The sequence below is a fragment of the Thermobia domestica genome, chromosome 17 (genome assembly GCF_964235325.1).
Source record: "Thermobia domestica chromosome 17, izTheDome1.hap1.1, whole genome shotgun sequence".
Taxonomy (NCBI): domain Eukaryota; kingdom Metazoa; phylum Arthropoda; class Insecta; order Zygentoma; family Lepismatidae; genus Thermobia; species Thermobia domestica.
In genome coordinates, this window is record NC_137470.1 from 12,537,603 (window position 1) to 12,681,781 (window position 144,179).

Genomic DNA, 144,179 nt, shown 5'->3' on the forward strand with positions numbered 1-144,179 from the left:
TGATTTTCCGACCAACAATGTGCTACATTACAACCCGGAGCAGTAGGTTTGAAGCCCGTACACGTGTGTTTGTGCTGGTGCGTTTGACCCTCCTACACTGTAGATATAATGTGGTATTTTGAACAGAGAACTGAAATGTTACTCTTTGGTGCTACGAGTCGTTCGCACAGTGCAACCTCACGGCTGTTCAATGAACAGAACGTGGGCAACCCGATTAGTGTTTCTTCTGTACGCCATTTATTACTCTATTTTTTTACGATAGACATTGTGACCAATGTGGTATGTCTAGAACGATACCATGTTTCTCTCTGGTTACAGATTTGCAATGTTTCTTTTACCGTACTTTACGAATGGCCGCCAAAATCGGCCATGAGTCCCGATTAGTGTTGGCTACGGACATGCTAGTGACATGCAGTTTCCAGAACTGATCTCTACATGCGAATACCTGTCAAACGAGATACCACATGATAGAGGTTACTATTTAGTATTTCGCAGTTTTCCTCCGTAATCCCCTTGCCACACTCATGGAGGATTCTTCTTATCAGCATAATGTTGCCCTTTATGTTCCTTGAAGATTATGAAAGGTTTCATGTTTGTATCTGCCTTGGTTTCTTCAGTAGACGGGCCTTAGCGTTCTGCTTGGAACGCATTTCGACCGTACTTCACGGATGGTCGCCATGTTGGCTACGAACATGCTAGCGATATGCAGCTTGCAGAACTGCTCTCTACATGTAATTACCTTCCAAACGAGGTACGACATGATGGTAATTGCTATTTAAAATTTTGAAGTTTTCCCCCGTAACCACCTTGGGCGCCCCTCATGAGGGAATTTCCTTATGAGCATAATATTGTCTTTTATGTCCCTTGAAGTTTACAAGAGGTTTCATGTTTCTGTCTTGGTTTCTTCAGGAGACAGACCTTAGTGTTATTCGTGGAACGCACTGTATATGTCATCGACATGACCATCAGACATAGTACACGTGTTATGGCATTTATGCTTTTAGTACTTTTCAAGTGTTTTTGAGATCTGTACATTAACACAGGACCGGTCTGGAGGGATCTAAACTTCAGAAAAATGGATTTTTCAGAAAAATCTTCATTTTCCTCGAATTTCCTTTTCAGGTATACGTTACGGAATGCTAATTGTACTATTTGGAAGGTTTTTTTATTGTTATTATTGTGAAGAGAATTAGATACGAATTATGATTCTAGGATAAATAGTGATGATGCAGTTGCTGCTCGACTGAAAAGCCTAAAATTTGCCTTAAAAATTCCAAAAGGGTTAATTATCATCGTCCCTTAGCCTGAAGAACATAATTGTCATTCGTTAAATTAAAAGGTTTCATTTCATTTCAACATGTTGTGAGAATTCTATCTTAAGCTATAGGACAACATCTTATGTAGCCTCGATGCTAAAGGAAACGCTAAACTTCAATCCAAGGAACCAATGCTAATATAATGCAAATCATGTTATATTTTTTAATGCATATATAGTAGAATAGATTTTCGCATAGAAACGATTCACCTACAGCCAAGAAATTTTGTACACAGACAAATCTTTACCAGATGTAATTGAGTAGGAAGCCATTCTTTATTATTAATTTCGGTTCAAGGGGAGATTGGGGAGTGAAAATTTAGAATCTCTTACCTGTCCAATATATCCTATTGTCTGTGAGGTAGGCAACCCAAGCTTTTAAGCAATGATCCAGGTTGCATACCGTTCAGAAATTCCATTAATCTTATTTTTCGCATTCAAGAACAGCAGCTAGCCCGAGAATCGATAGGGGCAACACCGAAGGTGTTGCTCAAAGGTATATATTTCACGCATTCTTTTACTTCTAATCAAACATTTACCATAAACATTACTTCGGTGCGAAACTCCGCACACCTGTTACTATGCAAGAAATATTTGCTGCTAATTATTTTGACTATCACCGGAAACAGGAGGAAAGCATGTTTAAAGCGGTGTGTCCTCAACAAACAATGAACATACAGCTGGCCATCAAAGAGTTATTCACAAAAACATCTCTGTTATATTCAAATTCATATATGGTAAAAAGGGGCATGGTGGCTCAGTGGTAAAGCGCTTACCTCTGATCCGGGGGGGTCCCTGGTTCGATCCGCGGCCAATAAGTGTGAGGTGGACATCGTGTCCGTGGGTTTTCTTGGGGTACTTCCGCTTCCTCCCACTTTCACATTGCACCAATTGTTCCATCATCATCATCATCATCTCTCACAAACTTGAGGGCATAACGTGAGACGTTAAACTGAAAGATTTCATTTTATTTTTCATATATGGTAAAGATGCTGAATAACTGAGCAAGTAATGCTCGAAACGGCACGAAAGATTTTCAAAAAATCCCTGAAGTAGAGGTGTGTAGAAATAGTCATGAAGAGATCGCCACATCACTAGGAAAGAGGTATTCGTTTTGAAAAAGTCGATTTTGCAATCGGATTAAACATACCTGAAGAGTTTATGTTACGGGTGGTTGCATAACCACAGATGAGAAGTGACTGAACGAATCTCGCCGAAGAAATCATTTATGAGACAAGCTAAAATTAATAGATTGTTAGATTAACCATTTGTAGCTCTTGTCCGTCATTAGGTAGGTGAATGACATACTTATGCAAGCAATTTCCTGCAGATGGTCCGTCAGCCTCCTGGAAAACTATATAGTTTACGACATATTTTTATATAAATATATTGTTCGTATTTTGGCGCGCAGAATCAGCTTCCAAATATGTAACACGCTATCCATTAACACCCTGTATATATCGTCTGATTGATAGAACGCTTACCTCTGATGTGAGGAAGATCTAGTTTCATCTTCGTAATATGACTTATTGCAGCCAACATTGATTCCGTGGCCTATTTTTCTTGTTTATTCTTTTTCTACTTTTACGAATATTCCTTCTTCCTTCATTTGCATTTATTTTCACTCATTTTCAAAACCGCATCTAGTGTGTGACGTTAAACCAAGCATTTCATTTCGCTTCATTTCATGAGCCTATACGAGTTATGTTAAATTTCTGTTTTATTCTGGAAATACATTAATTCTTGTGGATTAAAATGTTATTACTGAAAATAGATGAAGAGATTTCTCGTAGCGTAAAGTTTAGGTTAATCAGTGCGTCATCTTCTCAATTAGGTCTCAGTGCTCAAAGAGACGTTGAACTCCAAATCAACAAGAGTAACAACATAACAGAAACATAAACTACGCGAAAGGAGTAAAGTGGCTTACACGACATTTTGTATAGGAAATTCGGAGGAACATTTTACAGCAAGAAAAGCGACATATCCTTTTACCATAGGCAACCAACATTTCTTTGTTACTGTGCAGGTTGCATGGAAGCTAAGTAATATCTATATTTTAAATGGGATGTGAATAGCCACTCTTTAAATTCACCGTTACCCGTGAAGATATTAACGGATTGACTTCATTAACGAACTCGTCCGATATAATTGCAGAAACAAAACTATATATCCTTTTGTTATAGGCAACCATCATTTCTTTGTTACTGGGCAGGCTGCATAGAAGCTAGTGAATATTTATATTTAAATGGGATATGAATAGCCACTCTTTAAATTCACCGTTAGCCGTGAAGATATTAACGGATTGACTTCATTAACAAACTCGGCTGCGATAATTGCAGAAACAAAAGTCATATCCCTTTGTTATAGGCAACCATCATTTATTTGTTACTGTGCAGGCTGCATAGAAGCTAGGGAATATTTATATTTTAAATGGGATATGGATAGCCACCTTAAAGTCGTCGTTACCTGTGAAGACAGTAATGGATTGACCCCGTTTACAAACTCGGCCGAGAGAGTCGTTCTAAGGATGGTACCGAGATCGAAACTAGTCTCGATTCCTCTAGAAATTTAGAGACGAGACATCTAAGAGATAAGTCAAGGAAGATGTAGATTTAAGACATCGATACTTACTCGAGACGAGATTGAGAATGTGAGAAGCATTTATGAATCGAGACGAGATCAAGTTAAGTCTCGGAACTCTCGGTCTCGTCTCTAATATTGACAACAATGTACTGAAATTTCAACTACTCAAAATTCGTGCAATTGTTAAGTTATATGTAAAATCGTGGAACTATTTTCTTTTGATAGCTGCAATTATTGGCGTATACAGAGGGTAAAGGAGGGAAAGCACAGAAACCAACCCACGCGGGGAGACTACTGGGTCCCGACCCCCCAAAAGAAATTCGTCACTCGAGATACACTTTAAACTTTATTACTAAAACTATACTTGTCTAGCAAAGAAATGATTGATGAAAGACTTTATCTGAATCTCTTTCTTTTCTTACAAAATAAACATAGGGGGCATGGTGGCTCAGTGATAGAATGATCACATCTTGTGCGTGGGGTCCCTGGTTCTATTCCTGACCAAGTAAGTTTGTGGTGGACGATATCGTGTCCGTAGGTTTTCTCGGGGTTTTCCCATTATCAATCACTTGCTTTAATCGTTGTCTCCCTTACCCTAAATGGCATAATAGTGGGACGTTAAACTAAAAGATTTCATTTCATTTTCATAACTTTTTCATTTGAAACTGAGATAAAATCTGCAGATTGGAAAGATTTGGAGCAGATATTCCAAGATTGTAAAAAAAGGAAAAGCATCGGATTAAACCAGGGAATTGGTTAGAACTATCAGATCCTTACATTGTAAAAAATAACACATTATATGTTACATTAAAAACAATAACCAATAAAATACTAAAACGATCAAAAACTGAAATGTTTTAGCATTACTTCATTGTTAAACAGACTTAAATTTATGAAGTAAGAAAAAAGTATTCATAACGTTGCTGTGAAATATATTTAATGTACACACAGGGGTTGGACAAAAAATCTAAAACGTTTGCAAATGTGTGAAGATCATACCTAGTATGGTGTGGGGAATTCTTTTGCGTCCAAAACAGTTTGCATCCGAGGTGGAATGGACATATACAGCTCCTGAATCGTGATTGTTGAATTTTGTACCATTGTTCCTCAAAAATATGCTCCAGTTCCTTAACTGATGCTGGTGGAGGGTAATGAGACCGTACACGCTTTTCTAATTCAGACCACAATGGCTCAATGATATTCAGATCAGGTGATTGTGGGACCCAGGGGAGGTGTGATAGCTCCTGGTCATGCTCCTCAAACCATGATTTCACCGTTTTTGCAGAGTTACAGGGTGCCAAATCATCTTGGTAGATGCCATCGCCATCAAGGAACAATATTTGGCCCATGGGTAGAACCTGGTCCCCCAAAATGGCCTCATACGCCTTAGCATTCATCATTCCATGTAGGGCTATGATGGCACTTGCAGAAAACTACAATATCACTGCCCATACTGTAACAGAACCACCCCCCATACTTTACAGTTGGAAGCAGACAGTCTGTGTCATAGACCTGTGACGGTGTTCTCCATACGTAAACACGACCGGTTGTTGGAAACAAGGTGAAGGTCGATTCATCGGACCACATTACGTATTTCCACTGCTCATGAGTCCACGCCTTCTGGTCCTTGCACCACTGGATACGCCTCTTCGCATTTACTGCTGTGAGCAGGGGTTTGGCGATAGCGGCCCTGCCATGAATTTTCATTTTATGAAGTTCTCGTCGCACTGTTTTCGATGAAACCAGATTTTGTAGGCCGGAATTGAGTTCAGATGTAATTTTCGTTGCAGCGGTCTTTTTTTTTTATTTAGCTGCTACAATCCGTTTTAATGCCCTCCGGTCCCTATCTGAGAGGATTGTCTTTCGACGACTGTTGTGCTTTGCAGACGTCGTTTGCACATGAATTGTGTATGCCCTCGTGACATTGGACACAGTGCCTTTTGATACCCGCACAATGTTCGCCACTGTTGCCACTGAAGCTATTACCAGACTGGCAACAACGATCATGCCTCTTTGGAAGTCTGTCAGGTCGCCCATTTTATCGCACCACTTTCACACCACGACACTCAGAGGTGAACTGGTTACTGCTTACGGAAGAGGAAGGCCCACGTGGCACATTGAAAACAAACAAACAAACAAAAAAAAAACGATCGGCAATCGCAAGACGTGTTGTAGAGTGTGGGGTCAAACTTACGTGTCCTGTATGAAGTGTTTTTAGATTTTTTGCCTATCTCTGTATTTCATTCAGTAGTTACAGTTCAAAACAGATTTGCAATGAAGAACTTATTTTATGAATTTAGTAGTTGCAGTTGAGAACAGATTCAGGAACTTACTTTTATTAAGTACGCTCTCCATTTGGAGCAGTGTTTCTTCCAGACATGTTTTTGGGGGGGCACTGCCCCCCCGGAGCTCCGAGAGTGCCCCCCCCCCCCCGGAGAGACCAAAGTAATACATCTATAATATAATAAATAGAATAGTACCAGCAGTGGGAAATAAATATTTTCAGAAGACAATAAACAGATAAACAAACGGTTTTAATCTTGCTACTTTACCAAGGTGTTCTAAAGCTCGTGCCGATAGTTGTTTTCTTTTTCATATTTAGCAATTAGGTGGTATCTTGTGTCTGTAACTGCCAACCTTGAACGGAAGAGTAACAATTGAACGTCGTGTTGCACGTATATCTGAAACGAATACCACATGTAAGTTATTCTGATTAGGTTAATATTGGCGATTATAGTTTTGTGCTTTCAATTAGTGTGTCTTGTTTACAGGTGAGTGATTTGTTCAGTATGTCTTCTAACAAGAAAAGGAAAAACGAAAGTCAAACATCTATCTTGAATTTTGTTATAAAGGAAAAAAAGTTGGACATTAAGCTTGAAACATCTGTGGACCCTGGCCCATCGAATTCCTTGTCGACTGACTGTACAAGTCTAAGTGATAATACGCCAGATAAAAGTAAGTGTAAGGGAAATGCAAACGGACTAGAACAAGAGAAGGATGTAAGTATTGATGTTGAGCAGTCGAAATGTATTTCAAAGTGTGCAGATGATAGGGCAAATATAAATGAGCAAAACCTTTGTTCTGTTGAGAAGAAGCGTTTGTATAATAAACAGTGGGAACAACAGTATGAGTGGCTGTACGAGGACAAAGTACGTGGAGGTGCCTTTTGTAAATATTGTGAGCGATATATGAAGAATGACCCTAATGTGCAGCAGAAAACGGGAGGTGTTTTCGTGACTCATCCATTCACAGCATATAAAAATGCATTAGGAAAAGACGGAAAACTGGAAAAGCATAATCATTCAAAAGCGCACATTGCAAGCCTTGAGATGGACAGGCTGCGAATGCAAGTAAAAAATAACCCTGTATACTCTCAAGTTCTTCGTCAAAGTGAAGCCGAAAAAGATCGAAACCGCCAATCGCTGGGAATGCTTGTTCGTGGATTGTACTTCTTCGTTAAAGAAGAAGTGCCACATACAACAAAATATGAGGCACTAGTGAATAATTTGCTTGTACAGTGTAGTCCAGAACTAGAAACGTGGAAAAATGAACAAAGTGAACGCTCTAACTACTGCAGTAAGAACACTGCTTCCGAATTGTTGAGTTGTGTTGGTGAAGTCTTACGTTCTAAAGTGACTCAAAAAATCAGAGATAAAAAGTTTTCGATAATGGCTGATGAAAGTACATCAATAAATAATAAAATGGCCCTTAGCATGTGTTTGCGATATGTAGAGGACAGTGCTCCGGTTGAAACATTTTTGGCGCTGGTGACCATACCTGATTGCAAAGCCGATACCATTGCTAATGCTATAGACACTGAAATGAAAAATCACAATTTGAAATACGAAAATCTCATAGCGTTTAGTTTCGATGGTGCGTCTAACTTTTCTGGCAACAGTTCTGGTGTTCGCAGGATTCTGTCAACAAAAGCTGGCAGAGATATACCGTATATTCACTGCAGAGCTCATGTGCTGTCACTTGCTGCTGCTACGTGCAGAAACAAGAATCCCAAAGTTAAAAGATTTTTCCATACATTGAAAGACATATACAATCTATTTAGTAGATCACCTAAGCGGGAAAACATTCTGCATGAAATTCAGGCAATCATAAACGATCCTATACTAAAAGTACCTGAATGCATTGAAGTACGGTGGCTAAGTCACTATAGAATTGTGAATGCAGTGAAAAGGTGCTTCTCGGGAATTTTGTTGGCTCTTGAGCATATTCACAAAGAAGGGGTTGATTTTGCGTCACTTGCGGGAGGAATTTTAAGCGAAATAACCAACAAAAGCTTTATTATCACACTTTGTGTTATGGATGCATTACTAAGTGCGTTGTCTCACTTGAGTAAGCAGCTTCAAAATGCAACCTTGTCATTTTCATCTCTGATGTCTATGATCGATGCCACTAAAGAACATCTTACGAAGATAGCGGATGAATGTTGTAGCACCAATAGCGAATTGAGGACCATGATTTTGGAGGCCATGCAAAAGCCTGAAGAATTTTCGAAGACTTTTGTGGAAGACGAAGATCCTGAGAAAACGCTTAAGGACCTGAAGAGTTATGTGTTGCAGGTTGTCGAAGAGATATCAAATAGATTCAACGACCGCGCCCTTGGCCTAATGGAAAGTGCATCCTACTTCGAAAACATAGGCATGTTTTTAAGTATCAAGTGTGTAGATGATGTAAAGAAACTGTGCAACTATTTCGTCGATGTTGATATGGAACCGTTATGGGCAGATATTATATAAAGTCATTTCAATTTTTCCTTCGGTCACTGATGAAGAGCACTGAAAATGCTTGTTTGGATATAGACCCCGTTCTTCCAAAAGTACTTGAAGTGAAAATTGGTTATGAAAATCTACATAAAATATGTGAATCGGTCATGTGTGTACCTATATCAACAGCCAGTGTTGAAAGGTCTTTCAGCACAATGAACAGGATATTAACAAAATTGCGATCTCGTATGGCAGAAGAAAACTTGAAGCACTGTATGTTGATCAGCATTGAGGGTGAAGAAGTGCCAAATTCGAATTTTATCAATGAGGTAATCAATTCATACGCCAAAGCAAAGATGAGAAGAATACGTCTTCTTTAATGATTAAAAACAAACTACGAAGTGAATTTTTGTCATACGGACGAAGTTATAATGTAAAACTTTTATAAATGTCTATTGTATTTAATATTATTAGTACATTTCTATTGTATTTGCCAATTATATTTTTCGAACCGAAAAAAGAAAACTTTTACAGGCCATGAATAAATATTTTAACTTTATGGTGATGATTGGGATCATACACTTCAGTATTTTCGTGGACAAGAAATAACAATATTGACATTTTTATATAACTTTAGAAAAGAAGCTGCTAAGTTATACCGAGACCGTATGAAAATAATATGTGCCCCTCCGTATACTACGTGTTCCCCCCCCCGGAACATTTTTTCTGAAAGAAACACTGATTTGGAGTAGGGTGCGGCGTGGCTCAGTGGTAAAGTAAGTTTGTGGTGGACAGCATCGTGCTCGTGGGTTTTCTCGGTGTACTGTCGTTTCTTCCCACTTTCTCATTCCACCAATTTTTCCATCATCATTCAATAGTTTTCATCATCGTCTCTCTTCAACTAAAGGGCATATGCGTGAGATGTTAAACTCAAATACTTCATTTCATTTTATCCATTCGGAGTAGACCAAATGTCCACGAGCAATGTGAAGGTACGATTTTACTCTTCCATAACCATGGTATTGAGATAAGGTGTGGTGGTCACCGGTCAGCACCACCCTGATCGCCTTTGTCCCCAGGTATCCACTACAAAGAGATTGGGTGAACCCCAGTAGCCACATTTGAATTAGGGTAAATTGTTTCAAACCATCCCATCAAGGATTCAACCCGGGTTATCTGTTGATAGAGTGGTGTCTTACTGACTAAACCATCGCGACCGTAATTTTGTGAAACTGTTACATGTTTCAGTTTCTCAAAAATAGAACATTTTAATTTACAGTATAGTTGACTTACATATTGTATCGTCTTTGATTATTTCCTTTCAACAAACAATTACAGCTACATACTAATTTATGTTTTGTCCAGTATTTAAAATAACTTTTCAGTACAAGAAGTAAGAAAAATTATTTCAAACTTTTTAAGTAGATAAATCCATCTTCAAACGATGCATCACAGAGTCGAGTAAAATTAATTAAAATTTTTCAGTTTTACGTTCCATTGAAATGCTGTGTAGTAGAGATGCAAAAAAGCCGGCTTTTTTGAATCGATGTTTTTTTTTTTTTACATAAAAAGCCGGCTTTTTTGGGGAAAAAAACGAGAATTTTGGAAATTTTGGCTTTTTTTTCATTTTCATGATTTTTCTATCTAAATAGCTTTCTTATAGTATATTCTATAGTTAGATAAGAATTCTATAACCTAAATGCCATATTTCGCTCTAAAATTCACCACCAAGATGGATGGAGCACATGTTTTACGAATTAAAGCTAACATGAAGAATGTAGTATTTGAGGGCAATTTTAGAGGCTATTTAACCTTATTTTAACTTTTGAGTTATCGACATCTTTTTTCTTCTCTAGATCATTTTAGTTTGTCATTCGTGTTTCATTTCTAAGAGTTTTAGTACTTTAACTTCTAGCGCAAATGTTAAACTTGCCCGTTTTTCTATTTATCCGTCAAAGCGTACGTTTTTCAATATATCCGTCAAACCGTATTTCCACACTTCTGTTATACTGTAGCTGTCAAGTGATTTAGCAATAATTTTCCGGACAAACCTTGAATACCGGTTTATACAAATAATCAGTAGCGGATTTAGAAAAGTACTTTAGGAGGGGTTTTTCTGATTGTTTCGTTTCCTAAAAAGTTCTAATTTTATTTGGGAGGTGCTTGAAGTTTATAGGTACAGACACAACTAATATTTCGTTTCGTTTATATGTTTAGCAATAATCTTCCGGATACAACCTTAAAAATCATTTTATATTGAGAATCAGTGGTGGATTTAGAAAAGTATTTTGGGAAGGGTTTTTCTTACTAATGTTTAGTTTTTCTAAACATTCGTAATTTTTATTTGACGGGAGCTTAAAGTTTATGAGTAAAGGCATAACTAATAGATATTTCGTTTGTTGCAGACATTCCGTAACTTTGGGGAACGGGCTTCAGTCCGAAAGACCGCCCCCTAACCTTTGCAAAACCGTCACTGCTGGTAATTAGTAATAATAACGATTTAAAAACAATAAGAAAGGAAGTCGGCCAACTCACAATACACGCACTATTTCTACATTCACAGATGGAATGAAGAAAAGCTTTGTCAGAATGGTCGAATGCTGGTTGAATCCCTGACTTACCGGTAGAAGCGCAAAAGCTAATCACTCACTCATGTTTGTTGTGCAGTCGTATTTAGCTTAACTTACATATATTCCGTAGTCATTTTGGGGGGGGGGGGGAGTTCCGTAATGATATGTTGAATCCCTCTTGTTAAAAAATCAGAAAACTTGAGGATTGGATAAGCCGTGATGGTGGTTATATAAAACTTAACTGTAGAATTTCAAGAATATACAGAACCAAAAGCTCTAGATGTGCAGCCTTTAAGTGTATCATATAAATCTAAGTATTTCTCTTATGTTTTATTTTAATTTTATTTTGTTTCAAGAAGAGGGTATGGAATATTTTGAAGTAAAAATACTACATACTATTTTGCTAGTTATTTGCGTATTATTTTAAAAGAAGTGTTTACTTTTAGGGTTGGCTGGTTTACACCAACTTTTTTTTTTTTTAAATAACTGGTTTAAACCAAAAAAATAAAAAGAATGAAAAATGCGAATCGTGTGAACTTCATGGTAACGTTTCCAGATATCAAACCACCTGCAATAGTTTTATTTCCCTTTCACCTTTTAATCAAGGTGTCCCATGTTCAATTCTCGGTCGAACCATAACCCTTCTTTCATGCGTAAACCAAGTAGCGGTTCGGATGTAAGTTTAAGCGAAAGTCTTCTCCTTGATAACCTCGGTATTTCGTAAGGATGTTAAGCCCAAACATGCGAAACGAAACCAAATTGTATATATCTGTATGCCTAAATGCCTGTTGTTTTATAAAGAAGCCAAGATTGCTTAAATATATTGATAGAAATTGGCAAAATTTATCGATTGTCTACGTAGCTTCCAACATTAGCTTGGATTGGACTTTCAATGATATCTACGTACTAAATTTGTAATTTAATACCTCAGTTTTAGCGTACTGATTATGATACGTTGGCCTTTAAATTTTACATGCAAAGCAGATTTTCCCGTTATTGTCCTACATTTCAAGTAATGACGGGATTTTCCCAGTGGCTAGGGCGGGAAATTCTCAATTTAAGAAATTTACTGACCGGACTTCTTTAAGCTTATGGGAGTTCTTCCGGCATAACCCCGTTGTTGCATAATAACACCAAGGCGAAACAAACTTATTTCTGTGAATATGTAATATAAACACATAAAGCAAAAAATCTAAATCAAAAAAGCCTGGATTAAACCAAAAAAGCCTGGTTTAAACATCCCCCAAAAAACGGGTTTTTGGCATTTTCAAAAGCAACCATGGTTCTTGCCAACTCTGCTTACTTTTGTATATAGGAGGTTAAAAAATTCTTATTATATACATTGGTTAATCCTGTGGAATTCATAATGTAAATATGTTGAAGAAAAATTGTTTGAAATATCTTTTCGAAATTCATAGTTTATTTTCGAGGTTTTATATTATTATCAGCATCAACCACTAACTAAATGACTTTTGTGTTATAGAGAAGCGAAACAAAATCTCGTTTATCAATTTAAAGCAGAATTTTGAAAAAAGCCCAAAATTTCCCAAGCAAAAAAGCGAAGCAGAAAAAACCTAGTTTTTTTTCAAAAAAGTCGGGTTTTTTCCGAGCCCTTGCATCTCTACTGTGTAGGCAAAAGGCGACAGTGATGATGAGAAACCCTTGAAATGGTGGAATGAAGAGTGTGGAAGGAAATTGGAGAACCCCGGGAAAACCTATACATACAGTGGTTGTTCACCCTGAGGCTCACTTGGCGCGAACTGGGATCAAATCAGAGACCTCACCCATCAGAGGTGAACGCTCAACCACTGAGCCAGAATATGCCCGCTTCAAAGTTATACCGAAGGATCTACATTACCACAACAACAACAACTGCTACTACTACTACTATTAATAATAATAATGTCATGTTTACGTTTCAATTAAATCAGAAATTGTTCTCTATCTCAAGTAGATTATTACTATGAGCTTCCTCGTGGACCTTTCTTCTCGGACATCGGATTAGCGTACATGCCTTCTGGGCGAGAGATCCGGCTTCGTATCCCGTGGGAGCTCATATGGTTCGGATACCACATCTCTGTATTCTCACTGTGCATGTCTCACATAGGTTGAATGTTCAAAAAGAACGTTAAGCTTCAGAAAAAAACAAAACATTAGAATGTCTAGTTAATTATGATACGGGTAATCTTAGCACTAAGTAAATCCTTTAAGCTCACACTTTATAAAAACTAATAGAAACTTGAGGTGTCCCATTTCCTATGTTGAGTAAATTCAGAATTTCAAGAGTTTTCTTCCAACATATTTTAAAATTAATTCAAATATATTCTATATGTTAACTTTTGATATATATTTTCCACAGTTTAAGGAAAAAGATTTATTTCACGTAAATGGAAGTGCTAAACGATTGGTGCAAAACGAAGAGCATCCTCACGTACTATAAACCACGTGTTTTTACTACAAACACGTGTTTTTATGGTTATAAACAGACAGACGACAGAAAGAACTGCAATTTTCAGGGAAAAAAAGATAATACGGAAATCTACGAAGGAATCCGACAACTCGTCCATTGGTCCTCCCTCAAAAAAAAAAAAAAAATATATATATATATCTGCAAAAGCGAACGACCCGACCAAGAAGCGATTAGTGTCAGTCCTAATCGCTCATCTACAATACCTGCTTCCGAGGCCGTCACGGGTTACGGAGATCAATCCTAATACCTTCTTCCGAGGCTGATGTGGGCTATGGAAATTTATCATAATATCTAGTCCAGAGGCAGCCATGAGATACAAAGTATAAACTTCTGATACTCGCTTCCGAGACCGCCATGGTTACAGAGTGTAAAAAATATCCTGTCTGATTAACGTGTAAATGCTTAATCGTATCTGACATTCTGTTCTAAGCATCAAATTTGATTTCATTCTTTGAATTCTTTGTAATGAATGTTTTTTGCATGAGTATATCTAAAAGTAGAAAAATTTTGCTCTACTGCAAACACGAAATCATACAACAATTTGGAACTACTCATATCTTTAAGCGGAAGTAGATCAGGTGTATCGATTCTTTCCAGATGCCAGTTAAAGTCGATATGCGTTGACACTGGCACCATTTATTAACGTAAGAATCTATGTAACTACTTGGTGGACACATGGTTCTAAGTTAATATGTGACGTCGCCACAGTGAAATTTTATATTCCATGTAGCGGCTGAAGGAGGCCCAGAGATTATACCAGTTTATAATATTTTCGCTTTATTTTGACCTGCAGACTTGCACTCTGTTGTCCGTGGGTTCCATTTTTTGAACACCTGAATTGAACCTTATAAACTAGCATAAGAAACGGAATATCGTGTACTTAAAATGGGATTCAAATTACTCTAGATATCGGTGTTTGAATTTAACACATTTAGACATCAAAACCCAATAGCAACGTTCAGTGCTGCAGATATAAGATTATCAAGAGCTAAGCTGACTATAGAGTTATAGAAAGCCGATACTAGAAACTGTCAATTAAACTGTCGGAAAACTAAACCAGTAATAAAGTATTTTATAGTTTTGAAATGAAATATATTCTAGTAATGATGTACAGGGTTATTCAAAAAGAAAGAACAGATTTCAAACATTTATTTCTTCCAAACTACAAAAGATAGAAACATGATTCGAACGTTCCTTGATTAAGAAAAGTTTACAATTTAAACAGCCCGGATAGAAGTTCCAATCACGCTACATTGGCGCTGTTGTTTGTTATTGTTTGTCTGTAGTAAAATGGCGGCGTCACCACAGGAGAAGTCTTTTTGTGTGCTACAATTGGCAAAACTTGAGTCCATTGTTGCAGTTCAGCGAGCATTTCGCCGTCAATTGAATAAACAACCGCCGCATCATAAGCAAATTTACGAGTGGCATCGAAAATTCGTAGAAGATGGTTTCATGTGCAAAGAGAAAAGCACGAGACGTCCACGCACATCGAACGAGAATGTCCAGCGTATCCGTACACTTTACGAAAGGAGCCCAAAGAAATCCACATCACGAGCAAGCAAAGAACTTAACATTCCTCAACCAACGGTATGGCGAGTTCTAAAACATCGTCTGCACATGAAGCCATACAAACTGCAGTTATATCTAGAGACCAGCTGATTCGTGTGTGGCAAGAAATGAGCCACCGTTTTGACATTTGTCCTGTAACACACGGTGCTCATATTGAATGCACAGCATAATTACTAACAACAATTTGTAAACTTTTCTTAAACAAGTAACGTTCGAATCATGTTTGTATCTTTTTTTTTTTTTTTTTTTTTTTTTGAATAAACCTGTATTATTCTAGTAGCAATATTAGTTAATTATGCCTGAGGTGTTGCATGATTGCGAAACATGCTCGCTAACTCTGAGGGAAGAACATGACTGAAAGTATTTGAGAACAAGATCTTGAGACGAATATTCGGAATCAAGAGGAATGGGAATGAAGAATGGCGGAAACTTCATAACGAAGAACTACATAATTTATACCGTTTACCAAACGTGTTAGGGTCATCAAGTCTTGGAAGCTCAGATGGGCAGCTCATGTAATCAGAATGGAATAAAGTAGGAACGCTTTCAAAGTTTTAACTGGAAGTCCAATCGGAAAACAACTATTAGGAAGACCTAAACACAAGTGAGTGGACAATATTAACATAGATGACTTAGAAATAGGAATACAAAATAGAAACTGGATCTAGTTCGCTAGGGACAAAAGTCAATGGAGAACTTATGTGAACGAGGCATTGAACCTCCGGGTTCCATAGAACATGGAGTTATTTAATATTAGTTATTTAATATTAGTTATTTAATATTTAATTAAGGTAATGATTATGATTTTCTGGTAGTAAACAAAGTTCTGGTGCTATCTACTGTATTATCTGAAGGTGGTATTGAATAACGTTGATTCAACAGGCAAGAATTAAGTCCTGGGTTCCGGATTCCCGGTGGGAGAGCCTTTCTGATTTTAACTGTTCTCGATGTTTCTGTGTTTGTGACCCTGTCGTTCAAGATTATTGGAAAAGCGAGTTAAGCGAGGATAATTAACAAGGGACATCACCCAATTGTCCGGCTCCGATTTCAATGATTTTTTTCTAGCTGATAGAGGACATATATGTATTATTTGTGATGACAGAAATTTTTGCCATGGTGCATGTTTTCTATATATATATAATTTTTAAGAGTTATGATGTGGTTATTGGAGATTACTGCAGAAGTCCCTTACTAACCTTTGTAAACGGAATGTTAATGAAAGAACAACAATGTAGATACATATAAAACCTAGGGGGAAGTTGTATGGTAGGTATGACCTTGACGGCAGCCATCTTGAAATCCGCCATTTTGAATTAAGGTCAAGTTTTTTTTTAAATTGGAATAGGATAATATGATACATAATTTCTGGCTAGAATTTAATCAGAAAGACAATGGTGAAGCTAGTTTTGAGATACACTCATTTGGGGAAAAGTTACAGGCGTTTAATTGTTCACTTACTACGTGCGAAAGTCCCTTACCTCCACTTCTAATCCGCGTATTAATGATAATAAGTGGATAAAAGCTTCGGTAATACATGTTATGCTCAGAGGGGAGTGGTACGGTACCGTAACTGCGGGCTACTTGGACCCTTAAGGGGCTACTTGGACCCATACCAAAAACTCGTTTACAGTCCCATATGCAATGCAATACTGAGTGAGTTCAGAGTTAGATCCGTTAGATGGGATCATAATGCAGACGTACACACATTGAAACTAGTTCTGTGGTAGGCTGCTATTGAGCAGCATTGGTGAGAAAGATCGTTGACGAAAGGAGTGTATTTATTGACCGCCAAACTTTTATGTGTGGACACTATTTGCAAGGAAGTGGAACCAATGCTAAGTAAACACATAAGTAGTTACATATAGATTAATAAAACTGACATGGTAAACTTTCTCATATGCAATAAGATGTGTGCGTAATTGCATTATTTATGAAGTGTTTACATATGACCTGGAAAACATGGATATTTTGTCCCACCACATCTTTTGTTATCTTTATCCCACCCCATCCTTTGTTATCTTTATCATTGGAAAATAAAGGTCTGTTGTCACGTGTCACACAAGTAAGGACTTTCCATTGTTTCCTTAAGGATACCGGTACAAAATGGTACATCAATATAAAAAATTGCCTGTAGGTCGAAAATATGCTGATTTTTCATAACAGCTTGAAGAATGTTTACCAGCAATTCAGTCGGGGAGAATGTCGCAAAAAGAAACAGAAGCTCACTTCAAGATAAGTCGTTCGATCATAGAAAGAAGATTAAAGAACAGGTCAAGGCAGAATCCTGGCCATCTGAAAGTGTTCACTGAAGAAGAAGAATTAGCCTTCGCTAGTCATCTTGATAAAGTTTGTGAGTTCGGATTCCTCGTTAATTAACTTGATTTCAGATTTATTGTGAAGTCCTGTTTAGCCATGCATGGGAGAACTGTCATTGCTTTGTAAGACAATCTTCCCAGTCGAGATTGAGTGAAGTTATTTTAGAAAATGCACCTCCAGTCAACGACTAGATTCGCTGCTACTATAGGTAGGGCTCGTGCAGCTGTAGAAGAAAACGTAATCAGCTATTGCAGTCATTATATTTGATAGTATTTCTTAACATGTTCTCTTTGTGGTTTGTAGTAAATAAAAATTGTTGTTCTTGGAACACCTACGTTGTACTTAGTCTCAGAGCAGATTTCAATGGTTTTATGTAGGAAAATATGGGGGTGGGTTCAAGTAGCCCGAACGCGAGTATTACTTGGATCCATTTTTCATAATAATCGCCTGTGCTTTGTTTTCAATATATGTAACTAAAACTATCCTAGATATGTACAATAAAGCCTGTAGTTCAACTTAATGTGGGTTATGACAATAGCTTTCGAGTTTTCGTGAATGAAAACAGACTGAAAGAACGAATTTATTGCAAAATTGGGTCAAGTAGCCCGCATCTACGGTAAGGGTATCCTTGACGGCAGCCATAATGAAATCCGCCATTTTCAATTAAAGTGAAGTTTGGAATATGAAAACTATAGCATGTGACACCTCATTTTAATAGCAAATTTTCCCAAAAAGCCAATGGTATGCTTATTTTTGTTTCCTTTTAACTAATATGAATTTAGGACTGCTTTTAATGTGCACCAAACTCCCATTATTCGATCTTTCAAATTGGCAACACTCCTAATTTCCACCGCATGTTTTAAGATTCCAACTGGCACTTTGCAATTGTTGCCATGGCTCATGTTTTCAAAATTTATTACATTTTTTGAGAGTTGCGATTTGTCAGTTCGTGAATAGTGTTGGGATAAGGATCTAGCAATCTTTCTGAATTTTGAAGACTTGTAATGTAATTATTTATTTTAAGAGAGAATACATGAAGAACCTATGGACCTATGTGACGTAGAGAAATACAAATGAAATTATAACAAACTGGTGTTATTCGAGCACAAAATTATCAGGAAATATAGCCTGCATGTTGCGCAAACGACAAACAATAAAATATTTTTAACAAATACAAATTTAAAAGAACAGCAGCAATGATAGAAAATATCAAAGAGGCATAATACGACTCTTCCCAAAACATTGTACCATGAACATAATATGAAAACAGGTAACTTGTTTATAAAGAGGTGTAGCTTAATTGAGTTCCCGATCAACACTGATTATAAATCTTTCAAACATGAATCATCGATAACAATCGTTAGAAAACGAATGACTTTTTTGTCTGACTAGCTGAAAAATTGCCATAGAAAATAAATAAATAAATATACAATAAAGAAATAAATATAAAACAAAACAAAAGACCCTTGATTTACACAACAATCATATTTCGTTTTCCTTTTTGAAGTGAATTTTCATTTGATTTTTCGTCTCATCTACTATACAAGCTACGTCTTCGGTATTACTTGAATACAAAGTTGGAGTTGTTTCGTTGTGCGGATTCATGTCAATAAACGTGTTTTTGAAGGGCAGGTATAGGAAATAAATAATTACATGGCAAGTCTTCAAAATTCAGAAAGATTGCTGCATGCTTATCCCAACACTATTCATGAACTGACAAATCGCAACTCTTAAAAAAAATGTAATAAATTTAGAAAACATGAGCCATGGCAACAACTGCAAAGTTCCAGTTGGGATCTTAAAACATGCGGTGGAAATTAGGAGTGTTGGTAATTTGAAATATCGTATAATGGACGTTTTGTGCATATTAGAAGCAGTCCTAATTCATATCAGTTAACTATAGAACAAAACTAAGCATACCATTGGCTTTTTGGGAAAATTGGCTATTAAAATGAGGTTTCACATGCTATAGTTTTCATATTCCAAACTTCACTTTAATTGAAAATGGCGGATTTCATTATGGCTGCCGTCAAGGATACCCTTACCGTACCACTTCCTTCTAGGCACAACATGTGTTACCGAAGCTTTTATCCACCTATTATCATTAATACGCGGGTTAGAAGTGGAGGTAAGGGACTTACGCACGTAGTAAGTGAACAATTAAATGCCTGTAACTTTTCCCCAAATGGGTGTATCTCAAAACTAGCTTCACCATTGTCTTTCTGATTAAATTCTAGCCAGAAATTATGTATCATATTATCCTATTCCCATTTTAAAAAACTTGACCTTAATTCAAAATGGCGGATTTCAAGACGGCTGCCGTCATGGTTATACCTACCATACAACTTCCCCCACGGCATGGCGCGTCCTGAGGTTGCGGATCGAGGAGAAGGCTTCTAGATATAGAGGTTAGCTGCGAATATACTGAATAAGCAGTCGTGGACAGCCGACTAGGAGTGGTCCTCCAGCTTGGGGGTTTGGGTAGGGCTAACAACCTCATCCTGTAAAAAACAAAAGCACTGGTTCAGAAATATTCACAAAAGCCTCGTACAAGGACTGATAACTTGGCACGACCTCAGCAAAAGAAAATGGACGTGAGATTTGGAACATGGAATATTAGGAGTCTTTATAGGGCAGGCGCGTTAAAATCCGTAACGAGTGAGTTAGAGAAATACAGGATGGACGTAGTAGGAGTTCAGGAAGTTAGGTGGGAAGGAAATGGATCTGTGAATTCCGGAAAATTTACGTTCTTTTACGGAGAAGGAAATAAAAATCACCAGTTAGGAACAGGGTTTTTCGTTCATAAACGTATATTACCAGCAATTAAACGAGTTGAATTTGTTACTGACAGACTTTCTTTTATTACTCTTAAGAGACGCTGGTGTGATATTATTGTTTTAAATGTACATACCCCAACGGAAGATAAGGATGACGATTACGAAGAAGTGGAACGGATATTTGACCAACTCCCGCGATACCATATGAAAATTCTATTAGGGGAATTCAATGCGAAGGTAGGACGAGAGAATATTTTCAAACCGATTATAGGGAACGAAAGTCTGCATAAGGAAAGTAATGACAACGGTGTTAGACTCGTGAATTTTGCAACATCCAAAAACCTAATCATGAAGAGTACAAAATTTCCGCATCGCGACATTCATAAATACTCTTGGACATCACCAGACGGGAAAACACATAATCAAATTGATCACGTTTTAGTAGATAGAAGAAGGCAATCTAGCATAATTGATGTCCGGTCGTTTCGAGGGGCTGATTGTGACACTGACCACTACCTGGTAGCAGCGATAATACGAGAGAGGTTATCGTTGAATAAAGGTAATATTCAATGTCCGAAAACGGAGAGATTGAATTTAAATAAATTAGAAGAGAGCCAGATAAGAGAGAAATACCAGATTGAAGTGTCGAATAGATTCTCGGATTTAGAAGATTCGGAGTGCACTAGTGTTGAGGATACCTTGATTGAAATTAGAGATAACATTAAAAGTTCAGCAAAAGAAAAATTGGGACACGCGGAAATACGTAGGAACAAACCATACTTCGACCAGGAATGTATAAAACTAGAAGAGAAGAAAAAACAGGCAAAATTACGCTGGCTTCAAAATCCGAATGAAATAACTACACGAAATTTCGCAGGTATCAGGTGGGAAACTTCCAAAACTTTTAGAACAAAGAAACGCGATTTTCTGAAAGCAAAAAATTAAGGAACTTGAAGATAATAGTAAAAATAAAAACATCCGGGACATGTATAAGGGAATCAACGAATTTAAGAAAGGCTATCAACCTCGTGCTTATATATTAAAGAAATCTGACGGTACAGTTCTCACTGACACGGATAGCATCTTAAATAGATGGAAAGATTTCTTTGACGATTTGCTTAACACGCAACCGAAAACTAGTTTGCGTGGAGAGAAGGAGATACACACCGCAGAACCGTATATTCCAGAACCTAACCGAATAGAAGTAGAAACCGCTATAAAGAATTTAAAGAAACACAAATCTCCGGGTGTAGATGCAATTCCGGCAGAGTTAATTTTAGCTGGAGGCGAAAAATTGTGGAACAAGATACACAAACTCGCTCTCCTTATCTGGAACAAGGAAAAATTACCACAAGAGTGGAAAGAATCAATCATTGTTCCGATTCACAAGAAAGGCGACAAAACTGACTGTAATAATTATCGAGGCATTTCTCTTCTGTCAACATCCTATAAAATCCTTTCAAATATTCTATTAGAAAGACTGACCCCATACGCAGATGAAATTATTGGAGATTACCAGTGCGGATTTAGACGGAATCGATCAACTATCGACCAAATATTTACAATTCGCCAAATACTCGGAAAAAAGTGGGAATACAATACCCCGGTACATCAACTATTTATTGATTTTAGAAAGGCGTACGACTGGGTTAGGAGAGAAACATTATACATCGATCTTACAGAACTTGGAATACCGAGAAAGCAAATTAGTTTAATTAAGATATGTTTAAATGAATCCCAAAGTAAAGTCCGGGTAGTAAAATTTTTGTCCACGAGCTTTCACGTCGAAAATGGCCTGAAACAAGGAGTGCGTTGTCGCCATTATTATTTAACTTCGTTCTGGAATACGCTATAAAGAAAATCAAAGATAGCAACCAGGGCCTAGAGTTGAACGGTATTCACCAGGTGATGGCATATGCTGATGATGTAAATTTAATAGGGTATGATAGGAGAACAATAGAAAGAAATGCAGAGATTTTATTAAACGTTTGCAGGGACATGGGTTTAGAAGTAAATGCAGATAAAACTAAATACATGGAAGTGCGTCGGGACCCGAATACACCAAATTATGGATGCGTTAAAATATTAAATAACAATATTAATTTGATAAATTGGATACTTTCAAATATCTAGGATCAATATTAACAGAGGAAAATCATATTCATGAAGAAATTAAATGTCGACTAACAGCAGGGAATTCGTGTTACTATTCGGTTCAAAATCTCTTGTCGTCGCGAATTGTGTCGAGGAATTTGAAGCTTAAAATATACAAAACGATAATGATGTCTGTTGTTTTGTATGCCTGCGAAACATGGTCACTTACTCTGAGGGAAGAACATAGACTGAAAGTGTTTGAGAACAAGATCCTGAGACGAATATTCGGACGTAAGAGGAACGGGAATGGCGGAAACTTCATAACGAGGAACTACATAATTTATATGGGTTACCCAACATTGTTAGGGTTGTCAAGTCTAGGAGGCTTAGGTGGGCAGGTCATGTAGCTAGAATGGAAGAAAGTAAAAACGCTTTCAAAGTCTTGACTGGAAGACCAATCGGAAAACGACCATTAGGAAGACCTAGGCGCAGATGGGAGGACAATATTAAGATGGATCTCGCAGAGATTGGAATACAAAGTAGAAACTGGATGCATTTAGCTAAGGATAGAAGTCAGTGGAGAGCTTTTGTGAACGCGGCATTGAACCTCCGGGTTCCATATGCCATATAGTGAGTAAGTGTGATACAGCTTCCCCCTAGGTTTTATATGTATCTATATGATTGTTCTTTCATTAACGCTCCGTTTACAAAAGTTAGTAAGGGACTTCTGCAGTAATCTCTAATAACCACAACACAACTCTCAAAAATTATATAAAAAAAATAGAAAACATGCACCATTGCAAAAATTTCTGTCATCACAAATAATATATATATGCCCTCTATCAGCTAGAAAAACTTCATTGAAATCAGAGCCGGACAAAAATTCTTAGCTGTAAAGTAAGTAAAAAGGTTAAACAAGTGAGTGAGGTTTTAGACTTCCAAACTATGGGAATCCAATACTCAAATTTGAAGTAGTACATCTATAACTATTGGTGAAAATAGAGAATAAAGGTCAAAGATAGAACCTGCTCCTTGGACTCTGAACCCATATATATATAGCGTTAGGTCTACTTTCTATCCCTTGCTGTTTTTGTTCTCTGACTATAAATGTTGAAACCCGAAATCGTTACTTTGAACCACTTCCGCTTTCAGTACAGGATTAAAGGAGGAGATAGAACCTATTCTTCGGACGCTGAATCGATTTTTTTTTTAAAAAAAAACGCTTCTTGATATCTCTTAGAGTTTCTGCTCTATGCAAATCAGATTTAAGATTCGGTGCGGGTTGTGGTGGTATATAGTTTAGAGAAACTGTATCGGTTGTAGAAAACCGTTTGTCGCTCTTTAATACAATTTCTGTTCTATGGCGATAAATGTTGAAACCCGAAATGAGTTATTTGGACACTTCTAGTTTGTATAGAAGGGTAAAGGAAGGAACCAATCAATCTTGAGAAGTTAAATTGATTGCAAGAAATTGCATCTCGATGTCTATTACTGCTTTTGTTCTATTGAAACCGGAAGTAGTAGTAAATTTCAACCACCTATCAATGAAATGAAATTAAATCTTTTAGTTTAAATTCCCACGATTATGCTAAGGGAGAGAATAATTAAAGCTAGTGATATAGATAATACAAGAATTGGTGGAATGAAAAAGTGGAGGAAACAAGAGTAGCACAAGAAAACCCACGTACACGATCTTATCCACCGCAAACTTACTTGCTCGGGGATTCAACCAAGGACCCTCCACGCACTAGAGGTAAGCGCTCTACCACTGAGCTATCTTGCCCCGTGAACCACTTATAATTTCGGTAAAGTATTGTTAGCCTGGCCTACTCTAGTTCTAAAAGAGTATGGAAATTGTAGCTAAAAGGAGAGGACTAGACAAAACTTAGAGAAATATCTTAATTTCTCTTGTAAACATGCCCCTAAAAGTTAGGCAAAATCGTGTACAACGGAAAACTAAAACTAATTTGAATAATAACTATGAGGTTGTTGTTTAATTTAGAAAGAATCCTTATGTTCATGTCAATTTAATTTATTGGATGTAATTATTGTGTGTTCTTAGATTGGACGTGTTTAAATATCTGAAAGATTGTGTAGGATAAAAGAAAAGGAAAATAGGCCCAAAAGAATGTCATACCTTGAGCACTGCTGCATCCATGTTGTCAAAAGTCCTTTTCTGCAGTTTAGTTTCGTTATAGTAAAAATATCCTTGGAAGTATCAAACTTGGCAACCAAAATACGTGACGGTAGGAAACGTCCATGAAACTTCTAAACACTTTCCGAACTTAAGCGATGGTTATTCGGACTCTTCACTTCGAAGATAATACTATATCAAAAACATGATATGTTTGACTAGGTGATTAAACTTAGGCGCGATCTTTAGAGTTTTACTTAGGTAGTTTAAATCGACTGCCCGATCCTCGACCTTCTTCATTACTGTCCCGTCGCGTTTCTTCTCTACGCTCTGATAACTCTCTTACACTACTGCTACTTCCTATTTCCAAGGAAACAATTTTATATAAACGAAAACATGAGATTGCAGATTTCAGAGACTTCGAAACAACAATGGTCTTAGCTGGCACGTGGAAACTCTTGAGAAAACTCAGTTGAGATTGTGTTGACCAAAAATCCTTAAAATCTCAAGACACAACTTTCCGGATAATTTATATTTTGTCAATCTAAGAAATTTCTGGAAAAGATGAATACAAAGATTCTTAGAACATTACAAACATTTACTGATACAATTCTGGAATTAAAATGCTGATTTAATAGTAGTTATCTAACAGTTATATAATGATCTAATTATGTAAATTCTCTTAACGTAATATTATTAGCTTGCAGTGTCTGGTTTCATAACAAAGACTGTCATTCGTGAACAATATAAATAATTCTCATGGCACAGTTTCTTTCTAAATTTAGTCGAGTAATAGAATTTAATAAACACAAGTGATTATGTAAATAAAATTAAGATAAATTACTTTTAAAATATAATGTATCGTAGCGTTACTAAGATCTAAATCCAAGTACCACAACAGTATTGCAGATTATGATTATATATTCTCTTGAGACCCTAAATCGATTGCAGAAATCCGCTTGTCGCTATCTATAACACTGAGAGAATCCGATCTCCGGAGAGCGGTAAATTGTACAAATATACGGAACCCTCTTGCTTACTACAGAAATCAGTATGGAGCAAACCTTACATATGCTACATAGGCACTGCCCTTAGATGTTAGATCATGCCGTTGCAGGATGTCTTATATCTAATAGTCTTCCTTATATTGCAATATTTATGTATGTTACCTTCGTCAGCCATATGCTATATACGTCCATTTGTATGTGAGATCCTGACCGCCTATATTATTGCATACGGAAAGTGCGCACAGATGGAACACTTATACAAAAAGTATTATAAAACATGCGTTTTTAGTTGCACGTTTGCTGTACGTTAAGTCCAAAAACTACAGGATTTACAAATGTAACATATGGTTTTACGTATGCCACATGCATTTTTTCTTAGTGTATTTTTTGTTCTATGACGATAAGTGTTGAAACCGTGAGTGGCTAATTTGAACAACTTTTGTTTTGTATACGGGGTTAGCTTAGGAGATGGAACATATTTTTTGACAAACACGTATGCGTGGGTTCCTCGGAGTTGTTCTGTTTCCTCCCACTTTCTTCATTCCACCATTTCATTCATTACTCATCCTCACCGTCTCCTTTTAGCTTAATCGGCATAATCGTGGGACGTAAATCTCAAAGATTTCATTTCATTTTTTTTTCAATGCACATAACATAATTTAAGACAATAATAAGAACCCAGGGAACAGATGTGTTGAGAAAGTTGGTGGGTGACGTAAACAAAAACCTGATACTGTCAGCTTCCTACTTCTCAGATCCTGAATACCCATATTCGATTTTCAGTGAAGAACTTATTCGCATTAGAGATTGGAGGCTTAGACGGTAAAGCAGCCTACGTACATCCGAACTGACCGGGTTTGATCCTCACTGGTGTAGAGTTTCCTCTGTCACTGTTTTCTTCACAAATGCAGTTTCACCTAGCCTTTGCGGAATGGATACGTGAGTAGTAAAGGAAGCTAATGCATGGAACTTCACCTCTTCTATTAATCGAAATTCACCCTTAGTTCCCAGTGGCGTAGAAAGAGAGACATCAGGGGGAGGCTGGCAATTGTATGTCGAAGAAGCACACACTCTCACACACATGCATATATTCGAGACGTATTGTGTAACAAGCACATCATGCTTATAATATGACGGTACGACACTGTAGCTCAGTGGTAGAGCGTTTACCTCTGCTGCTTAGAGGCTCCCTCGTTTGATCTCTGGCTAAGGAAATTTGTGGTGCACAACATCGTGTCCACGGGTTTTCTCGGGATACTCCAGTTTCCTTCCACTTTCTCATTACACCCATTCTTACATCATCATTCACTTGCCGTAATCATTATATCCCTTAGCCTAAAGAGCATAATCGTGGGACGTTAAACTGAAATATTTTGTATTATGACACATAATTATTAACAATAACATTTAACTTAATCAATTGTGCCTTTCATGTAATAGAGGAATTGTGGTTTTAATAGCTCTTTTCAAAACACTTAATCAGCTCAATAATTGGGCGATTTTTTTATTTATTTATTTATTTATTTATTTATTTATTTATTTATTTATTTATTTATTTTTTTTTGATACGTAAGTTTATTGACGTAAAATAAGTTACTGCTCAGTTTAACTGTTCCTTGCAGTCTATGACAAACATGATAAATGATGTCGATTAATATGCGGTAAGGCTAGAGTGAAATGGACAAATTATGTCGAAAAATGTGATTAGTTTCTTGCATACTGATTTTTTTTTAGTTTTCTGATTAAAACAAACACTACATGGAATCTAAGTTTAAGAGCCTACAGTTACGGGCTCTTGTATGCTAAAAGAGGTAGCAACGAATGAAAGAAAGTGAATGATAACAGAAGGTAGAGTGAAAAAAATGGGAGGGATTGATCTGGGTCAATCCTTTCCTTTCCTGGCTACACTATCTTCAGACTATCCGTGTGGAGGCACGGTAACTCAGTTACAGAGCGCTTGCTTCTAGTGTGGGGGTTCCTGGATCGATACCGCTCAAACATCCTGTCCGGGTGTTTTCTTAGGGGTACTACAGTTACCTCTTACATTCTCATTCCACGAATTCTTCCATCGTCATTCATTTTCATTAATCATCCATCTCCCTTAGCCTAAAGAGCTTCCTCGTGGCTAAGCGGCTAGCGTACGCGCCTTTGGCGTGGGAGACCCGGGTTCGATTCCCGACGGGAGCTTACGTGGTTCGGATTCTACGTTAATCAGTTGGTTCACGTCTCATATAGCCTCACTGCTGAACGGGAAACTAAACTAAAATCAACTCAACTCCCTTAGCCTAAAGCGTTTAATCAGGAGACTCTAAGCTGAAATATTTCATTTCTTTTCAGACCGGCCGTGGGTCATATTTGCCTCACCCAAATGAAGGAAACCCTTCTATAATTCCCTCAACTAATCCTATGGAGTGTCATATTTAATAGATTGTCCCGATTACTTTTATTTTGGGGGAGGGGGAAGCGCGGTGGCTCAGTGTTAGATCGTTCATCTCTGGTGCTTGGGGTCCCTGGTTCAATCCCATCTCGTGCCGTGTGAACTTTGTGGTAGACAAACACCTGTGCTCGTGGATTTTCTCGGGGTTTTGCCGTTTCCTCCCACTTTCTTCATTCCACCATTTGATTCATTTCTCATCATCACCGTCTCTTTTAGCCTAACCGACATAACCGTCGTACGTAAAACTGAAACATTTCATTTCATTTTTATTTTTTTCTTTTCTTTTCTTTTTTTCTTTTTTTTTCCTTTTTTTGAAAGCTCTGTACTAACACCGATCACAAATATTTGAAACAAAATGTTATTGTAATTATGTCTTTAAAATTTCTTGCCAACCAAATTGGAATCCTGATTCCCCTCTGACGACTAGGTTTCCATCAGAAAGGTGGATGTCTAAGAATGTTTGAATATGGCTGTTCCGTAACCAGGGTTTCTTCAAGGCATTAGATAATATTTGGTCTTAATTATTAAATTGGAAAAACAATTACCGGTCATATCAATGGTAAAAGCACCCTCCCTTCTACAAATTCGTACTCAAGCCCTTTATAATAACCTGACTACTATGAATTCAATATAACTAATTTTAAACATATCTCTCGGAACGGTCACATGAGAAAAATGACCTCAAATTTGAGATATTAAGTTATTTATTTACTTATATCCTAACTTCGAGGTCATTTATCTCGTGACTCCATTGATGGATATTTCAAAAATATTTCCATTGGATTTCGTGTCCTCAAATAAATTAAAACATCAATTAGAAATGCACCCAATCGTGCGAATTTTTGCTATTGCCATTGGTGATCTTTCAATTATTTCAGAGAAAAATCCATGCAGATAAGGACTATATACACTACCTGCTACTTTTGGTTTTCTTCTTGTTGCTGGGAGCATGGCAGCTCAGTAGTAAAGCACTTTCCTCTGGTGTGTGGGGTTTCTGGTTCGATTCCAACTTTAAAACCTTTAATCAGCTCAAGATCTGGGAGATTTTCTGTGTTAGATATGCAATTTTACTGGCATAAAATAAGTTACTATCCACTTTAACTGTTCCTTGCCGACGATGATAAACATGGCAATATATGTTGATTAATCTATTATGAATAAAATAAAGGGTTTGTTTGTGTGTTTGTCTGTCTGTGTGCGGCCTGGGGACCAGACGAGTAGACCGAGAGTTACCAAAATTTGGTCACGAGTACCTTGGTCCAGAACCCAGATCAAGACGAAGCATTTTTTGTGATTATTATTATTATTTCGAACCAGGGGGACTCAGGGCGGGAGAGCGTTTACCGGGACCGGCCTGGGGACCAGACAAGTTGACCGATAGCTACGAAGTTTTGGTCACGGATACCTTGGTCCAGGCCCCGGTCGCTGAAATGAATGGTGATACTCCCATAGGCGTTGATTTCTAAATACAGCCCCTATGCGAAGAATGCGTATATTCAGCTAGTATGCAATAAAGTTAGAATGAAATAGACAATTGTGGCAAAAAAAGTGATTAGATTCTTTCATGCAGTTTTTTTCTTTCTTTAGTTTCCTGATGAAAACAAACACTACATGAAATCTAAGTTTAAGATCCCACACTTCTGGGCTGTTGTATGCTAGAAGAGATAACACTGTATAAAGGAAAGTGAACGATAAGAGAAGGTAGAATGAAGAAAGACGTAGCAAATGGTACTAAGGGGGGTGGATTGATTGTGATCAGTCCCCTCCTTCCCTCGCTACGCTATCTTCAGACTGCAGGCACGGTGGCTCAGTGGTTGAGCGCTTAAATTAGTGTTTGGGGTCTTTGGGTCATTTCCGCTCAAGCAAGTTTGTGCTAGACAACATCGTGTTCGCGGGATTTCTCAAGCATACTCTCGTTGCTTTTTACATTCTCATTCCACTAATTCTTCCATTATCCGCTTGCCTTAATCATCTGTCTCCCTTAGTCTAAAGGGCATAATCGTGCGACGTTGAATTGAAATAATTCGAAGATTTTATTATAATTGTTTGCTGTTTTTTTTTTTTTTTTTTTTTTTTTTGTAAACGCTCTCCCGCCCTGAGTCCCTTTTCAAAACTGAGGGTATATAATACGTGGGACCACAATTTAAGATCGGCAGGGGCCGCAGTAGCTCAGTGGTAGGATGTTTACCTCAAGTAGATGGGGTCCTAATGCATTAAACTAGCAGAGAAGAGAAAACCGGCAAAATTACGTTGGCTACAAAATCCGAATGAAATAACTACACAAAATCTCTTCGACATCAGGCGGGAAACTTCCAAAACTTTTAGAATAAAGAAACCCGACCTTATGAAAGCTAAAATTAAGGAACTTCAAGATAATAGTAAAAATAAAAACATTCGGGACATGTATAAGGGGATCAACGAATTTAAGAAAGGCTATCAACATCGTGCTCATATATTAAAGAAAGCTGACGGAACAGTTCTCACTGATAAGGATAGCATCTTAAATAGAAGGAAAGATTTCTTTGACGATTTGCTGAACACGCAGCCAAAAACTAATGTGCGTGGAGAAAAGGAGATACACACCGCAGAACCATATATCCCAGAACCTAACCGAATAGAAATAGAAGTGCTATAAAGAAATTAAAGAAACACAAATCTCCGGGTGTAGATGAAATTCCGGCTGAGTTAATTTTAGCTGGAGGCGAAAAATTGTGCAAGAAGATACACAAACTCATTCTCCTTATCTGGAACAAGGAAGAATTGCCAGAGGAGTGGAAAGAATCAATCATTGTTCTACTTCACAAGAAAGGCGACAAAACTGACTGTAATAATTATCGAGACATTAATAATAATCTCTTCTGTCAACATCCTATAAAATCCTTTAAAATATTCTATTAGCAAGATTGACCCCATACGCAAATAAAATTATTGGAGATTATCAGTGCGGATTTAGATAAAATCGATCTACTATCGACCGAATTTTTACCGTTCGCCAAATACTCGAATAAAAGTGGAAATACAGTACCCCGGTACATCAACTATTTATTGAGTTTAGAAAGGCCTACGACTCGGTTAGGAGACAAACATCATACAACGTTCTTACAGAACTTGGAATACCAAGAAAACTAATTAGATTAATTAAGGAATGTTTAAATGAATCCCAAAGTAAAGTCCGGATAATGGGGAACTACATAATTTATACGGTTTACCAAACATTGTTAAGGTCATCAAGTCTAGGAGGCTTAGGTGGGCTGGTCATGTAGCTAGGATGGAAGAAAGGAAAAACGCTTTCAAAGTCTTGACTGGAAGACCAATCGGAAAACGACCATTAGGAAGACCTAGTCGTCGCAGATTGGAGGACAATATTAAGACGGATCTCGCAGAAATAGGAATAAAAGTAGAAACTGGATCCAGTTGGCTAAGAATAGAAGTCAGTGGAGAGCTTTTGTTAACGCGGCATTGAAACTTCGGGTTCCATAAGCCATAGAATTAGTTAGTTAGTTAGATGGGGTTCTTAGTTCGATCCCAGATCGTGCCGTGTAAACGTTGTGGTGGACAAAGTTTAGAAATTTTCTCGGGGGCTGTCCGTTTCCTTCTGCTTTCTTCATTCCATCATTTCATTAATTTTACATCATCCGTCTCCTTTAGCTTAGCCGGCATAATTGTTTTCAAATGTACTCCCACCGGATATCGAAGTCGGGAGTCCTTTGTCGGAGAGATGAAGGCGTCCGATAGCATGCTTCAAGGGCTTGTTTTCTTGTATTAAATTAAAAAGAATGGACAAACAAATTTTGTTCACATCTAAGTAGAGAACCGGCGGATGTGCTCTTTTGCCCTTGTACGTGCGGCGGTTTCCTAAGATCCGGAAAATATCAAAACGAAAACCTTATACCGAAAGGAACTTTGTCCAAGGGTTACCGCTGCCGACGGAGGGCGTTTCCAGGACAAAAAAATCAGCGTCGTCATAGACGTTCCCACGCAAATCTAGTCTAAGAATCATCTCTCTCGTTATATTCTGGACATCAGTAGTAGTCTGAAGTGCTGCGTAGTGAACACTAGAAAGTGAGAGTCTCTCTGTAGAAATGCCGATACCCGACATTCAAGTCCGATACACATTTCTAAATGTGCTCCTGAACGTTTCTCATTGGGTAAGTGTTACAATAATCTACTTAAATCTACAGCAAAATTTTGTGAATAATTTATTGAAAACATTCAGAAGATTGAAGAAGAAATGCTCTTAGTAAGTTAATTAGTCTCCAAGAAAGTTTGTAACGATGCACAATGAGCTGAATGCCCAAAATGCTGGTCAAAATTCAAAAAAACAAATTTTCTATTTGAGAATCTTTAAGCCTTGGATCGTATAGTAGAATACCTTCATTTGGTTATACTTTCGGAGCAGGCAATCACTTGAAAAGTGCGTTTGACCGGTTCGGATGTAGTGAACGTGGACGTGAAAAAAAAAAAAAAGACTTTGATTTAAAGTATTATAACTTCGTTAATTTTCAACATTTTTTTCTTTTTTAATTTTCAAAATGGATAAAATACATGAATGCATGTAAAATTGACATTTAAATAATTTAAGCAGAGAAAACAATTGAAGTTATCATAAATTATCATTACAGTTAACGGAAAATAAACATTAACAGCAAAAAGTAGACAAATGCAATAAAAACAGTTATGAATTTCGGATAATTCTATCGACATAATTATTTTATGATACACGCAAAACTATAAGCTAACGGAGTTCACAAAAAAGAAAGAAAACAGGTTCCCACAGGTACCCTTGCAAAATTTATACAGGTGTGTCCCAATAGTTGTTAAGAATATATTTTTTTAATAATTATTAGTAATTTGAAACTATAGCAAAAATAAATGTATGTTATTTTGTTATATTGCAATTTACTTCATAACCATTTTGAATGTTGAAACTCTGATTCTTTAATCGTTATCAGCGACTTCGAACATATGATAAAACTAGTTTTCCGCCTACTTGGAGACGCTTTAAAAGATTTTGCCCGCCATATTGGATCCCCATTTTGAATTTATGATTTGTGACCTCATAATCGTTACCAGCGACCTCGAGTACCTACATATTCATAATGACATGCAAATTGAACGTCTTCATATTTTGATAAGCTATTTGAGATTGCAGCCCACTGTGCGGTGTGAAAAATACGAAGATACATTTCATTCCTATTGTAATGATTTTTTTTTTTTGGTTGCCTATTTTCTCCACGATTCTTCTCAGTTCTTCGTGATTAAAGTGCAATTTTCAATGAATTCGTTCTGTCTATATAAGCAGAAAATTATTTCAGTATGAGACGTTTATTTGTTGATTTCCTTATGTTTATTAATGGGGTATCTAATTATATGTTAAGTATGTCATTCCGTAGTCTTTGATATCAGTGAAGTGGGCCGTGGTGGTTCAGTGGTAAAACGTTTACCTCTGGTGCGTAGGGACCTGGGTTCTATTCCAGCTCCCGCCAAGTGCACTTTGTGGTGGGCAAACACCGTGTGCGTGGATTTTATCGGGGTTCTCCCGATCCCTCCAAATATCTTCATTCCACCATTTCATTCATTTATCATCATCGCCGTCTACTTTAGCCCAGCCGATTGGATCTCCCGTGAAATGCAAGAGTTTTCTTTGGTAATCCAGCGTCATTACGCAATTAGACATCTACGTGAAATTAAGAAATAAATTCCGATTCATCAAGAGATAATGCCAATGGAACAGGGTTGTCTGCAATCATACCTGGGAGTTTAATTCTTGATTTTTTTTTCTTATTTATTACCGACGTTCCAAATAAAGCTGTTTCGCAATGCAAACATTAACAAAGCAGGCAGGATTTTAATATTTAAACATTGGAGTCAAGCTGGCCGGCAGAGTTAACTGAACACGGAACTTTTACTTACAGAGGGGGCACGGTGGCTCTCTGTTAGAGCGTTGACCTTTGCTACGTGAAGTCCCTCGTTCCATCTCCGGCCAAGTAAGTTTGTGGGGGACAACATCGTGTCCGTGGTCTTTCTGTGGGTACTCCTGTTTTCTCCTACTTTCTCATTCCACCAATTCTTTCAACATCATTCACTAGCCTGAATCATTGTCTCCCTTAACTTAAAGGGCATAAACGTAGGACGTTAAACTGAATGATTTCATTTCACTTTCTTTCCTAATTACAAAGAAAACGTTGGTCTCTGCAATCGCGCCAGCACCATAAGATCTCATGTTTATATACTGTATGTTCTGCAGAGCTAAGATATTAATGTCAGGAATGGTCACATTTTTAGGAAAAACGGACAAGGGAGAATATTTTTCCAAGAAACCGGAAAACTGGTAATGGAAGACCGAAATCTTATTCTTCATTCTAAGATAGAAAAGAATTTCTTTTAGTTACATTTTCCTCAAAAGCGGAAAATATTTGCAAAGTGATATTAACAAAAAAAAAAAATGTTCGCAAAACGGAAAGTTACAGGAAAACGATAAACTGAAATTTTCCGGTAAAGCGGAAAATAAAAAATACAGAAACGCCGAAAACGGTAATTTTCAGAGAAAGCGGAAAACGGAAAATGTAACTTCAAGAAATCGAACAAGTATTCTTCAGAAAAGGGCCATCTCAAATTAATATATGGATAGAAATAGGATGAAATAACTGTTAGCACGCTGAAAATCCAACCTCCAAGAAAAACACACACGGCATAAGTTTGAGTTTAGATCCTTTTGCAACAGGAAAAGTTCTAAAGTATTCCTCACCACACCGTTTCTCCTACAGGGGGGGTAAAATTATAAAACACCCCACATACTCTGAATCTAGTGGAGTTGAATAAGTACATATTATCATCTAAGATCAACTTTCACACTATAGGTTATTCCTCACCACAACCTTTCTCCTACAAAAGAGGTGAATTTATAGAGCACTCTACAGACACTGACTCTAGTGGAGTTGAATGAGTACAGATCATTATCCAAGATCATCTTATAGAGTATAGGTTATTCCTCACCACACCCTTTTTCCTACAAAAGAGGTGGATTTATAAAATACCCCAAAGACTCTGACCCTAGTCGAGTTGAATGAGCACAAATCATCTCCAAGGTCATCTCTCAGAGTATGGGTTGTTCCTCACCACACCCTTTCTCCTAATGGAGAGCTGGATTTATAAAGCACCTACAGACTCTGAATCTACTGGAGTGGAATGTATACAGATCATCATCCGAGATCATCTCTCACAGTATAGGCTATTCCTCACCACACCCTTTCTCCTACAAAAGAGGTGGATTTATGGAGCACCCCACAGACTCTGACTCTAGTAGAGCTAAATTAGTACAGACCATCGTCCAAGATGATCTCTCGCAGTATAGGTTATTACTCACCACAACCTTTCTCCTACAGGAGAGGTGAATTTATAGAGTACCCCACAGGCTCTGATTCCACAGGAGTGGAATGAGTAGAGATCATCATCCGAGATCATCTCTCAGCGCATAGGTTATTCCTCACCACACCCTTTCCCCTACAAGACAGGTGAATTTATAAAGCACCCCACAGAACTGACTCTAGTCGAGTTGAATGAGAACAGATCATCATACAAGATCATCTCTCAGAATATGGGTTATTCCTCACCAAACCCTTCCTCCTACTGGAGATCTGGATTTATAGAGCACCTACAGACTCTGAATCTACCGGAGTGGAATGTATACAAATCATCATCCGAGAAATCTCTCACAGGATAGGTCATTCCTCACACACACCCTTTCTCTCACAGGAGAGATGGTTTTATAGAGAAATCCACAGACTCTTACTCTAGTAGAGATGAATTAGTACAGACCATCGTCCAAGATGATCTCTCGCAGTATAAGTTATTCCTCACCACACCATTTCTCCTACAGGAGAGGTGAATTTATAGAGTACCCCACAGGCTCTGATTCTACAAGAGTGGAATGAGTAGAGATAATCATCCGAGATCATCTCTCACAGCATAGGTTATTCCTCACCACACCATTTCTCCTATGTGAGAGTTGGAATTATAAAGTACGCGACAGACTCTGACTCTACTGGGTAGAATGAGTAAAGACCATCATCCGAGATCATCTATAACAATAGAGGTTATTCCTCACCACACACCTTCTGCTACATGAGACGTGCATTTATAGAACACCTCACGGACTCTGACTCTAGTGCAGTTCAATGAGTACAGATCATCATCCAAGATCATCTCTCACAGCGTAGGTTATATCTCACTACACATTTTCTCCTACAAGAGAGGTAGATGTATAGAGTACTCCACAGCCACTGACTCTAGTCGAGTTCAATAAGCACAGATCACCATCCAAGATCATCTTTTATGGTATAGGTTATTCCTCACCACACCGTTTCTCCTACATGAGAATTAGAATTATAAAGCACCCGACAGAATCTGACTCTAGTGGAGTTGAATGAGTTTAGAAGATCATCCAAGATCATCTCTCACAGCATAGGTTATTCCTCACCACACCCTTTCTCCTACAAGAGAGGTGAAATAATAAAGCACCCCACAGAACTGACTCTAATTGAGTTGAATGAGCACAGATCATCATCCAAGATCATCTCTCAGAGTATTTTTATTCCTCACCACACTCTTTCTCCTACTGGAGAGCTGGATTTATAGAGCACCTACAGACTCTCAATCTACTGGGGTTGAATGAGTTCAGATCATCATCCAAGATCATCCCTCAAACTATAGGTTATTCTCTACCACACCCATTCTCCTTCAAGAGAGGTGAAATAATAAAGCACCCCACAGAACTGACCCTATTTGGGTTGAATGTACACAGATCATCATCCGAGATAATCTCTCACAGTATAGGCTAGTCCTCACCACACCCTTTCTCCTACAGGGGAGGTGGATTTTTTGGAACACCCCAAAGACTCTGATCATAGTAGAGCTAAATTATTATAGACATTGGTCCAAGATCATCTCTCACAGTATAGGATATTCCTCACCACACCCTTTCTCCTACAGGAGAGGTGGATTTATGGAACACCCAAAGACTCTGACCCTAGTAGAGCTAAATTATTATAGACATTAGTCCAAGATCATCTCTCACAGTATAGGCTATTCCTCACCACACCCTTTCTCCTACAGGAGAGGTGGATTTATGGAACACCCAAAGACTCTGACCCTAGTAGAGCTAAATTATTATAGACATTAGTCCAAGATCATCTCTCACAGTATAGGCTATTCCTCACCACACCCTTTCTCCTACAGGAGAGGTGAATTTATAGAGTACCCCACAGGCTCTGATTCTACAGGAGTGGAATGAGTAGAGATCATCATCCGAGATCATCTCTCAGCGCATAGGTTATTCCTCACCACACCCTTTCCCCTACAAGACAGGTGAATTTATAAAGCACCCCACAGAACTGACTCTAGTCGAGTTGAATGAGCACAGATCATCATACAAGATCATCTCTCAGAGTATGGGTTATTCCTCACCAAACCCTTCCTCCTACTGGAGATCTGGATTTATAGAGCACCTACAGACTCTCAATCTACCGGAGTGGAATGTATACAAATCATCATCCGAGAAATCTCTCACAGGATAGGTCATTCCTCACACACACCCTTTCTCTCACAGGAGAGATGGTTTTATAGAGAAATCCACAGACTCTTACTCTAGTAGAGATGAATTAGTACAGACCATCGTCCAAGATGATCTCTCGCAGTATAAGTTATTCCTCACCACACCATTTCTCCTACAGGAGAGGTGAATTTATAGAGTACCCCACAGGCTCTGATTCTACAGGAGTGGAATGAGTAGAGATCATCATCCGAGATCATCTCTCAGCGCATAGGTTATTCCTCACCACACCCTTTCCCCTACAAGACAGGTGAATTTATAAAGCACCCCACAGAACTGACTCTAGTCGAGTTGAATGAGCACAGATCATCATCCGAGATCATCTCTCAGCGCATAGGTTATTCCTCACCACACCCTTTCCCCTACAAGACAGGTGAATTTATAAAGCACCCCACAGAACTGACTCTAGTCGAGTTGAATGAGCACAGATCATCATACAAGATCATCTCTCAGAGTATGGGTTATTCCTCACCAAACCCTTCCTCCTACTGGAGATCTGGATTTATAGAGCACCTACAGACTCTGAATCTACCGGAGTGGAATGTATACAAATCATCATCCGAGAAATCTCTCACAGGGTAGGTCATTCCTCACACACACCCTTTCTCTCACAGGAGAGATGGTTTTATAGAGAAATCCACAGACTCTTACTCTAGTAGAGATGAATTAGTACAGACCATCGTCCAAGATGATCTCTCGCAGTATAAGTTATTCCTCACCACACCATTTCTCCTACAGGAGAGGTGGATTTATAGAGTACCCCACAGGCTCTGATTCTACAAGACTGGAATGAGTAGAGATCATCATCCGAGATCATCTCTCACAGCATAGGTTATTCCTCACAACACCCTTTCTCCTATGTGAGAGTTGGAATTATAAAGTACGCGACAGACTCTGACTCTACTGGGTAGAATGAGTAAAGACCATCATCCGAGATCATCTATAACAATAGAGGTTATTCCTCACCACACACCTTCTGCTACAGGAGACGTGCATTTATAGAACACCTCACGGACTCTGACTCTAGTGCAGTTCAAAGAGTACAGATCATCATCCAAGATCATCTCTCACAGCGTAGGTTATATCTCACTACACATTTTCTCCTACAAGAGAGGTAGATGTATAGAGTACTCCACAGCCACTGACTCTAGTCGAGTTCAATAAGCACAGCTCACCATCCAAGATCATCTTTTATGGTATAGGTTATTCCTCACCACACCGTTTCTCCTACATGAGAATTAGAATTATAAAGCACCCGACAGAATCTGACTCTAGTGGAGTTGAATGAGTTTAGAAGATCATCCAAGATCATCTCTCACAGCATAGGTTATTCCTCACCACAACCTTTCTCCTACAAGAGAGGTGCATTTCTAAAGCACCCCAAAGACTCTGATTTTAGTAGAGCTAAATTAGAACACACCATTGTCCAAGATCATCTCTCACAGCATAGGTTATTCCTCACCACACCCTTTCTCCTACAAGAGAGGTGCATTTTTAAAGCACCCCAAAGACTCTGATTTTAGTAGAGCTAAATTAGGACACACCATTGTCCAAGATGATCTCTCGCAGTATAGGTTATTCCTCACCACACCCTTTCTCCTACATGAGAATTAGAATTATAAAGCACCCGACAGAATCTGACTCTAGTGGAGTTGAATGAGTTTAGAAGATCATCCAAGATCATCTCTCACAGCATAGGTTATTCCTCACCACAACCTTTCTCCTACAAGAGAGGTTCATTTTTAGGGCATCCCAAGAACTCCGACTCTAGTAGAGCTAAATTAGTACAGACCATCGTCCAAGATGATCTCTCGCAGTATAGGTTATTACTCACCACAACCTTTCTCCTACAGGAGAGGTGAATTTGCAGAATACTCCACAGGCTCTGATTTTACAGGAGTGGAATGAGTACAGATCATCATCCGAGTTCGTCTCTCACAGCGTAGGTTATTCCTCAACACACCCTTTCTCCTACGTGACAGTTGGAATTATGAAGCACCCGACAGACTCTGACTCTCTGGGTAGAATGAGTACAGACCATCATAAGAGATCATCTGTAACAATAGAGGTCATTCCTCACCACACACCTTCTGCTACAGGAGACGTGCATTTATAGAGCACCTTACAGACTCTGACTCTAGTGCAGTTCAATGAGCACAGATCACCATCCAAGATCATATTTCATGGTATAGTTTATTCCTCACCACACCGTTTCACCAACATGAGAATTAGAATTATAAACCACCCGGCAGACTCTGACTCTAGTGGGGTTGAATGAGTTCAGATCATAATCCAAGATCATCCCTCACACTATAGGTTATTCCTTAAGACACCCATTCTCTTTCAAGAGAGGTGAAATTATAAAGCACCCCACAGAACTGAACTTAGTTGGGTTGAATGTACACAGATCATCATCCGAGATAATCTCTTACAGTATAGGCTATTCCTCACCACACCCTTTCTCCTACAGGAGAGTTGGATCTATAGAACACTCCAAAGACTCTGACTCTATTAGGGCTAAATAAGTACAGACCATCGTCCAAGATGATCTCTCGTAGTATAGGTTATTCCTCACCACACCCTTTCTCCTACAGGAGAAGTGAATTTATAAATCACCTCACAGAACTGACTCTAGTCGAGTTAAATGAGAAAGGTCATCATCCAAGATAATCTTTCATAGTATAGGTTATTCCTCACCACACCGTTACTCCTACATGAGAATTGGAATTATAAAGAACCCGAAAGACTCTGATTCTAGTGGAGTTGAATCAGTTCAGATCATCATCCAAGATCCTCTCTCACAGGATAGGTCATTCCTCACCACACCCTTTCTCTCACAGGAGAGATGGATTTATAGAGCAATCCACAGACTCTTACTCTAGTAGAGATAAATTAGTACAGACCATCGTCAGAGATGATCTCTCGCAGTATAGATTATTCCTCACCACACCGTTTCTCCTACATGAGAGTTGGAATTTTAAAACACCCGACAGACCCTGACTATAGCGAAGTTGAATGAGTTCACATCATCACCCAAGATCATCGCTCATACTATAGGTTATTCCTCACCACACCCTTTCTCCTACAACACAGGGGCCGCGGTGGCTCGGTGGTAGAGCGTTCATCTCTGGTGCTTGGGGTCCCGGGTTCGATCCCAGCCCCCACTAAGTGAACTTTGTGGTGGACAAACACCATGTGCGTGAGTTTTCTCGGGGTTCTCCCGTTTCCTCCCACTTTCTTCATTCCAACATTTCATTCATCACTCATCATCACCGTCTCCTTTAGCCTAACCGGCCTAACCGTGGGACATAAAACTGAAAGATTTCATTTCATTTTTTTCTCCTACAACACAGTTGAATTTATAGAGCACTCTACAAACAATGACTCTAGTGCAGTTGAATGAGTACAGATCATCATCCAAGATCATCTTACAGGGTATAGGTTATATCTCACCCACCCGTTCTTCTACAAGATAGGTATATTTATAGAGCACCCGACTGACACTGACTCTACTGGGTAGAATGAGTACAGACCATTATCCGAGATCATCTCTCTGAATAGAGGTTATTCCTCAACACACCCCTTCTCCTACAGGAGAGTAGGATTTATAGAGCACCCCACATAATCTGAATTAACTGCAGTGGAATGTATACAAATCATCATCCGAAATCATATCTCACAGTATAGGTTATTCCTCACCACACCGTTTCTCCTACAGGAGAGGTGCATTTCTAGAGCACCCGACAGACTCTGACTGTAGTGGAGTTGAATGAGTTTAGATCATCATCCAAGATGATCTCTCTTAGTATAGGTTATTCCTTACCACACCGTTTCTCCTACATGGGAGTTGAATTATAAAGTACCCGACAGACTCTGACTTTAGTGGGGTTGAATGAGTTCACATCATCATCCAAGATCTTCCCTCACAGCATATTTTATTCCTCAGCACACCCTTTCTAATACAAAAGAGGTGGATTTTAAAGCACCCCACGGACTCTGATTCTCGTCGAGTTGAATGTGCACAGATCGTCATCCAAGATCATCTTTCAGGGTATAGATTATTCCTCACCACACCTCCATTATTCCTTTCTCCTACATGAGATGTGCATTTATAGAGCACCCCACAGACTCTGACTCTACTAGAGTTAAATTAGTACACACCATCGTCCAAGATGATCTCTCTCAGTATAGGTTATTCCTCACCACACCCTTTCCCCTACAGGAGAGGTGGATTTACAGAGTACCCCACAGGCTCTGATTCTACAGGAGTGGAATGAGTACAGATCATCCGAGATCATCTCTCACAACATAGGTTATTCCTCACCACACCCTTTCCCATACAGGAGAGGTGAATTTATAAAGCACCACACAGAACTGACTCTAGTCGAGTTGAATGAGCACAGATCATCATGCAAGATCATCTCTCAGAGTATTGGTTATTCCTTACCACACCCTTTCTCCTACTGGAGAGCTGGATTTATAGATCACCTACTGACTCTTAATCTACTGGAGTGGAATGTATAAAGTTTATCATCTGAAATCATCTCTCACAGTATAGGCTATTCCTCACCACACCCTTTCTCCTAAATGAGAGTTGTAATTATAAAGCACCCGACAGACTCTGACTGTAGTGGAGTTGAATGAGTTTAGATCATCATCCAAGATGATCTCTCTTAGTATAGGTTATTCCTTACCACACCGTTTCTCCTAAATGAGAGTTGTAATTATAAAGCACCCGACATACTCTGAATCTAGTGGAGTTTAATGAGTACAGATCATCATCCAAGATCATATCTCACAGTATAGGTTATTCCTCACCACAATGTTTCTCCTACATGTGAGTTGGAATTATAAAGCACCCCAAAAGACTCTGGCTCTGCTGGGTAGAACGAGTACAGACCATCATCCGAGATCATCTCTAGCAATAGAGGTTATTCCTCACCACACATCTTCTCCTACAGGAGACGTGCATTTATAGAGCTCCTCACAGACTCTGACTATAGTCGAGTTGAATGATTTCAGATCATCATCCAAGATCATCCCTCACACTATAGGTTATTCCTCACCACACCCTTTGTCATTCAAGAGAGGTGAATTTATAAAGCATTCCACGGAACTGGCCCTTTTTGAGTTGAATGAGCACAGATCATCATCCAAGATCATCTCTCAGAGTATTTTTTTTTCACCACACCCTTGCTCCTACTGGAGAGCTGTATTTATAGAGCACCTACAGACTCTGAATCTTCTGGAGTGGAATGTATACAGATCATGATCCGAGATAATTTCTCACAGTATAGGCTATTCCTCACCACACCCTTTGTCCTACAGGAGAGGTTGATTTATAGATTACCTTTAAAACTCTGCCTATAGTAGAGCTAAATTAGTGCAGACCATCGTCCAACATGATCTCTCGCACTATAGGTTGTTCACCACCACACATCTTCTCCTACAGGAGACGTGCATTTATAGAGCTCCTTACAGACTCTGACTCTAGTGGAGTTGAATGAGTACAGATCATCATTCAAGACCATCTTTCACTGTATTTTCACTTTTTAATTCGCTTTGGAACTAAGAAATATGACAAGGAAGTATACGGTAAGGAGAAATTTATATTGCATAAACTTGAGTTCCTGAAGGGTCCAACCTCCTATGCCCTCGTGTACGTTTGTCCATTTTTTTGACAAGAATTGTATGTACTTAGTGTGATAACACTAAAAGTAACACATTTGTTTCTAAAATCAAGAACCTAAAGAAACGCAGGACAATAGTGCGTGAGCATCATGAAACTGAATTGGCAACATAAGACCCCAATGTAACATATATGTAACAGCACAATTTACAAGGACACAAAATCAAAACAAGCAAACAAAAAAGCGATCTGAAAAAATATGCTACTCTGTTGACCTTTTTGCGAAATGAAACATAGATATTTGTTATTATATAAGCATCCAAGAGATAAAGAATAAGTAATTACCTAAGACGCTTGTGCTCAACACTCATATCGACAAGCTGTACAAAATTACGACGATCTTATGTTCCTGCTGATAACGAAATAGTGCAATATTTGATCCTCAGGTGCATGACAGACTTCTCAGGTGACATTTAACGCCACTTTTGTTTTCGTCTAGGGAAGCAGCTTATGATAGAACGTTACATATATGTCACATTGGGTGGATTTAAGCTTCAAATTTCTCGGTAGAATTCACGAAGACAAAAGATTAAAATGAAATGAAATGAAATCTTTGAGTTTTACGTCCCACGGTTATGCCGGTTAGGCTAAAGGAGACGGTGATTATGAGTAATGAATGAAATGGTGGAACGAAGAAAGTGGGAGGAAACTTGAGAACCCCTTGAAAACCCACGCACACGGTGTTTGTCCACCACAAAGTTCACTTGGCGGGGGCCGGGATCGAACCCGGGACCCCAATCACCAGAAGTGAACGCTCTACCACTGAGCCACCGCAGCCCCAAGACAAAAAAATGAGATAAAACAAAAAAAAGCTAACATCAGTGCATATTTCCATTTATGAAATATGGCTGCGGTGGCTCAGTGGTAGAGCGTTCACATCTGGTGCTTGGGGTCCCGGGTTCGATCCCAGCCCCCGCCAAGTGAACTTTGTGGTGGACAAACACCGTGTGGGTGGATTTTCTCGGGGTTCTCAAGTTTCCTCCCACTTCCTTCATTCCACCATTTCATTCATTACTCATAATCACCGTCTCCTTTAGCCTAACCAGCATAACCGCGGGGACGTAAAACTCAAAGATTTCATTTCATTTTCATGTACGAAATATGGATAACCACAGTAAAAGGCACCGTAACCTTGAACAATTTGCATAATGACTCCATTAACGAACTCGATCGATATAGTCGGTCTAGCTGTTTATTGCACGAAGAAATTTCAACAATTAGCTTTCGTACAAAAGCTATAGACTTGAAGAGTTTGCGAGAGACGAACTAACATTATAATCTAATAACGCTCACTTGTGTGGTCTTCATAAAGTTAAGACGGTGGTTTAAGAGTCAAATGAAATTCTCAAACAATGGCACAGTTGTGGAGCGATTACCACTGGTGCGAAGGGTCCTTGGTTTGAACTAAGGCTATCTAGGTTTTCTCCCACTTACTCATTCTACTATTTTTCATAACATTCACTTTCTTTAATTATCCGTCTTCTTTAACTAGCAAGAAATAATCGTGGGACGTGGCTCAGTGGTAGAGCGCTTACCTCTAGTGCGTGGGGTCCCTGGTTCGATCCACGGACAAGTAAGTTTGTGGTTGACAACGTCGTATCCACAGTTTTTTTCGGGGCACTCACGTCTCCTCCCACAATATCATTCCACCAATTCTTGCACCCCATCATTCACTTAGCATATCCATAGTCCTAGACTAACGGGAATAATCGTGGGATGTTAAACTGAAAGATTTCTTTGCATTCACTTTCATTGTGCTTACAAAACTGTCGACTTTGTAAAGGAAGAATAAACAAGAAATCAAAATCAGATACTGTAGTGAATTTTTCTTGAGAATCTGCTATGCAGCTCACCAAACACGTGACGGGCCACTACGTCTGCGCGACTCTACACACACACAGTAACGGATCCAGGAAGGATTTCTGGGGGGGCGGTGGGTTGTAATACCGCTACTTAGAGCTACTTTTAAGAGCTCCAAATTCTGGGATGGATTTTATTCATATATATAAAATAAGAAAGTTTTCTCTTTTGGGGGGGGGCGATCGCCCCGATAGCCCCCTGGATCAGCAACTGCACACAAATGTCCTTGTCAGCAGTAGTTCGAATTCAGAGATTACATCATCATCTTTTAGAGGGAGGGGTGAAAACAGTACTTCGAAAATATTGACAACACACGTTGAGCATGGTCGGAAATACGCGTCGAGGAAAATTTCGTAGATTTTGGAGAGGGACAGAATTTATTCCCCGACTTACCCCCTTGGAATCATCATTAATTCACACAATGCATACAAATTAAATTCCAACGTAATGTGGCTTAAGGTGTTGAAAACTTCTTCCCAAATCTATGTCATGCATCAGGAATTTAACCAGGGATCACGTGTATTGGGAGTATATATTAACATTTTTGCATAAAAAGAGAACTTGCTTGTTTAAACAAAGTTTTTACAGGTTTCAAAGTGTGTTGTATGAAACTAATCGGTTTTGTATGTGTGCGTTGTACACTGTCTTGAAGAGTATATAATCATAATTCATTTCCATTATCATTAGGTCCTTTTTATTTTCACATAATACTGCCCTCAGACGGATATGTCACGCCCCTTCCCCTCCCCTAGATATCCTAGGGGTTTTACCGCATCAATATTTTTTCCGAACTGCAAGCAGTAAGGTAACTAAGGGGGAAAACGGGGCTTGTGCCCCGGGCGCCGGATTGGGGGAGCGAAAAATGGGCAAGTATTTATTCTCACCATAAGTCAAGGAAAGACTTAGCAAACTTCTCCCCTTGCCTTAAAGATCATGAAAAATTACTTCAGAAACTTAACAGGACAACAACGACTCACCAACCTTAGGATCATACCCATAGAACATAAGTTAGCTTCAATGCTATCCTTTGAAGATATTATAAAAGCCTTGCAGCTAAAAGAGCATGCAAAGTTAAATTGTAGTTCCAGCTTTTTGTGTCTTCATTTAACTTATATACATTTAATAGATGTGTAAAATGTCCGAGTATAATACACGACACAACAGCTTGAGTGTTTGTCATAATTGAATATTCTATTCTAAAGAAACAGACTGTTGATTCATTCTATACATATGCATATCCAGATACTTTTCCAAAAACATTTTGATATGCAGTTATTATGATAAGACTATAAAAATATGTCAAGCATGTTACTCTCAGATTATGTAGCAATCAAATACTAAGTTTGGTGTTTTATCTTGTACTAAAGATTAAATTATGTACTGAAATTTTGAAATCAAGCTTTACCATTTGAAGAAAAAATGAAATAGGAAAATTAGTGTGTGATGCCAATATCAGGTTTGGTTATCAGGGAAGGTGGCGCGTCGCTCACTGCAAGTTTGATTAAAATAGCACAAGGCATTCCAGAGTTATGGTGGAAAATACACACACATATACATCCATTTACATATTTCGTACACAATCTTCTACTATCAACACACAAATTTGATTATAATATCTCAAAATGTCTTGGAAAAACAAATGCTTATGTGTAAGGAAGTTTCTCGTCCATAATTCTATAAAGATAGCACTCATCATAACTATCTCACCTGAAAAAAAATGCACACAATGGCTGTTACCCCCGAGCAATGTAAACTTTTGAAAAAGTTGCTTCGAAGAAAAGCGAGAATGGATGTGTGGTTACCTAGATCAACTAAACAAGAATAAACTATTTAGGTCCACTGATGACCCTAAATGACGTAAAAAAAAGAAAGAAAACCCGAACAGTTTGTCTCACGGAACGTGTTAACATAAGACTTTTCCATACAATTTTATTTTATTTGTTAGTTCATATTCATAAGAGATCGAAAATATTTACTGCATTAATTGAAATTTGCGAGTTTGTATTGCCATATTTTTTTTAGTATAAATTGCGTTTTTATTTCAAAAAAGTGAAATATGTACTTTTGTTTGTTTTCATTTTTCAATGAGAGTTTTTGTTTACAAAATAAAAAAAGTTGAAACGAGAGAAAATGTATTATTTGCATTTAAATATGTCTGTATTTGAATAAAAATATGTCTATCAAAATAATTTAGAGTACTCAAAACAAACACATAATTTTTCATTGAAAATGATACAGTGAAACATTTGAATAATGAACATCAATGGAAAATAATAAACTTAAGAATATTGTGCCACAGAAACAAATGCTTGTCATAGACATACAATTAATTACAAGTGCACTTGAGTTTCTGTAGTCTTAGCTCATTCATTACTAAACGCCTTCTTACCTTTCGGTGTGAAGGATTTGGATTCGATTCCGGGTGGGCTCCATTAATTCAGATCCGTCGTTAAACTGTAAATCAACGTCTCATAACTGCCTTTCCCCCTGGTCTACTATCCGTGCAACAAGAGTTGGCCTCTGACAGATCAATATTCCAAGTACTATTATTGTTGATATTTTGGAAACTATGCACTCTTATATTTTTTACGATTATGAAACTATGACTTGTTAAGCGTCCTAATTCGTCGCCAGAGCTACTGTGTCTGTTAAAGAGCAACATGGCAACAGTGCCACCAATACTCCGCGTGCTCTATCCAACTGTCAGAAGCCATCTCTTGTTGAACGGATAATAGTGACAAACGAGCTAGGCTGGATGCCGGTTTTGATTTCCTGTGGGCTAGCATTAAAGATTTACAGTAGCTCGGATTCTACCTTAAAAAAGATACGTTCACGTCTCTTATAGTATCAGCGCTCAAAAGGACACTAAACTTTAACAAATAAATAAAAGGAAACACGTCTCATATAAGCTACGTGCTGAAATTTAACCAAAACAAAGCAATGCTTATGGGCAACCAACCACACTTAATTGTTAAGTGGGTTGCATAAGTTACATTAATTTCAAAACTGAGGAGTAGGAGAAGGAAGGCAACCACCCATACTTGATTGTTGTGTGGATTGCATAAGTCTCGTTAATTTCAAAACTGGGGAGTAGGACAATCAAGACAACCACTCATACCTAATTGTTGAGTGGGTTGCATAAGTTCCGTTAACTTCAAAACTGAGAAGTAGTTCACGGAAGGCAACAACCAAAACTTAATGATTGTGTGGGTTGCATAAGTCACGTTAATTTTAAAACTGAGAAGTAGGGCACGGAATATAACCACCCATACTTCTTTGTTGAATGGGTTGCATAAGTTCCGTTAACTTCAAAACCGATAAGTAGTTCACGGAAGGCAACAACCCATTTTATTGTGTATGGGTTGCATAAGTTACATTAATTTCAAAAGTGAAAAGTAAGGCACGGATTGGAATACAAATATTAATTGTTGTGTGGGTTGCATAAGTCACGGTAATTTTAAAACTGAGGAATAGGGTACGGAAGGCAATCACCCATACTTAATTGTTGTGTGGGTTGCATATGTTAAATTCGTTTCAAAACTGATAAGTGTGGCACGGAACCACCCATATTTGTTTCCTGGGTTACATAAGTTACATTAATTTTAAAACTGAGAAGTGGGGCACGGATTTTTAACTATATATATATATGCATATAAAAATGGATAAATTGGAGGTTATTGCGTATTTTAACTATATTTATATATTTCTGAATATATTTGAAATTATGAATCCTTTAATACCTTTAACGCCCTCGATCAGTAGTTTTTTGTGTTTACAGAATGTCCATCAATAAAATATTTTACTTACTCTCCGAATAATGGAAATACCTTCTTCTAAAAACGAGATATTCATGTACGTTTTTCGACAATTGTGATATAGGTATATATGTACATGTATATATAGGGTGAACAAAAGTCAGTTTCACCAATATGTGAAGAAATAAATTAAAATGAACTACGTGATTTGACAATATTTATTGTATTTACAAGTACAGTTCAAACTGTCTCCCACCATGCTAAATGCAACAGTTCAAACTGTCTCCCACCATGTTCAATGCAACAGTTCAAACTGTATCCCACCACGTTCAATACAACAGTTCAAACTGTCTCCCACCATGTTTAATGCAACAGTTCAAACTGTCTCCCACCATGTTGAATGCAACAGTTCAAACTGTCTCCCACCATGTTCAATACAACAGTTCAAATTGTCTCCCACCATGTTCAATGCAACAGTTCAAACTGTCTCCCACCATGTTCAATGCAACAGTTCAAACTGTCTCCCACCATGTTCAATACAACAGTTCAAATTGTCTCCCGCCATGTTCAATGCAACAGTTCAAACTGTCTCCCACCATGTTCAATACAACAGTTCAAACTGTCTCCCACCATGTTCAATGGTACATCTTTTCAGCAACGATTTGCAAGTATTGATCGAGAACTATCATTCAGTCTTCAGAATGGTTGTCCGATTACTTGTTTCAAGGCATCCTAATCCTGCGGTTACCCACAAATCATCTCATCTTCGACAATAACCCACATGAAGAAGTCGCATAATGTTAGGTCATATGAATGAGGTAACCAGTCTGCTTACCACGGCGATCAATCCATTCCTCGAAATGTTTGATCCAAGGAACCCTCAGAATAACAGCATAGTGAGGCGGTGCTCCATCGTGTTGTCACTTGAACTGAATGTTTTCGCAACGAAGGTTATTTTCAGGTTCTGGATTGAGAACTTCCTGTAACAATTTCCTGCATTAGTATCGGACTGCACAGATGATTTAACTTCGGTTGAGAAAGACATAGTTGATCACTTCCAGCATAGTCTAACATACCATTTTAAGATCTACGTCCTACAGTTATGCCGGATAGGCTAAACGAGAAATGAAGAAAATGGTGAAATGAATTAAGTAGGAGGAAAGGGGAGAACCCTGAGAAAACCCACACACGGTATTTTTCCAACACAAAACACACTTGATTGGGATCGAACCAAGGACCCCATGCACCTGAGATGAACGCTCTACCACTGAGCTACCCTCTGACTTCGATACAAGTAACACCTTCTGTGAGTAGAAAAGTTGTTTAAGAAACCGCCCTGGGTGTTGGAAAGAATCTTGACCTTTTACGGTTCTCATAACAGATTCATTTTTAATCAAAAGTGACAGCCGATGCAGGAAACTTTCAAGCTTATTCCTTACACTGAGAGAACTTCACAGATGGCGCTACTTGGCCAGTATCAACTCATGTGGAACCAAAAGTTCAGCTTTTTCGTCTTACAGATTGCGCTGGGTCGCCCAACAAGAGAGATATGATGCATGCCTAGCTCCTTTTCAATTCTACGAATATCTTTCCGAGGGTCTGCTACCATAATGTTGGTGAGGACCTCATCCGAACATTTTGGTCTCTGTCTACGGGGATTATTTTGCAATATTGTGTTACGGAAACAAACTTTAGCAAATCAACGGCAAATGATGTATTTATTCGTCATTTCTGGGTTAGATGCATTGTTAAACCCTTTTTAGTTTACTGTGCAGAATGTCTCAGTTGAAATTTGTAAGGAAAGTCACACGCAACTGAGTATTTTCTACTGTGTACTTTCATACATACCTGTTCAACAATATACAATTTCCTGACTCTTAACATTCCAGCCTGTTTGCTGCTCGTGTACAGAGTTTGTGATCATAGGCGCTAGATCCTAGTCCACTCATGTGTTGTGTTCCTGAGGTGAGTGTTTCTTCAAACGTCAAAGTGGACATTTCATTCTCACTAATCTAATTCCACTTCCGTTGAGTTGTGTTTCTGTGTTTTATGTCCTTATGGAACACTAAGGTTAAAAAGTACATTACTTGCTATTAACGTGGGCTCCGAGTGACGGACGGAGTCTGTTTCCAGTGCAATTGATACTGTGAGGACAATTTTCTAAGATAAATCCTCACAGTATTAGATGTAGCCCACCACAGAATCTCGCCGCCAAGCAAATTAATTTACAGGCCGACACCAGTATTTGGATTTATTCAATGTCTCGTTTTAGCAGAGGACTAGCCTTTGTCTACCTAGGGCTCCGCCCAAAGATCCCCGCGTTTGCTCGGCCTACAGCCTCGCACCTCTTATCAAACAACTCTATGGAATTTGAAATTTGTTTTCCTATTTCAACTATCTAAAAGATAAGAATTTTTATCCCAAGAAAACCCACTTAAATTACATGGAAATTTCTTCATTCCCCCTTTAGACCCCTTTAAATCTAATAATATTCACTTTTGGCAATTTTTCTGTGGGTTTGTTCTGGAAGGTTATAATCCTGCCAAATTTCATTGTTCTGATCCTGCCGGATGTGCCTATACATTTTGGGGTGTAAAAGATGTCCCACGTGAATAAGATTTTTCAGTTCCTCATAAAACCACTCTACAGTAAGAAATTGTAGTTTTAGATGATTTAATACTTAGGTAGCGGGAAGAAAAAAGTATAAGCATACCGAATTTCAAGTTTTTATTCTAATTCCAAGTACCTATAAGATGAGATTATAAGTCAAAAAAGAGATCCATTTAAATAACATGGAAAAATTTTTAATCCCCCTTTATGATCCCTAAAAAATAAAAATATTCTCTTTTTGCAATTTTCTTGTAGGTTAGTCCCGAAGAGCCACGATTATGCTAAATTTAATCATTGTAGCCGTACAGGAAGTGCCCAATAATTTTAGGGTGCAAACGGTGTTCCGTATAAATAGCATGGGCAAGATTTTTCTATTGCCCATAAATCAACTCTAAAGTTGAAAATTTTTATTTTTGGTTATTTACTTAGTTAACACTAATGAAAGTGTACAAGCATACCGAATTTCAAGTTTTTATTCCAATTCCAAGTGTCTAAAACATGAGATTATAGGTCGCAAAAAAGGCCAGTTTAAGTAACATTTTGGAATTTCCTCATCCGCCCTTTGACCCCTTAAAAATTAAAAATATTCACTTTTGGCAATTCTTCTGTAGGTTAGCTCGGAAATGCTACAATCACGCCAAATTTTAACTTTCCACGTCAACCAGAAGCACTTGTTCGTTTTATGTCAGTTCATGTAGTTTTATATAGTTATGATAAGGGAGCTTCCAGTTGCAATAGGGATAAAATGGTGGAGGTGGGAGTATCTTCGTTGGACCCTAAAGGAACAAACAAACCACTTGGTGACATCTCTTTTTGGGCCTCCGACGCCATCTGTTAGCGACTTGCTGAACTACGTTTAGCCTAGCGACGAACATTGTTAGAGCGTTGCGCCGCCCTTCGTTGGGCTCTGAAGTAAAAAGAGCATTACTTGCTCTCTGCAGGGCGGATCCAGGGGAGGGCGATCGGGGCGATTGCCCTCCCCCCAGAATAGGAGATTTTCTTATTATATATATATATATATATATATATATATATATATATATATATATATATATATATATATATATATATATATATATATATATATATATAACCCATTCCAAAGTTTGGAGCCCTTAAAAGTAGCAGTATGACAACCCACCGCGCCCCCAGAAGTCGGTCCTGTATCCGCCGCTGGCTCTGTTACCGTTATTGGTCTAATATCTGTCATTGAACAGACAGACAGAAACACTAATAAGATTTAAGATTTACTGTACTTGTACACGAAATATATTGGAAATCTAAAAGCTCATTCTTATCACTACCTACTAAGAACTAAGGTTTATCTTCTAACTTTGCATTGCGCGATGTGTTTTCAGCAGAAAGTTTTTCATTGTAATTATTGGATCAAAAGATCCAATATATTTCAGGCAAAAATTTTCTTGTAGGCCTTATATCTGGAGAACTACATATAGTGTAGCCAAACTAAAATTATCACTCAACGCAGTATGATATTCTTGTTCAGAAAAAAAAAAGGGTTTACAGGCCGTTCAAAAATGTCGTGGCTTCCTGATCCAAAAAAATCCAATATATTTCATTCAATCAAAATTTTTCTTGTACTCCTTATAACTGGAGAACTACATACAGTGTACCCTAACCCTATCTATTACTTAGTATGATGTGCTTATTCCGAAAAAAAAAACAACCTAAAACTCGATTTAGGAGAAGTTGAAAAATTTTGTGGGCCCCTGATCCAAAGACTAATTAGTGGCCAAGATCGTAATCTTTTGATGGATTTTTGATCATTCCTAGAATTTTTGGCCAAGATCGTAATCTTTTGATGGATTTTTGATCATTCCTAGAATTTTTGGCCAAGATCGTAATCTTTTGATGGATTTTTGATCATTCCTAGAATTTTTGGCCAAGATCGTAATCTTTTGATGGATTTTTGATCATTCCTAGAATTTTTGGCCAAGATCGTAATCGTTTGATGGATTTTTGATCATTCCTAGAATTTTTGGCCAAGATCGTAATCTTTTGATGGATTTTTGATCATTCCTAGAATTTTTGGCCAAGATCGTAATCTTTTGATGGATTTTTGATCATTCCTAGAATTTTTGGCCAAGATCGTAATCTTTGATGGATTTTTGATCATTCCTAGAATTTTTGGCCAAGATCGCAATCTTTTGATCTATTTTTTGCATCATTCCTAAAATTCTTGCTTCTGCTTTTTCTAGTCCGAAATTCGGTTTTTCCTTAAAACAAACAATGTTCCCAGACGCTGAGAACTCAAAGTTTCTTATCATTTTCAATTTTCATTAGCAGTTTGGTTGTTGTAAAGATAGGGGCACGGCGAAAAAAAAACTATTGGATTTTGAAAATTAGACTTTTCACAAATGCTCTCGTTAAAACCTAAATCAGTGGTTCTCAAACTCGTTGTTACTGCGACCCACATTAAATATTAAAAAAAAGTACTTTGCGGCCCACCTACTTTTATTCAAATACACATTGTCATTCTACGTAATGGTGGTATTTCAAACCAATTAAATTTTGTAAATCTTTTTTCTAATTTTTCCATATAAAGGTAACATAGAGCTCACACTATGTCCTTCCCTGTGACAGATTTTCACTCACCCATTCTCTTTCCATCCTAACCCAACATCTCTACTGATTGTACAACAGGGCAGGGCTCTGAGTAATGACTTACTTTTTTCACCTCATTAACAAACGCTTTCAATTTTCATTTTCTGAATAGTACATGCTTTATAACATATGTTTCTACATCAAAATATTATTTTTACAATTAAAAGGAAAAACTTCTCGCAACAGACAAAAGAAACGGCCTGCGACCCACCAATGGGTCGCGACCCACACTTTGAGAAACGCTGACCTAAATTATTGCCAAGACTGGATTTTTATAAGTTTGAATATATTCAGAGACGATAAATTTAGAAAAGAAAAAAGTTCCTATTATTGTATTTTAACTTCGATTTATAGGGTCATGTTCATACCATTGATTTTGGCTGGTCTTCGTAGTTGCGTAGTTATATCTCAAAATGTTATGTTTGAAGAGCAAGTAGAACTCCACGACATGCTAGTCGCAATCTCATCCGGTTTCGTTAATCGTCCCAATGTAGTTAAAGCCTGTGACAATCATCTTGGTATTTCAGCTAAACTAATAAAACGCAAGCTCTGACGCGACGTTGCCGAGTGCTAAGGGGTGTGGCTATGACTAAGCAGACAATCTGCAGCGCGATCAGGTGGCAGAAGATAGACGTGGATGTGTACTAATTAAACGTGGCAATACCGCTGGCCTCTCATTTGCTAGCAGCATTTAAAGGGAACTTGGAGCGCCGCCTTCAAATGCCGAGATGTTTGTCACGCCGCTTAGTTTTTGGTGTTCCGTTTTTTCTGAAGTACATAGCGGGTAAGTTATTAAATGTCTTTGCTATTTCCCGCCAATTTGGTTCGCGCTTTCTCACAAGCAACAACCCGGGAGAACTGTTGATGTTCCGTTAGCGTCAGCTGTGAGACGCTCACATCACGTCTCTCCACCCACGTAGCCTATACTGATTTAACGGTATGAGCTACTACTAACCTTGTATATTATTATTATTATTATTATTATTATTATTATTATTATTATTATTATTATTATTATTATTATTATTATTATTATTATTATTATTATTATTATTATTATTTACTAAGTATGCGTAACAATGAAAAAAATAGTGGTTGGTATGTTTTAATTGAGCTTTAGTTTTCAGAATCGTAAATGAAGCGCCGTCAAACCTCTGCGAACTTGTTATGGATTGTATCGATAAAATGTTAATAATTACCGACGTCATTTCCCTCAAGAGCCGACTTTGTTGCTGATGTTGGGGAGTCATTTCGTACCGCTCTTTGCAAAATTCTGCGTACAGCAACGCAACACATAAAATGCAAGAAAGCCTTATAATTGCTATGGCGGTTATCGCAAATTTTGTGTTGCATTGATGCAAACGATTACAGAATGTGCTTAAAATTAAGTTCGAAAAATTTCATTGATGCATTTAATTCAATTGGTTCTTCAACATGCACGCCACTATTCTTTTTGAGTCCCATGTAATCAATTAAACCATTAAGTTTGAATAACTGCTTAGTGTATTTTTGAAAGAAACAATGTTTCTTCAAATTTTATGTGTATTATATATTAGAGAGTTGAATTGATCATGACTATCTTGAGAACGAAACTAAGTGAATGAAACGTAGCTCAGTAGTAGAAATAGATGTAAAATATTTCATGAATAAGTGTGGTGCTTTTGAGATAAATTGAATATAAAAATGCGTATACTCTGCACATCTTACTGTGGGAGAAGAGCGAGACTCTGATTGGTGGAGAGGTAATGGCGTAACTGATAACCGACACCAAAAGCTCTGCCAGCCATATTGCTTTGGGAATTTCTTTAAAAAAATTGTTAAATTCACAATATGTGTTTCTTTGAAGTAACTTACATTTTGTCAACAGTCTGCTATTGTGTAAGTATACTTAAACTTCTGTTACACATCAAAAAAATTTAGTACTACTACAAATCAGAAATAAAATTATTTTTCATACCGATTTTTTGTGCTTGAGTATAGCACTTTTGCTCTTAGATCCAAGTTGACTTCTATCTTCTGTTTCATGCAAAGGATACAATATTTTTATAAATGAAACATTAAACTGTAAAATATATGCATTTTAAAGTTGTTTCGGAGCAGCCAGTCAATTTTTAAAATCTTAATAAATAGAAATTGAAAGAATGTTTCAATTTGTCATAATTTGAAGCACGTTATAAACAATATATTTTTTTCTCAGAAATATGTATTTAAAAAGAAAAAAACCTTTTAAATGGCATGTGATTGGCATTAAAATTTATTTAACACTTTCGATGTTTCTAGTGATTTTTTGGCTCAAGACTGACCAATGAGGTAACGAATTACATCCTGTGCACGTGGTGGTATCGATGTACAAAACGTACATTGACAGTTGATGGCTGCAGGTGCTGTGTCTATTTGCGTTAATTATTAAGAATAAAAAAAACGTAATATTATTTAAATGTTTGAATCTCTACCGAGTAGCGCAGATAAAGAATTCCTGCGTATTTGCTTTACAGTATACACCACGTAATTTTAACTTGATATTTACGTTTCATAGCCTAAAACATCAACATGAGCACCGCATCCTCGAACTTTGACCCCATTTTTTCACATAGGTCACGAGGGTTGAGCAACAAACGTTCCTTATTATTTGAATCTATCCCTTAATCTGTCGGTTTCTTCCTTTAAGAATGTTAATGTCAAATGTTGTACATTCCCTTGTACAGCGGGGGACACTTCTAAATGGTACACCTTAGCCGTAAATCTCCATATGGCTGTACCATTTAGAAGTGTTCCCCGCTGTACAATTGCCCTAAAAGTCCCTCCTTAACTCTCTTGGGGTAACCTGCCTTATTCTCCGTAGACTAAATTGCGTCTTTTGAACGGAAATCTTTGATTAATTGAAATATTTATTTTAAACCGAAACATTAAGACTTCCTACTTGTTGCTGCGAGAGTTTAACCCTTAAAAGGGGATTATTTTTTTGTAAGATTATATAGTAGGCAACATAAGTTCTTTCTGTTTTATGAAATTAGTTTCGTAAATAACTTCAGAATGGAAGGACAATTTGAGTACAGTTATCAGTTAATTAAAAATAATGTAAGTTTCTGTATGTTGCAGCTATACCACCGTTATTCCCAAAATAAATTTTACCAAACGGAAACAACTTTTGTCGCTGACTGTACACAAAACAAATACGATATAAAAGCAATGTAATATCTCTAATATCTTTTGATTAAAGAATAGTTAACCTGTATTAGCTATAATGTTTAATAAAATATCTCATGAGTTCTTTGGACAGATGGTAATTCTGTCATATCGGTTTGCTAAACAAGACGCCATAATTATGTGGTAAACACGTTTGGGTACACCAGTCAAGAATTATTCCGTGAAAGTAAATCCATAACGTTGAATTACAAGTGCAATATCCAATAGGTACAAAGGCATACCATAATCATATCTTCCATATAAATATTTTCTTTTTTTTTTTTTGCCAATAATCTCCAGACAGCGTAACCGATCCAAGTACGGTTTCCGGTATCTTGCAAATAGTTGAATTAATTCATGCAAAAAGGACTTCGGTCGCCAAAATGGTGAAATTGAGTTAACATAAAATTTTTGTTCCGATTGGGTAGACTTATGTTTGTGTGCATAAAGAGCTTCCGTTTCATTGGTCTAACGTTTTATAAAGAGATGTCAACTTCGGTTATTCTAGGCAGCATGAGGATGAGTCAGTGACTGAAGCCCCTTCTGCAGGAGAATTATATTTGTTTTTTTTTTATGTTAGTGGCAATAGCTATTGATTTCGTCCCATTCGGTTGGTAGACCTGCAACGTCTGGAACCTGCCAAAAGACGTCTTAACACAGTTTTGTGTTTAAAAAAGTAATAAAAATAATAGCTAATTAAAATTACATGCATACAGGATTTCCTCTATAAGTTACATGCAAGAAGGGCTTCAGTCCACAGCGAAAACCATTGTTTTCTACCACATCAATAAGCATAAAAATGGTTTTCCTATACAGCATTTGATTAATGCTGTCATTCACACGGAACAAAAAATGGTTTATTTTGATCTTATAGTTTCAAAATTACAAAGTTCTTTTTTTTTTTCTCAAATCTAAGTTTGTTTGATTGAAGCCCTTTTTACATTAACTGATTCAATTATGCTCTCTACGTGTAAAAAAACTGTACTTAAAATTGTTAATTTATTTTCCAGTTATTCTGAAAATAAATATTTCGCTTTTTTCTAGGAACCGTACATCGAGTTAGTTTCCATTTTCTCAATAGATGAATTATAATAAATTAGTTACAAAAATATATCATTTTTAAAAAAACATCTCATTATTTGTTTTGTTGATTTATATTTGAGAAAATGCACAACTTATAAACAGCACTTAATATATTAACCACTGAAAGTTATGTGAAAATATTTATAAAACCTAATTCACGATGAGTAATATAAGATACATGGCAATATATACACACATATTTGTTTCTTTTCAAAATCAGAGTTGTAAAATTATTATCATTACTCGGATAATTGCAAACGCCTTGCATTTCTTTTCTTTTATTTTTCTTCCATGCAAAGCAAATCCAAAAATGTTTTCTTATTACATAGAATTATAGATATTCTAATACATGCTATTTGGGAAATTTGTTCTTGCCCTCAGAACATGAAACAAGAATTTTAGGAATCATCCAAGAAATGGATCAAAAGATTGCAATCTTGGCCAAGAAGTTTAGGAATGATAAAAAATACATCAAAAGATTGTGATCTTGGCCAGAAATCAGTCTTTGGATCAGGGGCCACAAAATTTTTGAACCGCCCCTAAAGCGAGTTGTCGTTTTTTTTTTTTTTTTTTTTTTTTTTTTTTTTTTTTTTTTTTTTTTTTTTAAGAAATAAGCACATCATACTGAGTTAAGGGATAGTTTAGGTTTGGCTACACTTCATGTACTTCTCCAGATATAAGGCCTACAAAAATTCTTTTTGCCTGAAATATTTGGGATATTTTGATCCAAAAAGTGTGTTGTGTGAACGAATTTTCTCGTAAGGACTTGAAAGGTTATTTAAGATAAGAGAATACCTTGAATAATTTTGCAACTTTCTGAAACTTCCATTCATTTGTAAACCATGTAGAGGTTATTAAACAGATACCACAAGCATTTATTGCCTATACAAAGGTGATCCAACGTCATATTAAGCTGGTAAGTTGGACTCTTATCAGGTGTTTTCATGATATGGATGTGTATGTTTGGATCATGCTGAATTATGCAATGTACGTTCGATGCAGAACTTCATACTCTCTTTCTTTTGTTCTTTGAGACGGTGTCTACTCACGTCACACCAAGGAACGCATTTTTTGGAAGGGCCGCGGTGGCTCAGTGGTACAATTTGGTCTTACTATCAAAAAATTATTGCCCGTATATTCCGAACAACTCCTTCTACTATCACTTGTCCGTCACTAATGTTATTTCCTGATTATAAATTTTATCCCTGTACTAAACATAATGCAATTCTGTGGATCACGTCCCATACTATAGATATTCTTTTATGTAATGATTTTAATGGTAATGTGACTTTGTACATCCACCAAATTTTGTTACGCATGCACACTATTGCATTTCCAATTCGTAAACAAAAGTTTGCTAATTTTCTTGCAGCAATTTATTGATGTGTCCATTGTATGTTTGTATGTTTATGCTTTCTGATGTAATTGGCTGCTAAGAGTACAACTTTTGTTTGTTTATTGATTCTGATGTAATCGACCGATAACAGTACAATAAAGTATTAAAAAAAAGTGGTAGAGCGTTCACCTCTGGTGCTTGGGGTCCCGGGTTCGATCCCAGTCCCCGCCAAGTGAACTTTGTGGTGGACAAACACCGTGAGCGTGGGTTTTCTCCCACATTCTTCATTCCACCATTTCATTCATTACCGTCTCCTTTAGACTAACCGACATAATCGTGGGACGTAAAACTCAAAGATTTCAGTTCATTTCACTTTTTGGCATGTTTTGGCCACATTGTGGGGGTACTCCACGGTTTCCGATGTCTCTGATGCCCAATATTCGATAGGCAAGCAACTGTAAAGGATAATTCACACATAGTGTGCCGTTCCCATGCCGTGGTTACACAAAATTTCGTTCGAGACTTTGGCATTCAAAATTCATTTGGTTGTCGTGATATACCGTGCCCGTGCAATACCCATGCCATGTCCCGACAGGCCGACTTGAAGAGAAATCAGCCTGTTCGTAGCTCATCGGCTGCGATCTTTGGGCTTTCTTCGGAGCACCGAAGCAACACGAATTTGAGAAGCAGTACACCACAGAACGTCATGGTATGTATGAATGGCATGGATGGAATATGGCAAAAGAAATGGTATGGGCACGACACAGTATGTGTGAATCTGCCTTAAGAGAACCCATTTTGTTACCATTCAACACAATGTTGATCCCTTTCTTTGACATATGAGAACGGTTTGTCATTCACTGTTCACTTATCTGACTACTACCAATGTCAAAAAGGGTAGAAATTTATCCTTCCAAAACGTCACAATTTTTGGAGTCATATGATTATTCACACACCCAATAGCTGCACTTTCTTCTACTTAACACATAAAACTTTCGAATTATTCGCAATAACTTCTCCAGCGTGATCACATGTGCTGCTACCTTGTGATCAAATTTTCTACCAAAACAAAAACTGAAGCGACCTTATTTATAACCTGTAAACTATATCTACTTGAACATTGAAATAGAGTTTGTTTTTCATTTCGATGAGTGCAGATTTGACACCGGTACCTACAAGAATGTATATGGTGCAATTTCACAATCTGACGTTCGATTTGCTGAAATATTTACAGTGCAGGAAGTTTTACTTCGAGACCAAATTAACGTATGTCTTGGATTTTTCTTTCTGCAGCCAAAATACAATTCTTTTTACTTCGTTTCAGATATTTGGCTTGATCTACTTTGTGAAGGGCATCGAACTGAAGTATAATTATGGTCTTGAGATGCTGACATTGGCCGATCAGATTACTCCATACCAGTCCGTTATGCTGTACGCAACTCTACTCATATTTCTTCCATGGATAACCGCTGCTGTTTTTGGTCCGATCACTGAGGAGAGAAGAGTACTTGGAAATAGAAATAGATGCACCTCAGCAATCATCGTAAGTATTGTGGAATTTAGAATAAGTCAAAATAATTTTAAGAAAGCAGAAGAGAGAAAAGTCGAAATGTTACTCCTTTTGAGCAAGAAATATTTGCAGATGTCTCATGTTTTCCAATTCTGAGGAAGTATACTTTTATTACAATGTGCATTTGTTAGTCTGCTTCTGTAACTTAGAACGCAGTAGTGTGGTCAATCAGGCGATGTAATCCTATCTCACCGTCCCAGGTTTGTACCACAGTGAGGGCGAGATTTATTTCTCTATTCACAATGAAACTCGATGGCTCAGTGGTAGAGCGCTCACCTTAGATGTAAGATCAAGTGGGTTTGTGGTGGACATCACGTCCGTGGGTTTTCTATGGGTTCTTCCGTTTCTTTCCACAATCTTACGCTACCAAATATTTCCTAAGCATTGACTTTCAATTCATCTAGAGGGGGCATGGTGGCTCAGTGGTAGAGCGCTAACCTCTGATGCGTGGGGTTCCTGGTTGGATCCCCGGCCAAGTAAGTTTGTGGTGGACAACATCGTGTTTTGGGTTTTCTCTTAGTACTCCTGTTCTCTGTCACATTCTCCTTCCACCAATTCTTCCATTATCACCTACTTGCTTTAATCATCCTCTCCCTTAGCATAAAGAGCATAATGGTGGAACGTTTCAATTGATCTAGAAAAGGCTTTTGACCAAGTGAATTGAAAATTGTTGGTGAGTATCATAAAGAAGGTTGGTTTGGAATGGAAAGATCGAATACCCGTAAGAAGTTCATATTTGAGTCAACAAGTAAGTGTTAGAATAGCAGAGGAAATGACAGAGGAGAGTACAATTGAGAGAGAAGTTTGAGAGGAATATTGCCTCTCCTCGTCATTATTTAATATCTATCTAAACGAGATAGTCAAGAACAGCCTACGAGAGGATATTACAAAGGAGAATACAATAGAAAGAGGAGTTCGAGAGGAATATTGTCTCTCCCCGTCATTATTTAATAGTTATCTAGAAAAGATAGTCAAGAAGAGCCTAGGAGATGATATGACAGAGGAGAGTACAATTGAAAGAGGGGTTGGAGAGGAATATTGCCTCTCCCTGTCATTATTTAATATCTATCTAGAAGAGATAGTCAAGAACAGCCTAGGAGATGATATGACAGAGGAGAGTACAATTGAAAGAGGAGTTCGAGAGGAAAATTGTTTCTCCCCGTCATTATTTAATATCTATCTAGAAGAGATAGTCAAGAAGAGCCTAGGAGAGGAAATGACAGAGGAGAGTACAATTGAAAGAGGAGTTCGAGAGGAAAATTGTTTCTCCCCGTCATTATTTAATATCTATCTGGAAGCAATAGTCAAGAAGAGCCTAGGAGAGGACATGACAGAGGAGAGTACAATTGAAAGAGGAGTTCGAGACGAATATTGTTTATCCCCGTCATTATTTAATATCTATCTAGAAGAGATAGTCAAGAACAGCCTAGCAGAGGACATGACAGAGGAGAGTACAATTGAAAAAGGAGTTCGAGAGGAATATTGTCTCTCCCCGTCATTATTTGATATCTATCTAGAAGAGATAGTCAAGAACAGCCTAGCAGAGGACATGACAGAGGAGAGTACAATTGAAAAAGGAGTTCGAGAGGAATATTGTCTCTCCCCGTCATTATTTAATATATATCTAGAAGTGATAGTCAAGAAGAGCCTAGGAGAGGACATGACAGAGGATAGTACAATTGAAAGAGGAGTTCAAGACGAATATTGTCTCTCCCCGTCATTATTTAATATCTATCTAGAAGTGATAGTCAAGAACAGCCTAGGAGAGGACATGACAGAGGAGAGTACAATTGAAAGAGGAGTTCAAGACGAATATTGTCTCTCCCCGTCATTATTTAATATCTATCTAGAAGTGATAGTCAAGAACAGCCTAGGAGAGGACATGACAGAGGAGAGTACAATTGAAAGAGGAGTTCAAGACGAATATTGTCTCTCCCCGTCATTATTTAATATCTATCTAGAAGTGATAGTCAAGAAGAGCCTAGGAGAGGACATGACAGAGGATAGTACAATTGAAAGAGGAGTTCGAGAGGAATATTGTCTCTCCCCGTCATTATTTAATATCTATCTAGAAGTGATAGTCAAGAAGAGCCTAGGAGAGGACATGACAGAGGAGAATACAATTGAAAGAAGAGTTCGAGAGGAATACTGTCCCTCCCCGTCATTATTTAATATCTATCTAGAAGTGATAGTCAAGAAGAGTCTAGGAGAGGACATGACAGAGGATAGTACAATTGAAAGAGGAGTTCAATACGAATATTGTCTCTCCCCGTCATTATTTAATATCTATCTAGAAGTGATAGTCAAGAAGAGCCTAGGAGAGGAAATGACAGAGGAGAGTACAATTGAAAGAGGAGTTCAAGACAAATATTGTCTCTCCCCGTCATTATTTAATATCTATCTAGAAGTGATAGTCAAGAAGAGCCTAGGAGAGGACATGACAGAGGAGAGTACAATTGAAAGAAGAGTTCGAGACGAATATTGTCTCTCCCCGTCATTATTTAATATCTATCTAGAAGAGATAGTCAAGAAGAGCCTACATAATGAAAGCGTATTTTGGTAGGGCATAGAACAATTCGCTGATGATATGGCTCTTGTAACTGAATCTGTAAAGAAAATCAATAAGTTGTTAATAAACTTCAAGAAGAATTGTGAAGAGTATGGGATGAAAGTAAATGTTAGAAAGACAAAAAAAATCATTATGATTGGAAGAAATCGGTTAGTGTAGGGGAGAAAATAGAATAGGTGACAATTTTTCTTTATCTGGGTAATATTGTTAGTGATGATATGAAGTGCGAACGTAAAATAAAAGCAAGGAAAGGAATGTGGAGAGAAAGTTTTAGGAGAAAGAAAACTATATTTTGTAAGCCCTTCATTACAGAAGCATGTACAAAATTGTATTATATGGGACAGAAACATGGACATCACTTAAAATCAACAAAAACAGAGTAGAAATCTTTGACATGTAGGTGCACAGAAAAATGGAAAGAATTAGTTGGGTTGAACGAGAAACAAATAAGAGGATGTTACAAACCTTGAGAGAGAAAATAAGAATTTTAGGAATTCAAAAGAGAAACAGAAACTGATTGGGACATTGGCTGAGCAGGGACTATATCATGAGGGACGTTTTCAAAAATTTTACATAGTTTGTTGACTCATCGTGTGAGGGACCACGGTGCAACAGTGGCAGAGTGCTTACTTCTGGTGCGTGGGATCCCTAGTTCGATCCCCATCCAAGTCAGTTTGTGGATGACATCTTGTCTGTGGGTTTTTAGGGGTACTCTCGTTTACATCCACATTCTCATTCCACCAATTCATCTATCATCATTCCATTGCCTTACATCTTATGTTGATAGTAACATTTCCCAATCAAGCAATGCGCAATCGATAGAGGATTGAAGAAAAGTGAGAAATCCAAAGTTTTAGTGGCCAACACCCGGAAACACAGGAGATACAGAGGAAAGAAGGATCTAGAATCATGTGAAGGTAGCAATGCAAAAGATACACTGTCACACAAAGAACTTCAAAATGATTAAAGAAATCAAAATTACATTCACACAATACAGTAAGCAAACATTGTACCCACAGACATGCTCAATAACATCATATGTAATGCAGTGTTGCCAAATGAGCGCAAAATGAAGTTATGTTAAATGGCATGGAACACAAATTAAAACATCTAGCAAATCTAATTAGGAATAGAAGCATATCTATGAAGTCGTGATGTACAGTGTTGCCAACAGTTGAAGATAAGCCTATGTTAATTCCTATGTGAATCTCGGATGTAGAAGAGTACATACAGTAGACGATTCGAACTACTTAAAATCAAAATATGAGACCACAATCAAGAATATAATCACTGAAGTGCAACATTAACGGACGAAGCACAGTGTCGAATCATTTTCGCCAAAGGAAAATGTCAGAATAGCACCAAAACACAGCACATAAGCTGAAATGATCCATGCCCTTGGATGACCAAGTAGTCCGCAGGATAGCTGCTGGTGCACATGTTCGATTTCCGATTGTAGCGTTCTGCAACATAGTAGTAGTTGGAATCCTACATTAAGCTAGATGCAGGGCCGGATCTGAGGGGCGGTCGATTCGGGGCATTTGCCCAGGGAATGCAATTCATATAGGCTTATCCTCAAACGTTGGCAACACTGTGCAACAAGACTTCACAGGTTCTACTCACAATTAGATTTTCAAGATGTTATAATTTGTGTTCCGTGCCATTTAACAAAACTTTATTTTGTGCTCAGTTAGCAACACTGCGTTACATATGATGTTATTGAGCATGTCTGTGCTTACAATGTTTGCTTACTATCTGTAGTATAAATGTCACTTTGATTACTTTAATCATTTTGAAGTTCTTTCTGAGCCAATGTATCTTTTGCATTGCTACTTTCACATGATTCTAGATTCTTCTTTCCTCTGTATCTCTTGTGTTTCTGGGTGACGGCCCGTAAAACTTTGGATTTCTCACTTTTCTTTACTTCTCTATCGATTGCGCATTGTTTGGTTGGACAATGCTACTATCAATATAAGATGTTCCCTTGTTAGTCATCTGTCTCCAGTAGCATAAAGAGCATAATCGTGGAACGTTAAATTGTAAGAAAGATTTGACTCATCGTGACGTTATGGCTTAAAATCTATACTCATCAACGTATTTTAACAAATTATAAATTTTAATCAATACACACAAATAAATTTTCGTGAGTTAATATTCTTAAATTAGTCTGAAATTCAACATAGTTCATATTCTTGTATTTTGGCATGATAAAATGCTCTCAGACACATAAGTAAAATATACATTTTTTTTAAAAAAAAAAAAAAAGTATTTTGTTACATTGTCTTTTCCTTGAGCCATACTCTTCTGCAGCAATTGGTCAGCGCATTATTTATTCTTACAAAAAAATGTTGCTCTCCAGAAATGCACTATCGACTTTTTCCAAATCTTTGATCCTAGGTATGACGGGTAAAATCATTAATGTTTTTGTTCACTCTTTTGTGTGCGTTAAAATTCAAACTCTATAAAAAGACTCAAAAAATGCTTTGTGTAGAGTATTGCACTGTATGGGTTAGAAACATGGATATTACACAGCAAGGTGAAAAACGACTGGAAACTTTCAAAATGTGAGTGTGAAGAAAAATAGAGAGAATTAGCTGAGACGAGCGGAAAACGAATGCGACACTCTTAGAAATGGTGGGGGAGAATAGAAGAATTTTAGATATTATTAACAAGAGGAAAAGAAACTGGTTGAGACATTAACTAAGAAGGAATTTTATTATTAGGGACATGATAGAGAATATAGTGACAGGAAAAAGAGGGAGAGGGTGAAGGAGATTACGATTAATGGACGATATCAAAGCATAGGAATTGTATGTGAAGACGAAGAGGTTAGCGGAAGAACATAGGACATGAAAGCTTCTCAGTTGTGGCAAGTGACTTGGCAATACTGGAAGAATACCTATGATGATGATGACGATGATATTCAAACTGACACTAAATGCTCAGTGAAAGTAATTTTTTTTCATTTCTTAGTTTGTTCTTAATTTCCTTCGGAAAAACTATCTTCGCATAAAAACTTTCCACCAACAGTTAAAATCAATATTATCTGGTGTTACTATTTTTGTTTTTACAAAAAAAAAATCTACCATTTTTGATTATAGAAGTTGTATAATTACGTAAATACTGAAATACCTGTCATGTCTTCTTAAATTTCTACTGATAACCCTGAAGTCTTGAATACATGACATAAAGCTGCGTCCTGTGACAGTCGGAGCAAGGAACAGCTTGATTTTGTAGAATTTATGCGTAGCAGTACGAAACAAAAGCCATCCACTTGTTTTCTCCGGAACAATAATATGAAAATAGGTGAAGTTAGTGAAATATTTTAAGGAATTATACAGAAATGAACACATTTTATTCGCAATCTTGCGACCATTTCCTTTGTAGTAGATATATGAAGTGCATGCATTTGTCTTTATATGTGTTAAGCAAAAGATATTACTACTGTGGGTTATTTACGAAACTATTTGCGATGTTTTGCGAGATGTCTTTAGTGACTTAAACATAATTATTTATTTAATATACTTTTATTATTAGTCTCATCTCATGCAGCAAAAATTTTGCTTCGAATTCTGAAGGTTGTATGGAAGAACAAATGAGAAAGTTGAGGAGTAACAGTTCCGATTCAGGAGAGGTAAGGGCACAAAAGATGCAATTGGATTATTAAGGATGATCGGTGAAAGGTTTATAAAAAAGGGTAAGAGGTGTATGTGGTTTTTATTGATCTAGAAAAGGCTTTTGACCGCGTGAATTGGGAGATGTTCTTGGAACTTCTAAAGAAGGTTGGGTTGGAATGGAAAGATCGAAGACTCATAAGAAACTTATGAACGAACAAATAAGTGTTAGAATAGGGAAGACAATGACAGAAAAGAGTGCAATCGGAATGGGAATTTGACAGGGATGCTGTCTCTCGCCAACAATATTTAATATCTATCTAGAAAAGATAGTGAAAAAAGAACCTACATAATAAAGATGGCATTTCAGTAGAAGGTAGAATGATTAGGTATATATAGTTTTCAGATGATATGGCGCTTGTTGCAGAATCTGAAGAGAAAATCAATAAGCTGTTAGAAAACTTGAGGAAGAGCTGTGAAGCACATGGGATGAAAATAAATGTGAGAAAGACAAAAGCCATGCTGCTGGGAGAAAATAGAACAGGTGACAAGTTTTCGATACCTGGATGATATTGTTAGTGATGGTATGAAGTGCAAACGTGAAACAAAAGCAAAGATACGAATGGCGAAAGAAGCTTTTGGGAGGAAGAAAAGTCTGTTTTGTGGGACCTTGAATAAAGAGTTGAAGAAAAGACTCATAAAATGCTTCGTGTGGAGTATTATAGTGTATGGGTCAGAAACATGAACATTACGCAAAAATTAAGAAAACCGACTAGAACATTTCGAAATGTAGTTGTGGAGAAGAATTGAGAGAAAAAGCTGGGTCGAGCAGGAAACGAATGAAAAGGTCTTAGAAATGATTCGGGGCGGAAGAATAATTTTTGATATTATTTAAAAGAAGAAGAGAAACTGGTTGGGACATTGGCTAAGAAGGAACTGTATCATGAGGGATGTGCTAAAGGGTTTGGCGGCAGAAAGAAGAAGGAGGAGGCGAAAGAAATTACAATTAATGGATGATATCAAAATGGAAAAATCTTACGTGAAAATAAAGATGTTAGCGAAGACCGTGGGGGATGGAAGCTACTCAGTTACGACAGATGAGCTGCCAACAATGTCAATACCTATGATTATGTTAATACTTTCGATAGTAAGTTTTATGACATGAATTAAAATATGATAATTTCAAACGTATTAAAAGGTATAAGCCTTAATGTATAATTAGTTTAATGATTTTGTTTATTTGTTATTGTGTGTTATCTGTGAAGTGTTTATGTGTTGTGGCATGCATGGCAGTTGACAGATTCTAATTAAGCACATACCTGCTGATTTTTAATTGATATAAATGTTTTGTAATTTGGTCACTTAGAGCACAATCCTAGCAAAAATACTTTATTTTAGAAGTCCACGGAGATGGCTGCTGCTTGATATTAATTGTTACTCTTCCGATCTTGATATTGACAAAGAAGTTTGGATTTTGAATTTAAGACATAATTCCAGTCTTTAGAGAGACATGGAGACAACGTATGATTCAAAATCTTGCTATACATTATACTATTCAGGAAGCATTTTAAGGCTTTATACTATTACTTTTGCTGAGGTCACCCAAAGTGCCCGTGTCTATGACGTAGAGCCACGCGCTTGAAAGACTGACCCAGAAATTTGGGTTTATGTACAAATTGGAATTTGCTCAGACGATAAAAATCTGTCAATGCAAGATTTACATAATGAGGAAGTTCATTATGTAAGTTGAGCTGTCCTCAGCCCATAAAGCGAATTTACAGAAGAATTTATACGAGGGTGGATTGGAAAGCTCGTAGCCTGAGTAGGAAGGCTAGCCTGATCTGATCTCCCTCAGAATTTCGCTTGTTTACTAACCTGAGAAAGTTTTCTGGGAGTCAGAGGTGAAAACTGCTGTACTTTGATATTTTGTAGGGCTCCACGAATCATTTTTTTAAAAAGTTGTATAAAATCGTTACCGGAGAGATGGTGTAAATGCATCTCGGTCGAGAGCAATTACGTGAAAAAAATGAAACATAACTTATCGAGATATTTTCTAATTTTGTAGGTCAGGCCACAAACTTTCCAATCCTCCCTCGTATAACAATTTTTAACATTTTACAAAAGATTTCTTAACACGAAATTACGTGTAATATTTTTTTTAATTGCTTATTTTTTTGGACAAATGATATTAAATTTTAAATCGAAGTACAATAGGAAAAAAGTTTCTAATTAACCTGTTACACTACAAGTAGTCTTAAAGAGTATAAAATTTGAACAGGAAATACTGACACTGTTACGTTTTGAATCAAATAAAATGACCATGACAAACTATGATCTTCAACTAGCCTTGCTCCAAGTTTTAACGTTCCAAAAGGGAATACAAACTTCTTAGATTTACGCTTATGTACAGTCAACGACAAAAGTTCTTTGCGTTTGGTAAAATTTATTCTGGGAATAATGATGATAGCGCTTGAAGTTACAACGGTGGTACGGCTGGAACTAACAGAGAATTACACCCTATTTAATTTACTAACAAGGATTTTAGGAATAATCAGAAAACGGGATTAAAAATTTGCTTACTTGGCCAATAATTAGTTTTTGGATCAAGGGTCACAAAATTTGTGAACGACCCCTAAATCAAGTTTTCGTATTTTTTTTTTTTTTTTTACGGAATAAGCACATTATACTGAGTTAAGTGATGGTTTGGGTTTGGCTACACTATATGAAGTTCTCCAGATATAAGGGATACAAAAAATTTTTTGACTGAAATATATTGGATCTTTGGATTCAAAAACTGTACCCAAATTGTCCTTACAATCTGAAGTTATTTACGAAACTAATTTCATCAAACGGAAAGAACTTTTGTCGCTGATTGTACAAGTAGCTTACCAACAGCTACACGACTAGCACCATCGTTTAGATGAAGAGATTTTGTATTCAGTTTGATTATGCGTTATTCGTTACTCTGTGACTAGGAGCCACAAAGACAACAGATAAAAATCATGTAACGTTCAGTGTTGCCAACTTATTAGAGATGAAAATCATGTAACGTTCAGTGTTGCCAACTTATTAGAGATGAAATCATGTAACGTTCAGTGTTGCCAACTTATTAGAGATGAAAATCATGTAACGTTCAGTGTTGCCAACTTATTAGAGATGAAAATCATGTAATGTTCAGTGTTGCCAACTTATTAGGGATGAAAATCATGTAAGATTCAGTGTTGCCAACTTATTAGAGATAAACATCATGTAACGTTAAGTGTTGCCAACTTACTTGAACAGAAATGGCAGGCATTTCAGAAGCTACGTTCTTTAATGGACACCTTTTACAACAAGGATTGGAATTAAACCACCTTCCTCCTTCCGCTGACTGAACGAGCATGAAATCGTATGTAATATTATTTCTAATGAAAATGATTTGACATCGGTATAGGAAACTAAAGCTTCACTAACAATCTATGTATTGTGAAACTATATTTATTTTGCTATAACAACGTCAGTCAATGACTCCAGTGACTGACGCAATTTTAATAAAATATCAATGTTAATATGCCCATAATTCTTATTTGAACATAAGAAAAAGCACATTATTTAATACTCCATCAAAACCCTAGCCACGCAGATTCTGACAAACTAAACACTACAACACACTAACGCGTAACAGTTTCAACATAGTAGCTGTGTTTTCATCAGATTTCTACTCCTTCCCTATGTCTGATGAAGACACAGTTAGTGTGTTGAAACTGTTACGTGCTTGTGGTTTTATATATTTTTATCATATAGCCTTGCTCAGTGTGTTGTTGTGTTTAGTTGGAAAATATGGAAACAAGGCTTGACGTAATAGTTACAGATTCTGAAAAGCAGAAAAAAATAAAAGTAGTAACTGATGATATTGTTTTAAAAACACTGATTGGATTGAACTTTATATGGAAAATATGTATGTTCAGAAAATTTATATACATATTATTTCTAATTTTCTAGCGCAACCTTCCCTTGATCATGGAGTTGTTCTTGCATGTTATGGCTACTGCTGCTTGCTTTCATTACAACTTTAACTTGGAGAAGAATCTGGTGATGCAACGAAACAAGATCTTGAGCGGATTAAACGACCCAAAGAAGATTGCATTGCTTGATAAAGTGCAGCGTGAGGTAAACTTTGTTAAATTTAGTATTAAGAAAATGTCAAAGTTTTTATTTCAATTTTGTGAGAAATTCCTGACAGACTATGCATGAGGTTGGTATTTGAAAGTTGAAGCCATGAACGTTTGGCAGCCATCAAACACAAAGGTTGATTCACTTATATTGAGCCGGATTTGAATGTGTAACCTAACTAGGAAATGCCGTGTTTCCACCATCAGTTGTGTTTGATCTGCAGGTCATCTTGATTGACTATTGCTCTGCATCGGACTTTCAATTAGAGGGGACTGCGTTGCAGCTGGACCATGGCTCTTGCATCCAACCCTCTTTACCAATTCTCTACAACTCGGAGATGGTGCGGACTGGAGGATGGGACACGCACCCGTTTAGGAATCCGAAACACAATAGTCCATTGGGCTAGCATCTGGACTCTTAATAGTGATGTCAGAGAAGTGAATTGCTAAAATTTCAGTTTCCTTTGCCATATGGCGATAGAATTTCAACGATGTTTTTTCAGTGTGGCTGGATGCCTTGTTTTGGTAGAGTTCAACCTGGTTCACGTCTTGTCCGTACAATACTGAGATTTCATGCTGGTACATTTCAGTCAGGACTTGAGTCCGGTAGTACGCAGCATTGTGTTTTGACGTTTCGCTCCACCTTTCAGAAACACAGATTGCTCCTGTACGAGAAACCGACTACAATCATGAACCCTTTAAGGAAATGGTTCTAGCTTCTCGCGTCTATGTGGTGGATGCAGGACTCTGTGCAACATATTTCCGTATAATACGATTCATAGTAGCACGATCAACATGAATATTACGCGTTTGACACATTTCTACGATGCTTAGGGCTACAATGAACCCTTCTTAGAATCTGTTCAGTTTCGGCGGCATCAGACTACGCCCGATCTCACTGCTGTACTAAGTAACTAACGAGTTACTATGCTGTACAGGGTGGCAAAAAAGTAGGTATACACCTCTGCATTGATTAAGTATAACATTCTAGCTTATAGGTTTATTTGCCTCGGTTGTTCCAAGCTTAAGACTAAGTAAAAATACATTAAAAACAAATAATAAAGAAACTAAGTCCACTTGATGGATAATAACAAGAAATGATATAAAAACAATGAGTTGATCAGTACGGGACTGTATACGTACTTTTAAGCCACCCTTGTAGTTTGTCTCGTGGCACTCTCACGGCGATGAGTTGCGCATGCGCGGTACATTTGCGCATTGAATTTGGCTCAATATAAGTGAATCAACCTCCATATTACATATTAAAAATACCCTGTTGTCATAGTAGAAGACAGTAATCGTTTGATCTGTTATCACTGATTGTACTTGTACATGAGCAACTTATTATATAAGGTGTAGTCAGTCAAAAAGTACAGTGAATATAGTTGCACAGTGCCATCAATCAATGTTATGACGTGCGTGAAGTTGGCACCCTTACCTCTCCCAAATTACACCAAACGTTGCACATCGTTAGTGCATCGTTAATGCACGTTAGTGCACTAAGAAATAATGTTAGTGCCATCAGCGTTTACGAGATATTGAAGATTTTTGGTGGGGGCAAACTTCATATGAAGTTAGCCCCCACCCATCTTTATGCAAACAGATTTTCACAAAACTTAGCGCATCGTTAGTGCATCGTAAGTTGCAATTAAACCCACTAAGCACTAACGTTAGTGCTACCATATTTTGGAATTTATTCAAAATTTTCGGTGGAGAGGCCAACTTCAGAAATATCAAATTTCATACAAATTGATGTAGAAATATGGGGTTAAGGGCAGTCGTTAGTGCATCGTTAGTGCACTTAAACACATTAGGCACTATTGTTAGTGCTACCATATTTCGTGATTTATTGAAGATTATTGGTGGGGTGGGCAATGAAGCATTGCCAATGAAACATGGACTGAAGTGTAGTGGAAGATCATTTCATTTTATTGCTGCTGCCTTCATACCAAGAGGACCGCCATGTGCTCTCTCTGGTACTGCTAACAGTGACGGAGGAACTACCAGTGATTTTGTGCCAAGGTATGAGTCAAAAGCAAAAAAACAGTGCCTCATTCTCGTTTGTTTTCTCCTCCTTTGTGGTGATATTCACGTAAACCCTGGCCCACCCTGTCCATATTACACCAGTGCTTTCAATATATATTATCAAAATGTTCGTAGCATTAAAAACAAATTACTTGAGTGCTCATTGAACCTAGGTGAGATAAGGGAACTGGATTGTTTCGCAGTGACCGAATCGTGGCTGAATGAATCAGTGAACGACAGTGAAATTAGCTTTTCTAATAATTTCACCATTTATCGTAAAGACCGCATAACTCGTGGAGGTGGAGTGATGATTTGTGTAAATAATAAGTGGAAGAGCAAGAGAAGACTGGATCTCGAACGGGATTGTGAACTTATTTGGGTGGAAGTATTTACTCCAAAGCATCGTTCTGTGTTTATTGGGTGCTTCTATAGGCCGCACAAGAACACCCCCCAACACATTTTAGAAGCTTGCCATGACTCACTGTTACATGCGTTGTCACACGGTGACGTCATCCTACTGGGTGATTTCAACCTTTCCATCACGTGGCAGGATAGCAAGCATGGCGTCGCTAAAGATGGAAACGACAGTTATTTCATGGACAATTTTATTCATGGACTTGGTCTAGGTCAACATAATATGCATAATACCCGCAATAATAGTAATCTTGACTATATTCTCTCTAACTTAGAACCTCGTTGTGTTGTCCCATGCAGAAATCTTTTTCCCTCGGATCACGATTCCTTGGATGTTTCTTTCGATTTCCTCCCCTCCACTACTACAAACCAGCCCCTCAAAAGTAGGTCACAACTTCTTTGGAAGAAAGCCCCCTGGGGTGACATCTGCCGGGCTATTGAACTGTTTCCTTGGTGTTTATTAGAGATAGGAACTGTTGACGACGCTGTGGACTTATTTACATCTGTTGTCCACTCAGCCATAAAGGACTTTGTGCCGGTGAAAGCATCAACATCGAACAGGTTTCCGGTCTGGTACGACAATGAACTTCGTGAACTTCTTAAAAACAAAAAGCGTGCCTGGACTCTATGGAAATCACATCCGAGTGACTACACATACAAGAACTTTGCTAGAATTAGAAGTCTTGCCAAGAAGGTACAGCGACGTAAATATTTTGAATACATGGACTCAATTGGTGATTTTACTGTTGGTAACCCTAAAGTCTTTTGGTCTGTAATTAAATCTAGAACAAAATCTCCGGGCATACCGGCAACAGTTCAAGATGAAAATACTGAAGCGAGTGATGATCAAAGACCAGACCTCTTCAATAACTACTTCTGCAAAACATTTACTTCCCTTCCCTCTACAACCCATCTCCCCCCTCTCCACCCCATCTGTTCGGACACCTTATCCATTCTCTCTACCACCCCGGGTGAAGTTCTGGCTCTCTTGCTATCGTTATCTCCACATAGATCACTTGGACCTGATAAAATTAGTCCTCTCTTTCTCAACAAAACTGCTTCAGTTATTGCGGTTCCTCTATCTATCTTATTCAATAGATGCTTCAAGGAAGGGTATTATCCCACCAGTTGGAAACTAGCTCACTTGACCCCAATATATAAATCAGGACTTAAAGATCATGTGTCCTCCTATAGGCCAATATCTCTTCTTTCTATAATATCAATTATCTGCGAAAAAAATAATCAAAGACAGGCTACTCAAATTCACCTCACCTTACATCCATAGTTCTCAGCACGGCTTTCTACCGAAAAGCTCAAGTCTCTCAAACTTAAGTACTCTTCTTTCCTGTGCAGTCAAATGTATGAATAACAATACTCAATTAGACGTTATCTACTTTGATCTCTCGAAGGCCTTTGATTCTGTCAGTCACATTCATCTTCTTCATAAACTCTCCAATAGATTTAATGTACATGGCAAATTTCTCTCTCTAATCACAAGCTACTTGAAGGACCGTAAACAGAGAGTTGTTCTTTCAGGGGCGACTTCTAACCCCCAACCCGTGATCTCAGGGGTGCCTCAGGGAAGTGTACTTGGGCCTCTGCTGTTCGTCCTGTATATGGATGATCTCCACACGCACTTATCAGCTCAACCTAGTGGCCTTCTGCTTTTTGCTGACGATTGTAAGTTATACAGAGAAATATCGTGTCTCCATGACACAATTGCTCTACAGGAAGACATAAATTACCTTACAGGCTGGTGTGAAAGGTGGCACTTGAAACTCAACAGTAAGAAATGTGATAGTATTACTATTACTTTGAAAAAGTCTCCTGTCCCTTCCACATACCGTATCAACGATTCCCCTATCACACATTCTGCTAGTCACAACGATCTTGGTGTCATCTTTGATTCAAAACTCACCTTCTCTGACCACATCTCCTCAATACTAAAGAATTCAATGCGCATGTTGGGACTTCTTTATCGATTCACCGAACTACGCACTGTTTCTTCATTAGCAACTTTTTATAAGACTTTAATAGCGCCCAAGATCGAATACTGCTCTCCCATATGGGCCATGGCAGCACCTACACATCTCTCCAGACTTGATTCTGTTCTCAATTTCTTCATTGCTATAGTCCGTTTTCGTGTTCCTGCACTTCGATTATTATCTAAGAAGGAGCTCTTGCGACATCTTAATATTCAGACTCCTGAAGTACGCAGAATTATCTCTGACCGGAAATATCTACATAAAATAGTTAATGGAAGCTTAAGATCGGAAATATTACTTCAGGAACTATCCTTACGTGTCCCTTCCCGCATCACCCGGAATACCCACCTATTCCATCTTGCCCGTCCTAGGTTGGCTGTTATACAGAGGTCTCTTTTTTATAGAATACCAAACTGTTATAATCAAGTAACAACTGATGTGGACATTTTTTCGAGCTACCCAGTGTTTGAAAGAGCAATTAAACGAGCTTTGACGGAATAGTTTTACTTTTACACTCTTTTTCTCTATGTTGTTACTGTTGTGTTTTTTTCTTTCTTTTGTTAGCATGTTCCTGTGTAAAATGGCAAAGTTATGCTGTATCTGGGAATTTGTTCAATAAATAAATAAACAATAAATAAATAAATATCAAATTTCATATAAATTAACGTAGAAATATGGGGTTAACGGCAGTTGTTAGCAGCTTTTTAGTGCACTTAAACTCACTAAGAACTAACTTGCCTTATTATATTTTTCTTTGGGTGTTTCATATGGTGTACTATTCTCTAACGATTTAATATGTACAAGGCCTGTTGGAAAAGTATTCTACCACGGTCCCGGAAAAGTGATACTCTCACCTGACGTTTTCTTTGTCCTAATCCCTTTCAAACTAATTCCTTCCTACTTCCACGCAAAGATTTTGATACCCTTCTTATTGCTTGGAAGATACCTGAAACCCCTTATTATCAAGAAGTATTAAGAGAGAAGACGTCAAGTTGAACTAGAGCTCTCTTCGGGTACAAAAGCGAGTTTCTTTCAGGCACCTTTTTTGAGTTGTAGGGAGAGGCAATACCTGAAGAGTAGGGAGCTTAAGCATCGAAATCTTGCGCTCTGGTGAAATGGACAACCACATAAACTACATAAATGGACTCATTAACCTAACGCAATCTTCGGGGCTTTGAAGCCCACAGATCTGCTCATTCAGGACAAAGAGCGTCACGTAGACGACGGAAAATGTCTGAAGAGAAGTCCTTTGTATCTACACGCCCTTCATATACTTACACATGTTGCACATTGCCTTGCCAATCGAAAAAAAAAACAGTCAATATTGGTTTGATTTTGCTATGCTTCTGGAAATTTTCTGTAGATCTTCGCGAGCTTTGTCAGACTTGTACCCACGGAGTCGATTGTGACTTCGTTCTCGCATCCTATCCGCACACCCATATCTTTACGATTTTAGCCGCGCCGAGACGACAGAAGAGCACCCAACATAACCATTCCTCTAGAACAGAAGATGCAAATGAAAGTAACGAAATCTGCAGGTTAAAGACATCATGGATCCCTCTTCCATGACGCAAAATTTGGCCGACCTACGGCATGTAGTTTTTCCAGAAACAAAGAAGGTTGGATATTCTTTCGACAGACCTTGTATTTTTGGAAACGTTCTTTACCACCCGAAAGGAGAGGTGGATCTTAATTTGGTTGTTATATAATTGCATTTCTTGATTGTTGCAGAATCAGTGTTGTGGCACTTTTTCTCCGGATGATTACTATAACATCAACGTCAGTGTTGCTAGCGTAGAGGAGTATGCTATGATCCACTCCTGGGATACACTGGACGACGAAAACGCAAGGAATGTTGAGAAATTTGTTACAGCTATGATCAAAAAGGAACATCCACCATCCTGCAAATTTGGAACCACTATTAATCACGTTGGTTGTCTTAGTAAGTTTCAATTGAAAGCCAAGGGGTACGTCGACTTCATTACTTGTGGAGAAGGCTTCATGTCTGGGCTTATGGTAAGTTCGATTTGCTGTAGTTATTTAGGGCGAATTTCATTTGGTAATAACATAGTAAATAGCATCATGCTTTCATCTCTGCTTTCGTAAATTGATAATCTCACTTCTCTTCTCCGCTGATATGTTCATTTTCTTCTGTTAATACAAATTAGCATCTTCAATGCCATCCACCAATGCAATCTTCTTGTTTTACACCCTTTCTTCTATCTTGTTTTCTATCCTTCGTTGCATCTCTAACACTACAAATTCTTTTCAAATAATGTCCTAACCCCTTCCTTTTTCTTCCTTTAACTATTTCCAGTATTGTTCCTCACCTCCAACACTGCGTCTTACCCAGGGTGCGAATTGGCGGGGGGATGCCAGGGATTTCCCCCCTGACAAAAATCTTTCCCAACCTGGAGAAGAAAAATTTTATCCCTGGCAGGGATAACTTTTTCCCCCTCTAAAGTATTTTTAAATGGACATAAAGATAAGATGCGTAGCTAACCTAAATATTACTTGAGTGAAAATTTATGAAAGATCTCACATCTGAACTGTTTTGTACTTGTTAGTAAATATATATATATATATATATATATATATATATATATATATATATATATATATATATATATATATATATATATGGGGGGGAAATTCATCCCCCCTGGGAAAATTTTTCAATTCGCATACTGGTCTTACCTTCTCCTACTGTGGGCCCGCGTAGCATAGTTGCTATCGCTGTTACCTTTGGTGTGACCGGTCCTGGCTTCCATTCCCAGTGCGGACAGAGTCAAAAAAAAGTGTAAAGGTCAGTAATCCTGAGTGAGGTTTTCTTTGATTTTTCTCTTTCACATTAGACAAATTCCGGGGTTATTCCTCTTACTGTTAGAATGGTCCCAGGATGCTTCCTTCTTTCCCGATTCCTTTCTCCCACCAATTCCCCGAACAGTGTGATCGCAAGGGATGAGTTAACATGGTCTTTGATGTCGAAAGTCCAGAAGCCTAATCCTTAGCTTCTACCATACCTTCTATCATATCCCTGATAACACAATAGTAAAGTCTTAACCAACTTATTTGGCTTCCTTCAACTATCTTTATCAATTTGAATTTGCTACAAACTCCTTTTTAGTTTAGTTCCTTTCAAGGATTATTATTTTCATCCCTAGATATCATAATCGCATTTTGAGTGCTTTGAACCGTTTCGATTGCTTTTTCCTGATGTTCCGCAAAATACGATACTTCGAACGGAAAATTGATGAGTCTATTCCGCAACTCTTTCAACGATTATACCATTCTATTCTGCTAGAAAGTGCCATTGCGATTTCATCTTTGCTTTGGTCCCTTGTTCTTTAATATGTGAAATACTATTGTCACTCACAACTCTACAGAATATTAATTAAACTTGTGGTGTTCATGGTACTGGTATATATTGTATTACGTACTACAAGTTCTTCAGCGCTACACTTATGTCTATGACTGTACAACTAGACTATAGTGTCAAAAATTAGATACACAATAGACCTTGTGCCATAATGTTACAATGTTCTCAAAATCAATCACGTCCTTTTAATCTTTTTCTTCTTAGTCTACAGAGACAGTACATATGTAAATATATACCCAGATTGTTTGTTATTGACTTTGCTTTATTTCATCTGTTTCATAGAAATGCAAATTATAATATTAAAACATATTTGAAGTATTGCTTGCCTGCTCTGAAGTCTTTAAATATCGGCCATCATGGAGCTTTCTTGTTAACACCTATAGATTAATCGTTCGCTCGACATGATAACAATTAAAAGGAAGTTTGGCTACGAGCCTATAACTTGAAGTATTCACCATCTATTACTATAAAAATTGTTGCGAAAGTACCGCAGGATTATGAAACGTGGATATTTGAATAGGGCACATACTAATTCTTAAGTGAAGTCTTTACCCGACTACGGTATGTCCCATAGTTTTGGAGCTATGGACATTTAAAGTTCATTTTTTTATGTTTTCGGCAGCCTATAACTCCGAAAGGAAACATTTGTGCATCCAAATTGGTCTATACATTGTCTTATCTTAGTGTCAGGGATCATCTCCCAAACGTTATCGGTGTTGTTTTGAAATACCCTGTATATGACCGCCCCATGACAGATTTTGTATGCATTTTTAGCCAATTTTAGGTCTTTTTGGAAATAGTTTTACAAGGACTGTCATCACTATTTGAACGGAGATTACGTTTTCTTCAATATCCACTTGAGAATAATTACAATAAGCTCTTTCTCCCGTACAGAAATATGTTTTTGACTGCTAAGATTGTCCACACACGTAAGCTTCATGTTCTGCATTCTGCAAAGGAAGTTATACTGAAGCTGATGAAATCACTCCCAAGTTTTATGTACAGGGTTTTAATTAACTATATCGTCAAGTTGTAAGAGGTAATTTCTCACAACAAAATAAGAAAATAAAATTTTGTTAACAATGTTCAAAACAGTACATATTTTGGAGCTTGGGCCGTTAAAAAGTACATCGCAGCAGGTATTATTCCAAATATGAGCAAAGTGGAGCTCGTGGCCCCTAACACTTTGAATCTTCCACTGATGCAGTGCGTGTTCACTGCTGCCAAGGATTACTTTATTCTACTTTCGACCTACCTTTAAAGTCAGAACATACGTACACAGCATTTGTCATCAAACTCTCCCTTGCATACAATGGTCATTATATCCAACGTGTTAATGAAACAGCAGAGGCATTTGCACATTATTTCCATTCAGTTTACAACAATGTACCCGCCACATACAACATTGACTCTTTGCTTGCTAATGTAATATATTAGACCGAATGTAATATATTAGACAACTTTCAATTAGATGAAATAAAACTCGAAGAAACAGAAAATGCTATACGAGCATGGAAACCAAAAGCATCTTGTGGTCCTTATAACATTTCCCCTTATGTTGTGAAAGGTTGCAGTGATATATTTAAATACCCACTGCGCATTATATTTAATATTTCAATTAGAACAAACACTTTCCCAGATAAATGAAAAGAAAGTTTAGTCTGTCCATTAGCAAAATCTGGAAACAAGATAGAAATAGAAAATTTCAGGCTAATTGCTATTCTGTCGCCCTTTGCAAAAGTTCTTGAAAGTATATTATATGCGCGAATTTTAAGTCATGCAAAACCTGTTCTTTCAACTTATCAACACGGCTTCTTACATAATAGGTGTACTTCGACAAACTTATCAATTTTAACAAATTTTATAGTAACAGAATTAGATATAAGTGGTCAAGTAGATGTCGTTTATACTGATTTTAACAAGCCATTTGACGTAGTTGATCACGATGTCTTGCTAATAAAAGTGGCATCTCTGAATTTTTCGAAACAAACAATTGAGTATCTTGTATCATACTTGCATAACCAAAAACAATATATTTCATACAAAGGATTTGTTACTGAAAATTTTAATACTCTATCAGGAGTCCCTCAAGGATCTAATCTAGATCCCCTGTTGTTTCTTCTTGTTATTAATTATATTCCTCTGTGTATTAAAACTTTTCAAGTTCTTTTTGCCAACGAACTCAAATTATACTCCAGAGTAAGTTCAATTGATGACTGCGTGAAACTTCAACAGGATCTAGAGAGAGTCAAATGTGGTGTGATAAGAATAAATTAGTCCTGAATGTATCCAAATGTAAATATGTGTCTTTCACAAGGAAAGAAAATCCAATAACTTTACGTATACAATAAGTAGCACTTCCTTGTCTACCCCAAATACTATCAAAGATCTAGGACTTATTTTTGATAGAAAATTAACCTTTGCTCAAACGTTGACGCGATAACTAGTAGTGCAAATAGAAACCTAGGTTTAATTTATAGGATAGAACAGAATTTCTATGGTATGAGCCTTCACATACCCGGAATTCAATCATACACTACTATAACGCTCGGTCACAAAATTGCTTTTAGTTTCTTTAGATGTAACTGAACATGAATGTGGGCATATGCAAAAAAAAAAAAAAATGGATCCAGTGCTGCTTCTCTGACACGTGTTATCCACACCGGCCGCCATCTTGGATTCAACTTTCGTTTTTTTTTTTTTTTTTTTTTGAATGGGAATAGGTGCATGTGATACATCAATTTCGTATAACATTTTCTCGGAAATTCATTGGTGTAGTGCGTTTTACGGTTGCTTGTACGCGAGATATTACATGTTAAATCCCTCTAGGCACTAAGCAAATAGACATTGCAGAGTAATATCAGTTACGCTTACGTTTTTGATGTTGACAAATCAAAACAATTTGTAACTGGAAAAGTGCTGTAGGTATAAACAAACTCTCTACAACATTGGTGTCATAATCTACATTTCTGTGGGTGATTGTTATTACTTCCATGTTATACTATAACAAGGAAGTATTGTATTACGAACAAAATGCCCAATGTAAATCTAGATACGACCAGATTTTGGTGAAGATCTACCATATTCTATTTACATCTGTGTGTGTGTATGTATGTATGTTCAGAAATCATTTCGTCAACAATAAATCACGTAATAGATCACATATACATACGGTGCCCTGCACAACTTTTTAATGGTTGAATTTGTGAAGTGACTCACATTTAACATGCAATATCTTGCAAATGGTACAAGCTACCATAAAACTCACTACACCAATGAATTTCCGAGAAAATTTTGTATGAATTTGATGTATCATATGCACCTATTCCTATTTGAAAAAAAAACGAAAGTTGAATCCAAAATGGCGGATAAAAGATGGCGGCTGGTTGTGGATAACACGTGTCACAGAAGGAGTACTTGATCAAATTTGTTTAGCATATGCACACATTCATGTTCAGTTACATCTAAAGAAACTAAAAGCAATTTTGTAACCAATCGTTATAGTACTGTATGAATTCCGGATATATATGAAAACCCATAAATATGCAAATTACCCGTATGGGCCGCTAAAATTAGTACAATACAGTTTGAGCCGCGGAGAACTTTACATTTAAATCAATTTTAGATGAATCCCGAGGGGACACTTCCCGAATGTACCTTGTTAGTAATGAATTTTAATTTTCAAACATTAGAAAAAAAGGAGATGGGTTTTAGATTTGTTGCTCTTACATAAATTATTAAACGGTAAAATTGATTTTCTAGAATTAGTTTCAGAAGTATTATTACGTGTCCCAACAGGTAAGACTAGAAAAGCAAATACGGGACATTCTATTGTAGAACAAGAACTAACATATTACATAAGTCTCCTCTATGGAGAATGTGTGGTTCATATAATGAAATGATTAATGTAGTAGATGTGTTTAGTATGTCAGAGAACAATTTTAAAAGAATTGTTAGGCAATAACTTATCGTATAATTAGATGACGTATATTTGTGTATGCATATAATGTATGCATAATAGTGTATGTTAAGTAATTATGTATACGACGATATAACTGGGCATTAAGCCTGTTGTGTTGTGCTTAAGAAATAAATAAATATCTGAGAATTCTCTTGGGAGAATGTTTTGGGAATTATCTTGGAACCATGTCTGGGAATTCTCTTGGGAGCATACCTGATAATTCTTTTGGAAACATGTTTGGGAATTATCTTGGGAGCATGTCTGGGAATTCTCTTATATCTGAGAATTATCTTGGAAGCATGTTTGGGAATTATCTTTGGAGCATATCTGGGAATTCTCTTATATTTGAGAATTATCTTGGAAGCATGTCTGGGAATTCTCTAGGGAGCATATCTAGCAATTATCTTATATCTGAGAATTCTCTTGGGGGAATATGTGAGAATTCTCTTGAAAAAATGTGACAATTCTCTTGGAAGCATATCTAAGAATTCTCTTGGGAGCATATCTCAGATTTTTTTGAAGCATGTGTGACAATTGTCTTGGAAGCATGTCTAAGAATTTTCTTGGGAACATGTTTGGGAATTCTCTTAGGAGCATATCTGAGAATTCTCTTGAAAGCATGTTTGAGAATTCTCTTTGAAGCATGTCATGGAATTATTTTGGGAGCATATCTGGGAATTCTCTTGTGAACACATCTGAGAATTCTCTTGGAAGAATATCTGAGAATTCTCTTCGAATTATGTGTGGGAATTCTCTTGGAAACATGTTTGAGAATTCTCTTGGAATCACATCTGAGAATTCTCTTGACAGTATATCTGATGGTGAGAATTCTCTTGGAAGCATGTCTGGGAATTCTCTTGAGAGCATATCTAAGAATTTTTTTCAGAGCATGTCCGAGAATTGTACCCTGTAGGGAATGCCTTGTCCACTTATTGCAAATTGCTTAAACATGCATTTTTAGCAAGTCTGGGAATTATACCCTGTAGGAAATGCCTTGCCCACCCATTGCACATTGCTGAAATATACATTTTTGGAATGGCATATGTGTGACTTCTTTTATGGTCATATGGAACGCTATACACGTTTTTTTGTGCTGGAAATAACACACGTTGCAATTATTTTTTTCTACACTATAGGGCTGCTCTAGCTGCGAAACTATACACTCTATCAGACAGGTTCATGTGAAAGTTATATACAGGGTGACCGCGTGACTATGTTACAAAATGTAAGGGATGATTCCTGACACGGAAACAAGAAAAAAAGTTCAAATAAACTTTTGTCCAAAGTACATAATTTCGGAGCTACAAGGTGCCGAAAGCGTGGGAAAATGACATTCAAAGCTCTATAGCTCGACTATGGTGAATGATAGAGCTAATGCGGCATGGTCACGTCAAAGACACCGAAGCTGCTGTATTCAAAAATGCTTAGGTCGAGATCGTGCAATTCGTGCACAAGGGATTCCCCAAAGGAGCGTAGGGATTCCCGGATAATCTGTCAAGAAAGATGGATCGAAAAGTATACGGATGAATAGCTGTCCCAACTGTTAGCAATAATGCGTCTGTACTAAGTCGATATATCGCACAAGCACAAAATGGCAAACAGTTTTATACGTGTCATGTGTGGTTGCATAACGCGCACTAAATAAGAGTGGGAAACATGAAAGGAAAATGTGAATAATTTGGTACAAATGGTAATTACATGGTATTACGCTGTTCTATCATTGAACAGACGCTTTTAATAAAAGGTAATAGTCATGAAACGTACTCAAATGTTCTAAAAGGATCACACTATTAAAGTCTTTCTTCCATGTATTGTTGTCACTGAAAACAAATAAACAAAACTGAGCGAAACAACCATAATGCAAAAGAGGTTGTTTCCTAAAAACAAAAGTCACAAGAATGGGAATAATGTCTTCAATCAATATTTTACAGCAGGATTGAATGCAGCCAAGAACATCATCAATTACCTGTAAACGAGACAAATCTCCCAATTATCCTACAATAGGTGATGGACATGGCGTCCCTCTACTTCAACACAGGCGTTACAGCGTCGCAGTAAGTTCTGACGCATCCGCTGTAACAACCCAGGATATGTTCTTATAGTATCACAGGCAGCGAGTATTCGTGCTAATAGTTCTTCTGCGTTGTCTATAGGCGTTTCATAGACAAGTGTTTTGACATGACCCCACAAGAAGAAATCAAGTGGAGGGAAATCTGGGAAACGTGCAGACCCATTACAAGGACCGCCTCTTCCAATCCATCTGTCACGAAACGTTTGATTCAAATACTCTCGAGCACTAGCTGAAAAGTGGGCTGGGGTGCCATCATGTTGAAACCACATCCGTTGACGAACATCGAGAGGGACATCCTCTAATAGCTCTGGAAGTACGTCTCGCAGGAATCACGTATACACTGGTGCAGTTAATCGTGGTGGTAGTAAATATGGACCTATTATCTGATCACTGATAATACCCGCCCACATATTTATGGCGAATCGGTCTTGGTGGCCCCTTTCCACAATTGCATAACGATTTTCGTCTGCCCATACATGACTATTGTGACTATTAAATATCCCGTCTTTCGTAAAACAAGCTTCGTCGGTGAAAAGCACGTAGGAAGCAAACTGCGGATCAATTACAAAGCGTTGGAGAAACCACTCACAAAACCGAACGCGAGGTTGAAAGTCAGTTGGACGTAAGGCCTGAACCCTCTGCGGATGATAGAGGTGTAACTGTTGCTCGTGTACTACTTTCCAAACAGTATCTTGTGCTACTCTTCTTTCACGTGCTACTTTCCGGGTACTTACTGTTGGGTCTTGGGCGAAACGATCAACCACTTATTCTTCAAAGTCCGGAGTCCTTCTGGTTCTTCGTCTTCCTTGGTCGTAGTATTGAGGTTGTAAATTCCCCGTGTCTCGTAAGCGTTGAAAAAGTCTGGCAAACATAGTATGGGCTGGATGTCTTCTTTGTGGATACTTCAGTCGATATAACCTATCAGCTTCTCGACTGTTGCCATTTGCTTGACCGTATACAAATATCATGTCCGCAAGCTATCGAATACTCCATTTGATCTCACATTCGAACAAGCAAAGCACAAACTGCATTAAGGAACTCGTACGCTACGAACAAACCACATGAAGAATGACCTTCCACAACGCCTTCTAGTAGGGTTGTCTTATACTTTCCTTACCTTCGATTGTTTTCTACGACAGAAGGAAGAACAAATGCTTGTGATCGAACCTGGAAACTGTGGTGTACTTCAGGTGATAACACCGTCTGTGAAAACAAAACATCTTCTAAACGATAACACTATGACGACATGTTAAGCATTCTAGACAAAATCTCGGAATCAGTCCTGCAAAACAGCGGAAGCAGCGACTACAACAAACGTCCTGATAAATTGTTTTTCCTTGTTCTTTTTCAATGTTCGGGTAACGCACATTACGGCTAATGATAAGAAAATATTTTACTATTGTTCTCTGGCAGTGGTCAAATTAACATGGGATGGCGGAGAAATCCCCCTCCTCGGCTCGCATCATCAAATAAAATAAGACTTCTATCTGGAAGAAAGCACCCATATTCACCGGTTTTTACCCTTAGTTTTACTTGCTTTCAATGACAAAACTACATGGAAGAAATACTTTAATAGTGTGATCCTTTTAGAACATTTGAGTACGTTTCATGACTATTACCTTTTATTAAAAGCGTCTGTTCAATGATAGAACAGCGTAATATCATGTATTTACCATTTGTACCAAATTATTCACATTTTCCTTTCATGTTTCCCACTCTTATTTAGTGCGCGTTATGCAACCACACATGACACGTATAAAACTGTTTGCCATTTTGTGCTTGTGCGATATATCGACTTAGTACAGACGCATTATTGCTAACAGTTCGGACAGCTATTCATCCGTATACTTTTCGATCCATCTTTCTTGACAGATTATCCGGGAATCCCTACGCTCCTTTGGGGAATCCCTTGTGCACGAATTGCACGATCTCGACCTAAGCATTTTTGAATACAGCAGCTTCGGTGTCTTTGACGTGACCATGCCGCATTAGCTCTATCATTCACCATAGTCGAGCTATAGAGCTTTGAATGTCATTTTCCCACGCTTTCGGCACCTTGTAGCTCCGAAATTATGTACTTTGGACAAAAGTTTATTTGAACTTTTTTTCTTGTTTCCGTGTCAGGAATCATCCCTTACATTTTGTAACATAGTCACGCGGTCACCCTGTATATCGAGTGTTCCATAAATGGCGCCCAAGGACCACAAAGTAATATTCTACAGGCCAAAATAAAGCGAAATATATATATATATATATATATATATATATATATATATATATATAATTATATTCTTTTAGGGTCCTCGTTTGAAGACGCGGATTTCACTATGTAACAACGCTACGTCTCGTTGTACATAAAGAACCAAAGACTTAACCTTCTAATCCATCAAATAGTTACGTCGATTCTTTCTAGATGGCAGTTAAAGTCCATAAACGCAGACAATACTAACACCATCTATTAGCCTTTGTAGAAAGAGAAAGCAAAACTCACTTGATAAGAGAAGAGCAAATATTTAATAGATTAAGCCACATTATTCTTACAAAATGGCCTATGTTCTAATTAAATCAATGTAATTGTGTTGTTTTGCAATCAACATAAATCGCAAAAATACATGTATTTTTCCAAAAATGAAATGACTCAGGTCAAATTGCTTCTGAAATATAAATCTCGTAATAAATAAATTATTATTTGTTGAAAAATATATCTTTATACCGTTCACTCAAATCCAATATCTTAGTGTAATCTCAAAATTTACACTTAAATTTTAATATTCTTTTAAAAAGTCAAAATTAAATGGTATACGTATTTGAAATGAACGCATTAATTGTACAAGTAGATCACGGGAGGAAAATTAATAAAACATATTTTTAAAAGTACAGCGGGATTAGAATCACCTAAAAGTGAACTCTAAAAATTACAAAATACTTATCGAATAAACATGATTTAACACTCACGGCTATCAAGTCACTTGTAGCAGTTAATGTTACGGTAATTTATGCATAATCCCTATGACTATCTTCAGCTTTTTCATTCAGTACTGTTTTTCATAAACAAAGCATTATGTTTTGTCAGTCAGCAAATATAAAGCAATCTTTTTAAAAATTAATTTAAACATATTTTGTGTAGTAACAGACACTTCAAACTTTGAGGTGATGAAATATTTGTCGGTGAAGTTGAAACATTTTTTTTTTTTTTTAAATTTAAGAATGTAAATGGCACTTTCCTGTAATGTTGTCCTCAAAGAATTGTGTAAATATTAACAATGCTAGCAAACTAGCATGTCGGTAAATAATGTGCTTCAAGAAGGATTACTGATTCGAAAAAAAAAAAAAACATCGACCTGTACTAAGGTGTCATTGCAAGTAAGGATTGTACACGTGTATATATTCCGCTTCAGGGCAGGACATAGTTGACGGACCCGTGTAGAGTTGCGTCCGTAGGAATCAGGCACTAAACGATGGTGGGTATACGCGTAAACGAAAATATCCTTAGAAATCACAGCCACTACTAATATCAGAACTTAATCAACACTTTTTTATTTTGCCTTCCGTACCCGCTTTGCCCAACATCAAAGCTCCAGAAATAGCCGCCATATCTTTCATTCTTCATATTTGTTACAACTGAATGCTCTTTTAGTAGGCAACATTCAATACGAAAAGTGCGGAAAGTGCCGACTATAGTTGTATTGTGAAACATGTCGTTTAACGTGCAATGTGCTTATACTTCTATCGTGATTGTGTTTTATTTTTTTTGTATTTTAATCTTTTTGCTGTATCTGTACATACAGAAAATAACTTTCATTGTATAAACTAATTTACACTCATCCTTTGGTATTACGTACTTCTCTACAAAGTATGTCTGAGAATTTAGAGAGCCAATCAGTTTGAAAGTTATGCTTTTGATGATTAACACACAGTAGGCTCTATTATCCCTTTGGGGATCCCATGGTACAATTTGTACCATACGGGGTGTTTCATGGTACATTGCGTTATAACTCTCCTATTTGAGCTTTTTCGTCCGTTTGTTTTTTTCAAGTCCAGAGGCATTGCAGAAGACATTACGGATGGTTTCACACCTTCCTGTGTCGAGACATAGGAGGTGATGACGTCATAAGTCTAAAATTTATATTTTCGTGTAATGCTTTTTTTGGGGGGGTTATGTAATGTATTTTTGGCGGGCTTATTTTTGCACGTAGAAGATTGAAATGTTGCACAAACATGCAGTGCACCGAGTAGTATTTACCAGATTTTTTTTCAGATTTCTGAGTTAAAACAGGGGGGGGATCCAGAGGGTCAAAAAGTTGAAAAAGGGATATTTTTACCAAAAAATCCCGTTTTTCCTCATTTTCCCGCCTTAGATACATGACGGAGACAAGTGAATGGTACCGCCTGAAAGGCAATTCTATTCTGAAGAGAATGAGGTGCGACACATGGCCCTAGGGTAATTAGGGAAGTGTCAGGGAATTTTTATCAAAATATATTTCTGTATAGGGGAATTTTGGACATTTTCGGTACTATTTTTGTGCTGGCTCATTTTTGCACCTAGAAGATTGAAATTGTGCACAAACATACAGTCCACCGAGTAGTATTTACCAGATTTTTTTTCAGATTTCTGCGTTAAAACAGGGGGTACAGAGGGGCTAAACGTTTAAAAAGGGAAATTTTTACCAAAAAATCCCTTTCACGGGATTTTCCAGCCTTAGATACATAATGGGGACAAGTGAATGGTACCGCCTGAAAGGCAGTTCTATTCTAAAGAGAATGATGGGCGAAACATGACCCTAGGGTAATTAAGGATGTCTCAGGGAATGTTTAAAAATGTACCTCTGTATACGGGAATATGGGACATTGTCGGTATATATATATATATATATTTTTTTTTGCGGGCTTACTTTTGCACCTGGAAAATTGGAATTGTGCATAAACATTCAGCCCACCGAGTAGTATTTACCAGATTTTTTTTAGATCTCTGCGCTAAAACAGAGGGGTCCAGGGGGGGCTAAAAGTTGAAAAAAGGATATTTAGACCCAAAAAATCCCGTTTTTCCTCATTTTCCAGCCTTAGATACATGATAAAGACACGTGAGTCATACCGCCTGAAAGACAGTTCTATTCTGAAGAGAACGAAGGGCGAAACATGACCCTAGGGTAATTAGGGATGTCTCAGGAAATTTTTTACCTGAGATCATGGTGTTTTACGGTAATTTGGGGCATGGTGGGAATTCCTGATAAAATTTCTCCCGCCCTTGGTATTCAAGATAGAAACTTGAAATTTGGCACACACATTTAGTATACCAAGTGCTAATTATCAGATTTTTTTTTAGATGGCTACGCTCACACAGGGTCGCTCCAGGGGGGCCCAAAACTGCTAGAAAAAAAATTTCCCTCCAAAATTTTCCCTTTGACATCATTTTTCCCGCTCGTGGTATATGGTATGAGCATACAAGTGGTATCATTTGAAAGCCAGTTCCATTCTGAAGAGAATGAGGTATCAACCATGATCCTAGGATAAATAGTGATGATGCAGTAGCTGCTTGACTGAAAGTCTAAAAAATAGCCCAAAAACCCCGGATCTCTTAAGGGTTAAAGTACTAATTTACGGTGTAAAAATACGGCTGGAATGGGCTTGAAAAACGCCATCTTAGCGCTCTTATCACATTTCTAGAACAATTGAAGACTTTGCAGCAAAAACCCGTCAAGTCCAAAAAGTGAAAGTGTAATGGAGATACCTTCACAAGGGTTTCTCGTCAACCGATTTCTTCAAATTTGGCACATATGTACTAGACCGAAAATAAATCGACACGTATTTTTTTGTTTCATTCGGAAAATAGGTTAAGGGGGCAAAGATCCCCTTTTTTTAAAAAAAAGGTCCCCCTTGACTAAAAGGGCCACATTAAAGAAACAAAACTCACTCGATGCAAAGATGACTTCAAAGTAGGAAATACGGGTTTTGTCGTTTTTGCGAGGAAAGAGTTTCAGGGGACAATGGCTCCCTTCGAAATGTTAAAGGACCCCGCGCAATACTTACGGAAATTAGATTTCGGCAGAATTGATTGAAATCGTGATATTGTAGATATTGTGTACCTGAGAAAAAGTCTCAATGATCACAACCAAAAATCACTGACCGTTTGGCCACTACAGGGCCACTTTTTTTAAATCAGCCGAAGATAGTAATATTCTTAATTTTGATGAAAATGACTGAGACTGTGATATGTTGAAGATATTGTGATCCTGAAAAAAAAGTTTCAATAGGCACAGCCAGCAATCACTGACCGTTTGGCCACTACGAGACCATTTTTTTTTTTTTTTTTTTTTTTTTTTTTAAGCAGCCGAGCCGAAGATAGTGATATGCTGGATTTCGGTCAAAATGAATGAAACCGTGATATGTTGTGGATATTTTGATCCTGAGAAAAAGTCTCAATAATCTCAACCATAAGTCACTAATCGTTTGGTCACCACAGGTTTACTTCCTTGAAAACAGGCAAGTATAACAGTGTTCTGGATTTCTGTAAGAATGAGTAAATTTGTGATATGTTGTAGATCTACTCATTGTGGGAGAAAGTATTAATGGACACAATCATCAATTGTTGACCTTATGGCCACGACAGGTCCAGATTTTTGAATACAGACGGGTATAACGATATTTTTGATTATGTTGTAAATGAATGAAACTGTGATACGTTGTAGATGTCATGATCCTGAGAAAAATTGTCTAGGTCTTTCCAGTGCTTCCCTTTGTCCCCCAACATCGGAACATCCGATGTCCATGAACATCGGAATGTTGTCTATGCTTAAATTATGTTAGCCACTACTCTCCCCATCCCTTTTCCGCGTTGTGAGATAAGGCTTTTAATTGATTCATGGATTCTATCAAAATATCCATGTTTCAGAATTCTATAGTACTTCCGCAACAATTTTATAGAGATAGTTGATGAGTACTTCAAATTACAATGCCGTAGCCAAACGCCTTCTATAAAAAATTGTTGCGTAAGTACCTTAGGAATTTGAAACATGGATATTGGGATAAAGCACATACTTGTTCCTAAGTGAAGTCTTGACCCGACTACGGTAAGTCTCATAGTTATGGAGCTATGGACCTTTAAAGTTCATTTTTTTATGTTTTCGGCTACCCATAACTCCGGTAGAAAGCATTTGTGCACGCAGGTTGTCTATACTTCTTGTCTTATCTTGGTGTCAGGAATCACCTTCCAAACGTTGTCGCTGTTGTTTTGAAACACCTTGTATATTTCATGGATATAATCGGAGAGCCCTTGAGATTATTGGTTGAGCTGTGTTTAAATTTTGCTGATAGTCACAGAAATTCCTTGAAGGATAAAAAATTGACTTTCGCCACATAAACAAAACATAAATTCTTCGTATGAATCAGATTCAATTTTAAGGCACCTTTGTAGTTATTTCTTGTCTGTCTTTAATGTTCGTTATTATATCATCCCTTAATATATACACGATACCTGCTTCCTTAACATAAATAATACCGCAAACTGTGGTTACTTGGAATTTCTTTTTATCTTTTTCATACTGCTTCTTGTTATTTATTGCAATTAATTTTTCTTATTCTTGTTATGTTTCTGCAGCCTAGTCCATGTTACCATTCCCTGCAGTCATAACAAAATTTTACTGAGATTGAAGCCTCCCAGAAGCCAAAATGTGCTGTTTCCAAGTAGATTCGCTTTTGGGCCTACTTGGAAAATATGCATATCTTTTCATAGTAGTAACAGCTGTGTGAAAGATTAGGCTATTTGGAAAGAACTACTTGCAAGTTCACACTTTCCTGAGAAGATTGATATGCAACATGCCTATGTTTCTTTCATTGTAATGTGTTCCTAGGATGTTTTAAATAAGAAAGATATTTTTTTGCACAACCTTTTAGTTAAACACAATAAATTGTTGAACCAATCTAAACTAACTACAGTGGTAAGTTTGTCTTTCTGAACGCCTACAGAATAAGTAAAAGAAAAAGTTTTTGCAATATGCTTTTCGTAAACGGTAAATTTTCAAACAATGCAAGGAAAATTTTTGCAAATGCCAATACATGCATAAGCTCTTGAGACTCCTTTAAGACACTAAAACAAGCCCTAAATAATTTTATGAAATTCATGTATGTATCAGATCAGTAATTGCCTTATATTGGTTTACAAAATTACATGGTATCATTTTACAAGTGTACATTTACTTTAGCTCTGCAAAAATATCATATGGTATCCTTATAATAATAATAATAATAATAATAATAATAATAATAATAATAATGTAACAGAGTACGATAAGGACAAAAATTCGGTGCAAAGTCATATGGAAAAAACAACTTATTCTCTGCAGTTGTAGGTAGGTTCAGGCAAAACTTCAATAATGTCATCGTTGTCCATCCACTGATCAATATAAACATTTTTAGTAGAAAAACGGAAGGAAATAAAATAATAGCCACAGATTACCCCAGAAAGGAAGTGGAATTAATTCGTCTCATTAGTACATTTCCACTTCCTTTCGTCTCATTTAGTACAATTAATTCGAAACTTCTGAAAACAATGATATTTAGCACAACCAGAAAAAAAAACACTTTTCATTACGGAAACACAGTGACAATTTACAGCAAAATTAAGAAAACAAAAACAAAGAAAGTATCAATTGCTGTGAGAATTTTTAGACCAGTCTATAAATAAGACGCAGTAATTATGACCATCCATATTGTTTATTTTACGTACATACCTTTTAGTGGTCTAGAAGGAAGCGACGTATCTGTCAAAGTTCTCTCATTATTATACCATGTAACACACACAGAAGAAAGTCAATTTTCCAAGTAGACCCATATTTTCCAAGTAACCTCAGTTTACAGTACGTATTAATTGTGGGTACAAATGAATATATGCAATGAAGTTCAGATCTTTCATAAAATCTGCATTTATTTTTAATTCTCATTTTATCACTCCACTTCTACTTCCTAATTTTGATTTTTGGTATATTTGGTACGTGTTCAATTCCAGCTTGCGCCAAGTACTTATTGTGAGCTACATGAATTCTCCCATTTCCTTCTACTTTCTTAATTCCAACATTTCATTCATTAGCACCACCCTTGTCTCCCTTAGCCTCGGTGCATAATCGTGGGATTCTAAACAAACAAACAAAAGAGAAAGAAACATATATTTCAGCAGTAGTTTCTGTGATTAGATTACACCTTTTTTTGTTTCTTGGATCTGTATGGAATCTCGGTTTAATTTCGTTTTTTATCTTTTCTATTTCTTGTTCAGGGAAATTTTGTTCACATAAAGTTTTCACAATTTGGTCGTTTTTAAAATATATTCTTACATTTTGTATTATCGTTAATTTTTCTTTTTCGTTTCTTGTTATTCTATCTTGACACTTTGTTGTAATTTTGTATTCTTTACGAGACCAAATATGAAACTTAAGATTTTTATAAGATTTCCTAGTGACTTTTTCTAATTTCCTTCATATCCCCCAAAACTAGAGAACTTTATTGAAGGGGAAAATCAAAATTTACTTTCTCGAAAAACACTCTAAGTAATGTGTTCATATTTCATACAAGAAGGCGCGGTGGCTCAGTGGTAGAGTGCTTACCTCTGATTCTTGGGGTCCCTGGATTGAGCCCCGGGCAAGTAAGTTTATGGTGGACAACATCGTTCTCGTGAGTTTTCTCGGAATACTCTCGTTTCCTTCCACTTTCTCATTCCACCAATTCTTCCATCATCATTCACTTGATCTAATCATCGTTTCTCGTAGCTTAAATGGGCTAATTATGGAACGTTAAACTCGAAGGTTTCATTAATCTCATTTTCTAGTACGATGATTTTGTTTTTCACTCCTCCCACTTCGACTGTTACGATTTTGCATCCTGGTGTGGACGAAGGACAATCAAATAGAAATCGCTGGGCGTATAGAGACAATCCAAAAGTAATTGCAGTCCCTGATAGTTGATTGTTCCAGTTTATTTCATAACACACACTCAGTATCGCACAATTACCGTTTTTTTTTTTTAATATTTATTTCCTCTAGTTGCTTTGTTTAAAGCTTAACATCGTTCCACCATGGAATCAAGGTAGTTCTGCTATCCGCACATTATGTCATGATGACCTATTTGACAGTTTCTCAAGCGAAACCGATTTTCGTCTACGAGTCTTAGGCAAGTTTTAGACGGAAGCATTTATCGTAGCATTTCTCGTAGCAAAAATCGTATCATCGATATCCTACCGTATAAAGTAGCAAATGCTATAACATTTCCCATACCATGGCATATCCTATGGCATTTCTTAAAGATATAACCTGCTCTCTTTCGTAGCAGTTTCCCCAGCATTTCTAGTCCGATTGCAGCGCCGTGGTGTGTTAAGAGGAAGCGAAAGATTTTGTGCAAATATCCATGCTGTTTGTTTTGTGTAGGAAATTGAATTGTATTAAAGAAAAATGAGTTGGAGTAGGGATGCTATTACTATGCTGATTGAAAAATATGAGGAGCATGCTTGTTTGTACAAAGTTAAAAGTGTTTTGTATATACCATAATAAGCATATGCGACAAAGGCTTTAGAAGAAACAGCGACTGAAATCTCTGTTTTTAGTTTCAGAGCTATAATTGCGCTCTTCTCCAGTGATTTGTTTGCTACGTCACGACAAAATGCTTATCAAAATGCTACGGTGTAAAAGCACAATATACTTTTGATGCCATAGAATATTATACGAGATTTTTGGCAGCATTTCTGCTATGATAAATGTTTCCGTCTAAAACAAGCTTTAGAAATTACTTTGTTTCCCTTCAGAAAAAAAAACGGGATTTAAATAAGGACTTATATAAGAATTGATAGTGTGGGACATTAAATGGCAGTAGCTAGAAATAGACTTCCTATGATCTGAGAACATATGACTCTCTGAACACGGAATGTGGAATTTTTCTTTTAGTTATTTTGGTTTAATGGACACGAGAAGTTAATCCTTAGAATCTAAGAAGGAAAGGTGACATTATCTACCGCGAGGAATTTTGAATCTCAGATGAATTTCCCTTAAGTCAACCCCCGGGTTTATCGATCCATTGAAAGATAAGTATGACTACTAAATTTAAAGAAATCAGGTCGGTAGCTATGTGCACAAATTATTGCAAACTGGTAGAAAAGGAAAGTACAATAACATTAGAAAGAAATTAAACTTATCTCAAAATTATATCTTTTCACTTTTTTTTCTTACAGATTATGAAGTGCGTTCTGGTTCTGAAAATGAATCGCCACGTTGCGTTGGATTAAACTGATGGAGCCTAATAAGTAAAAAAAAAAAAAAAAAAAAAAAAAAAAAAAGCATAGAGGCAGGAAACCTTATATTGAGTTTCCCTACACATATATGAAAGTACATATGCCATCCTCGAGTAAAAGCTTATTTACATGATATTCCAGTTAACAGTTATTTCACGAACACTTTGGTTCAGTGCTACGAGAAATTTGCCTGTGGTCGTCCTCACCTTATTTTATGTGTGAAGTTATATAAGTTCAAATGCTAATTTTGAATTCTCTACTTTGTATTTTATTTGAAGTCGTACGTTTATCTATAACTGTACTTGGTATTTACAAAGATTAATAAAATGTAGAGTTCAGTATTTCTCTGTTTTATTTTACAACTAGCATATATTACCCGCTTTGCTGGGTTGAAATAAATAATTCAAATGCACGTCTTTGTATGTTGTAAGCTGAATTTGGATTTATGCTGATCGTAAGTATCAATGTTCATCTTAATGACCTCGGAAATTAAGCATTCAACACTGATATTGCTCGTTCATTTTAGTGTATGTCACCCCTCTTCATCCCCCAAGCGTCGGGGCTGAAAATGGATTTAAACAGCATCAGAAGTGTCACATTTCATCTCGGCGACCACAAGAACTATAGATTCAACACTCATATAGGTCATTTTTGAACATTTATATATATTTCCCTCTCCCCATGTTGCGGACCATGGAATCGGAAGTGTCACCGTACATCTCAGCGACACCAAAAAATGTGGATTCAGCACTATATCGGTCATTTTCGATGATTTTTAAATTTCCCTTCCTCCCCTCCCCACAAGTTCCTGGTTTGAATTTGTATTTAAACAGAATCGAAAGTATCACTGTTCGTCTAAGGGTCCCAGAAAACTATAAATTCGACACTTATAGTGGCCATTTTTGATCATTTATATATATATATATATATATATATATATATATATATATATATATATAGTAGTAATGGGGCGACTTGGTCTCACTTTTTGGCCCCTGGGTCCCTGCCCCTGGGTCCCTGCCGGGGTCAATGACCTAGGGGTACCTAGGACCACCCCCTAAATTTGGCAGGGGTACATAGGACCACCCCCCAGGACCCATGGTCCCTGGCCCGTGTCAATGACCTAGGGGTACTTAGGACCACCCCTCTAGATTTTGGCAGGGGTACATAGGACCACCCCTTAAATTTTGGAAATTGCCAAATCTAAAAATTGGGTGTGGTAGCCTAGGACCACAGTATGTACCTCTATCAGTATTGGGTGTCTATGTCGTTCCCTTTTATGAGTAAAAAATTGCCAAAAATTCAAATTTCGGAGGTTTTTGACCTAATTTATCCCCTTGGATGAGGTATTATTACCCTATATGGTTATATGGGCGTATACAGGGATTCATTCCCTTTTATAAGACATGGGTATATTAATGCACCCCTTGAAATTTTTGGGAGGGGTACTTTGGCCCACCCCTTCAATTTTGGAAATTGCCCAATTTCAACATTGGGTATTATAGTACAGGACCCTAATATGTATTATGATAAATTTGGGTGGTCCACCTCGTTCCCTTCTAGGGGTACAAAATTGCCAAAATATAAACGTAAGCAATACGTAGTACCACGTGTTTGGTTTTTGGTCGATTTTATCCCCTTTGATGAGGTGTTATTATCCTATATAGTTATATGGTCATGTATAGGGGTCCATTACCTTTCATAAGATATGGGTATATTTGTGCACTCCTTTAAAAATTTGGGAGGGGTACTTTTGGCCCACCCCTTAAATTTTGGAAATTGCTCATTTTATATATTTGGTATTATAGTACGGGACCCTAACATGTATTATAATAAATTTGGGTGGTCCACTTCGTTCCCTTTTAGGGGTACAAAATTGCCAAATTTTAGTACAACCACGTGTTTGGTTTTTGGTTATTTTATTCCCTTGGATGAGGTCCTATTACCTTATGTGGGTGTATACAGGTGTTTATTTCCTATTGTAAGACGTAGGTACATTTGTGCACCCCGGCAGGAGTGCCTTGGCCCACCCCTTAAATTTTTTGGAAATTGCCCAATTTAAACATTTGGTATAATAGTATAGAACCCTAATATAGATCACTATAAATTTTTCGGTGGTCTATCTCGTTCCCTTTTAGGGGTACAAAATTGCCAAATTTTTAGTACAACCACGTGTTTGGTTTTTGACCTAATTCATTTCCTTGGATGAGATCCTATTACCTTATATGGTTATATGGCCATGTATAGGAGTCCATTCCCTATTATGAAACATAAGTACATATGTGCAATCCCTTGCGTACCTTGGCCCGCCCCTTAAGTTTTTAGAAATTGCCCAATTTAAACATTTGGTATCATAGTACTGGACCCTAATATATATTACTACAAAATTTGGGTGGTCCACCTCGTTCCCTTTTAGGGGGCATTTTGTTCCGCTTTAGGAGTGAACCTTGCAATCGTCCCGAGTTTGATTCTTGGAAATGTTGAATTTAACGTCCCCGCGAAAACGGTGAGAAATGATAGGACGAAACATGAACTTACTTGACTGAGGATTGAAGCAGTGACCTCATACACTAGAGACAATCGCTGAGCCATCGTACACGTGTGTTGATTACTATGCAATGGTCCCGAGTTTGATTCTTGGTGCTAGTGTTAGAAAAATTTAACGTCCCACTTGAAACGATGATGAGAAATGAGAAAACATCATAAACTTACTTGCTTGCGGATTGAAGCAGAGAACTCACACATCAGAAAAAAAAAACGCTGAGCCACCGTACTCCATTCAGTGCGAGCAGTTTTGCGTATGAAAAGAACATGAACAGATTATGTTACATTACTACACATTTCTGCTTGTTGTTACGCATAGAAGCTTGTTATTGTGAAATTGCAGAATCTGCTTTTACTACATCAGCATTTTTTTCTCAGCTGACGGACTTTTAAAGCTCAACTTTACATTTATGTCAAAGACAGTTTCGTAACATATCGATGAGTGTTACATTTTTTCAATCAAGTTTAAGGAAAATGAATCACATTTTAGATGTGTTAATTTGAATGTCGTAAGAAACTAACGAGTCAACGGTATGATGTCATTATCAAAATTGCGATACTAGATGTCGTAACGATTGATGTGTAAGGAGAAAAAACGTGAATAATGTCACAACCAATCAGATTGCTTCTTACATCACGTTTCGGCTCATGATGAAAGCTGTGTTTTCATTGGTTCTCCGTGATGTCATTGATTCATTTTCCTCGTTTCTGATTGGCTGATAGTGATGTCACTTTATAGTTGAACACGTTTTAGACCTAAATAAATTTCTTAATTTCATTTTCAAATCCTACTTCCACGAAGATCTTGAATGAACGTAGGTGTACCTCTAGTGACAGCGTGACTTTACTCCGTTCCTTGAATTTGAGGTAAGTATCGACTGCGTTTTCTTAACATCAATGGAGTGTTTTTTGCATGAGGATAACATTGTTATCATTGTTTTATTTTAACACGAAATATTTAGCAAATGGAAGAATAACTTGACCGGGGATCGAATTAGGAATCCCACACATTAGAAGTAAGCACAAGAAATTTGTTGATTTTGGTTTAGCGTCCCTTCAGTAGTGGGGTGCTAGGAATACAGCTTAATGTTGAATCTGAGCGCATACTGGGTGTTGAACCCGGGCCACATCCCACACATTAGAAGTAGGCACGAGAAATTTGTTGATTTTTGGTTTTAGCGTCCCTTCAGTAGTGGGGGGCTAGGAATACAGCTTAATGTTGAATCTGATCGCATACTGGGTGTTGAACCCGGGCCAGAGGTGCGTAACGCTAACCACTTAGCTCAGTTTCTGAAAGTAAACAAAGAAACTACGCACGATTTTGTTCCCTACAACGTGAGACGTGGACCTTCAGTTGATCTCCCGCCGAGAAACGAATTCGAGTCTTTCTTGCCTTAGCTCGAGAAAAGCAAGCGCATGAGATTTTGTTTTCGTTTCATGTTCGTCATACGTTTTAAAGTTCAGTGTCAGAGGAAAAAATGCTTACTACAATGATTCTTTCAGCACAGTTAGAAAAACAATTTCATTCATTCTTTTTATCACTACAGAAACTTAGGTCATTTACATGTTGATGTTGGTCCGGGTTTGACGACAATAAAACGTTTCAGTAGTAGAACTATTTGAGATATGATCATTCTTTTAGGATTGATCGTGTAGTCATTTTGATAACGTAGTGATCTCTGAATTCAATTTTAATTCGTGCTTTTTTTTTCTCTTTTCGTTTTAGATATTTGTTTTTCTTTGCCTATTCCTTTTTTTGCTTACCTTACCTTTTTTCCCTATTTGAATATGGCTACTTCTGGCTTTACTGTCTTGCGAGAAATCAATAGACATTATCGGCGTTTTAATCTTGAAGGACGAATGCTGGAAATTCAAATTAATGCTCCGACCAGTGGCACCGATATTGTGGAGTGGGTTCAGGCCTCCTTTCAACAGATGTTGGATTATTTATTGGAAAACGTCGACGAATCATCGATGGTTGGATTATCGATTTTATCCCACGATGAGAAGAACAAGCCATTTTATCTATCTTTCCGGCATGCAAGTAATTTGACACTGGAGACTTTATGGGCATCCTTTGATCGCATCCTTCAAAGTAACGATAGTTTTCTCATGAACGAACCGTTCATTGTCCATTTTCATCATGTGGATGTGCCCCGTGGATTTGGATTGGTGCGTCGAGGTCTTTTATCAAACGACGAATTATTAAAGTGCAAGAAAGGCATTTTACGTGTAAAAAACACCGACAAGAAATGTTTAGCGTATGCGATTGTGATTGCTATTGGCCTAAAGAAATATAAGGATACAAATAAAAAAGTTTACGATCAATATCACAACCAGAGAAAGTGTGTTGTTCTCCCTGACGTACATGAACTTTTGTCCAGATCATCAGTGAATTTAGAGCATGGGGGATCCGTGGAAGAATTACGACAATTGCAACGCTACTTGACAAATTATAAACTTACCGTATACACTAGCTTTTCCGGAGAAGATATTCTGTATGAAGGGCCTGGTGGCGAAGACAAAATTCCAATCAATTTAATGTGCATCAATTCTCATTATGACATCATCACGTCATTAACGTCTGTTTTTTCTACCAACTACTATTGTGCTGCATGCCACAAAAAATATAATAACAGAAATAGACACGTCAAGAACTGTTCGGCCATGTGTGAGAAATGTTTGCAGAAACCGCCATGCAGTAAGACCAATACGGAGAAGCAGTGCCTAGAATGCAATCGTGAATTTTATGGTGAAACATGCTATACAAATCATCTAACTGTACCATATCATAAAGGCCAACCAATATGCAAGATGGTGAAACAGTGTGCCAAATGTCTACGCATTTATTCGTTTGTCCATACAGGGGAAAGAAAACATGATTGTACTGATTATTTTTGTAATGTGTGCCATAAACATGTTTCGTCTACCCACCAATGCTACATGAAGCCTGATACGACTCAATTAAAGCCTGGAGTTCCATCAGTGTTACATGCCAAGAAAGCTATGATTGTCTTCTATGATATCGAAGCCACACAGGATACTTTCTTCGATGAAGACACGTTCATTCATAAGCCCAATTTACTGGTGGCCCAACAAGTATGTTACAACTGTGTTCAAGATGAGGATATACATCATCCGTGTGAAGTTTGTGGACAGCGAGAACATATTTTTCAAGATGATCCGATCAATGCCTTTCTTGCGTATTTACGTCAACCACGACCCAACATCAAACTTATTGTATCTTTGGCACATAACTGTAAGGGATATGATGGTCATTTTATTCTTAAATCTTTAGTGGAAGAACATGAATTGAAACCTACTTTGATCTTGAACGGAGCAAAAATTTTAAGCATGAAAGTGAATCACTTATCGTTTATTGACTCCTTAAATTTCATGCCAATGGCTTTAAGTAAATTATCCAAGGCATTTCATTTACCAGCGACCAAAGGATATTTTCCACACTTTTTTAATACTGCTGCAAATCAAACGTATGTGGGAAAATTACCGGACATCCATTATTATGGTGCAGATGAAATGAAAGTGGATGAACGAGAAAAATTCATGACATGGTATAACGAACACCAGAACGATACGTTTATTTTCCAAAAAGAATTGGTGAACTATTGTATCCAGGACGTCAACGTACTTCGATTGGCTTGTATATCTTTCATGACCACTTTTGAACAAGAAACTCACGTCAATCCTTTCCTGGAGGCTATCACTTTGGCGAGTGCGTGCAATTTAGTATTTCGACGAAATTTCTTAAAACCTAATACTATTAGCATTCTCCCTGCACGTGGATACCGTCACAGAAACAATCAGTCACGGATTGCTTTGCAGTGGCTTGCCTACATGGAGGAAAAAGAGGGTCATTCAATTCTACATGCTGCGAGAGGAAAAGAAGTTTATGTTGCTGGTTTTCATCTGGACGGTTACTACAAAAATCCCGACACTAAAGAGGAACACGTGTATGAATTTGAAGGGTGCAGATTCCACGGCTGTCCTCTATGTGTCCCTACAGGCCGTGATCAACCCATTTATGAGAACTCCGAAGAAACAATGAACTATCGCTACGAGAGAACACAGCGTAAAATGAAGTTATTACGATCCATGGGATATAAAGTACATGAAATGTGGGAATGTGAATTTCGTCAAGTGTTAAAATCCAATCCAGCATTGGCCTCTTCTTTAAGCACACATCCTTATACTAATAAGACACCATTAAATCCAAGAGACAGCTTCTATGGTGGCCGTGTTAATGCCATTAAATTGTACCACGTCGCAAATGAAAATGAAGGCGAAGAAATAAAATTCTTGGATATCGTCTCCCTGTATCCTTATGTGAATAAATGTGGACGGTATCCAATAGGGCATCCACGAATATATCTACAGGGAGATCCAGAAATGCCCGACATTCAAACTGTCAACGGATTGGTCAAGTTGAAGATCTTGCCTAGCAGAAATGTGTTTCATCCAGTGCTGCCATTTCGTTCAAATAAGAAGTTGTTGTTTCCACTTTGTGCTGCCTGTGCCACAGCATTAAATCAAGATTCTGAATGTACACATTCGGACAGTGAACGAAGCCTAACAGGAACATGGGTGTCCTATGAAATTCAAAAAGCCATTGAACTTGGGTATCAAGTCATTGAAATTTACGAAATTTGGGATTACGACATCACCGTATATGATCCAGAAACCAAGACTGGCGGATTATTCAGCGAATACATTAATACATTTTTGAAATCTAAGCTGGAAGCTTCTGGTTGGCCTGCCAATTGCGTCACCGAAGAAGAAAAGCAGCAGTATATCCAAGTGGTACAACAACGGGAAGGCATAACTTTAGATGCAGCAAATATAATGACAAATTCAGCACGTCGTAGTCTTGCAAAGCTCTGTTTGAATGCCTTCTGGGGACGACTCGCTATAAGAGACAATTTCAGCCAAACGACCATCATTAACGACCCCAAAGAACTGTATCAGAAATTAACTGCTCCAGACATAAAAGTCAACCAAATTTTACCTGTTAACGATTCGATGTTATACCTTTATTGGCAGTATGAAGATGATGTTCCAGTACAAAATCACAATGCTAATATTGTCCTTGGAGCATTTACAACGTGTCAAGCTCGTCTGGAACTCTACAAATATTTAGAACTTCTGCAAGAAAGAGTACTATATTTCGATACAGATTCAGTGATATTCACGCAGCGACCATCACAGCCCACAATAGAACCAGAAGTATTTCTTGGTTCAATGTCAAATGAACTTGAATCAATTGGACCAAAAGCATACATTAAAAAATTCGTGTCTGGTGGCCCAAAACAGTACGCCTTGGAAATCTACAACCCCGACACGAAATCAACCAGTTATGTATGCAAAATTCGTGGATTCACACTCAATTATACTGCAAGTCAAAAGTTAAATTTCAATAGTCTGGAGCAAATGATCATAAATCAATCGAGTGAAAAAATCTCCATTAGCACGCCGCACAAAATTTACAGAACCCACGATCATCATCTTGTCACAAAACCTGAAGAAAAGAAGTACAGTTTCAACTATAAAAAACGCCGATTAATACCAGACACATACGAGACATTGCCCTATGGGTATAAAAAAGCCAGAACAGAATAACAGCCATATTTTCCCCTAATCCCACCAACATCACCTCCCAAAGACGGGGCAAAGAATCAACGCAACACGGGACATGCTTCAACGAGGCCACAGCGGAAACAAAACTCAGATGACATCACCTTGCAGAAACCCGTGGAGAAAAAAAAAAGGAATTCAGGTACGTCACATTTGCGTTTCTTTTCTCACCTCACTCTCTCTTGATCAGTTAGTTCGATGTTAATAATCTGTTTTTCTTCTTTCACAGGAAACAAAATAAATATTACCATGTATATTCATATGTTTTATTTTCTCTTTACAGAATTTGTACCCGTCACGGACACGTCTTCCTTTGAAGAAAAAAGAAATTCTGTATTCTATTTCACATGCTAAAATAAATGTACAAAAACATGATTCTGTGTTTTTATTTCACATCCTAAAATCAAATTCTTTTTCCTGTACTGCGATTTCAATTTCTTTTTCTGAATCAGTTTACCGATAAAATAAATCAATGTTTTACGAAAAAAATCAAACTAAATTTTTGTTTCAAAAAATTTTTAGTGTACGAAAAAAAAACTGATTCAGAAAATTTTTGTGTACGAAAAAAAAATGTTTTCAGAAAAATTTTTTGTGTACGAAAACAAAATTCTGTTTCAGAAATTTTTTTGTGTGTACAAAACAAAAACTGTTTCAGAAAAATTTTTATGTACAAACAAAATTCTGTTTCAGAAAAAATTTTTATGTACAAACAAAATTGTTTCAGAAAATTTTTTTGTGTGCAAAACAAAAAATCAGTTTTCGTCACGAAACTGCTCCGACTAAATGAATCGATTCATTCTGATAGTGTTGGCAACACTGGAAAAATTTCGGTAAGTATCGCTCAGACCCTGAGTTACAGCGAACACAACTAGATTCGAACCAGCAACCTTACATGTCTGATTCATCTCTAAATACAGTCAACTAAGCAATAAGATTACGTGTATACGTCAATGCTTTGCACTGAGTCAACAAGGTTTTCTTCAAGGTCAAAGTTGCACACGAAGTAAAAAAGATGACAACGCAGATCTTCTATCTTTCTATATGAAACATAAACCTAGTATAAACTGCTCGCACTGAAATGTGTAATGTAACATAATCTGCTCGTCTTCTTTTCATACGCGAAACTGTTCGCACTGAATGGAGTACGGCGGCTCAGCGCTTCAATCCACAACGAAGTAAGTTCATGTTTCCTCCTATCATTTTTTCATCATCGTTTCAAGGGGACTTTAAACTCAACATTTCTTAAAACTAACACAAAAAATCGAACTCGGGACCATGACATAGTAATCAACAAACTCAACTTCTCAATCGAGTATGGTGACTCAGCTCTTATTTCTGATGTGTGAGATCTCTGCTTCAATCCGCAAGCAAGTAAGTTTATGATGTTTTCTCATTTCTCATCATCGTTTCAAGTGGGACGTTAAATTTTTCTAACACTAGCACCAAGAATCAAACTCGGGACCATTGCATAGTAATCAACACACGTGTACGATGGCTCAGCGATTGTCTCTAGTGTATGAGGTCACTGCTTCAATCCTCAGTCAAGTAAGTTCATGTTTCGTCCTATCATTTCTCACCGTTTTCGCGGGGACGTTAAATTCAACATTTCCAAGAATCAAACTCGGGACGATTGCAAGGTTCACTCCTAAAGCGGAACAAAATGCCCCCTAAAAGGGAACGAGGTGGACCACCCAAATTTTGTAGTAATATATATTAGGGTCCAGTACTATGATACCAAATGTTTAAATTGGGCAATTTCTAAAAACTTAAGGGGCGGGCCAAGGTACGCAAGGGATTGCACATATGTACTTATGTTTCATAATAGGGAATGGACTCCTATACATGGCCATATAACCATATAAGGTAATAGGATCTCATCCAAGGAAATGAATTAGGTCAAAAACCAAACACGTGGTTGTACTAAAAATTTGGCAATTTTGTACCCCTAAAAGGGAACGAGATAGACCACCGAAAAATTTATAGTGATCTATATTAGGGTTCTATACTATTATACCAAATGTTTAAATTGGGCAATTTCCAAAAAATTTAAGGGGTGGGCCAAGGCACTCCTGCCGGGGTGCACAAATGTACCTACGTCTTACAATAGGAAATAAACACCTGTATACACCCATATAAGGTAATAGGACCTCATCCAAGGGAATAAAATAACCAAAAACCAAACACGTGGTTGTACTAAAATTTGGCAATTTTGTACCCCTAAAGTGGACCACCCAAATTTATTATAATACATGTTAGGGTCCCGTACTATAATACCAAATATATAAAATGAGCAATTTCCAAAATTTAAGGGGTGGGCCAAAAGTACCCCTCCCAAATTTTTAAAGGAGTGCACAAATATACCCATATCTTATGAAAGGTAATGGACCCCTATACATGACCATATAACTATATAGGATAATAACACCTCATCAAAGGGGATAAAATCGACCAAAAACCAAACACGTGGTACTATGTATTGCTTACGTTTATATTTTGGCAATTTTGTACCCCTAGAAGGGAACGAGGTGGACCACCCAAATTTATCATAATACATATTAGGGTCCTGTACTATAATACCCAATGTTGAAATTGGGCAATTTCCAAAATTGAAGGGGTGGGCCAAAGTACCCCTCCCAAAAATTTCAAGGGGTGCATTAATATACCCATGTCTTATAAAAGAGAATGAATCCCTGTATACGCCCATATAACCATATATGGTAATAATACCTCATCCAAGGGGATAAATTAGGTCAAAAACCTCCGAAATTTGAATTTTTGGCAATTTTTTACTCATAAAAGGGAACGACATAGACACCCAATACTGATAGAGGTACATACTGTGGTCCTAGGCTACCACACCCAATTTTTAGATTTGGCAATTTCCAAAATTTAAGGGGTGGTCCTATGTACCCCTGCCAAAATCTAGAGGGGTGGTCCTAAGTACCCCTAGGTCATTGACACGGGCCAGGGACCATGGGTCCTGGGGGGTGGTCCTATGTACCCCTGCCAAATTTAGGGGGTGGTCCTAGGTACCCCTAGGTCATTGACCCCGGCAGGGACCCAGGGGCAGGGACCCAGGGGCCAAAAAGTGAGACCAAGTCGCCCCATTACTACTTATATATATATATATATATATATATATATATATATATGTGTGTGTGTGTGTGTGTGTGTGTGTGTGTGTGTCTTTCTCCCACTGCCCCAAGTGGCGGGGCTGATTTTGGATTTAAACCGGATCGGAAATGTCACTGCTCACCTTAATGATCCAGAAAAATATGGATTAGACACTAACATTGGTCATTTTCGATCATTATTATATATAGTTCCTCCCTCCCCCTCCACCGTTCTCCGGCACATGCCATCAGAATTGTCTCTGTTAATCTCAGCTACTCCTAAAACTATGAATTCGACACTTATATTAGTCATTTTCGATCATTTTTAAATGTTTATCCCTCTCCCCTGCGTTGTATCCTTCCCCTCCCAACTATCAGGCCTGAACTTGGATTGAAACTGCATCAGAAGTGTCACTGTTTCTCTCATCAACCCCGAAAACTATTCATTCAACACTAATATCGGTCATTTTTGATCATTTTGAGATTTCTCTCCCCCTCCCCCTCCCCTACGTTGCATCGTCAAAGTGAATAACCTAAAGTAATTCCTGCTCCTAAACTCGTGTATGTTGAAAATTTGATTGAGATCGGTCGGGTGGTTCAAGAGTGATGAAGTCACAAAGGCAGTCATTTTAATTGTTTACATATATATCTTCCCCCTCCCCCTACCCCTCCCCTACGTTGGTTCGTCAAAGTGAAACAATAAAAATCACCCAAGGCCTGACACTCATATATGTTAAATATTTGATCAAGATTGGTTGGGTGGTTCAAAAGTTATTAAGTTTTATTAATTTTTATTTATACGTCCCTCTCCTCTCCCCCTCCCCTAGGATCTGCCGTTAAAGTAAAATTACAAAAATGTTTTCAGATCCGAACCTCATGTATCTTGAAAATTTGATTGAGATCGGTCGGATAGTTCAACAGTTATTCAGTTACAAAAATAGTCACTTTCAGCCTTTTATAATTTGATTTTTTATATATATATCTCCCCCTCCTTCTCCTCCCCTACGTTTCTCCGTCAAAATTAAATCATAAAAACCATTCCAGGCCTGAAGCTCATCTATGTTGAAAATTTGATCAAGATCGGTCGAGTGATTCAGAAGTTATTAAGTTTTATTTAGTTTTCTATACCTTCTCCTCCTACCGCACCCTTCACCTCTACCATCAAAGCGAATAGTCCAAAATCAGCCTAGCCTCGAACCTCATCCATGTTATAAATTTGGTCGAGATCGGGCGGGTTGTTCAGAAGATTTAGAGTCACAAACATAGTGATTTTCAATTTTATATATATAGATTGAGATAAACAGCAGTTCTTTTGAAAAAATCGTTACATCTGACATATAATATTTTCAACGAAGGTAAAAAGTTAGTTACTGAATTCTCTATGTCTGTGTGTGTGTGTGTTTGTCTGTCTGTTATTTGCGATTTTTTTCAATTTTGAGCCCACCATTCGATAGAGCATCAAAAACTATCTGAGAAAGTGTTGGATTTTTTTTTTTTTTTTTTTTTTTTTGCGTTACTCTTACCGTTCCCGAGATATTGGCCAAAAAACGACCGATTTCCGAAGATTTAAAGACCTATATCTTGGGAAGCGTAAGTTGTAGAGACATGATGTTAATCAATACCTAAGAGGATGGTGAACATTTTGGTACCAAACAGTAACCGGTGCACACTGTCTAACTGGCCATTGCTTTGGCCAGTGGCTACCAGTTAATATATGCACCAAAGTGTTTACCATCCTTTTAGGTATTGATTAACACCAATATAATATCTCTATGACTTACCGCTCCCGAGATATTGGCCAAAAAAATAGTTCCAATTTAGGGAGATTTAAGGAACCATATCTCGGAACCATATGTCATAGAGAGATAATATTTTGCGAAGAAGAAGAAGGTGTGGATAAGAAGATTTACTTTTACATGTAGGAACAATCACAGCTATCCTTCCCGCTCCATCTCTCCATTCTTTTTAAGTTCGTTCCGGCAATGATCTTGGAGCATTTTCAACTGGTTTTCTCTGATATTATGAGTAAACGGTTCTGAAAATAATCCCACAAAGTTGGACGCAAACGGGTTATTGTTGTTCTCATTTAAAGATGATAAAAAATGTAGTAAACATCTCAATCGTGAATGCACCATTAAGAAATGGAATGGTTCAGTTTTTATTATTATTATTATTATTATTATTATTATTATTATTATTATTATTATTATTATTATTATTATTATTATTATTATTATTATTATTATTATCGCTTACAGAACGAGACTAGAAGAGATATGACTGTGTTTTCTCTCCTAAATTTTGGAGAGTTTTGTCTCGTTTAGATTTTCTAGGGATTTCGTGGGCTAAACTGCTTGACACCGCCGTCCTATGCACAGTCGTTTTAAACCTAATATGATCAAAGATATCAATTTTCACACACTCGTAAGTTGTACAGGAAGCCGTTCATTTTTCATTCGTCACCATTACCCTAGAAGATATAACTGTGAGACGTTAGACTTCGTTTCATTAAAATTATTCCTACCAGAGTTTATTCTGTGCTGAACAAAGTAGATCAATTAAACATGAGTATCTCTCTTTCTTTCGAATTCTAAGGGTTCTTCTAACTTGGACGATGTACTATTTACTTTTGATTGCTGAAACCTTGTACTTAATTGTTGTTCATGTATTCATTCTACTTTTGATAAAATACTCAACTTTCTTTGCTCCGTCCCTGCACTATGCCTCCCTTTTCATTAATGGAAACTACGCCAAAAAATAATGGACATTCCCTTTTACCCGACTTCGATCCAGCATTTTGTTGTCGAATCATGGCTCTTTCGGCATTTTTTCGACAAATTTGCGGATGGTCATAGTGGTGAAAGAAAACATTTCTACACCCAGGTGGTCTATACTTTCGTCTTATCTCGGTGTCAGGAATCAATTCCTGACGTTTGCGACATAATTAAGTTACACCCTGTATATATTCTCTCAAATGAATAACCTACCAATGTCATTGCTCATTAGAAAACGACTTGTATCCTGTACTTGTTTCAGTCCTAGAGCAGAGCGAAAAGCACCAAAACCATGATTATAATTACATAGTGACGGTATACTGCAGAAGTGGATATTATACGAAAATCTTATGTTCCTGCGATGTCCGATCAAATATGCAGTCGACAATTTATTCTTGGTAACTTTACAAGAAAGTGAAGTTGTTTTGGATATTGATCTGTTTGTATCGTAATTTAGTGTCAAGGATTATTTGTTCATAAATTTGAATATGATGACGCACATTATTATAATTAATAATAAATATAATAATAATAATGAATCCAAATTTTTTCTCGGATGTCCTTACAAGTATTAAAGCTTGCTTCTCTCCGTCATCTTCATAATAGTGAAAAGTAATCGAAACTACCTCTAACTTAAATTTTGTTCCATGGAAGATTATGAACATCCATGTAGCGTACAGTCAACAGAGTGATGTGTGGTCGACATACCAGCCTCTACACAACGTTAATTCTCACGTTGCAGATCGTAATTTGCAATATATGTATATCACACCCTCGCTACAACTCAAACAAGTTGGCTTTGAGTAAATCACATTTGAAAGTGTTGGTAATACCTTCATTTCAATGTTATTTATTAGTCAAACTATCGCTCTCGTGCAGCTTCTAGAAAAGCTAGGGCCATGATTCTTATATTTTCGGATAGACAGCAGGCTCACAAATCCAAATATAAACATAACTTAAAAATGACAATTTCTGAGTTGTGGTACTCTTGTAGCAAGATGTGATATATGCATGCACGTCAACGACTAGAATAAGGTAATTTTTGGCGGGCCGAGATGCCAGCGTAACAGGCAAATTTATCACAAATGAAAAAGTCTGCTCTCAAGTATATTTGAGGCACCAAACAGAGAATAACGCACATCTAAAATATTGGCCAAGTGGCTTCATTAGGATGTAGCAGTATGCTTGTAATAATGTATCTAATATGTCGCGTGTATGTTTCTCACTTATTCAGGAAGTTACAATGCAAATGTACACTTGTAACATTCAGAATACATAGGGAGCATATTCTATCAGTGACAAACTGTAAATATTACCTAGGTATAGAACTAAACGAGAAATATAATAATAATCACCGCTCAAATAGGAAGGGAGAAAATACTTCATAACAATAATAATAAATTATAATAATCCGTAAATAAGGAAATGAAATCTTATTGACCAAGCACTCAAGAAATTGCATCCACTATAAATTAAGGAGTATAAAATTGCTTTTCCTGACAGAAATCCTATATATTAGGTAAACGAAAAAAGTTGAATACTCCACACATGTTCACGTAGTGTTAAGAAATTTATATTTTAGGTTACGTATATTCAAGTTATGAGTTTTAAAAGCACGCATCCAAATTGTTCTAACGTCACTTACTAAAGAATTATAATACTCGCATAAGCTAAACCTACAAATTACAAAAAAGAGAAATAGAAACCAATTTCGCAATAATATAAAAAACAAAACATGAAACTTCTAATAATTTTTAGAGAAAATAGAAAATAAAACGAAATCAAAGTAAATGATCATATTTTCTGAAATGCTATTTTATGTTGCCGAATAAAAACAAGCGCACTTCAGAAAAAGGTAAGTGGGAAAGAACGTCAATAAAAGAAAGTTTATATTTGAAAACAAAATCACTAAGAATAACATACATAGCACAAAAGAAACTTTAGATACATTACGAAATAAGGAACATTAATTTGAAACTTTATACAACAGGAATATATGTTGCAAAAACATAACAAATCGTTCATAGAAAACTGTAAAAGATGAATTACAAACAATCAAGAAGTTGCATACACTAAAGAACAATACCTGATATTCTATAAATATTGAGGCACAATCAAAAATATGCAAGAATCTTAAAGGAGATTACAAAAATACCAACTAGTATAATTACTAAATAGCAGATATCTTAAAAGTTTAAGCAGAAGATAAATCACATTTGCGTCTCCATATGATTATCAGATAGTGAATATTCCGTGAAGGACAAAATAAAACACCAAAAGTATATTACAATAATAATGGCATTAATTGATAATGAATTGATTACCAAAAGGAGAAATATAGTGCAAATCACATAAAAGAAGCTTTGTTTTATTAATCATTTCCAGATTAATCCGTCATAACTTCTGTAAGACAGATGCACGAAAAATAAAAAACTAATTCTATGGCGTATGAAACCCAGAAGTTCGTTGCAGCGTTCACAAAAGCTGTCCGTTAACTCCTATACTTAGCCAACTGGATCCAGTTTCTAATTTGTATTCCTATTTCTTCGTGATCCATCTTAATTTTGTCCTGCCATTTGTGCCTAGGTCCTCCTAATGGGCGTTTTCCGATTGGACATAAGAAATTAAAATGAAAATAACGATTATATGTTTATGTGTAGGGCTAAAAAATATAGAAATATTTATTTATTCAACGACTTTTAGTACAAGAAACTAAACTAACAGATATTTGAACATTGATTATACACTAAAAATTTCCACACTCCCCCCAAAAGAAGTATCTTCAGATGTTTCAACTAATGCCTTTGCCACCGAAGTTGCGATATTTTTATAAAGAAATGCATTATTATGAAGAGACGGAAGTTACACTCCGTCTACTATACTTACGGTGCACGAAACGAACAGAAGCACTATCAATACAGAAATTGAATAGTAAAAATTTAGTACATTTACCTACCGTAAGATGGGGTGACTGCACAAAATATGAAAAGAGTTGTACAGTCCTCTGTCTGTAAAACGATAAACTGTAAAGAGAAAGTTTTAACTGCCAATCGTAAGATAGAACATTTAACTGTATTTTGGCTATAATGTTGGCAGCTAACATCAATTCTAATTACATAGAAGGTTTATTGTTGTAGAGGTGTAGAAAACGGTTCTGTAAAGGTCGAGAAAATTTTAAAAGATATCACTTACAAGAATTTCCGTCAAAGTAAAGTCAGTTTCGTAGAATACTACTGTATGTAATGGGTCTTTCGAGCAATAGTTGAAATTCAAGTGTGAAAGGTTTTAAAGTATTTAAAAAATGAAACTGGGAGAAGGGGGTTTCAGCCTCTAACTGAGGTTAGTTTCCACAGGTCCAAAGTAACCCCTTAAATAGGAAATTATGACTGCTGGTACCTCCTGCCTTCTAATTTTAGGTAAATTTCCTATTTATGTAGATGCCAGAATAGATTTGTTGTTGGAAAATAAATTATGAATAGTGGGGGACTCAGGAAAATAGATTGAGAGAGGCTTTACTCAGAAAAACCTTATATTTTTTAGAAATCACTAGACCTTGAAGCTTATAAGCATAGGAATAACTATTTTTTTAAAAAAGAAATCATTCAATTTCGGTGGGCTTCAACCTTAAAGCCCCAAATCGCGTAAATATTCCACTGATTATCTTTGGGATGATATTCTTGGACATAGAAAACAAGCAAAGTAAATCAGTTCGCGTTTTTATTTTTATTTTTATTTTTATTTTTTTTTATTTTTTTTTTTTGTTCCTGAGTTGCCATTTTTGGGGTATATGCTACCAGAATGCGGTTCCTGTGCCGGCACCAAAAACTTCATTTTTTAAATCGATAATTCATACTAAGTACTGATACCAGTACCATCATTCTAATATAAATATTCGTATACTGCTTTCAGTTTTATGTAGGAAGTGAAATGCATAAATACTGAAGGGAAAATATTGCCCAGAAACATTAAGTTCGAATGTTGAACATACTTTTCTTATGTTGTGCAAAGTATCCCCACTTATGGGGTGACTTTGCACCAAAGTTTATATTTCAATAACTATAGTCATACTGAACGTTTACTAATGCACTTGCACGAATGTTTTTCTTATATATCTAGCTATTATATGTTTAAAATACAGTGTTCTAAATCTTTACGTTTGTAAGTTACATGCGATTTTCTTGAAAATTCCTCAAACCTGGTGCAAAGTTTTATTACGGTAATATACAGGGTGGCCTAATTTTAATATTTCCACGGGAATATCTCGAAGATAGTTAAAGATAAAGGAAACAAACAAAAACTCTAATAAGAAATGCCATTGGGCACATTGATTATCGCGGTGCCCACCAGGACCACTCTTCGTAGGGGCCTAGGGCCCAACTTCGAAAGTTAAACAAGAACGTGGGTCGAGTGATATCTCGTTGGATAGATCTTTTAAACTAAATAGCACTGTGGCAAAACATTTTTCATATCGGTCACCATTTTCAAAATAGCCGCCAAGACATGGTGCCTTTATCAGATAAAACGTCTAGTACCACTAATATGAAAACTTTTGGAGATAAATGAACAGAGCAAAAGGTGGAGCAGGAAAATGACATAGGGTACGTCGAATGATGTCTCGGTGCCCCCAGGTCCGCCCTTCATGGGGTCCTAAGGCCACCTTCAAAAGTTTGAATAGAAACATGGGTCGAGTGATATCTTGTTCGAATTATCCTTAAAAACTAAAGAGCACTGTGGCAAAATATTTTTCATATCAGTCACCGTTTTCGAAATGGCCGCCAAGACATAGTACCTGTATCAGATAAAACGTCCAGTGCCACTAATATGAAAATAATTAACATAACCTACACTATCACTTTTACACAACAATGTTTCACACAAACCATACCTATTGCAAGTAAAAGTGGCACTGGCGTATTTACGATTTTGTTTCGGGGAGGGATTTGCCTGAAGATGTGAAAATTCTGCAAGATATTTCATATACTTTACTATTGTAAGTAAGATTTCGGGGGAGTTTAAGCCCGGAAACCACCCCCTTCCTAAATACGCCACTGAAAAGTGGGGATCTAATTTGAGATATTACTATGCACTTCACCCACTTCACCCACTTGCGGAGAGAGGTCGGAAGGATAATTTTCTAATAATTAGATTTCCTCCTTTGTATTATGTCACTTTCACTTATACTATCTTTTTCTCCTTTGAATTATTCTCGAGCCGTGAAATGATACCTACCTCTGTGATTTCCTATACGAATTTTATTCTGTTCATTTGTCTCAACCGTTTTCATATTAGTAGTACTAGACGTTTTATCTGATACAGGCACCATTCTTGGTGGCCATTTAGAAAATGGTGACGGATATGAAAATCTTTTGCCACAAAACTCTTGCGTTCTTAAAGATCTATCGAACGAGATATTACTCGACCTAGGTTTCCATTTAAACTTTGGAAGTTGGGCCCTGGGGCCCTGCGGGTATCGCGATAATACCATTTGATATGCCTTATCCCATTTCCTATTCGAATTTTTGTTCGGTTCATTTATCTCCAACCGTTTTCGAGATATTTCCGCAGAAAGATTAAAATGGGCTACCCTGTATATGACTGCCAGTCAGCATCATTGTGTTCAAACCAGAAACTTTTGAGTTCGCCTTAGATAGGAAAATATATAGCATAATCCCTCACTTGCAGTAATGAAATATCACAATCCTAAAGTATTTTCCTTTGAGGAATATACTCGCAATAAATACTTATGATTGAAACACAGAATTACATTCACAAAGATAAAATGACTTTCAAATACAAGTTTTAATTTAAATAAACGAAGCTTCTTTAATACTCATTGCAGTGATTTTTATTGTATTTAAATATCTTGCTAAACGAGAAAAATGATCGATCTGGGCCAGACCTGGATCAGTTTTAGCCAACTCACAAGCCAGTGGGAAAATGACCACCGTGCACCGTGAGCCCACGGCCTTTTACGACCTCCATTTTAGGGGTGAATTTGTTCCCTTTTATGACCACTTTTTAGGGGGTGTATTCGTTCTCTTTTACGACCTCCATTTTAGGGGGTGAACTCGTTCCCTTTTATGAGCATATTTTCCAACCCCTATGAACAAACAGCAGAACATCAGACTACGTAACATAACGAACATACTTAGGGGTGTATTCATTCCCTTTTATGAGCATATTTTTCAACCCCTATTTTAACATAGCAGAAATTACATTGAGACTATGAACACACAGCAGAAGAGATAATACATAGCACAGCTAATAAAAGAACATGGTTTAATTTCCATCCCTTATTTTAACATAGCAGAAATTACACTGAGAGTACGTAACACACAAGGGTGTATTCATTCTCTTTTATGAGCATATTTTCCAACCCCTATTTCAACATGACAGAGACTACGAAACATGGCGGACATAGCACAGGGGGTGTATTCATTTTCTCCACCCCTAATTGAACATAGCAGAAATTACACTGAGAGTACGTAACACACAAAAACCTCCATTTCAAGGGTGAACTCGTTCCTTTTTCAACCTGGGTTCTATAGTTTATGTGGCATACGCCCTTTCTATGACACCTAAAACGAAGCAATTGAGATGGTATTTCCACATTTAGCAATAGGTCATCAGGTACTACAAGTTCCAAAATTAGTGGTCATCGAGGTCAAAGGTCAACATACTTAAAACCCAATAACTCTTAAATGGATCCACATATTGAGGTGCTGTTTCCAAATCTAGTAACTGGTCATCAACTACTACAAGTTCCAAAATAATAACCATCGAGGTCAAAGGTCAAAATACTTAAAACCTAATAACACGAAAACTGAGCCACATATTGAGGTGCTGTTTCCACATTGAGTAATAGGTCATCAGGTACCACAAGTTCCAAAATAATGATCATCGAGGTCAAAGGTCAACATACTTAAAACCCAATCACTCTTAAACGAAGCAACATATTGAGGTGCTGTTTCCACATATAGTAATTGGACATCAACTACTACAAGTTCCAAAATAATGACCATCGAGGTCAAAGGTCAACATACTTAAAACCTAATAACTCGAAAACGGAGCCAAATATCGAAGTGGTGTTTCCACATTTAGCAATAGGTTATCAACTACTACAAGTTCCAAAATTAGTGGTCATCAAGGTCAAAGGTCAAAATACTTAAAACCTAATAACACGAAAACTGAACCGCATATTGAGGTGCTGTTTCCACATTGAGTAATAGGTCATCAGGTACCACAAGTTCCAAAATAATGATCATCGAGGTCAAAGGTCAACATACTTAAAATCTAATAACTCGAAAATGGATCCACATACTGAGGTGCTGTTTCCACATTTAGCAATTGGTCATCAACTACTACAAGTTTCAAAATAATGACCATCGAGGTCAAAGGTCAAAATTCTTAAAACCTGATTTGTTTAAATAGTACAAAAAGGTACAGAAATTCTCAGGACCACCGTGCACCGTGAGCCCACGGTCTTTTACGACCTCCAATTTAGGGGTGAATTCGTTGTCTTTTATGACCACTTTTAAGGGGGTGTATTCATTCTCTTTTACGAGCACATTTTAGGGGGTGAACTCATTCCCTTTTATGAGCATATTTTTCAACCCATATGTTAATTACGAACACATAGAAGAGCAGATAACACATAACACTACGTAACACACAGCAGAGCAGATAACAGATAAGAATATGAAACATAGAAGGGGTGTACTCGTTCCCTTTTATGAGCACTTTTTCAACCCTTATTTTAACATAGGAGATAACACATAAGATTACGAACACATAGAAGAGAAGATAACACATAACACTACGTAACACACAGCAGAACAGATAACAGATAAGAATATGAAACATAGAAGGGGTGTGTACCCTTATTTTAACATAGCAGAAAGTACACTGAGACTATGAACAGATAATACTTAACATAGCAAGGGTGTATTCATTCTCCAACCCTAATTGAACATAGCAGAAATTACACTGAGAGTACGTAACACACGAAAACCTCCATTTTAGGGGTGGACTCGTTCCCTTTTCCAACCCCTATTTTAACATAGCAGAAATTACACTGAGACTATGAACATACAGCAGAGCAGATAACAAACACAACCACCTCCATTTTAGGGGTGTATTCATTCCCTTTTATGAGCATATTTTTCAACCCCTATTATAACATAGCACAGATTACATAGCAGAGCTAATACAAGAGTATGGCTTATTTTTCAACCCTTATTTTACCATCACAGAGACTAGGAAACATGGCGGACATAGCACAGAGGGTGTATTCATTTTCTCCACCTCTAATTGAACATAGGAGAAATTACACTGAGACTATGTAACACACAACAACCTCCATTTTAAGGGTGTACTCGTTCTCTTTTATAATTACTTTTTCAACCCCTATTTTAAGACAATGAATACCTATGTAACATAGCGATTCGATACGCTCTTTGAACCGTTTTGGATGAAACTCAGCATATGGGGGTTTTCGACCATGCTGATTACAAATATCATACTTATTTTTACCTGGGTCCTATAGTTTATGTGGCATACGCCCTTTTTATGACAATTTTAACCGATTTGGGTGAAACTCGGTATATGAGGGTTTTCGGACATGCTGATTACAAATATCATACTTATTTTTATCTGGGTCTTATAGTTTATGTGGTATACGCCCTTTCTATGACAATTTTAACCGATTTGGATGAAACTCGGTATATGAGGATTTTCGGACATGCTGATTACAAATATCATACTTATTTTTATCTGGGTCTGATAGTTTATGTGGGATACGCCCTTTGCATGACACTTAAAACCTAATAACTCGAAAACGGAGCCAAATATCGAAGTGGTGTTTCCACATCTAGTAATTGGTCATCAGGTACTACATGTTCCAAAATCATGACCATCGAGGTCAAAGGTCAACATACTTAAAACCTAATAACACGAAAACTGAGCCACATATTGAGATGCTCGGTCACCAACTACTACAAGTTCCAAAATACTGATCATCAAGGTCAAAGGTCAACATACTTAAAAACTAATGACTCGAAAACTGAGCAAAATATTGAGCTGCTGTTTTTACATTTAGTAATAGTTCATCAATCACTGCAAGTTCCAAAAATAGTGGTCATCAAGGTCAAAGGTCAAAATACTTAAAACCCAATTACTCGTAAACGAAGCAACATATTCAGGTGTTGTTGCCACATTTAGTAATTGGTCATCAGGTACTACAAGTTTCAAAATAATGACCATCGAGTTCAAAGGTCAAAATTTAAAACCTAATAAGTCGAAAACAGAGCCACATATTGAGATGGTGTTTCCAAATTTAGTAATTGGTCATCAACTACTACAAGTTCCAAAAATAATGAAAGCCCAATGAACCAATGAACGCAACTAACTCGAAAACGAAGCAACGTATTGAGATGCTGTTTCCAAATCTAGTAATACGTCATCAACTACTACATGTTCTAAAAACACTGACCATCGAGGTTAAATGTCAAATATTTAAGCTTTAATAACTTTAAACAAAGCCTGTGTGACCTATTCAGTTTTGTACCAAGCAGAGAGAAGTGAAGAATGAAAACATATGACTGGCATACTTCGAGAAAGAAAGCAACGATATACATTTTAACTAGCTGCGTATTTTAAATCATTTTGTACTATTTAAATAAACAATCGGATAAATTTAACCGGCTCAGAGGTTCAATACTATTTTGTAGTCTTGAGTGAGCTTTCCAATTTTGTAGCAAGAACGACCATTTTTTAAACTAACTCAGAATTTCATTTCATTTTGTAATACTCAAATTTGGATGGAGTGTTTAGTTTTGTACGAACCAGAAACATTTGATTGGATTATTTCCTTATGTACCAACTGGAAAAAGTGAAGGGCCATTATTCAAATAAACGAAGGAATAGCAGAAAAAAATAAGTGAAGAATGAATAAAATTTAGGTGGATTATTTCCTTTTGTACCAACTGGAAAAGAGAAGAAGAGCTACTTTAACTAGCTCATTATGTACTGTTTAAGGAAACGAAAATTGACTATTTAACTAGCTCAGAATTTATGTAAGAATAATTTCGATGTTCTACTTTTTATACCAACGAGAAAAAATGAACTAGCTGAATATTTAAATATACGAAAGAATAAATTTAAGTGACCTATTCAATTTTGTACCAATGAGAAATGGCATTTTAACTGGCTCAGCAAAAGGCGAAGAAGGATTATTTTATATAATTTTACTCCTCAAATAAACAATGGAGTATTTAGTTTTGCCCCATTTTGGAGTATTCAAATAAACAAAGGACTTATAAATTGTGTCAACTCTAAAATCAATTAAACGAAGTAATGCATTTGAGTGAGCTATTTAATTTGAAAAACCGAAGTTGAGTATTTTATACCATTTTGTATTATTTCAACAAACAAAAGGAATAAGCAAAAAAAGGATCGTTTTATATCATTTTAAACTAGTCTAATAAACGAAGGCATGAATATGAGTGAGCTATTTAAGGGAAATGTTCCATTAAATAAAACAGAGATAAATAAGCTAAAAAAATATAAAAAGGAACTGAGATATTTGGTGAAAAAAGGTCCGTCATTAAAACAAAAGAAAAAACGAATAATTATACAAAAAGGTGGTTTTCTTACTGCTTTGCTTGCACCTATTATTGGAGCTATACTATCTAGTTTAATTAAATAATTATGCAAAACGCACAAAAACTTATTTTAATCACACCAGAAAAATTACATCATTATCAAACGATATTTAATCTTGATGATGAAATGAAAGAAATTTTAAATAATAAAAGTTTAAATGTAGAAGATAAATGGACAAAATATAGAGAAGTCTTACAAAAATATTTAAATATAATTCAAAAACCGGCAGCAGTTACAACAACAGCAACTACCACTACTACTACGGAGGAAGAACAAGGAGACGAGGAGGAGGAGGAGGATGATGATGAAATAATATCTACTCTCCCTGAAATTTGTAAACGTAAAGCGAGACCTTTATTACGTAAATTGAAACAAAATCCAAATATTCAATGGGACGATAATGGAAATGTGAATATTAATAATAAATTAATTCCAGGTGCAAATATAGTGGATTTGATATCCGATTTTGTTAGATGTCGTAAGAAAAATATTTCAGTTGCTGGCTGGAAACCTTTTGCTACATTATTAGCAAAAGCCAATATACCTTTAGAGTACATTGGTAATCCTCAACGAATAGATTATATTAGAAAACTAACAGAAGACGAAGAAGACGAAGAAGAAGATGGTCCTCCACCCCGTAAACGCAAATGGTGTACTTATAAGCAATAATAATAATAATATTCTATTGTTATCTATTGATATTTTTAAGTATATAGAAAGAAAGAAAGAAAGATGAATGAGCCCTACCTCAATTACTACATACACCAAGCAGGAAGTGATTATAACGTGTATAGAGGTGCACCATATCAAGAAGGTTATGGCATTGGTAGTTTTCTAGGAGGTTTATTTCGTACTGTATTTCGAAAAATTACATCATTATCAAACGATATTTAATCTTGATGATGAAATGAAAGAAATTTTAAATAATAAAAGTTTAAATGTAGAAGATAAATGGACAAAATATAGAGAAGTCTTACAAAAATATTTAAATATAATTCAAAAACCGGCAGCAGTTACAACAACAACAGCAACTACCACTACGGAGGAAGAAGAACCAGAGGACGAGGAGGAGGAGGATGATGAAATAATATCTACTCTCCCTGAAATTTGTAAACGTAAGGCGAGACCTTTATTACGTAAATTGAAACAAAATCCAAATATTCAATGGGACGATAATGGAAATGTGAATATTAATAATAAATTAATTCCAGGTGCAAATATAGTGGATTTGATATCCGATTTTGTTAGATGTCGTAAGAAAAATATTTCAGTTGCTGGCTGGAAACCTTTTGCTACATTATTAGCAAAAGCCAATATACCTTTAGAGTACATTGGTAATCCTCAACGAATAGATTATATTAGAAAACTAACAGAAGACGAAGAAGACGAAGAAGAAGATGGTCCTCCACCCCGTAAACGCAAATGGTGTACTTATAAGCAATAATAATAATAATATTCTATTGTTATCTATTGATATTTTTAAGTATATAGAAAGAAAGAAAGAAAGATGAATGAGCCCTACCTCAATTACTACATACACCAAGCAGGAAGTGATTATAACGTGTATAGAGGTGCACCATATCAAGAAGGTTATGGCATTGGTAGTTTTCTAGGAGGTTTATTTCGTACTGTATTTCCTTTATTAAAACAAGGTGCAAAAACTGTTGGTAAAGAATTGATACGTACAGGAATTAATGTAGCAGGAGATGTACTAGATAATAATAGACCTATTGAAGAGTCTTTGCATGATCGATGGCAAGAAGCTAAAACAAATTTAAAAAATAAAGCTCAAAATAAATTAAATCAGGTGTTGGAAGGATCTGGAAGAAGAAAAAGAAAGAAAGTTCATTTTATTGGTGCTGGTGTGAAACGGATAAAAAGATCCAAAGATATCTTTGATTGATTAATTATGGAGCAAAGTGATAGTTTTTATCTCACACTTCCTAGCAATAGTTCTATGAAATATTTTCCTCAAAATACTCTTGCTTGTTATACTACTAAATTATTTCAACCTATTGTACTGGAGAAAGGAGTGTGGGAAACAGCTGTTGTTGAAGTGCATTATACAAGTTCATTTCAGAATGTTTCCAAATATACAAATAATATTTATTACCGTCTCATGAATACAAAAAACTGGAACATAACTCAAATCTTACCAGGCCACTATTATCATGTTGATGATATTCTATCTCAAATTAATCATAAAAGTGATATATTAAATTTACAATTAAAAGTCAAAGCATCAGTGAAACGAATTGAGGTTAATAGAGTAATAAAAGATCAAGAGAAGCATATAGAAGTACGCCTATCTCCTGAACTAGCCCGAATACTAGGTTTTGATCATATACAGCAGGAAGATATTGCACTTGTTCATCATGCTCGTTATCCACCTGATTTACAAAAAGCGCTACCTACACTTATGTATATTTACAGTGATATTGTAGAACCACAAATGGTGGGTGACACCGTAGCTCCATTGTTACGTATTATAAATACAAATATTACAGAGCATGGTATTAATAATGTACATATTTTTGATAATCCTCATTATGTCACTGTGCAACGTAAACAATTTGATCAAATTATTATTGATTTAAGAGATAGTACAGGTAATCCACTTCCTTTCCAATATGGCAGTGTATGTGTAAAATTACATTTTCGTAGACGTAATACGGTATTGTAAATTTTACCATGTGTGAATATAATAGTAAGAAAAAAGACAAAAATGCAGTGTGAGTGTATGAAATCAGAATTAGATTTATTTGCTGGTTTACCCACTCAAACCAGTATTATAGGTAATAAAATAGTTCCATATAAACCTGTGGCTTCAATAGCTGATAATGCACCAATAGAATTTGTTGTCCCCGGTCATGGGGATGACTATATTGACTTACCGCACACAATGTTATATGTTAAAGGTAAAATTACTAAATCAGATGGTTCTAATTTAACTTCTGCCGATAAGAAAATCGGCCCTGTAAATGATTTTCTCAATGCAATGTTCAGTGAATTGCAAGTATATTTAAATAATCAACTTATTTCCTACTCTTCACATACATATCCATATCGATCGTATATTGAAAAACTACTAGATTATAATGCTGAAGCTAAAACAACGCATCTTCAAACATCAATGTGGTTTAAAGATACTGCAGGGCATATGGACATTGTGGCTGATGCTAATGTAGGATTTAAACAACGTTTTCTTCTCACTGCTTTAAGTCAGTCATTTGAATTATTGGGTTATATTCATGCTGATATTTTCAATCAGGAGAAATTTTTACTGAATGGTGTACAATTGCGTATTAAACTAATTCCAGCTAAACCTACATTTTGTCTAATGGGCGACGCAGATGCTGATGGAAAAGTTGTAATTACAGATGCAACATTGCTTGTGAAAAAGGTTGATGTATCACCAGCAGTTAAAATAGCACAAAATAAAGTATTACAAAATCCTAAATTTAGAGTAAAATATCATATAACAAAAGTGCAAGTGAAGACTGAAACTCTGCCACAAGGAATTATGGATAGTACACTTCCAGATCTATTTTCAGGCCTAGTGCCTAAACGTATTATTATTGGTTTTGTTACTAATACTGCTTTTAATGGTAATTATCAAACAAATCCATTCAATTTTCAACATTTTAGTATGTCATTTTTTACATTGTATGTTGATGGAAATCCAATACCTTTCAAACCTTTACAGCCAGATTTTGATAATAAGCTATATGTACAAGCATATTCTACGTTATTTACAGGTTCAGGTATTTATTATTCTAATCAAAGTAATGATATTTCACTTGCTGAATATCCTAATGGTTATACTCTACTGGTGTTTCATTTAACTCCTGATTCAAGCGCAAGTGCTGCATTTCATACTAGTCCGCAACGGCAAGGAAGTGTACGTTTAGAGGTTCATTTTAAAGAAGCACTGCCATCTCCTGTAACAACAATTATTTATGGTGAATTCTCTTCAGAATTAGAAATTGATTTTCAGAGAAAAATATATATTAATTAAAGAAAAAAATGTTAAATACAATTGAGCTTTATGAAGCATTACAACAAAATTTGCCTAAAGATCATTTTATTGGTGTATATGCTGCTGATGAGTTACCTTTGTTTATTCATACATTTCCAGCCGCCATAATTATAAACACTGATTCTAGTGATAAACCTGGTGAACATTGGGTTGCTGTTTATATATCTAATATGTGTGTGGGAGAGTATTTCGATAGTTATGGTATACCTCCCTATATACAACATCATATAAGGTTTTTAAAACGAAACTGTCTGTATTATACATGGAATAATAGGCGTATTCAAGGTGATTTATCTCAATTTTGTGGACATTACTGTTTCCTATATTTAGCATGTCGTGCATCTGGTTATTCGATGCAGGATTTTTTAAACAAATTCTCACTCACTACTATTGATGCTAATGATATTATGCTTTATTCATTTATGAGAGTATGATGATGTTATTTTTTTAAACTCCGCCATTGCCGGTCGCAAGCCCTGGATGAGAAAGGAGGAGAGTTGGGGGTCTTGCTACCCCCGTAAAAGAAAATATGCTCGTAAAAGAGAATGAATACACCCTTGTTTGTTACATATCTGTTCTGCTGTATGTTCGTAATATCAGTGTAATTTCTGTTATGTTAAAATAGGGGTTGGAAAATATGCTCCTAAAAGGGAACGAGTACACCCTCTAAAATGGAGGTCGTAAAAGAGAACGAGTTCACCCCCTTAAAATGATGGGTTCAAATAGGGTTGGAAAATATACCATACTCTAAATAAGGGTGGAACAAGTCTTATGTATCTGCTGCGTGTTCACCTCTGCTATGTTTCGTAGTCTCTGTCATGTTGAAATAGGGGTTGAAAAATATGCTCATAAAAGAGAATGAATACACCCTTGAAAAAGTGTTCATAAATGGGAACGAATCTTATGTGTTATGTGCTCTGCTGTGTGTTACGTAGTGTTAAGTGTTATCTGCTTTGCTATGTGTTCGTAATTAAAATAGGGGTTGAAAACGAGTACACCCCTTCTATGTTTCATATTCTTATCTGTTATCTGTTCTGCTGTGTGTTACGTAGTGTTATGTGTTATCTGCTCTTCTATGTGTTCGTAATTAACATATGGGTTGAAAAATATGCTCATAAAAGGGAATGAGTTCACCCCCTAAAATGTGCTCGTAAAAGAGAATGAATACACCCCCTTAAAAGTGGTCATAAAAGAGAACGAATTCACCCCTAAATTGGAGGTCGTAAAAGACCGTGAGCTCACGGTGCACGGTGGTCATTTTCTCAGTGGCTTGTGAGTTGTTCTCTTATGAGCCAGGTCTGAGCCAGATCGATCCATTTTCTACTACTTAAACGTAATCCTCGACCAAACTTTCTGGCACACACATAAGCTTATTGCTCTTTTGTGTGATTCCTTTTTTATATTCTATTCATGCAAAGTCAATGTAAGATGATTTGCAGTGTACTATGCTATCTGAGTTTTCATAGTATGATCTTCGATCTGCCACGCAAAACAAATCCAATACCTTTTCGTCAAAATAACATAATTGATGAGTTTGATTAAATAAGGGCGTAAGCGAGTTTACGCCCATTTTGCACCAAACGCATTTGTGGCTTTTGTCATGCTTGTTTAACCTCCTGGTAACATTTCAATTCAATATCGGAATAAAATACTGTATATTACATTTATTTTGTGTAAGAAAAAAAAACACTAGTTAAATTTTCAACATCGATTTTCTCCAACTGCATGTTTCAGACTTACGCACTTATTTCATCAAACTCCTCAATTATTAGACCAAGGGTAGCAACCCTGAATTCAACATACAATCAGTTTCTAATCGTGCTTTCACTCTCAACCATGCGGCACCGTACCGTATAATACGCTACAAGATTTGAATTTATTAAATTTCTAAAATAGTGCACAACTTCCTTGCAATATTAAAAAATTGAGGTTTTTCATACGTATTTTTAACTACGAAATTTCAAAATATTTTGTTCAGAAGAGGCTTTTGCCACAACTTCCGAAAGGTCAGGGATTTTAAGATTTTAAGTGTGGACAGTGCATACATTCGCCTTCTATAATTTAAATTGAAATGTTGTAGGATGTATATAAACTCTGATTTTTTTTTTTTTTTGAATTTTGTACTAAGAGTTAGCAGCACTGTTATAGAAATTGACGGAATAACAAATATATATTGTCACGGAGTACGTACAACAACTCAATTATTAAACTTTTTTCCGTGATTGTACTTTTAGTTCATTACTCTTCAATATAACTTGTAAAAGATATTGAAAGGAAGCTTTGAAAGTTTCAAAACTCAATTAAGATTAATTTTAGATTGTTTATCTATTGAAACTGTTGTATTATTCAGCCTTTGAATTCGTTTCCACGTACCAATAGTAAACTACTTTACACAAGCCATGATGTAAGTTTATGCATTGCCGAACATGATGAGAGAATTATATTCCTAAACGTACACGTATATACAGCTCACAGATGACGAGAAGAACTCTAAAACAGGGGAAGTGGGGAAAGGTCAACGACACGGTCAAGTCCATTTTCGGTTTTTGAGGTATGGTCTATACTTAGATGTCGTCTGCTACTCCGGGTAGTTATCTGTGTGCTATTCCGTGGTGTCATTTGAAACCCCCGTGCAAAAAGGAAGCGAGCCCATACCTACGTCACACTACTTCTGCTAGGGTTCTTCTCATCATCTGTGAGCTGTACTATTGCACCACGAGCAGCACTAGTCGAAGAACAAAACGACTTGTTGTCCAAAAGTCTGAGCAGTTGGTACCATAAATTTAGAAAGAACATTGTATCTGACCGCGGTTGAGTTGATTTTGGGTTTAACGTCCCGTTCAGCAGCGAGGCTACATGACACGTAGACCTACTGATTAACGTGGAATCCGAACCATATGAGCTCCCGCCGGGAATCAAACCCGGGTGTATCTGATCGGGTAAAAGACATGATTACTCTATAGGATTTGTATTATTCAGACATATCTACATTTGCATCATAAGTCTATGTATGTACTCGTTTCATATTTGGCAATGCATAGTCATGACACGATACTTGGAGCAATTCTACAAACACGAATAAACATAAATTTCACGCATTAACATAATTTTCCCTAAACTTCATTCTTTCATTGTATCACAAACAGAATGTTCGTGAGTATTGGCGTAAGAATTATCGATGTCTAGATTTCTAACAGAAAGTTTGTTATTGCTATGACTACGAAGATCATGACTACAATACCTCTGGTGTGCGTCCCTTGTTATGTTAATGGTAAATAACTCATAAATTAACCGCATGGTGGAGGCTTAAAATTATTTTTCATAATAGATGATATTTAGTGTTCTTTCAATAGTTTTAATCCGGCATCGATCCCAATGCCACCAGAATAGAAATAATATGTTTTAGGTTTTGAAGTATTAAGTTCAATAGAATTTATAAATGGTATGTCCTTTCAGAAAGTAATTGAAAACCAAAGACAAACAATTGTTCAATTAGACTCTAATGTTGATCAGATAATTCAATGTCTAATACGGTCTGGACAAAGGAGAGAATATAAACATAAATAGAAAGTAATTCAGGTATCTGACACAAAATTATAGTTTACATCAGAAATTTGATCTCGCAACGCAGGTGAGCAAAGTTCATTAAACATGCAGGAAAATTCATTAATATTAATGTTCTAACAGAATTATATAAATTGCCACACTTTGATATTAAATCAGGAAAGGATATAGGGTGAGTTCGCCAATAGTCGACCGCTGAAAAAAAAATCTTACTTCTAAGCACTTATAAAGCGTGATGATTTCATAGTATTTGACAAAAGTGAATTATTTGCTTTATTTGGGTTCTTTTGTACCATGCCTGTGTTAACTGCTCACTTTTAAAATTTTGCAATGATATAAAAATAGATTTTACGAAAACTCATCAAAATTCCCACTTGTCGACCATCATCGCTCAGTAGTCGACCGCATTCATGCTATTAGTCGACCGCGCGCAATTTCTATCGTTTCTACCACGTAGAAGTAATTGATTGCCTTAGGTGATATTTCGAAATTGTATTATTCGCGAGATTTGAACTTGACAAAACGATTATAAAGATTTTATTTAATTTTCATTAAGGTTTTCTCCTTAGTGATTATAAATGAAAGAACCACGCTATTAGGATTTGGTACATAGCTATTTTATTTGGAATAATGGATTTGAATATTAAATAGATCTTTCACGTGAAACAAGACTTCTCTCCTCCGTTATATGCACACGTTATCTTATCACTTATATTACGGTTTTACAAATCCTAAACAAAGTACGAGTCTCTAATAATTTAGAAAATCCTAAGTGTTCACTTTTCTCCTATATGAAATATGTTTCTCTCCGGTGTCACTTGAGCACATCGAGTTATCTTCTCATAATGGTAAGGTTTCTCTCCTCTGTTATTTGAGCACTTCGAGTTATCTTCTCATATATGATAAGGTTTCTCTCCTGTGTTACTTCAGCACATCGAGTTATCTTCTCATATATGATACGATTTCTCTCCTTTGTTACTGCAGCACGTCGAGTTATCGTCTCACATATGATAAGGTTTCTCTCCCGTGTTAGGTTTCTCTTTTGAGTTACATGAGCACATTGAGTTATCTTTTCATGTAATAACAGTAAGTTCCTGATTGTTTATTCAAATCATTTATATGGTACAATCTGCGCACAGGAACAGCTTATCTGCAAGTTCTTCCCATGTATACCCAGATAATTTGTTGCACCGAAGATGGAACCATTTATCACAATGATCGCAACCCACTGGTTTATCTTCACTTTCCAAAGCAAAATTGTTTATTATCACTCCACATCCTGCGCATATGGCTCCATCGCCGTAATCAATTACATCTTCTTCATTGTGATGTTCTTCTACAACAGCAGTGGTCGTCGTCTTGGATCGTTTCTTTGGATTTTCCAGTTTGTTGCTCTTTTTTGCTGTTCTTTCATCCCTTTTGCGTTTCTTTTCCTCCTCTAGTTTCTTCTGTTCTTCTTGTTTTGCAGTCAGTGCGCGGCGATATTCTTCTGAGCCAATCGCAAACGGTATCTTCTCTACCTTCTTAGGCTTTTTGACTGGACTCTTAGGCCAGAACAGATGCTTTTTAGAAGTTGGCGTTATACATATTGGTCTGATAGTTTTAGAGGTTGTTGCGATATTCTTCTGACTTGATTCACTTGGTCCAGCAACACCATCGCTTTCAACGTCCCTTGTTTCTTGCTGTGCTTTTAGTATAGAAACAAGAGCTTCAGTAGGAGGTTCTTTGAGAGAATAAGTATCTTGCTGAATATCTTTCATAGGTTCAGTTTCATTCAGTGTAGTTGATGTGTTTCCTTCTCATTTGATGGCACAAATTCTGGAATAGACGCTTCCTTCCTTCCTTTCTTATTAAAGGCCTCTCTGATTCTGTCGTTGGAGCAGACATAACTGATTCTTTGTTTGGCACAATACTGATTTCCTCTTTCTCTTGTGCTGCAATGGTGTCGAATTTCTCAGGTTTCGTAGGTAGAATAGATGTTATATTCACTCTGTTTTCAGTTGTTGCACTTGGATTGGCTTCAACAGCCAATGACTGGAGAAGATCATTTAGTAAATCCTTTCCAACAGTGAGAGTAGCTTGAGACAAGTGTTCATTGTTGTCATCAACTACAGGGATTTCACCAACTGCAACTTCGTCATCTAATGGTAAGTTGGCACTTTTAACATCAGTTTGTAGTGCTTCGTCCATCGGCTTTTCTGCTGGAAGTTTCAAAACTTCAAGAACTGCGTTGAAGTCAACCGCAGCCTTTTGAAGTTCATCCTTGTACACAGTAATAACTTTTCTTGCAGTACGAAGGTCTTCTTCACTAACATTTGGCTGAGTGGAAGTACTCTCTATGTTTTTGCATACACTCTTGATGCATTTTGTGTAGTCAACAGCGTCCGGATTGAAAGGATACAGTCCACATTTGCAAAACCCATTCTTTATTGTTGACGGTGTTGCTGCTGTTGCTAGGACCTCTGCAATAAGTGGTGCAAACTGAACTCCATGTAATTTGTCTAAAACTGTTGTCTTTGGCACACCAAACCTTTTACAGGCATCACGAACTGAAAGTTGTTTTGTTCTTACAGCTTCTAAGGCGCACAGCATATCAAATTCCGAATAGCGGAAAAATTTTCTTTTATATCCCGGAGCCCGAATAGCGGAAATCTGTCAAAAATACATAAAATTTAAAATGTTTCGCCATATTTCTAACAACAAAATGCATTGCTATATTACAAAGCAGAAGTAATCAAGAATATATTAACAAAAGTTGTTTTTCAATATTGATACTCTTAATATTTCAGTGTTCTTCCCGAAAGCAGGTTCTGACCTGAAAAAACCTGAGCCGAGTGAATCGATATTATTTATTGACATTAATCGGATGATGATGACGTCGCAAGGACGTGATACCTAGAGTTTAACATGAGCTCCGAACCAATTGTATTCCCATGGAAAATTGAACCCAGGACTTTATTACAAAGCAGCATACTTTAACACTTACTTGAATTTTGTTGAATTTATTTATGTCCTTTAAGCATTTGTGGCACAGGACGGGATAGGGGAGGGAGAAGGATGAGGAAAGGTGTCGGCCAGAGCCTATTATGTAGGTAACATCATGACATGCGTCTGGTATAACTGACAAAACCCCTAAGAAACCTGTTAGAAGGGCCGGCATTGGGGTTTCAACCCGCATATCTCTCCATTCCCAATTCGTAATCCAGCAGGCTAGGCACTAGACAACGTGTCTGGTACATGCCTCAAAGAAATTATTATTATTTCTCTCATTCAGGAAGACGTAGTAGACGTACAGGAACCCCTTCTTGTTCTCGTTTGTTTGTTGTTTCTTTGTTTATTATGGTTTAATGTCCCTTCTTAGGATCAAGACTATGTAAAGACGTGGACCTACAGTTTACAGTAATATTCGAACCGCTTTAATTCGTTCTATGTTCTCCCGCTTCGAATTGAACCCGGGACACAGAGCACCAAAGGCACGGTTGCTATCCATTAGACCAGCGAGGAGGGCTTCTTGTTTCCGTGTAAAAAGAACTTGGTTTCACATTGAAATAGTAGATCGTCATAAAAAGAAACCTTAAACTAAGTTACTGAACAAATTCCAGTCAGCAAAACGCGAAACATAGTATGAAACAGTGCGGTCGACAGGTGGCAAGAAATATTCCAATGGTCGACCAACACGAGAAACAGGCGGTCGATTTTTAGAATATGTCACGAAATCAAAAATTTTATACATGCATGTTGAAGAACAGACCTTATAACCAAACAAGAAATAATTTGAAGCAATTTGGCGCACTCTCAAATAATCCAATAATCGACCACCCTTGGTCGACAATTGGTTTGTATGGGAAAGGAAAAATGCCAAATTCCGACCACATTTTAACATGTATTTTTTCATTTAATACTATCCTGTTTTTGACAAATTATACTGTACAGTTTCTAGAATAACTTAGTTTTGTAACAAAAACATTTCTTACCTCACATACTATCTATATCCTCAGAAAAGCGAAAAACAACAGGTGCACAAGATTCCCATTGCACGCTGTCGTAAACTGTGCACCTGAGTCGTAATTCTACAGATACTTCGAAATTTATCGGTAAAAGACGACCAGCTGGCCAAGGGAGAGGCAAACAATGATTGTCATTGGTGGTATATGATGCAAACTTTATCGCGAATCACTTTCCGCTCCAAAAGACCATTAGATATATTTTATATACACAATAGTAAGCAAAAATGGTCGACTATTGGATGGCGGTCGACTATTGGCGAACTCACCCTAGTTTCATTTTTCCGTACTTTGATGATTCCTGGAAGATAAACAGATATGGCAATGAAAGAGAAAATAAGAGATTTTGCTAGTTGTATTTAAACGTCCAAGTAGAAAAACGCAGGAGGAACATAATATAATGAATAGAAGAAAGAGATAATAGATCACTTTAGAAATTCTAGGTTTGTTTTAAATGTTGAAGAGAGAATTAGAGATAGGTTACGAAAAGATGCCGAACCTATAATAAATTTTGTATATGACTGGTTTAGCATTAACAGAAAAATTGAATAAGGACATGACTGATGCTAAAACGATAGGGTTTATTACATTAGATCTTTTGTCTTACCACATAGATAAGGTAGGGACTAATTTCTATAATAGTATTGATTATTTCATAGAGGATTTACTAAAATTTGGAAAGAACAAATGTAAAATTGAACGGAGAAAACAATGTGTTGAATGTTGAGGAAATTCAGAATCAATTTCAGTACAGAAATTGATAAACAGAATTAGAACATCAGTAGGACTAGGAGACTCGTCAGATGGAAATTCGGACGACAGTGTAGTGGTTGCAAAAGAATATAAGGAAAAACCGCATGTTAGTCAAAAACCAGAAAAAAAAGAAATTAAAGTAGAACCATCTACTAGCACAGAGTTGGCTAGGATAGAGAAAACTCTTGAAGAGCTAAAACTATCTATGAGAAGTCAGATGTAGGCCGCAGGAAAAACATCAACGAAACAGTGCTCGAGGCGGTTATGGAAAGTACCACCGAAATCAAAATGGTATGAACAGACAATCTTAATCTTAACTATATATAAAATTACATGAGTTGACATAAATTATTCAGCACTTCCTGTAGAGCTACAATGATTAAATTAGACATGATTGTAGCTTCCCGGAACTAACAGACAGGAAAATTGCCAAAAGTGAATATTTTATTTTTTAGGTGGTCTAAAGGGGGAATGGAGAATTTCCTTATGTTATTTAAATGGGCCTTTTTTTGGACATATAATCTCATGTTTTAGGTACTTAGATTTGGAATACAAACTTGAAATTCGGTATGCTTGTACGTTTTTGTTAGCACTACCTAAGTGAATAAGCAAAAACAAAAAGTTACAACTTTATAGTGGTTTTATAGGGAACTGAAAAATTTTTCCCATGTTATTTATATGGAACACCTTTTACATTCCCAAATTATTGAGAGGTGCGAGATAGAGGTGGACGATTCCTGAAAACGTAAACCGCGGTTTCGGCTTGACACTTAAACCGGTTTGGAACGGTTAACCGAAACCAAACCAAACCGTTTCCAAACCGAGCCGAACCGATCCCAAACCGAACCGAACCGTTCATAGAAACATGTGGTTTATGCACAACGCATAACGGAGGTTGGTTTTGCTGTGGAGGTTGCGAAATTGTCGCAACGCATCATTACCGAACAAATTGACGGCAGAGAAGGACCGGTATCTTGGCCATTTCGCTCATCCGATCTTAACCACTTAGATTTCTTTTTCTGGGGCCATATGAAACAAGTAATCTACGAGACGCCTGTGCAATCAGAAGAATCAGAAGAAGATTTGGTTGCATGGAGCATTCAGTAAACGCCAGGAGTGTTTCAACGCGTTCGCAGCGTCGGTCCCTTCACCCCCGATGTAACCTTTGCATTGAAGTCCCGGGTCGAAACTTTGAACACCTTTTGCAGTGTCCGTTCTGATAACCATCCTCTTTCCATGTAAACAAAGACTCCCCTCTGTACCTTGCTCCCTACAACTATATGCTGTATTCCCGTTATACGATTTAGAACCAGAAATATCGACCCCTGTTACAGTACGTAAAAATATCGTGAATGGAAGGAATATTTTATTTCACATCCGTCAGTTTAGAATATTGATTGAGAAAAAAAACGTACTGTAGTCGCATTTGTGTGATATACTGATCGAAATATTTGTGCTAAAACAGTTATGTGTATTATTATTATTATTATTATTATTATTATTATTATTATTATTATTATTATTATTATTATTATTATTACGCGTTCTTTATTTGTTTGTACTTCTTGTTCAATTACTGTAGTTGTAAAAGTAGATGCGTTCTCAAAAGTATTGCAATATCATTAATATGAGCAGATCAGCAATCGGAATTTCTTTATTTTCTGTTATATATCGGTTTGTGCCGTACTTATTTTTACATTCTAGCGACGTAAAGTTTCCAGTGAATTATTGTACAATGACTTTACTAGTACTTTCTGAAGAGACATGCAACCGCACACAGTAAGTTTTACTTCATCCGCCATCTTTTATCTGCGTGTATGAGTATCGACCTGTCACGTAGTATTATTTCCAAGCAGTGAAATATCCTTTTCTTGTTGTTGTCCACTCAATTTCGTCATAAAATGTCAGGGAATCCCTAATGTCCTTTGGGGAATCCCTTGCGCCGCCATTGCATAAATCTAAAAGATGCAAATTTGGATAGAGCAGGTTAGGATCCTTTGTCGATATCATGCCGCATCACGTCTACGATTATTAGTTTGTGCAATATTTAACTCTAAAGTTTGTTTTCCCACGCTTTCGGCAGCCTGTAGCACGTAAACGACATGTTTTTCGCCCTATATGTACTGGAACTTTTTTGTTTGATTTGCTCTCAGGAATCACCCCTCTGTTTTTGTACAACGAATTTACCGCCATACTGTGAAACTTCATCAGAATCAATTTGACCAAACTAACGCGACAAAAAGTAACTGTTCTCAAAAACAGCACAAATTTTCTTGGTTACCTGATAATATTGCACCACGATATATTCCACATACAGGGCGTAAAGCATGCCCCTCCCTAGTCATTTCAAGGAGAGTTTAATGTTTCATTCTAAACGTAGCTTCTCCTGGAATAGCATCCACTCTTCAAGTAACTTCCCCCACCACCACCACGGTATTTCCTAAATTTGCCCATGCCGTAAAGTTGTCTTGCAAGTGATTAAGAGATTTATTTCAAAATCCAAAGCATCAGTAGATGTACCCACAAAAGTACGACCCCTCAATTGTTTCAGTAATATCGAAATAATTTTAATCTTAATAAAGTTATACCGAAAAGCATAACATTCAGCCTTATTTAATGTCTGGGTGGACGGTACCTAATAATGCAAACTGCATTTCTGTCGATTTCAAATATTGAACTGAAGCCGAACAGAACTCCTTAAAAAGAGCCCAACAGTTCTTAAACCGAACCATTCTACAAACCGAACCGTTTCAAAACTGAACCGTTCCCAAACCGACCCGAACTGATCCCAAACCGTACCGAGCCGAACCAAACCGAAACCGGTTAACTGGTTATGGGAACACCCCTAGTGCGAGGCCGTAGGCCAAGCAAAGACACTGTGTGGGGATAAAGCCCCGGATGGGCAGATCTAGGAAATATGAAGAGCAAGTTCACAAAATTCACTGTTGATGGAAAGGCCGATAGATAAGAAATGCGAGACCGTAAGCCGAGCAGACTCGAGAGTCTAGGGGCGGAGTCCCTAGCTAGTATATATATACATTTACTGGTGTCCAAAAAGAAAGCATAAGTACGAAAAATGACAAAACGTGGGAACACACAATAGGAACAGCGACAAACAACCGTCATAGAACAGTGCAATCAGAACTGACCTCGCCACACAGAAGAAAGTGTATTGAAGTTCATACAACGGCTGCTGGAGGGAGGGAAGAGAAATGCCCGAAGAAGAGCTGATGCCCGAAGAACACCACAGTCGAATGCTGAGTCGTGTGCAAAGCAGACGTGTTGGCAATAGTGTTAGTGAAGGCTTCAACATGCTACGAGGATCCACATTAGACCCTGGCGTGCGGGGCAGGATAATCAGACGGCTGGAAGTTGGGCAAACACAAGCGGAGGTGTCCAGAACACTGCATATACCACAGAGTGAAATCTCATGGTTGTGGCACAGGTTTCAAACCACCGGCAACATGCACATGCACAAATTCAGGGTCGCCCAAGAGTCAAAACCCCTCGACAGGACCGGTGTCTTTCGGTGAGAGCACGTCGAAATAGGTCGATGTCAGCTCAGCAACTGTCATTAGAGCTTGCAGCTGCTACAGGAGCACGTGTTTCAAGACAAACGGTGTACCGGCGACTGCATGAGGTTGGTCCTTACGCAAGACGCCCCGTCGTGTGTGTCCCTCTCCCTCGTATGCAACGTAGAGCCAGCTTGCGGTGGTGCCAAGAACACAGGCACTGGACCATGGAACCGCAGGATTGCGTTCTGTTCTCGGATGAGTCGCGATTCAGCTTTCAGTCATATTTTCGACGGATACTGATATGGAGAGAACTGGGAACGCGCTACAACGTGCAGAACATCATTGAAAGGGACAAACTTTGTGGTGGGGGTGTGATGGTTTGGGCGGGCATCATGCTGAATGGCCGTACTGACCTGCACGTCTCTCAGGCTGGAACTTTGACTGGCCATAGGTACCGTGATAAAGTGCTGGAACCGTATGTAAGACTATTTCGGGGTGCAGTTCGACCTTTATTCATATTCATGGATGACAACGCACGTTGTCATCGGACAGGTGTGGTGGATGACTTTTTCGAGGAGGAAGATATTCGACGCATGCCGTGGCATACACCATCTCCAGAAATGAATAATATAGAATATGTCTGGGATGAATTAGGAAGGCGAATTGCAGCCCGACAGCCCCCACCACAAACGATTCTGGACCGGTGTACTGTCCTTCGGGCGGAGTGACCAAGGATACCGATGGACCTCATCAATGAAGTGATCGGAAGCATGGAACGACGTTGTGCAACATGTATAGCCCCGCGGGGTGACCACACGCCTTACTGATGCTCTTGATCCACCACAAACTCATTTATCTTCTCGCCACACACAATGGGTCATTTTCAACTATGGTGAGTTTTGTCAAATAAAGGTGTTGGGACTGTGTCTTGTATGTTTTCTTCTTCCCTTGCACACTATTTTCACGCAGGTGTCCACTTTTTGGATGCCTATTATCAGTCAGGTGTGTTTGGTCCTTGTAAACTAGAATTATCCTATCTTTTTGGACACCAGTCTGTGTATATATATAGTACCATGGTATGTAAAATTTTGAACTAAATATTATGAGTATTGAATATTAAATGAATAAAAGCTATCTTCTTAAATCTCCTGTATAATATGAAATGAATGAATTAAGTATGGTGTCAAAAATTCATGGGTCACTAACTTTATTTAAAAAAATAAATATTTTGTTTACATTATTAAGATTCTACCATCACATAGTACGATTTAAGATTCTAGTCTATATATATATAAAATTGAAAATCACTATGTTTTTGACTCTAAATCTCCTGAATCACCCGACCGATCTCGATCAAATTTGTAACATGGATGAGGCTCGAGGCTGGGCTGGTTTTAGGCCATAGTAGTAGTGGCCCCTCTATATTGCGCCGTCAGCAAAAATTTTTGTGACATCATAGGTCAAAGGTCAATGACCTAGGTGCGGGACCAATGACCTAGGGCTACTTAAGACCACCCCTCTAGATTTTGGCAGGGGTACATAGGACCACCCCCTTAAATTTTGGAAATTGCCAAATCTAAAAATTGGGCATGATAGCCTAGGACCATAGTATATAGATCTGTTAGTATTAGGGGTCCACCTCGTTCCCTTTCACGGGTAAAAAAATGCCAAAAATTCAAATTTCAGGGGTTTAGACTTAATTTATCCCCTTTTATGAGGTGTTATTACCTTATGTAGTTCTATGGGCGTATACAGGGGTTCATTCCCTTTCATAAGACATGGGTATATTGATGCACCCCTTTAAATTTTTTGGAGGGGTACATTGGCCCACCCCCTAAATTTTGGAAATTGCTCAATTTAAACATTTGGTATAATAGTATAGGACCCTAATATGTACCATGATAAATTTGGATGGTCCACCTATTTCTCTTTCATGGGTACAAAATTGCCAAAAATATAAACGTAAGCAATACGTTGTACAGTCCGCATCAAAAAATTGCGACAGCTAACGCCGTGCAGTTAGGCCACCCAATATACAGCTTCTTATCCCATAATCGTGTCAGGTAAAGAGACCCCTCTCTCTCCTCCTTTATTCTCTCCCATGCTAAAATTAGCTAACAACATCAGCGCAATTCTAATTTCAAACTACACACGTATTAGCTTCGAAAAAATGAAATCGCAAAACCGAGACGAAACTGAAGATCAAGATTCATAGGTTGATGTAGATAGAAACTGAAACATACACAATGAACACTTGAAACCAATGGATGTCTATTACACAGAGAATCAAAAATGAGGTAGAGAGAGAGAGAAAGAGAGAGAGTTACACAGAAAGAGAGAGAAGAAGAAGAAGAAGAAGAAAAAGAAGAAAAATAAAAGGGAGAACGGATAAAACTGTGGAATTCAAACGTAGTAAGAAAATAACATAACTTTATAAAGTTCCGTTTCTAGAAATCCAACAGTAATATAGAAATAACGTTTGTTTTTACATATTTTTCAGAAATAGTCGAATATATAGAGCATACTTTAAACATTCATTATGTCATGTTCATAATGGATAGCATACTCAATTTCCGGTAGAACTGTGTATCTCCGAGACACATCTAGGATAATGCCAAAACTTTAACACACATGCTCTGTTTCCACGTGGTTCGATTGCAAATTAGGTAGTGTTCATTGGATGTACTGATCCAAAATACATTATCAGATACCGGGCATATCCTTTATTTCAGACTACTAATGCAAACGGAACAAAAAAACAAAAACAGAAAAACGAAACGAAAAAAGAAAGAAAGAGAAAAATTGAATTAGTGCTATTTTACTGCTAAATTTCTATCAGAAATACCCTATATTAAAAGTCCAAACTGTATCATAAGGAAAAGTTGCAAATGTTCGACAGAAAAAGTTCATGTTCCTCATAGATGTAGCATGTTCCAAATTTCTACGTGAATAAAACCCATTGAATTATAGGATCGGAACCAATTTTGTATCGAACTAGTCTATATAAAATTATGTTTTCAAGTACACAAAGAGGTTACCATTTTCTAGTCTTTTCCAAACATGTGTCTCTCCCGAACACTCACCATTGACTTCATCTCTTAGGAATATAACGTAATTTGCACAGTTAGAATGAACACGATAAGAGTTCAAACGGATCATCGTGTCAGTCGGATAATGTAAACCACCACTGGATCGAGGATTCAAATCCGTAGTGACCCCGTAATTCGACTGGGGCTTTATAACCCAGAGGATAAAAAAGAGACTTATTACCTTGTATTTAAACAGTATTTCTGTCAGAGGTAACCAGTCCAGGACTGGGATGTTATCCCCAGAGCACGAAAAACACGACGCCGATGATCCCAGTTAATTATATTGTCCAGACCAGGTATATCGAGCTCTTGCTCCATTTTAACTTTGAAACATGAAGTACGTTTGTCTGTGAAAGAGAGGGGGAGAAGTGAAAGATACAAAGACATAATAGGGAAACGTCAAGAAAGAGAGAGAGGGAGAGGACGAATATAAATGTGAAACATGTTTATCATTCCTGTGTATGATGTAGAATGCACACTGTTTACTCGAATTATTGTCAGTGATGCTTTGTAAGTTTTCCATCACAAGATGAATCTGTATTTGCAGCCATTATTTTATGTGAAAAAATCGTACTACCTGATGGGAAATCGAACCAAGATTTTCCCGTTGGAAGTCTAGCACGCTACCACTACACCACCGATTGCTGTAGCCAAGCTTTGTTTAACAAATGGTGTAGTGTTTCTTTCTGAGAACGATAACATGAAAAGTGTATACTGCAGATCAATGATGTCTTTGGAATGACCTGGTAATTCCCTTCCCCTTTCTCAACCAACATTCGTAAATCGTTTCTCTCATGATACATGTGTTTCCTTCCACATTCTTACGTATTGTTTGCCCAGTATGATAAGTCGATTCTTCACAATCACTTTGTAAAAAGTTAACTTTTGCGTGAACAGCATTTGAACCTATGTTAGATAGCTGTATTACTCATAAGGCCATTATGTTACCCCTACACTATCATGCCATCTAAAATTACAAGCCAAATATTACTTACTTTAGCCCTGATCTTTCGAGCTTTTTCCTGTAACGTTATTTGCACCAAAGTGCACAAGGAAATTCACTTATTCGACGAGATAGACAGAAATTAGTGCTTACTAATAAAGGAAAAACATACAATCCAGAACAAAATAAACAAATAAAGCATATTTTGCAGTAATTTCGCCATGAAAGTTCAAAACTACTCAATTAATAATAATAATAATAATAATAATAATAATAATAATAATAATAATAATAATAATAACATATGATATAAAATTGAAAGTAACTATGTTTGTGGCTCCTAATCTCTTGAACCACCCATCGATCTCGATCAAATTTTCAATATTGATAAGGTTCGGGCCTGAGAAGCTTCTTTATCATTTCATTTTAATGGTAGAAATTAGTGGGAGGAGTGTTTATATATAAAAATGAATAAAACGTAATAACTCTTGAACCACAAGACCGATCTCTATCAAACTTTCAGCATAGATAAAGTTCCGATCTGAGACGACTTTTGTCATTCAGTTTGACGGTGCAACGTAGGGGTCGGAGAGAGGGTGATATATGTTTAAAAAATGATGATGAAAATGACTGTCTTTGTGACTTTATCACTCTTCAATCGCCCGACCGATCTCGATCAAATTTTCAACATAGATGAGGTTCTGGATTAAGATGTTATTTATCTACTTACTTTGACTATAAACTTAGGGTTGAGGAGAGGGTGGAGATAAAAAAAATAAATAAAACTTGATAACTCGTGAAACAAAGGATCGATCTCGATCAAATTTTTAACATAGGTGCGGTTCGGACCTGAGTTGATTTTTCTCATTTCATTTTCACGGGAGAACTTGGGGAGGGGAACGGGAGAGGGAGATAAATAAAAATAAAAAAACTTAATGATTCTTGAACCACCAAACAAATCTCGAACAAATTTTCAACCTAGATGAAGTTCAAACCTCAGATGGTTTCTGTCATATCACTTTGACGTTGTAACGAGATGGGGAGGGCAAGGGATATTTAAAAAAAGAACGAAACATTACCGTTGTTAGTGGCGAACCTATAATTGTTGGAGTTGCTGAGATTAACAGTGACCCATCTGATACTGTTTAAGTTCAAATTCAGACCCGCAACTAAGAGCAGGGGAGACATATAAAAATGATCGAGATAACCAATATCAGTGTCGAATTCATAGCTTTCTGGCTCGTTGAGACGAACAATGAAGTTGCAGATGCCGTGCCCCACAACATAGGGTGGAGAAGGTATGTACAAAACTCATCGAAAATGACCGATATCAAAGAGTGATTTAGTAATACTAAACAGTGACTGACAAGTAAACCTTACGTTTGGGTGAATCGAGTTGCTGACTGAGACACATATGAGAAAGTAGTACTAAATGTGGTTAGTATTTCAGTGAAGTTGTAGGTGCGAAGCTCCAGGGGTTTAGGAGATACAGCTACCAGAACATCACATGGAAGTACAGAATAGTCTTCATACAGTTGGAGGTAAAAGCTCTGTAAGACCTCTTGTAACGACAAAAGGTGAATAACAAATATATGGGTATATATTAGGACTAGAAGGAAGTCATATAGTAAGGGTATACCTGACGGCGGCCATCTTGAAATCCGCCATTTTGAATTAAGGTTAAGTTTTTAAAATAGGAATAGGGTCATGTGATACATGATTTAAGGCGCAAATTTAATAAGAAGAACAATGGTCACGTTAATTTTGAGTTACGCACAATTGGCAAAAAGTTACAGGGAAATTAAATATTGTTGCAGCATATGTATTAGTCCTTTACCCCACCTTGTAAATTTTGTTTTAATGATAATAATTAAATAAAAAGCAGGTGGATAAATATTAGGTCTATGGTAAGAGTTCCTTGATGGCGGCCATGTTCAAATCCGCCATTTTGAAGCAGACAAAAGTTTTAAACAAAACGCATAACAGTGATACCTTATTAATAGCAAATTTTACCATAAATCCAACGGTATAGCCATTTTTGCTTTATCATTAACCATCATTTGTTATCGCATAAACAAGTTGCTAATTTAAGGAAAAATGACCAAAGAGGAATTGAGTCATAATTAAACTTGAATTCCAGAAAAGTCCTCAATTAGTACAATCAATATGTAGTTCAGAAAAGAGTGCATGACTTGCACAAATGCTCTGCTCACAGTGAGCACACCTGACAAAGGCAATCGAGTTACACATGACACATCTGTCGTTAACAATTCCGTCAAAGCAATAGTCGTAAGGAGCGGTCCATTTAATTTTGTGCTGGTTAATAATAAAGCAAAAATGGTTATACCGTTGGAGTTATGGTAACATTTGCTATTAATAAGGTATCACTGTTATGCGTTTTGTTTAAAACTTTTGTCTGCTTCAAAATGGCGGATTTGAACATGGCCGCCATCAAGGCAACTCTTACCATAGACCTAATATTTATCCACCTGCTTTTTATTTAATTATTATCATTAAAACAAAATTTACAAGGTGGGGTAAAGGACTAATACATATGCTGCAACAATATTTAATTTCCCTGTAACTTTTTGCCAATTGTGCGTAACTCAAAATTAACGTGACCATTGTTCTTCTTATTAAATTTGCGCCTTAAATCATGTATCACATGACCCTATTCCTATTTTAAAAACTTAACCTTAATTCAAAATGGCGGATTTCAAGATGGCCGCCGTCAGGTATACCCTTACTATATGACTTCCTCCTAGTCCTAATATATACCCATAT

The 144,179-nt window shown here is 37.0% G+C and overlaps 2 protein-coding genes across 3 annotated transcripts; both read left to right on the top strand.

Annotated features, from left to right (window-relative positions):
- The first annotated feature begins 6,687 nt into the window (after window positions 1–6,687).
- LOC145673936 (zinc finger MYM-type protein 1-like) lies at window positions 6,688–8,649 on the top strand. Its single transcript, XM_081743749.1, has one exon. It carries the CDS (start codon window positions 6,688–6,690, stop codon window positions 8,647–8,649), a length of 1,962 nt encoding a protein of 653 aa, XP_081599875.1.
- Window positions 8,650–32,027: 23,378 nt separating this feature from the next.
- LOC145673897 (uncharacterized) lies at window positions 32,028–97,040 on the top strand. Of its 2 annotated transcripts, none has more exons than XM_081743701.1 (5): window positions 32,028–32,138; window positions 61,066–61,284; window positions 71,476–71,643; window positions 77,801–78,085; window positions 96,687–97,040. In XM_081743701.1, the coding sequence occupies exons 1-5, from the start codon at window positions 32,073–32,075 to the stop codon at window positions 96,738–96,740; spliced, it is 792 nt and encodes a 263-aa protein (XP_081599827.1). In that variant the 5' UTR covers window positions 32,028–32,072; the 3' UTR covers window positions 96,741–97,040. The 2 variants fall into 2 exon arrangements, with proteins under 2 accessions (XP_081599827.1, XP_081599828.1); XM_081743702.1 differs by lacking the exon at window positions 32,028–32,138 and adding an exon at window positions 55,885–56,014.
- The last annotated feature ends 47,139 nt before the right edge of the window (window positions 97,041–144,179 follow it).

Coding starts and splice junctions, on each gene's coding strand:
- LOC145673936 (XM_081743749.1), top strand. CDS start 6,688: ATGTCTTCTAACAAGAAAAGGAAAAACGAAAGTCAAACATCTATCTTG.
- LOC145673897 (XM_081743701.1), top strand. CDS start 32,073: ATGCCGATACCCGACATTCAAGTCCGATACACATTTCTAAATGTGCTC. Junction 32,139..61,065: donor TCCTGAACGTTTCTCATTGG/GTAAGTGTTACA, acceptor ACTTCGTTTCAG/ATATTTGGCTTGATCTACTT. Junction 78,086..96,686: donor GCTTCATGTCTGGGCTTATG/GTAAGTTCGATT, acceptor TTTTTCTTACAG/ATTATGAAGTGCGTTCTGGT.